The 130,411-nt window shown below is 54.3% G+C and overlaps 2 protein-coding genes and 1 long non-coding RNA gene across 8 annotated transcripts; 1 reads left to right on the forward strand and 2 right to left on the reverse strand.

Annotated features, from left to right (window-relative positions):
- Nucleotides 1-8,945: 8,945 nt before the first annotated feature.
- On the reverse strand, nt 8,946-13,748 carry LOC142875648 (uncharacterized). Its single transcript, XR_012922969.1, has 2 exons — nt 13,459-13,748; nt 8,946-9,113 (listed from the first exon to the last, which is right to left on the reverse strand). It is a non-coding gene; the product is annotated as an uncharacterized LOC142875648 (long non-coding RNA).
- Nucleotides 13,749-15,477: 1,729 nt separating this feature from the next.
- Nucleotides 15,478-90,802, forward strand: ADAMTS14 (ADAM metallopeptidase with thrombospondin type 1 motif 14). Of its 2 annotated transcripts, none has more exons than XM_076010074.1 (22): nt 15,478-15,850; nt 17,531-17,973; nt 45,813-45,969; nt 52,551-52,741; nt 61,835-61,918; nt 62,396-62,552; nt 63,176-63,281; nt 64,764-64,907; nt 65,916-66,048; nt 67,376-67,489; nt 70,222-70,370; nt 72,656-72,831; nt 75,027-75,160; nt 75,537-75,660; nt 76,680-76,757; nt 78,078-78,241; nt 80,018-80,186; nt 80,642-80,774; nt 82,434-82,641; nt 86,357-86,486; nt 86,591-86,701; nt 88,766-90,802. In XM_076010074.1, the coding sequence occupies exons 1-22, from the start codon at nt 15,769-15,771 to the stop codon at nt 89,257-89,259; spliced, it is 3,681 nt and encodes a 1,226-aa protein (XP_075866189.1). In that variant the 5' UTR covers nt 15,478-15,768; the 3' UTR covers nt 89,260-90,802. The 2 variants fall into 2 exon arrangements, with proteins under 2 accessions (XP_075866189.1, XP_012618062.2); XM_012762608.2 differs by having other exon boundaries at nt 62,396-62,543.
- Nucleotides 90,803-98,274: 7,472 nt separating this feature from the next.
- Nucleotides 98,275-110,599, reverse strand: TBATA (thymus, brain and testes associated). Of its 5 annotated transcripts, XM_076010077.1 has the most exons (12): nt 110,473-110,599; nt 108,800-108,947; nt 108,266-108,443; nt 107,401-107,482; nt 107,247-107,284; nt 105,404-105,553; nt 104,470-104,552; nt 103,152-103,316; nt 101,228-101,309; nt 100,245-100,392; nt 99,382-99,434; nt 98,277-98,362 (listed from the first exon to the last, which is right to left on the reverse strand). In XM_076010077.1, exons 3-12 carry the CDS (start codon nt 108,375-108,377, stop codon nt 98,277-98,279), a joined length of 999 nt encoding a protein of 332 aa, XP_075866192.1. In that variant the 5' UTR covers nt 108,378-108,443; nt 108,800-108,947; nt 110,473-110,599. The 5 variants fall into 5 exon arrangements, with proteins under 5 accessions (XP_075866191.1, XP_075866192.1, XP_075866190.1 ...); XM_076010076.1 differs by having other exon boundaries at nt 98,275-98,362; nt 103,152-103,239; nt 107,247-107,482; XM_076010075.1 differs by having other exon boundaries at nt 103,152-103,313; nt 107,247-107,482.
- Nucleotides 110,600-130,411: the final 19,812 nt, after the last annotated feature.

The raw sequence follows: 130,411 nt of genomic DNA on the forward strand, positions 1-130,411 counted from the left end.
TAAAGATAGAGCTTTTGTTCAAAAAAAAAAACAAAAGCAAAAGCACAATTTAAGGTGGGCCCCTGGAGGAGCAGAGGCGCAGGCCGGATCCCGCAGGCCGGTGTGAGGTGGGCAGTGAGGAGCAAGGTGTTTTCCCTGTGACCGGCCTGTCGTCCAGGATGGGGGGGGGGCTCGGGGCGTGGAGCAACATGGCAGCACCATGGGAGGAAGCCGGGATGGCAGTCGGGTGCCTCCTTAGAGGAGTACCTTAGATCTTGTCTCCTGAGAGAGAGAAGAGGGACATCTGTCCATTTACACAATTAATCAAGCACTGATTCTGTGCAATTTGACAAAAAGGTAGATGGAAGATGCTCAACTTATTTCCCAATAGGCTATAAAGGGAGGATATAAGTGCCTGTGTCACCTTACCTGTGACAAATGCTACAAAAGAGGCCATGGACCAGGCCTGGATGTCCGTAACAGGAGGCTTCACGGAAGAGACAACATTTAAGATGGGCGCTGACAAACTTGTAGCTTTGATTTTGTTTGTTTTTTCCCCCCAATTATCAAACCCATGTTGAAAGTTTGAAAAGTACAGAAAAATCCTCCGGCAGTGTGTTAAGTGCACCGTCGGCATTATTCCCCATCTGGGCCACCACCCACACCACTGACCTTGCTCTTAGTAACTAAAACTGCTCAATCATTCCTACCCCAGGGAAAGCTTCTGGGTGGCATTGTGAGTGGCTTTTGTTCTAGTGGCTTTCTGTCCCACGTTTCTATCTCTGTTGCTTCTCATTGCAAATAGAGAATTGCTACTCCTTCCTCCTTTCCAATGCTACGCTCACCTTGACCTCTCCCCGAGCCCAGGAGGCCTCACCCCTGTGCCTGCTCACCTGTACGAGTGACATGCCACCAAACTTGTGCTGAAGCTGTACTGGTCCTGGAGTGTCTTGTGGTCTGCAAAGTTGGCTGCCTTGGAGTGTGAGCTGGCCACGGGCATGGGCACGTTGGCTCCTGACACAGGAGCCATGTCCAGCCTGCCCTGCCAATCATTGCGGATGCTATCAGCCATATCCCGGGCCACTTCCTCAGAAGAGTGGATTTGGTCCTGGCCAGGAAGGCTGGGAGCCAGAGCCCTGGGCATGCCAGTGGGTGAGGGCCAGGGGCAGGTGCTGGAGGGTGCCCCGCTGCAGGGCGTTTTCACGGAGGGTGTAGGTGCCATCGGGCCACAGGAAAGAGCCCAAGTGTCAGAGGCTAGTCACAACCACACCTTCCTCAGCCAGCCACATTGTGGGCACAGGCCTGTGAACACGCTGGCATTTGGAGCTATTGGCGATGTGGCAGGGGCTGTGTGGTGGGTGGGGGTGGGAGAAAGATGCCTAGGAGGAACAGGGGGGTGACCATGCAGCGACAGAGACAGGGGGCACAAGGGAGTGGCAGAGACAGTGTCTTGGGCTTCAGCCTCCCTCCCTCTCTGTCTGCACACACTGGCCACTCCTGACTCTGCCATACCCAGCTCTTTCTCACACCTCCAACTCCTGTGGGCCATGCGACGCGCAGATCTCCCTGGTGACAGAGGGGCTAGTGTGGGGTGCAGTGCAACTGAGAATGGCCCCGCTGAGGGTATTTAGGAGCCTCCTAGAAGGAACAGGCTTGATTCCAGAGCCAGTGGGGCTCAGTCACAGACCATCAAAGTCAACGCTAAAGCTGGAAATGCCCTGGGCAAACCAGGACAAGTTGGTCACCCTAGCCATGCACACAGCCAGCACTCACTCTGACCTGTGACCTCTAGGACAGAGGCTGTTAAAATCTTGTGGGTGCACCTGGCTCTGGCCTCTCTGTGGTCCCTGTATATCCGAGCCCCTGGGTGCCCTGCTGAATGGGCCCCAGTTCTGGCTTTGTCCCTCACTGGCTCTTGTGACCTTGGGCTGGAGACTCCATTTCCACATCTGAGAACAGGGGCATTGATATCCACCTGCCCAGCAAACCCTCATCCACTGTGAATATTCAGGGACCCAGCGGGGCCACTGGCATCATGGCCATCTTCACTGCAGCCCAGTCTGGGGTGGCATGGTCCTCGCCTTGCTGCAGCTCTGCTTACTGGCCCTGCTGCCAGGCCTTTCTGACCAGAGCACGTGCATGTGCCACGCGAGCAGGGCCAGCTCTCTCACCTGCACAGCTCCGCACAGTTTACAGAGGGCTTTCATACCCACCACCATCTCATTTAGGGCCTTCTCAGTTTCTCACGGACTGAGCACAGATTCTACCAAAGCTCCAGACCTGGGCGTCTGAGCATTTTGTAATCTGCTCCTTCAGAGCAGTAATGCTCCGTGCGGCCGGAATAACAGCTATGTGTTGAGTCCTTACGATGCGCCAGGCACTCTGCTAAGCACTTTGCCTGTATTTCACCCTCACCACAGTCCAACAGACCAGGTCTATGATTTCCCTATTTTACATATGGGGAAACTGAGGCTGGGTGTGTGTGTTAAGAAACACCCCTGAAGTCACAGAGCTGTTCAGTGGCAGAACCAGGATTCAAACCGACATCTGCCTGGCCTTTGTCATCATCGCACCCTTTCCTAAGGCCGTCCCACATCCTGCCTGTGCTGGGGACAGTGCATGGAATCCCCCTGCCCAGGTGGCTAATGCCCAGGTTGGGGAGTATGAGATTGGGGGTTTCCTCAGCTGTGCCCCAAACCCACGGTGTGCACAGCACATCCTAGCCTGTCTCCACATCCACCCAGCAGGACCTGGCACACAAGGGTGGCATGGCGCTCACACTGCCGTCTAACCCCCCGAGCAACAAGGTCCTCCGTCTCTGACCCAGGAGTTCAGTGTCTTCCGCCAGGACACTGCGGATTAGCCTAAGAACAGAGTAACATCTCACACCTTTATAGTTCTGGCAGCGAGGGAGGGACCGATGGAGACAGGGCTTTCCGGAGGAGCTCCAGGGAGGCCGGGGCGGAGGCTATGTGGCGGCCCCGTGGATCTGGGAACAAATGCTCTCACCCACGTGGTGGGAGATCTGGGGAGTAAGGTCCCTCACCGCCCTTCCCTGTAACGGGGCTGTGGGGCGGCAGTAGCAAGGAAACCAGCTGCCCAATGTCACTCCGCCTGTTGCCCACTCTCCCGGAAGCAGGGGAAGGAAGGACCAAGGAGTCCCCAAGGCCGACAGAGAGCTCCAGGTGTCCACACTGAGCCCAGCTGGCCACAGGGCTGCTGAGACTCCAAGCAAGGGGGGAGGCACTGGGGCTCCCAGCAGAAGGGCTACCTGTGCTCCCACTGTCCACATTTCTTCAGGTGGCTGGCAAACCTAATGTGCGGCTTGTGTTTGGCTTTCTGGGTGTTTTCCTTACAAAAGCCACTCGCCAGGGTTTGAATGTCTGACTCTACCTCCCTTACCCCCATTTTGGTAAGAAGGTTAGGTCACTGGGTGTGGCAGCCCCCAGAGAGGGACGTCTCTCAGCTGCTCTCCAGGCAGCGGGGCTGGGGTGGTATGCAGACCTATTTTGAAAATTCAGTGGTCAGTCACTTCCGAGTGGGAGGAATCTTTCTCCTGGCCAGGTGGCGTGGACTCTGGGAAGCACATAGCTCAGGGGCCATGTTTTGCATCTCGTAACGTGCAATCTAGAGTCCTTTTTTAGCTCGTTCCAGATTTGGGCCTTCGCACTGTACTTTAATTCTCCGGGCACTTTGCTCTCTCTGTGACCTTGTCCTCCTGCGGCTCTCTGTGGCCTCCACCCAAGGCCTCTGCTCAGCTCCGCTGGCCCTAAGTAGCCATCTGGTGACTGAGTCAGGGGCCCTGGGAGGAATTTCTGACCCGGTTCCCACCCCACAGCCTCCCAGCTTGCCAGCGCTCTTGGCTAATTGATCCGGAGGCCGAGCCAAGAATCATATCCTGGAGGCCCGTGGAGCGCGGGGCTGCTGGGGGCCCAGCTGGGCTCAGCTGCTGGGAGTTATAAAAAGAACCGCGGTGCCTGCGGTTGGGCGGGTGACTGACGTGGCCACTGTGGGTGTAGCCGTCAGCTGTAGGGGGAGGTGATGTGTACGGAGCCTCGCTCCGTTCCCAGGGCCTGACCCTGGGGGCTGACATCTTCCTCCCCTTCCAGTCCAGGCTGCGGGGCCACTTCTCTCCGAGCACAGGACGCGGTGCACGGCGCACTGTCCCTCCTGAGAGCTGCCTGTGGTCCGGCCCCGTTCTGGGCACGGTGGCGGCCTGTGCCCTGCAAGGAGCTGTCACGTCATGCTTGCGGGCCCTGCGGGAGCATGGTGAGCATGGATTCTGGAGCGTGAAGAGCTACCTTCAGGTCCCAACTCTGCACAAATGCCAACAATGGACAGGCATACCTCATTTTATTGTGTTTGCTTCATTGCGCTTCACAGAAACTTTGGGGTTTTGTTTTGTTTCTTTATTTTTTTACAAATTAAAGGTTCGTGGTAGCCCTGCTTCCAGCAAGTCTGTTGGTGCCATTTTTTCAATAGCATGAGCTCACTTCATGTCTGTGTGTCACATTTTGGTAATTCTTCCACTATTTCAAACTTTGTCATTATCATTATATCTATGATGGTGGTCTTTGGTCAGTGATCTTTGACGTCACCATTGTAATTATTTTTGGGGTGCCACACACTGCACCCATGGAAGACAGCGAACTCCACTGGTCAGTGTTGTGTGTGCTGGCTGTGCCACTGACCGCCTGCTCTCCCGTCTCCCTCCCTGTCCTTGGATCGCCCTACTTCCCAAGACACAACAATGGTAAAATTAGGCCAATTAATAACCCTACAATGGCCTTTAAATGTTCAAGTGAAAGGAAGAGTCACATGCCTCTCACTTTAAATCAAGAGCTAGAAATGATTAAGCTTAGTGAGGAAGGCATGTGACAAGCTAAGACAGGCCAAACGCTGGGCCTGTGCTGTCAAACAGTTAGCCAAACTGTGAGTGCGAAGGAAAAGTTCTTGAAGGAAACTCAAAGTGCTACTCAGTGAACACGCAAATGATAAGAGGGTGAAACAGCCTTATTGCTGATGTTCTGTGGTCTGGACAGAAGATCAAACCAGCCACAACATTCCCTTCAGCCAAAGCCTAATCCAGAGCAAGGCCCTAACTCTCTTTGATCATATGAAGGCTGAGAGGGGTGAGGAAGCTGCAGAAGAAAAGTTGGAAGCTAGCAGAGGTTGGCTCACGAGGTTTAGGGGAATAAGCTGGCTCCGTAACATAAAAGTGCAAGGCGAAGAAGCAAGTGCTGATGTGCAACCTGCAACAAGTTATCCAGAAGATCTAGCTAAGATGATTAACGAAGGCGGCTACGCTAAACTACAGATTTTCAATGTAGACCAAACAATCTTCTGTTGAAAGAAGATGCCATCTATGGCTTTCCTAGCTAGAGAGGAGAAGTCAATACCTGCCCTCCAGACTTCAAAGGACAGGCTGACCCCTCTTGTTAGGGGCTACTGCAGCTGGTAACTTTCAGTTGAAGCCCAGTGCTCATTGACCATTCTGAAAATCCTAGGACCGTGAAGAATTATGCTAAATCTACTCTATAAATGGAACGACAATGTCTGGATGACAGCACATCTGTTTATAGCATGGTTTGCTGAATATTTTAAGGCCGCTGTTGAGACCTACTGCTCAGAAAAAAACAATTCCTTTCAAAATACTGCTGCTCATTGACAACATACCTGGTCACCCAGGAGCTCTGGTGGAGATGTATAAGGAGATGAGTGTTGTTTTAATGCGTGCTAACACAACATCCATTCTGCAGCCCATGGATCAAAGAGTCACTTTGACTTTCAAGTCTTATTATTTAAGAAATATGTTTTGTAAGGCAATAGCTGCCATAGATAGTGATTCCTCTGGAGGATCTGGGCAAAGTAAATTAGAAACCTTCTGGAAAGGATTCACCATCTAGACACCATTAAGAACATTCTTAGTTTAATTTCATTTTTTTAGACATAGTGCTATTGTGCACTTAGTAGACCACAGGGGAGCAGAAATACAACTTTTATATGCACTGGGAAACCAAAAGGTTTGTGTGATCTGCTTTATTGCAATATTTACTTTATTGTGGCAGTTTGGAGCCAAACCCAAAACATCTCCAAGGTTTGCCTGTGTGCCTTTACTGCTCCTGGTTTTCAAAGAGCTTCTGGACTTCTAGTGTGTGTCCTTTCTTGACAAGAGACGGATATTCCGTTTCTCATTTTCCAGATTTAGAAGACTGAGGCTCTAAGAGGGGTCATGGCCCAGGGTAACCTACTGAGTAAAGTGGGCTTGGGCAAAGAGAGAAAAATCACCGCCTCTGAGGTGTGTGTCAGGGACTCAATTTCACCATTGGACTGCTACCCCATGATGTTTAAAATATACGGGAATAAAATATTATCCTATTTCTTTCAAAGTCAGCCTTTGCATAGGCTATTTCCTCTGGATTTTTGAAATACAGAATATATAGTGATATATATCCTTATATTAACATTTTATATGGATATAATTGATGTATTGATATACAACTATATATCAATTATAATATACAATTGTATATCAATATTGTATGTATAATACAATTGATATATAATTGATGTATTGATGCAATTGATGTGTTGATTATATAATTGATATATTTTATTATAGTGAATTATTAATAGATCATATTATGTTTTGGTACAGTAATCCCCTCTTATCTGCAGGGGATATGTTCCAAGACCCCCAGTGGATGCCTGAAACCGCGGATAGTACCAAACCTGATTGTCATGCATGGGAACAAGATTCTGTTCATGTCTCCCACCCACGAGTTTAATGCCTTTTTCATCTTACCTAAGCACTTACCATACACTGTGGCTGTGACTCTAGAAGTTTGAGGTTTGACAGCAAAATTAGCACAAATTTCTTTTACCTTCTTCACAATTTCACAGACAGAAGATGCATTCTTACTATAGATTTTAGCGGCTTCAGTGCATGATTTTTGTTCTTCCCTTAAGTTGAGAACTTTCCACCTTTTCACTTAAAGGAAGCACTCGACGGCTTCTCTTGGCATATCTGCATTGGCAGCATCACGGCTTTGGTGCTTCGGGACGACCATGAAGTGCAATAAGAGTGACTTGGACACAGCACTGTGAGACCACGGCAGTCAATCTGAGAATGGAGATGGCTCCCAAGTGGCTGACAGGCAGGTAGTGTAGACGGTGCGGACACACTGCACAAAGGGAGGATTCACGTCTCAGGCGGGAGGGAACAGAGCTGGACGGCACAAGATTTCATCATGCTACGCAGAATGGCACACAATTTTTAAACTTACATATAGTTTATTTCTAGAATTTTCCATATAATATTTTTGGGGCTGTGGTTGCCTGTAGGTAACTGAAACCGCAGAAAGCAAAACTGCAGATAAGAGGAGACTACTGTATATATCATAGTCTATGATATTATATATTAAATATATACTAAATTGTATGTTTTATATAATTATAACATAACATGTTTTATAGCATATAAACATATTTATAGCATATATTATATACTAAAATAAAAATTAAATATACATCTAAGATATATAGAGACATATATTTTAACATATATATCTGATGCATTTCAAGAAGACAGAGAATACTGTTGAAAGCACCCATGGCAGTCTGTCCTAGCGGCTCACCCTTTTCCCCTCCCTGGTACACAGCCATGGTTGACTGCAACACCCCAGTGTGAGTGAGGAATTTGAGAGCAGGTTTGACATCTCTCTAGCTTTCTAAGGCCCAGTGCTGGTCCTGCTCTTTCATAGAACCCTCGAGTAGCTGCCGAGAGCCTCCTGGGTAGGCCAGACCCCTTCACAGGGTCTTTCAGGCCCTCAGAGGTTGGATCCCAGCCCACATCTCCCCACCGGCCCCTCGGCCTCTGGCCCATTTAGGTCCTTCCACCAGCCACATGCTTCTCTCTTCCAGAGACAGCCTCTCTTCCTCTTCCCCTGGCCGACTCCTCACGACGCTCCAGGTCTTAGCTGAAACGGCACGTGGGCCTGGCCTCCCTCCCCGGCCCTCCCAGCCCTGCGCCTACCCTCACCCCAGCATGTCACCCCACCCTGCACCACCCACCCCCTTGTCTGTGACGCTCACTCTTTGGTGGGCTCTGACACACGGACTGGCCGGCCATGGCGTGTACAGCCCAGTGCTGGGAGATGGGCGTGCCGTGTGTTCGTACATGTTGAGCTCGAGTCGGAAGGTGGTGCAGGCACTGTCCTGGGGCTGAGGGGCTGGATGGCTAGAGCCGGCTGAGGAAGACTTGGCCAGCTCCAGCGTTCGGCTAAGTTGGCTCGTTTTGGAAGGTTGGGATATCCTTGGTTTCCCGCCTGCTAACCATCCACTCCCCGCCCTCGTTTCTGATAGGAACCGGATGATGCTCTTCTTACAAGCAGCCTTGTGTTTCCGAAGAGGGGCTCAGCCCTCCCAGGGACTGGCCAAGGATGGGCTCGGGGCTCTGCACTGTAAGACGAGAGGGTGACTGTCACCAAGAGGCCTCTGAAGCCTTTACCTTGTTCTTCAAAAGGGGCACAGGAACACGGGGGAATCTGTAGGACGAGTGTCCTGGTTTGACAGCAAAATTAGCACCAATTTCTTTCCCCTTCTTCACCGTTTCGCAGACAGAGGACGCATTCTCAGCAGCCGCTCTTAGGCGCCACCTCCACTCTCGGATGGATCGACTGTCGTGGTCTCATAGTGCTCTGTCCAAGTCACTGTTGTTGTACTTCGTGATGTCCCCAAAGCACAAGAGCAGTGACGCTGGTGGTGCAGAAATGCCAAAACCAAAGCCAAGACAAAAACAAAGAGGGGAAGAAAAGAAGGGAACTGTTTAGATCAGGGGTTTGTAGATTTTTTTCCTGCAAAGGCCCAACAGTAAATATTTTGGGCTTTGCGGGCCCTGCTGTCTCTGTAGCAACTACTCAATTCTGCCTTTGTGGCATGAAAAGCACCGTGGGATCCGTAAACAAGTGTGGGGGGGTGGCTGTGTCCCCGTAAGGTTTTATTTACAAAAATAGGCGGTGGGCTGCGTTTGGCCTCAGGTGTGGTTTACCCACCCAAGGTTTAGATGAAAAGAGAATTCTGAGTCACGTGGGATGTGTGGACTTCGCATGGATCCTCATTGGAGCGAACCAAGTCTTAAAAAACAAGACAAGACAAAAATATTTGTGACAGTTGGAGACATTTGAACAATGACGAAAGACGATTTTAAGGAATTATTGTTAATTTCGTTAGGGGTGACAAAGACTTTATATGGTTTTGTTGTTGTTGATGTTGTTCTGATTTTGTTTCTAAAGAAGAGTCTTTATCCGTTACTGATACTAAATGGCAGATGGTGTTTGGGGTTTGCTGTAAAACAACCCAGGGTGTGCAGAGGAGGGGCAGAGATGCCGCAGGACTGGCCATGGGGTCATCACGATTGAAGCTGGGTGGTGGGTAAGTGGAAGGGTCTTCATACTAGTCTGTCTTCTTTTGTGGATGTCTTAGAATCTGCATAGCGAAATCTTTTAAAAGGGCAGACAAGAAAGAACTCCCTCTTCCATTGCCTCTAGTCACAGTTGCATCGGGTGAACATGTGATGCCTGGAGCTAACGCAGTCATTTTGCGACTAAGAGGGGACGAGCGTGAGGACGAAACTAACCACCACGCATGACAGTGTAGATAAAGGGAAGAATGAGGATGCTGGATGATTCCCCTGGGCTGCCAACTTAACCAGTTCCAGAACTGGACAGTTGCAGGATTCCTTTTAATGGGAGACAATAAATTAAATCACATTTAATTTTTTTTTTTTTTTGTTACTTGCAACCCAAAGTCCCCTAACTGACCTAGAGAAAGGAACAGTATGGAGGCCCGGCCCCTCTGCTGCAGGATGACCGGTGGTATCTGAGAGTTCACCAGGTTGGAAGACAAGCTTGTGAGAAAGGGACCCTCGCCAAATCTCTCTGAGTCCTTCTCCCACACCCACAGGGAACTGGGAAATGGGCGCGATCACTGCTTTCCACCTTCCCTCTCTTGAATCCCAGAGGGCCGATGCCGGGGGCTGCAGTGACTTTGGTAGGAGAATGCTGACGCTGCAGTTACAGGCCCACAGGCTCAGGAGAGGAAATGGCAGGAACAGGGCTCCCGAGGGGCAGCTGGCCTTTCTGGCATCCCTCCTTGCAAGGACAAGATCTCCTCTCCCTGCACCCTCAACACGCAGTAACCGCAACCACACAGCGTCTACACACGGGGCACAAACAGCATTGTTTCTAACTGATCTCATGGCTCAGCTGGGCTCGGGGTGTCAGCTGTTCTGTAATGCATGACAAATCACCGCGGTTAACTTAACCCGGCCTGGTCTCCTAGATACGGTCCTTAGACACTTGCCAAAAAATGTGCAGAGGGAATGCAGGGGAGAGAAGGAGAAGGGTGATCTGGAGAAAGGCCACACAGCCCGGCCCCTGTCCCGTTCATCTGGATGCCCCTGGAGCTCTGCCAGGCTCCTGGAGTTCAGATCTGGCTGCAGCCCAGGCTTCGGAGCTGGGGATGGGAGAGGAGGGTGGGGCCTTTAATTAGGAGCAGGTCAGAGGTCCTCAGTTAGTTTGTTCTCAGTCTTAATTTGGCTCCAATTTTCAAGGCTTTGCTTAAATTGGAGCATGCATCAGACTCCCCTGGAGGCCTTGTTAACACACAGATTGCTGGGCCCCTTCCCAGAGTTTCCGGTGGAGAAGGTCTGGGGTGGGGCCTGGGAACTTGCATGTCTAACAAATGCCCCAGTGATGCGGACTCTGCCGGGCAGCGGGACTCTGATTTGAGAACCACTGGCTTTGAACTTCTATGCAGTTAGCAGGAGGAAGAGATCCACCAAAGTCTTCTTCCTCTTCCCTTTGGGCTGAGGTAGGAACTGATGAATAATCCACGGGCAGAGAGAGCCTGTGGTCCTGGGTGGGAAGAACTAGCACCACTGATGCTCTAAGCTCACTGTGAACCAGGAGCCAGGAGACCCGGCATGTTATCCTGCCCCTGAAGGCTCTCACTGTGTAGCCTTGCAAAGTCACCTCTGCTCTCCGGGCCTCAGTTTGCCTCTCTGTAAAATGGGCACGTGGCACTTTTTTCTATATGTGTTATTTTCACAACCAAAAAGTTTTTAAACATAAAATAGGAAAACAAAGTGAACTAGGTGACCTCTAAGGAGGCGGAGGTGGGAGAATCTCTCTGGCCAGTGTCACTGTGCCCCTGGGAGTCGGAGAGTTGGAGTCGGACTGGGGTTTGGACATGGCTGGGATACTCACCAGCTGTGAGCGCTGAGTGCCAGGGCAAATCGCCTGAGCCTCGGCCTCCTCATCTATGAGCCTAAGGATGTCGACCTCGCAGGGTTGCTATGGGAATCCAGGTAAAGGTATAAAGTGCCCGGCCAACAAGTATTAGCTAGGATGGCTGATTTTGTTATTTGTAGTATTTTTGCAAATATTTGCAAAAATTTTGCAAATATTACAAATATTTTTACAAATATTTGTAATATTTTTGGGGCCACAGAAAGCAACTCTTCTCTCATCCTTGCCTGACTATGGAGCCTCTTGGTCTTCATGTTGATAGTGGACTCAGAAACTTCCAAGTGTGTGTCTCAAATTTCCCCTGGAATGATCTGGGAAATGCTTAACTTCACAAATTTGAACTGTTGAACTGTTCCTTCTCCAACTCCTATTCATTTGATTATTAATCCAATTAATATTTATCGAGGGCCTACTATGTGCCCCATAGGGCAGGCACTGGGGATTCCAGATGTGGTCCCCGCTCCCTGGGGAGCTCAGTACAGAGGGAAGCAGATGTTACCCTGCGAATCGCACAGAATCAGGAGAGACTCAACAGCGAGAACTGCCGTGAAGGAGCCCCAAGGGGCAAGGACAGTTTGGGAGGCCAGCACAGGCTTCAGGAAGGAGTGGCTAAAAGGATGATGTCTGGAGGTAGCATGGGTGGACTGGGTGAAGAGGGATGGGGAGCATTCAGGGCACAGGACAGCCTGTGCAAAGGTCCTGAGGCACCATAAGCATGATGCCTGCAAGGAGCTAGGCTGGGACTATGAAGGAAGGAAGGTGGCACAGGGGGTCTGCACTTTATCCCAAGAGCAACACAGCCTTTGGAGGCTTAGTAGCAGAGAGAGCCACGTGACAGCTCACGTATCTCCTCTGTTTGCAGTTGGAGAAGAGATTCCAGGGGCCAGAGAGGAGGGGGTGATCTGTTAGGACAAAACTATGGCAGTGACCAGAGAAGGGATGCTGGTGGCCCGGATGGCATGGTGGGTGCATTTGCGATGGGAAGAAGTAGCTGTATTTTGAAGATCCTTTGGAGTCGACTCCACAGGACTTGGTGGGGCTTGATGTGTCGGGTAAGAGAGGTGACAAGGGCAGTCCTGCTGTCTGGCTTCCTACCTGGCTGTCTAGGATGGATGCCGGTGGCTCTTACTGAGCTGGAGTGGAATTCCCTCCTCCTCTCCCAGGTATTTCAGAGCCCCGCTGGTCACTGGTCACACCAGGGGTTGTAAGATAAGAACCCTCTTCAGGTGTTTCAGGGTCCTCGCCTCCCCCAGGTGGCAATAAAACATGTAAAGCACTAGGTATAGCACTGGTATCCACCTGCTGGGTCCCCTGAGCTGTGACAACATGGTGCCTTTCAGGTCACCCTCGGCAACCTCTCTGGGGAGCTGCTGGCCTCTTGCTGCAGGGACAGCCTCAGGCTGACACCCCCACTTTCTTGGTGGGGGTGGGGGATCTGGGACTGCCCCTGAGGTGGGGAGATTTTGTCATCGCAGCCTTGAACCACTCGCCTGTGGGAAGATGGAGCAAGGGAGGAAGAGCCTGGCGCTCCAGCAGAGGCTGTGCTCTTACAGGTGAGAGAGCAGGTGCTTGGCTCTGCAGCCAGGGCATCCGGCCCTCCTCTAACCCGCTGTGTGACCAGGGGCGAGTCCCTTTTCCTCTCCAGATTTCAGTTTAACTAACTGTAAAATGGAGTAGGGCACTGGACTGGGCACTGTCTCCATACCCCTCTAACTCTAAATCTCCGGGGTTTTGTCCATGCTGGAGGGAGCACGGGTGGAGGGGACTGCTTTCCTCCTCCGGGCGACATCCTGAGGGGTTGCCCAAGCCCCAGTCCAGCTGTTCCACCTCTGCACACTCTTGTCCTGGCCGCTTTCAGGGTTAGACACCTCCACCTTCTGTCTTTCTGGCCTACCTGTTGGAGTCTTCCTGAATCATGAGTTCCAGCTAGTATAGCCTTTCCTCCTCCCGCCAGGGACAGGGACGCTCACGGCAGGCTGGCACCTTCCTGTCTGTGCTCCTGCAGTGCCAGACCTGGGGCACTTCCTCCTCTCCACCGCTCCTGGAGAAGCCTCGGCTCGGATGCATGGTGTCTGTGAACACCCTCCAAGCGCCTCCTTCACGGAGTCCCCGGGGTCCCCTGGGGACCTTTCCCATTCATCCAGAGCACATGTCTCTGCCCCTCTCTTACCTGGGTCTCGGGCTTTCTCATGCACACACCACGTCTTCCAGTTGCTTGGTGGCTCCAGGCAGCCAGCGTAGACTTCTTGCCTCTCCCCGCCCAGGGCCGTGGACTAGAACTATTGGGTACATGTCGGGGGACTGTCAGCCTGAGGAACCCCCAAGCCACTCTCCCCTGTGCAAAGTCCCAAGGCGAGACAAGGGAAAACCCAAACTTGCCTTCCTAGGAGGGTCCCCAACTGACACCCGGGGATTTCTTTGCTTTGGCCCTGTCCATCTCCAGAGATGGGGCCACCCAGCCATCTCCCCCACCCCTGGCCCTGACTCTGAGTTACACCCCCATGTCCCCTGTTCCTAACAAAGGCTTCCTCAGTAGAAAAGAGCTCGGACACACAATACTTGCCAACAAAAGCAAGCATTGTAGCCCCGGGGAAGGGGGTGGGGGCAGAGAAACAGGGTGAGGTTTTGCTTTCTGCTTGCCAAGACTGGCTCATGAGTCAGGCCACTGGGGTCCCAGCTGCAGTCTGTCCCTCTTGACTTGTCCTGCTTGTGGCAGGAAGAAGGGGGTGGAATGGAACCGAGGCCTCTGAGTTTTCTAGGGGAGTTTCTCTGGGACGGCCCTGTGGCATGGAGAAAATGAGCAATCCTTACGCCATGACTCTTCCCTTCGGTCCCACAGGGTCCCCACTCTGCAGCTTGGGAAACTGAGACCCTGAGAAGCGAAGTCATTTTATCCTGAGATCATTTAGTGGGTCTGCAGAGCGCCAGAGCCAAGGGGTGCCAACCTGGGCACCTCTCAGCCTCTTCCGGAAGCTCCTGGGCACACACACACACACACACACACACACACACACACACTCACACACACACTCTCACATTCTTGCTCCCACCAGCCCTCACACACAAAATGCCTCCTGGCACTTGACTTCGTGGATCTCAAAGGACCAGGAAGAGGAGAAAAAGGAACTCTATTCTTCCCTAACGTAATACAGATCAGTTTGGTGGTACCATTTCCAAATAACTGGGTGCTCTGGTATTGCTTGGAATATTATATATTTCAGCTCTCTGAACCTGCTTCTTAAATACACTGGTCCTCCAAAATCTTGGCATCATTTCCAAGATTATTTATTTCACAGTTATTTCAAAAAAAGAAAAATCTCCTTTCTCCAATTCCCACCTCTGGATTGCATGAAATACAGCTTATTTGCAAACTGTTAGGAACACATTTATGGAGTAAAGCAAGGGCATGGGTTTCCTGTTGGGCTGTCTGACTTAACTGCTGAACTGGTCCCAACACCATTGCAAGACCGGCACTCACTCTTATCACTCAAACTTTTGGTTCTTTCCACCTTGGGCTGTGGCACGTGCTACTGGTGTCAGCGATGGAAGAAGAAGGTAGTTATCGTTTATTGAGCACCTGTTATGTGCCACAGTTAACATCTATTTCACAGATGAGAAAACTGAGGCTCAGAGCTAGGATTTCAATTAGGGCTGTCTGTGAAGCCAGGGCTCTCTCCTCACCCTCCTCATCCCTGCCCGTGGCAAGGACAAAGGGCAGCCAGTGCACCCTGGGCCCAGGGAGCGGCAGTTTGGAAAATAGGCAGATCCAAATGGTTTATGGTTAGTGGGTCACTAGGACCATTATGAAAGAAAGAGAGAGACGTTCTCTACTGGGAGGCTCGCCCCCAGACCCATCCGCAACGCAGTCGACACCCCTTTGGCCCCAGAATTCTGGAACAGAAATAGGCGTGGAAAGAGTGGCCGTGGAAAGCGGATCGGGCCACCACTCCAGGGAGCCCAGGCGTCTGAAGGGACAATCGGCCCAGTGAGGTAGCAGCCCCTGCGCCGCCGGCTCCGCGTGGCACTTCCGATCCCGGCCGCCGCACCCCCCAGCCCGCGCCCCGCCCCCAGCCCGCTGCGCCCCTTGCTCCGACCCGCGCCCGGCCCCGCCCCGCCCCGCCCCGCCCGGTGTGCCCACCCCTGGCCCGCCCCGCCGCCCCCTCGCCCGGCTCCCGCCGCGTCCCGGGCGACACTGCGCGGGCGGACAGACCGGCCGGCAGTTGGCACGCGGGGCCCGGCGCGTCAGCGGCTCGGCTCTCCCGCCGGCAGCCTCGGGCGCTCGGAGCCAGCGGTCCAGGCGGCGGCGCCAAGCGGGGGACCGGGAGCCGGCGGGAGGAGGCGGCGGAGACGGGAGGCGGCGGCGGAGGAGGAGGCGGGGGCGCCGGCCGACGCTCGGACAGCCGGGGGCGCGCCCCAGCCTTGCGCGCAGCCGGGGACCTGGGGCCCGAGCGCCCGCCGGGCCGCGTCCCCGCGCGGCCACATGGCTCCACTACGCGCGCTGCTGTCCTGCCTGCTGTCCTTGCACTGCGCGCTGTGCGCCACCGCGGGCAGGCGGACCCCAGGTGCGTGCGGGTTGGGCGCGCGGGGGCCCGTGGGGTCCTGGGTGCACGCGATCAGGGTGGCCCGAGGGTGCCCGAGCCACCGAGGCAGCGTTCGAGCGGGTGGGAGGCAGTGTGCACACTCAGGGCTGACCTGCTCTCTCTTCTTCCCCATGTGCCACTGGCGCTGTCCCGCGGTTTCCCTCCCTTTCTGGCACTAGAAGTAGAGAGAGACCCCAGGAGAGGACTTGGGAACATTGAGTCTCTTCTTAGAAGCAGTGTATATGTCACTTCGTTTCTCTCTGTCTCTCTCCCCTTCCACCCTCCCTCTCTCCCAGTATCTGTCTCTCTGTCCTGTGTGTCTCCTTCAGTGTCTTCTCTGTCTCCAGCTTGTGTGCAGGGGTGAGTGTGGGTGTGCGTGTGTCTGTCACACACAGACTCAGGCTAACAGGTGATTGCCTCCCACCACGCCCTGCCCATAAACACACTCACGTCCTTGGACCCCCCAGCATGGCATTCTCAGAGGCTGCAGACATCCTCTCTAGCCAGACCAGATATACAGCCTGCTCCACACCTTGCATGGGTGCCATCCTAGTGCTCTGAGCTCGGGGAAGAAGTCCTGGTCGTTTCCACGCAGGGCGGCTGCTTGTCTGTGAGCCCTGCTCCTGTGCCCCAGTGGGACCCCTCTTACAGCAGTCTTGGGGGTCCTCTGCTATAATCATCAAACTAGAGGAGAGTGAGCACCCTCTGTCCACAACTGCCCTGGGCATGGGGGATTTTTGGGAAGCATCATTGTCTATGTTTTATCAGTACCGGGGACTGGGGAGGCGAGTGGTAGAGCTGTGTGGAAATGAAAATTCCTCCCAAACTCGCGTCCATGAATCACCAGTCCTGGAAGCCAGGGAGCTGTCATTCGTGCCCAGCCTGGCCGGGCTCAGGGAGAGCTGCGTGGGGATGGGCTTGCTGGCATGTGGCCTGCAGCATGGGCCATGACCTCACACTTAATGCAGCCCAAGTGAGCAGGTCACCCCCTGTGTCTCCTTTTATTTTTGAAGATCTATATTTATCCAGCTTGGGGCTGGGCCATGCAGAAATCTCAGCAGCCACCGCGCTGCTTAAAAAAAGTTTCCTTTCTAACCTCGGAAAAATATAGAACCGTGTAGTCCCTCCCTCCCCTCTCCAGCCCCACCTTCTCATTGACACGTGCCACGATCCCCTGGGTTTCTAGGTGTGTTTGTTTTGCCAGCTGCATTCTTGGGAGCCTGGGGAGAAGGGCCCTACCCCAGCCTGGGCTGGTGACTTCAGAACATCGGGGAAGCTGGGGCAGATCGGGGCCTCTCCTCTCCTTGCCCTGGGGGCTTTCGGGGAATTTCAGCCCTTTCCTAGGCAGTGCCCAAGGTTGGAAGGCTTGTTGCTAGAGTGACAGGGCTGTTTGGCATCATTTGTTTTCTTCTGCTAAGTTTAAAAAGGATCCAGGTGTTACGGGAACAATTTATGTCTGCAAAGTACCTGAACACCGTTCATCCAAGTGTAGAAATCCAGGAGCTCAGGAAGCAGTGGATGGAAAATGGATGAACTTGGGCTAAGGGTCCATCTAAGGTGACACTTAGGATTGCAGATCCCTCCCTGCCCCCATGGGATTCCTGACTTCCCCTTACCTCTGCACGCACGCATCGGAAGTGACCCTTACTTTACCTCCAACAGAGCTGCGCCTCTCTGGAAAGCTCGGTGGCTATGGTGTGACGGTGCCCTGCAGCACGGATTTTCAGGGACGCTTCCTCTCCCACGTGGTGTCTGGCCCAGCAGCAGCCTCCGCAGGGAGTGTGGTAGTGGACGTGCCACCCACACCACCGTCCCACTCCGTTCACCCTCGGGTGGCTCGCAGCCCCCCGCGCCCAGAAGGAGGGACCCTGCGGCCGGGCAGGACGGGGCGCCACTCCCTCTACTTCAACGTTACTGTTTTTGGGAAGGAACTGCACTTGCGCCTGCGGCCCAACCGGCGGCTGGTGGTGCCAGGAGCCTCAGTGGAGTGGCAGGAGGATTTCCGGGAGCTGTTCCGGCAGCCCTTGCAGCAGGAGTGTGTGTACACTGGAGGTGTCACTGGGATGCCTGGGGCAGCTGTTGCCATCAGCAACTGTGATGGATTGGTAAGGGACGAGCTCTCCGTAAGCTGCCCCCTCCCTGCACGTGGTTTTCTCTCTGGCTCCCCTGTGTTAGGGGTTCCTGTGGACATGTGGTCGGTGCAGCCCGGGCCAAGTCGGGGGCTGTGCTGCCTTCCCCGAGAGCGCACCCCACGCCCCTGCTGGCTGCCAGGTCCACGCTCTGCCAGGTGTGAAGGGGCCGAGTTGGGAGGGTGCCCTTATCTTGTTCACCCCCTCACCATCTGTGGACCCACCTGGACCACGAGCTACCTGGCTGGGATGTCTGCGTCCAGGCAAACTCGGGGGTGAGGAGAGCAGGCTCTGGGGTCTGACTTGGAGGGTTTGAATGGTGGCTGTGCCCTAGCTGGGAGGGTCTGGATAAGTTAACCTCTCCATGGTTCTTTCCCTTATGCGTGAAGTGGGGATTTATTCATTTTGCACGAATTTACTGTTCTAGCGGGAGAGGGGCTGTGGCAGCGCCTGAGGCAGACGGGGTCCCTGCCCACATGGAGTTGACACGCTGCTGGTAGTCATGTGACCCACCTTGCCAGGCAGCATGTTGGGTGGTCGGCGCCTGCCTGGTGCACGGTGGAGGCTCAGCCAGGTAGCCACTGTTGTTGTTTTGGCCGTCGGTATATTACGTCCTTCCTCTTCCACCTGTCTCTCCTCCCAAAGCCAGCCTGCCCTGTGCTGGCGGCTCTGCGTGGTCCCTTTCTTAGGACCCTTTCCCTGCTCCCAGATGCCCCCAGATGCCAGCTAGTTGGCTCCATACTGCAAACTGGAAAGCCGAGGGTGGGCTCCCTCTTTCCCAATCCCGCCTGGGGCTGGCTCCGGTTCCCTCGCTGCTCTGCCTTAGGGGGCACCCGCATGACATCCTCAGGGCCCTGCTCGGTGGCTCCTCCCGTGTTCCCTTCTTTGCCAGCGACGTCAGGTGTGAGCTGACATGTCCCAAGAATGGACCCACTTGCCTCTCTGCCCTTGAGCTTTGAGACGGAGCAGGTCAGATGGGGTGAGGGTTCTTCCTCCCTGGCAGGGCTGGGGGTGTTCCTCACCATCTTCCCACCCTGCCGATGTCATGGCTGCCTTTGTCCCGGCCCGTGACCCTCAATTGTTTATTCGTTACTACCCCCTTAATGTTTCAGACATTTCCTCCTAATTGTTATTCCTTCCACCTCCATGAAATGTTAGTTTTTTTAGAGGTGGAGTCTTGCCATGTTGCCCAGGCCAAGTGCAGTGGCTGTTCACAGGCACCATCATAGCTCACTGTAGCCTCAGACTTCTGGGCTCAAGCGATCCTCCTGCCTCAGCCTCCTGAGTAGCTGGGACTACAGGCATGCACCGTTGCATGAGCTTTCCCCATGAAATTAAAATAGCACAGATATACTGAATATCTGTTTATATACTGCATGCATATTCATGCTTTATATACAGAAAATTGATGTTTTTTGCCTTCGCTAGAATCGATTTCCACCCCATTGGAGGTGATAGGGCCCCCAATTGAGAGGTACGATCTACGCAGCGGTTGGTTCTCAAAGTTGAATGTGGGCTGGAATCACCAGAGCACCTCGTCAGAGGTGTAGAGTTTGACTTTTAAGGGAGGGACCGAAGATCTACATCTTTCCCAAACTTTCCTCGGAGCAGACTTTGAGACATCCAGGTCGTAAGGTCAGCCGGAGAAGCCCAAGACCTCGTCTGGATTCTAGGGTGAGCCTCTGCTGCTGGCTGTGCACTTCTGTGCCACAGGAGCCCGTGGTCCACCCACTGGCTAGAGCTGTGCTGTAGCCACAAGTTTTGGTTGAAAATCCCAGGTGATATACGGAATTATCTGCAGTGCAGACGGGGAGACAGGAAGTGCTGGTGCAAACCAACAGCCTGGTGGTATTACGTGTTGAATTCCTTCTACAGTCATCCAGGTAGACTGTAAGCACTTCAGTGACAGGGCTGGTGTCCCTGCTTCTCTGCCTGCCCACTTGGAACGAGGCACAGAGGAGATGCTCAATCAGTCCATGCTGGGGACCTAAATTAAGGCGTGCATAGTGATTGTCGCCACTGACAAGGCGCTGTCCACCCCGTTTGTACCCTGAAAACCTCCCTTGTCTTTGAAGCAGCTGGGCAGCCCGTTGACAGGTAGAGACTGGCTGCTGGGTGCTGCAGGATCAGGGCCATAAGGGACCCGGACCCAGCACCGCAGGAAGCATGATCACGTGGCTGCACAGTGTGGTGTCGGTGACAGCGAGTCCTGCTCTGGTAGTCGGGGCTGGCGGACGGTGGGCCTGGCCCTGGGCCTTCCTCAGATGGTACTGCCGACTTTCGGTGGGCTCTGAGTAAATGTTCTCATGAGCTGTGTGACCTTGGACGAGTCACTCCCATCTCTGGGCTTTATTCTTCTCATCCGTCCAAAGAGGGGCTGCACTCGACACTCCCTGGCAGACGAGAATCGATTCTGTGGGACATTTGCCAAAGCCGGCTCGGGTGTCAGGTCCCAGAGGCTGTCCACGTGAGCTTCAGGAGGCTCGTTCTGCAGCTGGCACAGAACGGTGGCTCCAGGACATGGCTTGCCTGGGTTGCCCTGTCCTTGGTGAGGACAGGAACGGATCTCGCTGGGCTGAGCCTTGGGCTGGGTCACTGCTTACCACAAGGTCACTGCTCGTGTCCTGGCCGTCCCCAGAGGCCAGACCTGAAGTCTGGCACCTGGAAGTCCCTCCAGGCCCCAGGGGTGGTGCTCTCTGACTGCCTGTCCCCTGGGGCTGCCAGCACAGAGGTCACCCCAGGCCGGGACTTCCTCACTTCCAGCCCCCTCCAGTAAACTGTCCCGTGTTCCAGGATGGCAAGGGACTGTGCCACAGTGACCCAGCTGAGCTCACCTTTGGGCTCGAAGGCCACGGTGTAGCATTGCTGAAGATAAGATTTAACTCTGCATCTTCATGTGACGGTCTGTGGATTTTAACCTTGTCTTCTCTAACATCTCAAATGCCAAAGCCATTCAATTCAAAATATACGTACTGAGTGCTGGCCAGGGACAAAGTCCACAGGGAGATCCTAAGAAAACGAAAGTGACGCAGATAATGACAGCAGCCTTAACGAGTCCTTCCCACATAGCCCAGGCACAGCATGCCTGCTGCCATGTACATGCGTTAACTTCATCCATTTCGTAGCTGAGGAAACTGAGTCATAGGGAGGCGATGCGGAGGTAATGCAGACAGCTTCTATTAGCACAGGACTTTACAGTTTACACAGCCCTCATGCCCCCTTCAATCTAATGTGGTGTGTGTGCAGAGACTGTTATTACCCCTGCTTTGCGGAGTCAGGTTCCTGTCCCCAAGGAACTTGGGTGCCAAGCAGCAGCAAGCCCCACTAGTAGATTTTTTTTTTTTAATTTTTTTTTTTATTTCGGCATATTATGGGGGTACAGATTTTAAAGTTTCAATAAATGCCCTTCCCCCCCTCCCCCCACAAGTCTGAGTCTCCAGCATGACCATCCCTCAGATGGTGCGCCTATCACTCGTTATGTATGTATATACCTGCTAGTAGATTTAACATTCACTTGTTGGTTTTCCAGAACACAGCGGGGATGGGTAATCCGTAAATGGGAGTGATTACTCTCTTTGATGTCAGAGAAGGTGACGTTTGAACTGGGCCTTGAAGGATGAGTAGAAAAGTTTGCTGGGTCCAGAGGGTGGGGAGGGTACTTGGGGCCGAGGGAAGAGCTCGGGCGAGCTGGCGGTGGTCGGACAGAGGAGGGAGAGCCATGCCAGCTGGGTGACTGGCTTCTGGGGCCTGGATGCTAGGAGACACCTGGGTCAGGGGGCCTTGATCTGGAGGAAGGGCAGGATGGAAGAGGGGGTGAGGGGACGTGATGGGGCTGCCAGATCTCTGCAAGAGGCTGGGCTGGGAGTTGGGAGACATGGCGCTGTGACTCCGAGCAAGTTGCCCTCCTTCTCTGGGCCCCAGTGACCTCCTGGATGCACGGCGGAAGCTGGAGTGGGTAAACTTGGGCCCCTTCCAGCTCTGGCACGGGCGCTTTGTGGCACGGGGCAGGCCTAGCTGGAGGAGTTTGGAGCCAGGCCCCCGTAAGCCTGTCATTGACTCTTCTCTCCCTGGCGGGGACGGGGCCAGCTCTGGGCCAGGCCTGGGCTGGGCTGCAGGCTCAGAGAAGAACGAGACCGGTCCCTGAGCCTGGTCCTCACAGCCAAACCAACCTTCCATTTGTAAGACGGTCTGAAGAAAACCCTCTCTGTGTGGACAGAGACTCGCAGCCAGCTGGCACCTCTGCTGCCCTGGTGAGAAGTTTGGTATCTGGCCTCGATCCTCATTTCCAACTCCTGCCGGCCCATGGAGTCACTGTCCCGGGGGTATCGGGGGCAAACACCGGGCGGGATCTGCCCACTGTGGTGAATTCACGCCGAACACTGGGGTTGGACACTGTCTTGCTTCCTGCCCTCGCTTCTGAAGGGCCCCGTGTGTGTCATAGCTGGGGGAGGGGGACAGAGGGATCTAGGAATGAATACGCAGGGCCCTTGCCCTGGAGGAGTTTGAAGACTAATGGACCAGACATAAAAGCAGACTAATTATAATCCTATGAGAGGCAGCAGCAGAAGGACCCATTTATTTTGGTTTGAGCATCTAGGAAGGCTCCCTGGAAGAGGTGGCATGGGCTCAAGACTGTTCGAGCATTATAAACATAGAAAATAGTGCCAGGCCCCTGGCCAGCAGGAGAATGACTGGCCCAGCCAGCCTCAGGGATGTTTGGGGGTAGAAAGGAAGGGATGTGGAGAGGCCTAATCCTACCTGCACAGAGTCTCCTCTGGGGAGGGGGCAGCTAGCCTGGGATGCTGTCAGGCCCAGGGTCCCGGGCCAGGAATGTGTCCAGGGGTCAGCAGTGACCTGATAGGCTGCTTTTCAGAGCTACTAATTCTGTGCACCTGGGAGGAATGTGGGGGCCTGGGGTGAGGGACAGTTTTTTGTGGGTACTGAAGAGACTATGGGGTGCAGACATGGGGTCAGCAGAGTGGGGTTCCAGCTCCTCAGTAGGGCCCTGTGCTCACTGTGTACATCTAGAACCTAGAGCACCAGCCTCCTGAAGGATTGCTCCCCCCATGGCCACTTCTGCCTTCTCTGGCCTGGATGCCCCAGATTGAGGTGGGGGCACTGGGGTGATGGTGCCCTGGACCAGGGTGACAGTGACCTGCACTGAGGTGATGGTGCCCTGCACCAGGGTGACAGTGACCTGCACTGGGGTGATGGTGCCCTGCACTAGGGTGACAGTGACCTGCACAGGGGTGTCAATGCCCTGCACTAGGGTGACAGTACCCTGCCCTGGGGTGATGGTGCCCTGCACTAGGGTGACAGTACCCTGCACTGGGGTGATGGTGCCCTGCACTAGGGTGACAGTACCCTGCACTGGGGTGATGGTGCCCTACACCAGGGTGACAGTGACCTGCACTGGAGTGATGGTGCCCTGCACTAGGTTGACAGTACCCTGTACTGGGGTGATGGTGCCCTGCACCAGGGTGACAGTACCCTGCCCTGGGGTGATGGTGCCCTGCACTAGGGTGACAGTACCCTATACTGGGGTGATGGTGCCCTGCACTAGGGTGACAGTGACCTGAAGTGGGGTGATGGTGCCCTGCACCAGGGTGACAGTGACCTGCACTGGGGTGATGGTGCCCTGCAGCAGGGTGATAGTACCCTGTACTGGGGTGATGGTGCCCTGCACCAGGGTGACAGTACCCTGCACTGAGGTGAGGGGTGCCCTGCACCAGAGTGACAGTACCCTGCACTGGGGTGATGGTGCCCTGCACTAGGGTGAAAGTACCCTGTACTGGGGTGATGGTGCCCTGCACTAGGGTGACAGTACCCTGCACTGGGGTGATGGTGCCCTGCACTAGGGTGACAGTACCCTGTATTGGGGTGATGGTGCCCTGCACTAGGGTGACAGTACCCTGTACTGGGGTGATGGTGCCCTGCACCAGGGTGATAGTGACCTGCACTGGGGTGATGGTGCCCTGCACCAGGGTGACGGTACCCTGCACTGGGGTGATGGTGCCCTGCACTAAGGTGACAGTACCCTGTACTGGGGTGATGGTGCCCTGCAGCAGGTTGACAGTGACCTGCACTGGGGTGATGGTGCTCTGCACCAGGGTGACAGTACCCTGCACTGGGGTGATGGTGCCCTGCACTAGGGTGACAGTACCCTGCACTGGGGTGATGGAAACTTTGCACTAGGGTGACAGTACCCTGCACTGGGGTGATGGTGCCCTGCACCAGGGTCACAGTACCCTGCACTGGGGTGATGGTGCCCTGCACCAGGGTGACAGTGACCTGCACGGGGGTGATGGTGCCCTGCACCAGGGTGACAGTACACTGCACTGGGGTGTCAATGCCCTGCACCAGGGTGACAGTACCCTGCACTGGGGTGATGGTGCCCTGCACCGGGGTGACAGTCACCTGCACTGGGGTGATGGTGCCCTGCACCAGGGTGACAGTCACCTGCACTGGGGTGTCAATGACCTGCACCAGGGTGACAGTACCCTGCACTGGGGTGATGGTGCCCTGCACTAGGGTGACAGTGACCTGCACTGGGGTGATGGTGCCCTGCACCAGGGTGACAGTGACCTGCACGGGGGGGATGGTGCCCTGCACTAGGGTGACAGTACCCTGCACTGGGGTGATGGTGCCCTGCACTAGGGTGACAGTGACCTGCACTGGGGTGATGGTGCCCTGCACCAGGGTGACAGTGACCTGCACTGGGGGGATAGTGCCCTGCACTAGGGTGACAGTACCCTGCACTGGGGTGATGGTGCCCTGCACCAGGGTGACAGTGACCTGCACTGGGGTGATGGTGCCCTGCACCAGGGTGACAGTGACCTGCACTGGGGTGTCAATGCCCTGCACCAGTGACAGTACCTTGCACTGGGGTGATGGTGCCCTGCACCAGGGTGACAGTGACCTGCACTGGGGTGTCAATGCCCTGCACCAGTGACAGTACCTTGCACTGGGGTGATGGTGCCCTGCACCAGGGTGACAGTGACCTGCACTGGGGTGATGGTGCCCTGCACGAGGGTGACAGTGACCTGCACTGGGGTGATGGTGCACTGCACCAGGGTGACAGTGACCTGCACGGGGGTGATGGTGCCCTGCACCAGGGTGACAGTGACCTGCACTGGAGTGATGGTGCCCTGCACCAGGGTGACAGTGACCTGCACTGGGGTGATGGTGCCCTGCACCAGGGTGACAGTACCCTGCACGGGGGTGATGGTGCCCTGCACTAGGGTGACAGTACCCTGCACTGGGGTGATGGTGCCCTGAACCAGGGTGACAGTACCCTGCACCTAGGTGATGGTGCCCTCCACCAGGGTGACAGTGACCTGCACTGGGGTGATGGTGCCCTGCACCAGGGTGAGAGTGACCTGCACTGGGGTGATGGTGCCCGGCACAAGAGTGACAGTGACCTGCACTGGGGGGATGGTTCCCTGCAGCAGGGTGACAGTACCCTGCACTGGGGTGATGGTGCCCTGCACCGGGGTGACAGTACCTTGCACTGGGATGATGGTGCCCTGCACCGTGGTGACAGTACCCTGCACTGGGGTGATGGTGCCCTGCACCAGGGTGACAGTGACCTACACTGGGGTGATGGTGCCCTGCACCAGGGTGACAGTGACCTGCACTGGGGTGTCAATGCCCTGCACCAGGGTGACAGTACCCTGCAATGGGTGACGGTGCCTTGCACTAGGGTGACAGTGACCTGCACTGGGGTGATGGTGCCCTGTACCAGGGTGACTGTGACCTGCAGTGGGGGGATGGTGCCCTGCATTAGAGTGACAGTACCCTGCACTGGGGTGATGGTGCCCTGCACGAGGGTGACAGTTACTTGTACTGGGGTGATGGTGCCCTGCACCAGGGTGACAGTACCCTGAACTGCAGTGATGGTGCCCTGCACCGGGGTGACAGTACCCTGCACTGGGGTGATGGTGCCCTGCACCAGGGTGACAGTGACCTGCACTGGGATGATAGTGCCCTGCACCAGAGTGACAGTGACCTGCACTGGGGTGTCAATGCCCTGCACCAGGGTGACAGTACCCTGCACTGGGGTGATGGTGCCTGCACCAGGGTGACAGTGACCTGCACTGGGGTGTCAATGCCCTGCACCAGGATGACAGTACCCTGCACTGTGGTGATAGTGCCCTGCACTAGGGTGACAGTGACCTTCACTGAGGTGATGGTGCCCTGCACCAGATGACTGTGGCCTGCACTGGGGTGATGGTGCCCTGCACTAGATTGACATTACTCTGCACTGGGGTGATGGTGCCCTGCACCAGGGTGACAATGACCTGCACTGGGGGGATGGTGCCCTGCACTAGAGTGACAGTACCCTGCACTGGGGTGATGGTGCCCTGCACCAGGGTGACAGTGACTTGCACTGGGGTGATGGTGCCCTGCACCAGGGTGACAGTCACCTGCACTAGGGTGATGGTGCCCTGCACCAGGGTGACAGTACTCTGCACTGAGTTGATGGTGCCCTGCACCAGGGTGACAGTGACCTGCACTGGGGTGATGGTGCCCTGCACCAGGGTGAGAGTGACCTGCACTGGGGTGATGGTGCCCTGCACCAGGGTGACAGTAACCTGCACTTGGGGGATGGCTCCCTGCAGCAGTGTGACAGTACCCTGCACTGGGGTGATGGTGCCCTGCACCGGGGTGTCACAGTACCCTGCACTGGGGTGATGGTGCCCTGCACCGGGGTGACAGTACCGTGCACTGGGGTGATGGTGCCCTGCATCAGGGTGACAATGACCTGCACTGGGGTGATGGTGCCCTGCACCAGGGTGACAGTGACCTGCACCGGGGTGATGGTGCCCTGCACCAGGGTGACAGTGACTTGCACTGGGATATCAATGCCCTGTACCAGGGTGACAATACCCTGCATTGGGGTTATGGTGCCCTGCACTAGGGTGACAGTGACCTGCACTTGGGTGATGGTGCCCTGCACCAGGGTGACTGTGACCTGCACTGGGGCGATGGTGCCCTGCACTAGGGTGACAGTGACCTGCACTGGGGTGATGGTGCCCTGTACCAGGGTGACAGTGATTTGCACTGGGGTGTCAATGCCCTGCACTAGGGTGACAGTACCCTGCACTGGGGTGATGGTGCCCTGCACCAGGGTGACACTGACTTGCACTGGGGGGATGTTGCCTTGCACTAGAGTGACAGTACCCTGCACTCGGGTGATGGTGCCCTGCACGAGGGTGACAGTGACTTGCACTGGGGTGATGGTGCCCTGCACCAGGGTGACAGTACCCTGCACTGCGGTGATGGTGCCCCGCACCGGGGTGAGAGTACCCTGCACTGGGGTGATCGTGCCCTGCACCAGGGTGACAGTGACCTGTACTGGGTTGATGGTGCCCTGCACCAGGGTGATAGTGACCTGCACTTGGGTGTCAATGCCCTGCACCAGGGTGACAGTACCCTGCACTGGGGTGATGGTGCCCTGTACCAGGGTGACAGTGACCTGCACTGGGGTGTCAATGCCCTGCACCAGGGTGACAGTACACTGCACTGGGGTGATGGTGCCCTGCACTAGGGTGACAGTGACCTGCACTGGGGTGATGGTGCCCTGCATCGGGTGACTGTTACCTGCACTGGGGGGATGGTGCCCTGCACTAGGGTGACAGTACCCTGCACTGGGGTGATGGTGCCCTGCACCAGGGTGACAGTGACCTGCACTGGGGTGATGGTGCCCTGCACCAGGGTGACAGTACCCTGCACTGCGGTGATGGTGCCCTGCACCCGGGTGACAGTGACCTGCACTGGGGGGATGGTTCCCTGCAGCAGGGTGACAGTACCCTGCACTGGGTTGATGGTGTCCTGCACCAGGGTGACAGTGATCTGCACTGGGATGATGGTGCCCTGCACCAGGATGACAGTGACCTGCAGTGGGGTGATGGTGCCCTGCACCGGGGTGACAGTGACCTGCACTGGGGTGTCAATGCCCTGCACCAGGATGACAGTACCCTGCACTGGGGTGATAGTGCCCTGCACTAGGGTGACAGTGACCTTCACTGAGGTGATGGTGCCCTGCACCAGATGTCTGTGGCCTGCACTGGGGTGATGGTGCCCTGCACTAGGTTGACATTACTCTGCACTGGGGTGATGATGCCCTGCACCAGGGTGACAATGACCTGCACTGGGGGGATGGTGCCCTGCACTAGAGTGACAGTACCCTGCACTGGGGTGATGGTGCCCTGCACCAGGGTGACAGTGACTTGCACTGGGGTGATGGTGCCCTACACCAGGGTGACAGTAACCTGCACTGGGGTGATGGTGCCCTGCACCGGGGTGACAGTGACCTGCACTGGGGTGATGGTGCCCTGCACCAGGGTGACTGTGACCTGCACTGGGGCGATGGTGCCCTGCACTAGGGTGACAGTGACCTGCACTGGGGTGATGGTGCCCTGTACCAGGGTGACAGTGATTTGCACTGGGGTGTCAATGCCCTGCACTAGAGTGACAGTACCCTGCACTGGGGTGATGGTGCCCTGCACCAGGGTGACACTGACCTGCACTGGGGGGATGTTGCCTTGCACTAGAGTGACAGTACCCTGCACTAGGGTGATGGTGCCCTGCACGAGGGTGACAGTGACTTGCACTGGGGTGATGGTGCCCTGCACCAGGGTGACAGTACCCTGCACTGCGGTGATGGTGCCCCGCACCGGGGTGAGAGTACCCTGCACTGGGGTGATCGTGCCCTGCACCAGGGTGACAGTGACCTGCACTGGGTTGATGGTGCCCTGCACCAGGGTGATAGTGACCTGCACTTGGGTGTCAATGCCCTGCACCAGGGTGACAGTACCCTGCACTGGGGTGATGGTGCCCTGTACCAGGGTGACAGTGACCTGCACTGGGGTGTCAATGCCCTGCACCAGGGTGACAGTACACTGCACTGGGGTGATGGTGCCCTGCACTAGGGTGACAATGACCTGCACTGGGGTGATGGTGCCCTGCACCGGGTGACTGTTACCTGCACTGGGGGGATGGTGCCCTGCACTAGGGTGACAGTACCCTGCACTGGGGTGATGGTGCCCTGCACCAGGGTGACAGTCACCTGCACTGGAGTGTCAATGCCCTGCACTAGGGTGACAGTACCCTGCACTGGGGTGATGGTGCCCTGCACCAGGGTGACAGTGACCTGCATTGGGGTGATGGTGCCCTGCACCAGGGTGACAGTGACCTGCACTGGGGTGATGGTGCCCTGCACCATGGTGACAGTACCCTGCACTGCGGTGATGGTGCCCTGCACCCGGGTGACAGTGACCTGCACTGGGGGGATGGTTCCCTGCAGCAGGGTGACAGTACCCTGCACTGGGTTGATGGTGTCCTGCACCAGGGTGACAGTGATCTGCACTGGGATGATGGTGCCCTGCACCAGGGTGACAGTGACCTGCAGTGGGGTGATGGTGCCCTGCACTGGGGTGACAGTGACCTGCACTGGGGTGTCAATGCCCTGCACCAGGGTGACAGTACCCTGCACTGGGGTGATGGTGCCCTCCACCAGGGTGACAGTGACCTGCACTGGGGGGATGGTGCCCTGCACTAGGGTGACAGTACCCTGCACTGGGGTGATGGTGCCCTTCACCAGGGTGACAGTGACCTGCACTGGGGGGATGGTGCCCTGCTCTAGAGTGACAGTACCCTGCACTGGGGTGATGGTGCCCTGCACCCGGGTGACAGTGACTTGCACTGGGGTGATGGTGCCCTGCACCAGGGTGACAGTACCCTGCACTGCGGTGATGGTGCCCTGCTCCGGGGTGACAGTACCCTGCACTGGGGTGATGGTGCCTGCACCAGGGTGACAGTGACCTGCACTGGGGTGATGGTGCCCTGCACCAGGGTGACAGTGACCTGCACTGGGGTGTCAATGCCCTGCACCAGGGTGACAGTACTCTGCACTGGGGTGATGGTGCCCTGCACCAGGTGACTGTGACCTGCACTGGGTGGATGGTGCAATGCACTAGGGTGACAGTACCCTGCACTGGGGTGATGGTGCCCTGTACCAGAGTGACAGTGACCTTCACTTGGGTGATGGTGCCCTGCACTAGGGTGACAGTGACCTGCACTCGGGGGATGGTGCCCTGCACTAGGGTGACAGTGACCTGCACTCGGGGGATGGTACCCTGCACTAGAGTGACAGTACCCTGCACTGGGGCGATGGTGCCCTGCACCAGAGTGACAGTGACCTTCACTGGGGTGATGGTGCCCTGCACTAGGGTGACAGTACCCTGCACTGGGGTGATGGTGCCCTGCACCAGGGTGACAGTGACCTGCACTGGGGTGATGGTGCCCTGCACCAGGGTGACAGTGACCTGCACTGGGGTGATGGTCCCCTGCACCAGGGTGACAGTGACCTGCACTGGGGTGTCAATGCCCTGCACTAGGGTGACAGTACCCTGCACTGGGTTATGGTGCCCTGCTCCGGGGTGACAGTACCCTGCACTGGGGTGACAGGCCTTGCCTTCACCATGTCTCCCCCTCTGCCTCCAGGGCCTCTGTGAGTCAGGCCTGGCGCGGAAACAGCCACACGTGTAAGATTTGTCACCATCTGGTTCCGTTTTCCACCCTCTGCAGATCCTGCAGTTTTGATGGGTTGTATGAGTAGCCCTTGGCAGGCGCTGTCGGGAGGGGGCAGGGGAGGCTGAATGTGGCCGGAACTTACCACTGAACAAGGCACTGGGGCTTTGAGCACCACCCTTTTGTCTTTAAAATGGGACTGCTGTGAGGTGGGGCTGGGGCAACTGGGGCTGACGGGGGAGGGTTTCTTTACGGGGTGATGACAATGCTCTCCCTGTGGCGGTGGTGGTTGCACAACTCTGTGAATACGCTAAAACCCATCACACTGTGCGCTTTAAGTGGGTGAGTTGTGTGGTATGTGAATTCTGTCTCAATAAAGCTGTTTACAAAAAGTGCCTGGTCCACGGCGGCGGGGGTTATGAGCAGGCAGTCTCAGTGCCAGCGGAAAGCAGGGGCTCTGCTCTGCCTGGCACAGACTCGCTGTGTGACCTGGAGTGAGTGCCTAGGTCTCTCTGTGCACAGACTCCTCGTCTGCCAGGAGGGGAGAAGAGCAAGCTCTAGGTCCGTAGGGTTGGTCAGAGGATTAAGTGAGATAAGATAGTATCTGGTTCATGCTTGGGCCTTAACAAATGGAGATTATTTCAGTGAGTATTAATAGTAACAATGGCTACTTTTTAACAGTCATTATTAATAATGATAAGCATCATGAATATCGTAGAGTCCCTTTTATTGCAGGGACATGTAGATCATCAGCGGTATGTGACGCCAGTCTGAGGCCACCGCTGGTCCCTGGGGTTGGCCAAGCCCTGTTGCCCTCTGCTGCGGCAGCTTTGTCTGCAGAGCGGGCCGAGCGGTGCTTGCTCAGGGCAAGTGTGAGTGTTCATTGGTCTGTGATCACCCCAGGCACCTCTGGGACAGGGGAGGGCTGTGGGCCCGTGCCCAGGGCCATGCCCTTGGCTAGGTCCTAGGGATACAAGAATTAAACTCCACCCCTGTCCCTGTGCTCTAGAAGCCCACAGTCTAAAGAGAAGGCTGGCACACACAACACTGAACCGCAGTGGTCTGCGGGCATGTGGAGGGCATAATCCACTCTGCGGGTGGCCTAGTGGTGAGTGCTGAGAAAGACAGGTGCTCAGGGAAGGCTTCCCAGGAGAGGGGACATTTGGGCTGGGTTTTAAAGGATCAATAGGAGTTTTTGAGGCCACAGAGTAGTAATTGTAGGCATTCTGCAGGGAAGGAAATCCTGTGTCTCCGCAGGGTTTGGGAAATGGTGATTCATCCCAGGTCTCCACAGGAGAGGGGGAATGGCGAAATGTGATTGGAAAACGTCCGCCTTGGCCTCGCCATGAGCTTGGACCTGCCCCCGGGGCCACGGGAGCCACGGCAGGTTTGTAAGCAGGAGTCACATTCGTATCTGGGAAAGACAGTAACTCCAGCTGTGATGCTGGTGCAGGGGCAGATTTGCCTGTGGCTCATTGGTCTTCCGTGCCAAACACCTGTCCGTGCTTGGGGGGGCTGCTCTTTGCTGGCTGGGTGAGTGAGCCGGCTGCCCTGGCAGCCCCTTGGGAAGCCCCCTGGGGATGTGCATTGTGGAGGCCCGGCGTCTCCACTGTGACTGGGCTCCTGCCCAGACCTCAGCTGGCCTATCCTCTTACACCTTCACCTGTGGGCCACCTGCCCGGACACATCTGTGCTGAGAGACCCTGGGAGGGGCAGGGCGGCTGCCAGAGCCTTGTGCCTGGCCCACGTTGGTGCAGGCCTAGCTGGCCTGCCTCTCTAGCCTCACTGGCGGCTCTGGCTGTGCAGACTGCTGTCCTCCTGCCTCAGACTGTGCATGAACCACACACGGCAGGGCTGTTAGCTGGAGGCCTGGGTTGCCTGGGAGGCAGTATGAGCTGGCGACCAGAGTGACCCTGGAATTAGATCTCCAGGGGGGACCTGGCCTTCAGCGGGGCCCTGGCCTGTGGGTTCCCAGGCTGCAGCTTGCTCCTTGCCCCAGTCGGCATGCTGGCCTCAGTGCTCCCACTGGGAGTGTCCAAAGGCCAGGTCAGAGTGCAGTCACCTGTGTGTCCCTACGACCCTGGCACGGGGGACTGCTGGCAGGACCGCCTGGGTGGGCTGGCTTAAATTCCGGTTTACGTCTCCTCACCCCAGTGAGATGAGGGCTCAGCACATCTGTCATCCTCTCTGTGGCCATGTGTCCATCCGCTCCCAGGCCCGAGGCGACAGTGGAGGCACGCACCACCATTTGCCCACTGGAAGGCCCACAGCTGTCCTCGAGCCTCGAATCCTCCCGTGTGTGCTCCGCGGAGCCACTCCTCAGGGGCCCAGTGGGGAGGAAACCTGTCTGTCCCCTGCCCTGGGCACTCCCTTCACCTGCGTGTCTCTGTCTCCAGGGCGCACGCCCTCCCGAGAGTGCCAGGTGGTTTGTCACGTTTGCCATTCAGGTCACCCAGTTCCCTGGGAAACGCTGGTCCCTTGGGGAATTTACGTTTGTAGCATGCAAGCAAGAAATGGGGGCCGTGACGCTCCTGCCAGGGTGGCCGTGGGGCTTCAGCGTGGAGAGGGGGCTGCTTCCTGATCACCGCGTGCCGGGGCCTGGGCTGCACGCAGGGCAGCGGTCGGCATGGGGGTGTCTCGATGGCAGCCAGATCCCAGGAGGTGGGTGGCACAGGCTTTCCCAGGGAGGCGGGCAGTATGGGGACCAGCGCTGAAATCCCAGCTCTGCCTTTTACACGCTGTGATCGTGGGCAGTTCTCTAACCTGTCTGTGCCTCAGTTTCCTCATCTGTACAGTGGAGATCACACTAGAGATCATGTTCTAGAGGTGCCATGTGTGTAAAGGGCTTACTTGCCACAGTAACCAGTACACTATGAAATGGTGTGGATTTCTTCCTCGGTGGGGAGGGTGGCAGGAGAGAAGGGGGAGTCAAGCGCACCCCCGTCTAAGCGCCACCCCAGAGGGGACTCTGGGCCTTCAGCAGGGCCCAGGTGACTCTCAGTTATCACTGCTGTGTGACAGCCAGAAACCGAGGAACTTGAACCAGTCCTTCCTCATGGTTGTGTCTGTTAGCTGGGCGACCCCTCCTGCTTGCTCCCGGCTGCCCCCGTGGCTGGGTCAGCTGGAGGGTGGGCTGGGCCAGAAGTTCCCGGGGGCCTCGTTCACGTGACTGGTGTGGTGCTGGCTGAGGGCTGGGTGGCCTCGGCTGTTCCCTCTGTGGCCTCTTGTCCTCCAGGAGGTGGGTCTGGCTGCTCTCACGGCACCTGCAGGACGGCCTTCCAAGAGGGGGACGGGGAAGCTGGAAGACCTCTGAAGGCCTCGCCTTGGAAGTCGCATCATGTCACTTCTGCGCATTCTTTTGGTCAAAGCAAGCCACAAGGCCAGGCGGGGTTTTCTGAGAGCGGGAAAATGGACTCTTCCTCTTGAGGGAGGAGAGGCAGGGTCTCACTGCAGAGACCACGCGTAGGAACGGGAGGAACGGTCGCAGCCGTCTTTGCAAACATACTTCCTTGCTGAACATAGGCAAGGGACTCGACCTCTCTGAGCCCCACTTTCTGCATCTGTAAAGTGGGGTCCCTGCCTTGATGGAGTTTTGCTGGTTAGAAATCATGCACTTAAAGTGCTGCCACAGTGCCTGGAACAATAAAAGGTAGCTTTTATTATTATTGCCAACATCTTGGAGTAAGTAAGGAAACTGAGGCAGGCTCCCCGGTAGGTCTGTTTCCCGGCCTCTGACGCCCATTCCAGGGCTCTTCCTCCCACTTCCCAGAGGCCCCGTCCCGTCTGGGCCACCGTCTGTCTGAGTGGAGTCCCAGGGCCTGGTCCCTGGGGGGTTTCCAGTGCCCCGGCAGTCTGGTCTCGCAGATCTTACCTCCCTTGTCTCCTCACGGCCATGCCTCGCTGTCTGCCCCGGACTAATAACTTATTTATGATATGGAGTGAAAGCCAGACATCACCTCACATGGCTCCCAGGAGCAGAGCCGGCCTCCCACTCCGGCGAGGGCTGGTTTTATTTTTCTTCCCCGGCATCTTCAGGTGGTGGCTGGAGGGAGGGCGGCCCCGGGGCTGCCCAGCGCCCTGGCGAGTGTGCCCGGGCTGCGCTGGCCTCTCCGCCCGCCTGCCAGCCTCAGCGTGGCGCAGGCCCGCTGGGCTCAGAAATTCCGCGCTCCCCGGCCCTGCAGTGCAAAGCTCCCAAACCATCTGCTAGGCCTGGCACTCAATTTCCAGCACGTGGGCCTTGCTTGCCTTCAGAGCCCTGAGGAACAGCAGCAAGGATAACATTGACACACTGCCTCATCCTCCGCAGCACCAAGGAGCTCCCTGTCAATGCGAGCTCGGCGTCTTCAGATGCCCCTGTGTTAGGGAAACCTTCTTGGAGACTCTCAGCTCAGTGTAACTCACAAGGTTCACCCTGACCTTGGCCTGCGTTGGAGACAGCTGTTGCAGAAGAGGCTCGGGAGCTTCTAGTCTCCTCTTCATTTCCAGCCCAGGGGAAGGGCTCACCCAGGGTGGGGCAGCAGCAGGTGAACCGCAGACGCCGGGGCCGGTGAGGTCCAAGCTCCCTGACTCCCCGTCCTTGTTCCCCACGATCTCAGGCGGCCTATCTTGAGTCAGCAGGAAAGACCAAGTCTATGTGAACAGAGACTCAAGGTCAAGGTGAATAAATATTATAAGCGACTTAATGTACTTTTACTTGTATGAAACTTTCTGTGATAGAAGCAGTATATCTAGCCCTTTATATGAACAGCTGGGTCTTGACCTTTCCTTCGGTGTTAGAAGTAGGGATTATATAATCTAAAACTGCTGCAAAAAATTTGTGGTGCATGGTGCAATATGCTTTTTAATTAAAGCTCTTCAATCCAAAAAGTAAAAAGTAAAATAGGCCATAAACTGTGATGTTCATTGATACAGTAGCCATGGCAACAACTTCAGAGTGATGAATGCGAAAAGTGATGGGTCAAAAAGTGGCCTTCAGTGGGGGTGGGGGCGCCCTGGGAACCCTTGGGCATGGGAGGGCACTGAGTGCAGGTGTTTATGGGGTGCCCGCTGAGAGGGGCAGGGCTGCCTGACTTCTGCATGTCATTGTCTTCCCTAAAACTTGGAGGCCAACTAAGAAAAACAGATGGAAATGGCTCAGTTAGTGGGATTTGAAGCTCAAACGAACCTTCTGGGCTTTCTCAACTGCATGTCACCCCTGCTGCTGTTTTATGCATTTTCAGAATATCGGGGAGGGAGTGGGCTGCTATTACGTACACATTACTTGTCATGGAGCATTTAAAAACCCCGCAGTCTGATTTTCTTCTGCTTTCGGGAACACGCTGGTGGAGCGCTAGAACAGGCCCTTCTTAGAGAAGTGTCTGAAGGTGAGATTGGCCGCCAGGACCCGGCTGGTCTGAATGCAGACCTTGTTCCCAACGGGTTGCTGAAGGGCTTTGTCAGCCTTTGCTTTTAATCGCATATTTACACCTTGGATCTGTCCAGAAAAAGCCCTACCCCCAGCAGAGGGTCCCTTCCGCCCCTTAAGGCTGGCAGGAGCCCATGCTCTGAATTTGCTCCTACCGCCCACCAGCCGCTGGCCTGGGTGCACTGGGCGTTTGATACTTTGTCACCTCATGATCCATAGTGCCTTGGTAGGGAGACTCTGGGTAAAATATACCATCCCCTAATCCTTGGCCACAAATGTGAGGAAGCAGATCTCACATGAGGGCGGTTGACCCGAGGGAGTTTGCGTGAAGGCCTGACCCACAGGGCGCTTGTTTAAGATGGTTTCCTTCCAAAGTCAGTTCTTGTCCTCCCCGAAGCTGACGTCTAGAAGAGGGACAGACAGAGATACCTGGATGGGGATGTAGCACCCCTCAAGAGCCACCGGGGGCACAGGGGAGGGAGCAGTGGTGGGTGACATCTGCGGGGCAGGGCCTTCCTGGCAGAGCTCACGGTGGGGGCCCGTGTGAACTCGTGTGGTTCCAGGCACGGAACAGGCCCCGTGTGGCCCCCGCGTGGGAGTTTTGCTGGTAGTAATTCTGAAAGGGAAACAAAGCGGGTGTAAGAAGAATGGCGAGCGCCGCGGTGGTGTGAGCCACCGCCTGTCTCTCCGGGACGGTGGTCGGCGCCGCCCTCACTGCTCTCCCTTGCCCGCTGCAGTCCATCCGCACACGGCAGCCAGAGCGTCCTGTTACAGTCTAGGTCCTCCCACCATGCGAGACCGTCCTCAGGGAGAAGCCGGCCAGGCCGTCATCCCTCCTCCTTGCTGCCTTCCCTGCAGGAACCTTCCTCCCAGGCACTGCCAGGGCCTGTCCTCCGGCTTTCCATCTCGTGTCACCTTCCCAGTGTCGGGCTCAGTGAAGACGCGTACATGCATGATCTCCTGCAGGCAGGAATGGCTTGAAACCAAGTCAGCACCACTCTGGGCTGCTGTAGGGCTCAACCAAAGGGCAGGCCTGGCTGGGACAGTGGCCTGGGTGGGGGGCCCTCTCGGGCTGGCCCTCTGCTGCTGAGGGCCTGGCTGCACTTTTTCCCTGGCATGCATCTGAGCCGGATTGTTCAGAGCGCAGGGCCTGGACGCAGGGCGCCACTCCTCAGCTCAGGGCCTGGCAGTCGCACGGCCTGCTGGCACTCGAGGGCTGCTTCCTGTCTGCTCGTCCCGCTGCCCGGACTTGGGGCCAAGCAGGGGGCCAGGCAGAGCTCCCTGCCCGAGCTTGGTGGGCTGTGGTGGTGACGGGGGGAGGGGGGAGCGAGGGGGTGTCGGGAAGCCTCAGAGACACGTGGCTCCTGGGCACTGGGTAATGGAAACTCGGGGTGGCTGCCGGCCTGGCAAGGTCTACCCTGGCTCCAGCTGCGCTGGGCGGGGTGGGGTAGGGGAGGGGGTTTGCAGCAGAAGGTGTGTATTTGAGCACCTGCAGGTGACAGCCCTGCCCCACCTCTGGGGGGTGAGGTGGGCGTAGAAATAAAAAGCGACCACCTCTCCTTTAAAAACATTTACCAAGCTTTTGAGAACCTGGATGACTGTTCTCCAAGGTGCTAGAGGACAGATCCAGTTGTCGCCTTCATATCAACATCAGCACAGAGGGACTGCTAGTGACTGTCCTTACTCTCTGCACCGAGGACTCCCCAGCTTGCCCATGGCTGCTCGGCAGATCACAGCCGCCCCAGAGGAGTCACACCTTGCGGGAGGAGGTGGCACAGCTCACATGTGGGCTGAATGGCCCTGGGTCTCGGTGTAGGGGCTGTGCAGTAACCCAGCCGGCCTGGACTCCCCACCCCGCCCCCCGTTCAGGGCACCTGCATGTTGCCCACTCCTTTCCTCTCTTTCTTGCCATTCCCTGCATTATGACGAACCCCTATGCTGCTACTGCTCAATTTGTGAAACCGGGGCGATCACTTAAACATTCCTTTTGTGCCATTCGCCTGTTTGGAAGCCTCCAGGGTTGGGCTGAGTGTTTCTCAGCCCCAGCCGAACACCAGACCTCCTGGTGTGCCCCTGGTGGCTCTTGAGGGGCGCTATATCCCTGTCCAGGTATCTCTGTCTGTCCCTCTTCTAGACGTCAGCTTCGGGGAGGACAAGAACTGACTTTGGAAGGCAACCATCTTAAACAAGCGCCCTGTGGGTCAGGCCTTCACGCAAACTCCCTCGGGTCAACCGTCCTCATGCGAGGTCTGCTTCCCCACATTTGTGGCCAAGGATTAGGGGATGGTGTATTTTACCCAGAGTCTCCCTACCCAGGCACTATGGATCATGAGGTGACAAAGTATCAAATGCCCACTGTACATCCTGACCCAGGGGAGAACATCCTGACCCCTGAGCCCCACCCACCGAGATTGGGGTGTGGCCTGGGCAGCAGTAGTTTTGCAGGTACCCCAGGCGATTTTAAGGAGCACGCAGGGGCAGGGACCGCTGCCGTCCCACCCTGGAGAGTCTACTGTGTTTGACAGAGAGGCTGGGGTCAGGTCATTGGGGACCAGGAGAGCCGTGTGGAGGAGGGAAGAAAAGGAGCTCACTGCCCTACTGTGGGCCAGGCCCCAGGAGGGCCGTTTCCCATGCTTTGTTTCATTCTATCTGCCCAGTAACTGTTTGGTTTCAGATGTGGAAACTGAGGCTTGGAGAGGGCCTGTACCACGCAGCTGGGCAGGGCCCAGTGCTCACCCCCCAGTGCCGCCCCTGCACCTCCTGGCAGGAAAGTGGGATGGCAGGGAAGGCGGGTTACATGGTGTTTCTTTCTTTTAAAATACTTTGTCTACCATTTGACTCAGCAATAGCATTGTTGGGCATCTACCCAAAAGAACATAAGTCTCTCTATTATGAGGACACCTGCACCCGAATGTTTATGGCAGCACAATTCACTATTGCACGGTCATGGAAACTACCCAAGTGCCTGTCAATTCATGAGTGGATAACTAAAATGTGCTGTATGCTCACAATGGAATATTACTCAATCCTAAGAAACGACAGTGAGCTAGCACCGTTTATGCTATCCTGGATTAAGCTTAAGCCCGTTATACAAAGCGAGACGACACAAGATCTGGAAAATGGGCTACACATCTACTCGCCATCAAATTGGTACTGACTGATTAAAACTATGGTGCTCAAAAAACGGTAGTGTTCAACAGGGATTTGGGGAGGGGAGACCACATCTTAAGGAAGTGGGGAGCATTGTGGGGGGAAGGGATTACCTCTATCCCTTTTTAGGGAGAGGTAAAGATATACACTGTAACCAAATGTCTGAAAAAAAATCTGTAATCGGGAAGTGGGCAGGTGAAAGGGGGGAGGGGGGAAGGGTATGTACTTACTCTGTGGGTTTGGTGCGTACCACCTGGAGGCTGGGCACGCTAGAAGCTCTGGCATAGTGGGGTGGGGGAGGGGCAGGGGCAAGGTATGTAACCCTAACAATATTTGTACCCTCATAATATGAAGTAATAAAAAAAATACTTTGTCTTAGGGAATGGGAGTTATGTGATTATTACCTGCTCACTGTAGTAGGCAGACATTCTGTGCAGAATCGCTCGCCTTTTGAGATAAGGAAATCATAGAAAAGTGAGAAAATACCTACAAGCGTAATTGCCTACCATTTTGCCACCCAGAGACAGCTCCCTAACAGCTGGTGCACTTCTTCCCTACCTTTCGTCTGCACGTGTTCTTTCTCACCTTTAAAATCGCCCTCTACCAGTCTCTTATTTTGGGTCAGGAATTTTTTCCCTGTAGGATGCTCAACCACTGGGATTTTTTTTTCCTCAGGGATTCTTTCTTATAGGTGGGGGATATGGGCAGGTCAGAGCCAGGCCAGAGTGGAGCCAGGGGTGACAGACGGACCTTCCTGTGGTTCTAGAATGTTGCTCCCAGCCCCAAGTCTGCCCCTGCAGGCCCCGTTCCCCAAGCCATTGGAGCTCCCGGGCACCCCGTGAGTAACAATAATGAGATGATGGCAGCACACGCAAACACTTCCACGGCCCTTGCTGCGTGGAGGGGACCTTTCTAGGTGCCTTGTGTCTGTGACTTTCTTGCAGCAGCCCTACTAGGTGGGTGTTACAATCCTGAGGCACAGGGATGTCAGGTTGCTTGCCCAAGATTGCGTGATTTGAGAGTCGCAGAGCCAGGATTTGAAACCAGGGACTCTCTGGCTCCAGGGTCTCTGCATGTACCCACCACACCCACCATAGTGCTTCTCCCTGAGAAGGGTTCTTGCTGCAGATGGGCCAGGCCCAGCCAGACCTCAGTAGCCTTTCACCCAGCACCTCCCAGGGTGGGAGGGCCTGCAGAGGTCATGACCCTGGGAACTGAGGCCCAGTGGTCCTCCCAGATAACTACTTCCAGCTGGTGGAGGCCTTCTGCTTCCTGGTGTTTCTTTGAGCCTTTGGCCTGCTCTGGGAGGTCTAGTGCTGCCGGTGTGGGGTGTGGCATGGCCTGCCAGTCGAGGACAAGCCCGGAAGGCTTCGGCTCCATCCTCCAGGGGCTCCTTCTTCCTGCCTGTCCCCAAGGCTGCTGCTCAGTCAGAATCAGCTTTCAGACTTTCTTTGGCTTGGGCTGAGGACTTGGCATCCCCAGCCTCCAGCAGAGCTCCCGTGGCTTGGGGCTTCCACATCAGGTTTGAATTATGTGAGATCTGAGTGTCGGCGGGCTTTCATCCCAGCCACGCTGACTCCTGCCTCCATGGCAGCGGGTAGCCTGCGTGCTGCATGCGTGTCTCTCTGTGCATGAGTGTCTGCTGTCTGCTGCAGCATGTCTCATCTCAGTGTGTGTCATCTCCACGCATGTCCCTCACCGCCCTGCATGCATGTTGCATGTTGCCTTTTTTTTTAAACAGCTTTGTTGATATATAATTTACATACCATGCAATCTACCCATTTAAAGTGTACAACACAGTGGCTTTTTAAAATTATATTCATAGATATGTACGATCATCACCACGGTCAATTTTAGAACATTTTCATCACCTCAAAAAGAGACCCTATGCCTTTTAGCTATCACCCCCTAATCCTACATTCCCCCAGCCCTTGGCAACCAGGAATCTACTCTCTGTGTCTGTGGATTTGCCTCTTCCAGACATTTCATGTGAGGGGAATCACATATGACTTTTGTGTCTGGCTTCTGTGACTTGGCATCATGTTTAAAGGTTCATCCATCTTGTAGCATGTGCCAGTGTGTCGTTCCTTCTTATGGGCAAATAATACCCATTGTACAGATACTCATATTCTCTTCACCCATTCAGCTGTTGGTGGCCATTTAGCTTGTTCCGTCTTTTGACTACTATGAGTCATGCTGTGAACATTTGAGTACAAGTGTTTGCGTGAACATATGTTTCCTTTCTTTTGGGTGCTCACCTAGGAGTGGGATTGCTGGATCATATGGTAACTCTGTTTCATCCTTTGAGGAATTGCCAGACAATCTTCAAAGTGGCTGCACCATTTACCGCTCCCCCCAGCAGCCTATGAGGGTTCCGCTCCACCTGAGGACACGTTTTCCTGTCCTTGGGGCTCTCTTCTGTGGCCTCCGTGGAGATCTGCTGTTGGCTGAGCATATCCTGGTCTCCCAGTTCACACGCACACACGTGCCGTCTGAGAATAAACACATTTACATATTAATATATGCATGCATGTATACACACATAACTTCAAAACAATTTGGCTTCTGTTACCTGCTGAAATAGTTGGGACGTCACCCTGACAGTAGACAGCAGCCGGTGACCAACTGAACTTGCTTGTTACGGCCCGTGGCAGGACACCTGGGGATTTCTAAGCCAGCATTCACCTCCACAGCTGCCACCTGACTGTCTTCTTCGGGTGCCCTGGAGTGACACCCTAAATTTGGAGACTTCCCTTGAAGGCAACCTGGATTGGGAAACCTCAGCGTGGCCGGGAGGCCTCTGGATGAAGAGGCAGCAGAAGGTGTCACCTTTGCAACCAAAACGATGTCACTAGCCACACTGGGAAATTCAAACAGCCCTTCCCTCCCTCTCTACCCACCCAGCCACCCACAACCCCCCAGGGGAGGCATTGCAGAAGCAGCCACGCTAGGGGGTTTTACAGCGTGGCTGAGGGTGGTCAGACCGGTGCATTGGGGAGTTTCCATTTGGAGAAACGGGCTGAGGACCTTTGCCGTACGTGGCTCGGTTGGACGTAATGAATGATTGTTTTGTTTTCATTGTGTGAACAACCTTTCTAGTACATATTTCCTACTTATTTACTGTCTGCAAAAGAATGAGGTGTGGGTGGAAATTGATATGGCTGACGTTTATTTTCTAGCCTACCAGGATTTATTTCCCCCCTTTTCTTGATTCTCTGATACAGAAATATGAGTTGATTTTAGTGCTTTAAAATGAGCTACCACTTTTCAGAAATATAAACATCTCGTAAATTGAGAGACGGGAGTAATTTAGTGAGGAGGCAGAGAGCCAGAAAGTTCTCACTGCCAGTCTGTCTGCCCGGGTGGTGCCTGGTTTCCTGGCCAGGACAGGGGTTCGAGGGAACCGGGGCCAAACCTCTTGCTGTGCAGATGGGGAAACTGAGGTCTGAGGGCAAGGGACTGAGTCTGTCCTGCCTCCTGATCCGGAGGCCAAGCTTGCCTTCCTGTCCTCTCTCCGGGAGGAGGGTCCCCAAGGCCTGGGGGAGCCCAGACCTGGACAAGAGCCACCTGTCAAGGCCTGGGTACAACACACAAGACACGATGGGGACAAGGGCAGTCTCTGGGGAGGTTCTGCCCTAGATCCATGGGGGGCCGATAGGATCCACAGTCACAGAGAAGTGTAGAAACTTATTTCCCACTTGCATATCACTGGGCTTGGCTCTAACTCTCTTGTCCTAAACAGTTAAGGGAGGGTGGAGCGGGAGGGAGAGAGATTTTTTTAACCCTTCCCTGGGGAGAGGCCTGAGGGTGTGGCGGCTGGAGCAGACCCAGGCTCCCGGGACTCCACATCTCCTGGAGAAAAGCTGAGGAGGATGGGGCGTGTGGGGGTGAGAATCCCTTTAGGCCGAGGGGCAGTGGGAGGGGACTGTCCCTCTGCAGGCCGAGTGCTGTCTCCTCTGTTCCCTCGTCTGACTGCAGGGGCGGGTCTTGCCCAGGACTGGAAGTGAGCAGAGCAGACCAGGGGCCCAGGGACTTGCAGGTGGGGGTAGGAAAGGAGTGTTTTCTTGCTCCAAGCGGCCCCCAAGGGCAGAAACAGGCCCAGGGATGACCCAAGTGACAGAGCGCAGTGGTTACAGGCCAGGCAGAGCTGGGATCCGGTTCTAGTGCTGACACTTACTCGCTGGGTGACTGTGGGCAAATTACTTAACCTTCCTGGTCCTCTGTTTCCTCATCCATGAAGTGGGTCTGATATTAGTGCCTACCTCACAGGGCCGTAAAGATGGAATAAGATGATACATAAGTGGTAGGTACTGTTACTAATAATCACAAAGGTAATAAAACTATAAAGGATGGAATGTAAGGAAGTGTGTTTCAGCCCAGTAAAATGTTAGGAGTGCCCCTACACAGAGCATGTTATGTGTTGAAGGAGGGAGCTCTCTGTCGCTGGAGGCATCCAAGCAAAAGTTAGAGGCCCGCTCACTGGGAGTGTTTTCGAGGTGTGAAGCCTCCTCACAGGTGGCAGAGCTGCAGTGGCCTTGGAGGTGTGCGCTGGGCCTGGAGGCCACCAGCTGGCCCTTCTGCCCCAGGCCCTGAGTGCCCTGGGAGACAGGCCTCCTTTGGGGGTTCTGCGGGGCTGCAGTGGCAGAGGACCTTGGATCTGGTCACCACTTGTGGTTGTCCAGGTTTGGGTGTGGCCTGAATGCCCCTGTGGTCCCCAACACTGTCTTTCCTCCCTCGCCCAGGGGTCCCTCTACCAGGAGTGCCCTTCGCTTCTCAAGTGGTTTTTTTTTTTGCCGCCCTAACAATTTCCCTCCTCTTCGGATGCAGTCATCCCCCTTCCTCCAGCTGTGGGGGTCTAGCCAGGGTTGCCAGTCCCTGGGTGACCGTGTGACCCAACCTGGACAGCCCACAGCTCTCCCTTGGCCTTCCCGGATGAGGCTATGCAGGGAGAGTCTGCTTGTCTCCGGAGGCGGAGTGGAGGTGTGCCCTCCTGGACAGGGGACACGGAGCCTGTCTGGGAGAAGCAGCTGGTGCAGAGGGTGCCGAGGGGAGGGTGCTGAGGGAGCCAGGGCGGGCGGGTCTCTCGCTGGCAGTCCCTGTGTCACGGGGCCGCAGGGCCAGTCCATCCCCCTTCGGGCCAAGGGGTTTGAGTTGAATTTCTGGCCCTGTGCCAGGAGCCTGAGGGCACCCGTCCTTCAGGACACACAGACGGAAGCCCCTCTGGGACGCACGTCCACGCCCTCCATAGCACCGGGCAGGACGTTCGCCATCCTCGGTGCCTCTAACCCTGAGGAGCTCACAGCCGGAGGCTGGGCCTTCTGTGTATGTCCCCCGGCCCCGGCGGGCACGGAGCAGGTACGAGGCCACTGTGCTCCGGGTGAATGAACACGTGCTCAGCGTGTGTGACATTTCAGCAAGCGCATCTTCGGCACTGTGCCGGCAGCTGAGCACCACTGATAAACTGGTTGCCGGGGAAGCCTCAAACTGGCTCCGGTAATGCTGCCGTCTTTGCCTGGAACACGCCTTGGGCTCCTGATTGGGTCTATTTACAAGGGGCAGAGGCGCCCGTCTTGGTTTTGATCCCAAATGGTGTTTTCAGTTTGATTAATGGAAATAGTTGGAAGGGACATGAAAAAGGTTGGCCGCTGCTGGGGGTTAGCGGTGGGTGTTCGGTCGTCTTGGAGGGGGCTCTATAAGGGGCAACCTCGGAGCAGGCCGAGGTGGGCAAATTGGTGGGATTGAGTTGCAGAAAGTTGCCGGGGTTCCAATTCAAATGGGGAGGGTCCAGTTGACGTATAAAAATGGCTCCTTCATTCAAGGCTTTGTGTTCACAGCTGCACTCCCAGCCCCTGGCATGTGCTCAGCACTCAATAGATATTTGTTGAATAAGTGAAGGAACTCAGCAAATATTTATTTGTTAAATATTGCCTACTATTTTCCATGCACTGTGGTAGGTCTCACCGCTTTACAGACATGACGTGTTTTTGTGTGTGCACACACGGGCACACACATATTAACTCACATCTAGTTATGCGTTTCGCTGGCCTCTGTGCTCACCACCTTCACTGGGGGGTAGTAGCACATTTGCTGGGCTTGGCTGATGGTATATTTTTGTGTTTTTATTTCCAAGGCCAACATTGACTTTTGTTTTAAGGGAATATTTTGATGCAGGGAACGAATTAGACTAAAACCAGAGCATGCATTCCTGGTGCACCATCCTGGCTCCTTCCTTGTCAGTGGGCATTAGCACCCCCCGCAGCCCCCTCCCCGCACTCCCGTGTGCATGCATGCGTGCTGTAAACCTCAAACAATAGCCTTTGTGTTGGAGTGGGGGCCCGGCACCCACCTTGGGGTAGGGAGCCTTTGTCGCTAGGATCTTCCCTCCTGTCTTCCTGTAGGTGAAGCCAAGCCCCTGTGCTGTGCTTTGCCCTGGAATGTGGTGCCTCGGTGTGTGCGCATGTTCCTTGTGGCAGTGGCTTTCATGCCTCTGCCCTTTTCAAAGCAGCAGGACCCTTTGTTTAAATGACATTTTATGTGGCACCCCACGGGCACACACCACAAAGTGGACCTGCTTTGCCTGTACCCACCCCCCCACTTCCCTGCAAACCAAGGCCCTGGAGGAAGGGGCTGCACACGCGTTTGCGTTGGCGTGCGCCACGTGTTCACCTGTTGGCGTGTGCCGCGTGTTCACGCCTCTTCTCTCTCTGCCCCCCTTCCCCCGGCTCAGGCGGGCCTCATCCGCACAGACAGCACTGACTACTTCATTGAGCCCCTGGAGCGGGGGCAGCAGGACAAGGAGGCCGTCGGGAGGACGCACGTGGTGTACCGCCGGGAGGCCGTCCAGCAGGAGTGGGCGGAGCCCCACCGGGACCTTCACAATGAAGGTAGGCCACGGGCAGGGGCCCCGAGCGCCATTTCTGTCCCCACGGCTGGGGTGTTTTTAGATAGCTTCCGGCCTTAAGCTCTCAGTGCCTGACCGTAGTCTTCTCATCTGTGAAATGAGGCTGGGCCACATGTGTCAATACCTGGTGTACTAGCAGGGAAGCCCCAATAGGTTCTAGGAGCTACTGTAACTAGCTAGAATTAGGGGCCAGGAGAGCCACTTGTGTCCTGAACTGTGGGCCTCAGGACGCCAGAGGTCTTTCAGGGGCTCACCGTTGCTTCTCGAAGCTATTTCTGAGCCAAGGCAGAAGGCAGAATGGCTGCAGTTAGTGCTTCCCTCCAAAAATTAACTAAACCCTGTAGGAGCCCCAGGAAGGAAGTTTCTGGGGCACTTGTAGGGAGGCTGCCTGGTGTCAATGCACTGGGGTCAGCTTTGTGTCCAATAGACCATTTTTTTTTTTTTTTTTTTTTTGAGACAGAGTCTCACTTTGTTGCCCAGGCTAGAGTGAGTGCCATGGCGTCAGCCTAGCTCACAGCAACCTCAAACTCCTGGGCTCAAGTGATCCTGCTGCCTCAGCCTCCCAAGTAGCTGGGACTACAGGCATGAGCTACCATGCCCGGCTAATTTTTTCTATATATATTAGTTGGCCAATTAGTTTCTTTCTATTTATTGTAGAGACGGGGTCTCGCTCTTGCTCAGGCTGGTTTCGAACTCCCGACCTCGAGCAATCCACCCGCCTCGGCCTCCCAGAGAGCTAGGATTACAGGCGTGAGCCACCGCGCCCAGCCTAATAGACCATTTTTTAATCCTGCTTCTGACTTGGTCTACCGTGTGACCTTAGACAAGTTACTTAATGTCTCTGATCCTCATTTTCCTAATCAGTCAAGTGGAGATGATCAATGTCTTCCTGTTAAGGTTGTTATATAGGCTGGGCGCGGTGACTCACGCCTATAATCCTAGTACTCTGGGAGGCCGAGGCGGGCGGATAGCTCGAGGTCAGGAGTTCGAAACCAGCCTGAGCAAGAGCGAGACCCCATCTCTACTATAAACAGAAAGAAATTAATTGGCCAACTAATATAAGTATAAAAAAAATTAGCCGAGCATGGTGGCGCATGCCTGTAGTCCCAGCTACTCGGGAGGCTGAGGCAGCAGGATTGCTTGAGCCCAGGAGTTTGAGGTTGCTGTGAGCTAGGCTGATGCCATGGCACTCACTCTAGCCTGGGCAACAGAGTGAGACTCTGTCTCAAAAAAAAAAAAAAAAAAAAGGTTGTTATATAAACATCTTAGCATGGAACTTGGCACATAGTAGGTGCTTGCTAAATGGTAGCTGTCATTATGGTATTGTTATTAAGGACAGCTACTGACATATTAGGGGGACAACGGTGTCCCCGCACTGTGGTGACCAGTATAGGAGGCTGCAGAGCAGCAACACTCGGGACCCGTGGTTGGGCGGGTGAAATGGTGTATGTGACGGGTTCTGGTCCTGGCCCAGGGCCAACTTCATAGTGAAACTCCGATTTGTCACAAAGACCCTTTGGGCAAGAGGAGATGAGAAGGCCGGGGGTGCAACCGGTAGTAAGTGGCCACACCCTTGTGCCAGGGCCCTGCGGGTTGGGCCCAGCGTGAGGGAATCCCTGGAAACCAGTTGTCCCCACACACGACATGTGCTTTCAAGCTCCAGCTGCGTTCCAAGTGTCACTCAGGAGAGAAGTCCCCACCAGGGCCAGGATGGCTCTGCAGGCCTGGAGTGGGGGGCGGGCCTCCGAGCACAGGTGTGGATTTCAGAGCACCCTTCCCTCCACCACTGCTGGGAACAGGGCCGAGTCACCCTTGGGCTCCCTTTTATTTGAGGCCAGTTCCGAATCAAAAGACCATAAATCCCCCCTGTGGGGAAGAGCCCTTGGGAAGTGCAGCCCCGGTGGGCGGCTGGGATGCTGAGAGCTCTGAGCAGACGGAGCTGGGGTTCAGGTCCAGGGTGACGTGGGCACAGCTCTCCCCTCACCTCGGGCTGCCCACTGGAACCCCTGCGTGTTCCTCCCGGGAAAGACCAGGGGCAAGAGAGGACCTTCTTGGAAATCTGTGACTCACACTTCTCTTTGAAGGTCCGAGCCCGGCGTGTGGAGCAGCAATTCTGGGTGCGTCTGTCTCTGTCCGCAGGCTCGGCTGAGACGAGAGGCGTCACTGTAGCCCTTGGGGTGTGTTTCTCGGGGCAGGAATGCCTGGGAGCCGGGCTGGCGGCCAGGGCAGGGCTTCCCAGCAGTCTCTCTCTGCCCGTCCCCATCCCTCGCAGGTGTCCCTACCCTTGGGCCCTCAGACCCCGGGTGCCCTGGGTCTGTCCCGTCTCCCACCCAAGCTGGGGGCCAGGAGAACAGGTGCCAAGTGTCCATGTCTGGGTCCCCACAGCCGCGCCTCCCTCCAGGCATGTGTCCAGCTGTCCTGGAGGAGGGGAGGCGGCGTCCGCGGCTGTGTCCCAGCGGGTCTCCAGTTGAGCTGAGGCTGGGGCGGGGCCTGCTGCCCGGCTCCCCTGTGGCTGAGGGGTCTGAGGTGGGTGTGCCGTGAACTTGGGGCGCGGGGACTGTTCCCCTTGGCACTCAGGCTCTGGCCCCAGCTGCTGCTTCCCAAGGTGCACACTTGTGACACACGCACACCCACACTCGCCCCGGCCATACACCCACACGGACACACAGACACGCTGCCCTCACACGCGTGCTCACACACTGGCACACATGCCCACCCACACGCTCAAGCTCACACGCGCACACACACTCACCCACCCATACCCTCGGGCTTACGCACCCACGCAGACTCACACCCACCCGTGCACGCACACTGACACAACACACACCCCACACACCCAAACTCGCACACAGACACAAGCGCACACTGACACCCACACAAACACACACCCCTACGTCCACACTCACACACGTTCACACCCCCATGCACACACACCCCTGCACACACTCACACACCCTCAAACACACAAACACACACACACTCATGCACACGCACACACGTCCTTCACGGGCCCAGAGGAGCGTTAAGTGATCCTTCTCAGGGGCTCCGGTGAGAAACGGGGCGGTTGAGGGGCCGGAGGTGGGCGCTCCCGTGGCCGGACCCTGGATGCTCCCGGCTCCTCCCGCGCACAACGGTCCTGCTCTTCACTCGCCCTTCCACCCCCAGGTCCCTCCTGAGGACCTGAGTGGGGCTCGTGCCCCTGTGCCCAGAGCCTCGGCCCTCCCATCCTCTCAGGGCAGCCGGCCAGGCTGGGGCTCAGGGCTGTTGCTGCGGCTACTTTTTAAAAAAATTGAGATAAAATTCATTATTTTAATCATTTTAAGGTATATATAATTCAGTTTTTTTTACTATATTCACAATGCTATGATATCACCACTATATAATTCCAGAATATTCCCATCACCCCCATAAAAAACTCTGTACACTCACTGCTATTTTCCCTTCCCAAGCCCTCCCGACAACCACTAATCTACTTTCTGTCTTTCTCCATAGAATTTTCCCATTCGGACCATTCGTATGAATGAAATCATACAGCACGTGGTCCTTTGTGATTGGCTGCTTCCGCTGAGCGTATTGCCAAGGTTCAGCCATGCTACGGCAGGTGTTAATACTCCACCCCTTTTTATGACAGGGTAATATTCCAGCGCATGGATACACCACATTCATTTACCCATTCATCTGTTTTTTTCTTTTTCCTATTTTTGTTTTGTTTCAGAATATTACAGGGGTACAAATGTTTTGGTTACATGGATTGCCCTTGGACTGCTGGAGTCAAAGATATAAGTGTGCCCCTCACCCAGGCAGTGTGCACTGTGCCTGTCCACTCACCTGTGGGTGGACATCTGCGTCCTTCCTGCCTTTTGGCTTATTAGGATAACGCTGCTGTGAACATTCGCGTGCAAGTTTTTGTGTGGACGTATGTTTTCAGTTCTCTAGGGCCTATGTCTAGCAGTGGAATTACTGGGTCATACGGTAACTCCGGGTTGAACTTTTCGAGGGAATTTTTGAGAAAATAGTTTTCTCAAAGCAGCTGCACCATTTACATTTGCTTGGGGCTTCTTGGGTGGGCCCGTGGAAGCCTGCCAGTGGCTGGCTGGCCCTGCTTTGCCCTTAGGTGTGTGCTCCTGGCCTGAAGGATGAGGGACACATAGAAGAGGGTGACGTCAGTGGGCCTTCCCCCCGTTCCCCTGCCTGTCTGCTGAGAGAGCACTCTGGGTGGGCCCTGATGGAGTGGTAATGGGGGAGGGGGAGACCTGACTTTACATTCTGGGTTCTTGCCATTAACTTGCTGTGTGACCTATGGTGAGTCATATAACCTCTCTGAGCCTCCCTTTGACAGACCTGGCTGCCAGGCTGTGCAGAAGGCTAGCTGCCCTTTTCCGATTTCCCTGAAAGGCCAGTGGCCACACATTTTCCCAACTCTTAAGTCTAGATTTTTTTTTGTATTACAGCACCACTCACCACAAAGGAAATAGAAAGAAATAGTAGTGCCAAGCCCCACGGTTCCTGACGTCCTAAGATTTCAGTTCCTCAGTTTCCCATGTAGATAGACAGCGTAGAGGCACAACTTGGGTCTCTGCAAAGATACCCGTTGATTCATCCGAGAGGATCACCCACGTGTGGGTGGTGTCTCCACGTCCCTGCACGATGGATTCTGCAGGTGCGGTGCCCTTTGCTCTCCAGGCTAAAGCTGGCTGTCTCCTGGTCCCCATTCAGCCCCAGCTGAGCTGGCCCTTCCTCCTGAAGCCTCCTCTAGGCTTCCTGGTTTGGGTCTCCCGTGAGGAGGCCTCTCTAGTCAGTCCTGCTGTAGGTAGCCCTTGACATTCCTATATTGGAACTGTCTGATTTTTTGTCCGTCACCTCCGCTAGGGCGTGGGCTCAAGGCCAGGGGCCTCGTCTTCAGCACCCATCCATCTAAAAAGTATGGGACCCCTCTGCAGCCACACTGCGTGATAGGGGGTATGTAGTGATAGCACCTTTCTGACCTCGGCCCCTGCCTATTGTATAGGGGGTTTCAAATAACTGGATAAATGAACATTCTTAGAAATAAAAGGTATGAGTGTTAAAACTTCAGACCGGGACAATCAGAAAGTCATTAAACCTAAAGGCTCCAAACCCTTCTTGAGAGACCCCAGCCTCCTGTCCTGCCTCTTAGCTTTCCCAACAGTGTCCGCCCCAGAGTTGCTCTGAACTTCCTTCAGGCCGTGGCATAAATGACTGACAATAGTGTAAGGTGTTACCTTTCTACGTGGCAGTATAGATGGGTGATGTCTCAAAGTATGGGCTTTAGATTCAGACAGACCTAGACATGCTGCCTGACATCTTTGAACCTCAATTTGTTCACCTGTATAATGGGGATAGTAACTTGATGGAGTTGTTGTAAGGAATGGATTGGATTGGATTAGATTAAGGACAGGAAACTTAATTTAAGGCCCAGAGCCAAATATGGTCTGCCCCTTGTTTTTGTAAATAGAGTTTTATTGGATCACAGACACACTCATTTGGTTATGTATTGTCTGTGGCTTATTTTGTGCTTCCACCGCAGAACTGAATAGTGATAGACACTCCATGACCCACAATGCCTGAAATATTTAGCTGGTCCTTTACAGACAAAGTTCTTTTATGTTTTTATTTAAATTTTTTTTTTCTTTTTAGACATAGGACCTTGCTATGGTCACCTGGGCTGGAGTGCAGTGGCACCATCATAGCTCACTGTAGTCTTGAATTCTTGGGCTCAGCCAATCCTCCTGCCCCAGCCTCCTGAGTGGCTGGGACTACAGGTGTATGCCACCACGCTTGGCTAATATTAAATGTCTTTTTTTTGGTAGACATGGAGTCTTGCTATATTGCCCAGGCTGGTCTTGAGCTCCTGGTCTCAAGTGATCCTCCTGCCTTGGTCTCCCAAAGTGCTGGGATTACAGGCATGAGCCACTGAGCCTGGCCCCAAAATGGTTTGGTAACACCTAGATTGCATAAGTTAATAAATGCTAGTTAAATAAATAAATCTTTTGCTTTTAGCCAAAAGGGCAAAGCAGCGATGGGGAGTTTTGGGGTCTTGGGTGGTGCTTGGGATGGATTTGAGAGGCTCAGTGCTCACAGGGGTATTCTAGGGATTCCTCAAATGCCCTGAGTAGGCCGTGGTACCACCACGATGCTTTCCTTTATGAAGATGGTTCCACTCACTGCCACCTTTGCTTTTTACAGCAACCTTGTGGGGCAAGAGAGCAGGGGTGATTTATCCCCATGTTACAGGGTAGGAGAAGGGGGCCCAGAGAAGCAGAGGGACTTGGCTGGGGACGCACAGTGAGATAGGACGAGTGGTCCTGCAACCCACGTCCAGCTCTGGGCCAGCCCTCACCCCTCTGCTACCCCCTTGCCCCAAAGACTTGGCCGCACCCTCGCAGCAGGAAAAGGGCTCCTGCCCACGTGTTGACACGATACAGAACAAGCCCTCAAGAGGCAGGACAGGGGCGCACGTGATGGGGCAGGGGTGGTCGTGGGTGGTGTCATAGTGACAGCCCCTCCTGTGGGTCTGACCTCGCTCTCTTCCCATCCTGCTTCCAGCCTTTGGCCTGGGCGACCTTCCCAACCTGCTGGGCCTGGTGGGGGACCAGCTGGGAGAAGCGGAGAGGAAGCGGCGACACGCCAAGGCGGGCAGCTACAGCATCGAGGTGCTGCTGGCGGTGGACGACTCGGTGGTTCGCTTCCACGGCAAGGAGCACGTGCAGAACTATGTCCTCACACTCATGAACATCGTGAGTGTCCTGGGTCCTGGGACTGGCTGGGGCTGGGCCTGGGTTCTGATCTGAACGGAAGACTTCTCAGGGCGGGCGTTTTCCATGGGGGACTTAGGGGACTCACGGCTGGCTCCTTAGCCCAGCGGGCATGTCCCGGGCAGTGGGTTCCGTGGTGTGGCAGGCCTGAGCTGGTCTCCAGGCTGCTCCGCGGTGGGGCTGGGATCTGAGCGCTGCCCTGTCCACGTCGGAGTGCTGTCCATGGCTGGTGACCCAGGGGTCAGGGAGGAGAAACCACATTGTCTCCATCTTCTTATGTTTGGTACCAGAGAGCCTGTGAATTAAACTAACAAAGGACACATTAGCAAGAGAAAAGAGCGTGGTAACCAGTTCCCTGCTTATGGGAGTGTTCGATGACAAGTAGCTCCAAGGGGTGGCTGACGTTGGGCAGCTGACATACGGTCATTTAGTAGGGAGGGAAGGGAGGGGAGACAAGGCTTCCATGGGAAGGACAGATAGGGTCTTTAGGAAAGACACAGGGTTTGGAGGAGAACGAGGGGGATGGAAAGTTTGTGATGACGTGTGCTTGTGCAGGTCGGGTGGCCTCTCTTCTTTATGGCCGTGACCTGCTCTTGAGGGGCACTCTTGGGAGCCTCATTTGCCAGAAGTTGCTGCTTTTATTCAGATAAGGGAAGCTCTGAGATGCCTCTTTTCTGTATTTGTTGAATTTCAAATATCTTTAGCTTAAAATGAAACTTTACTAACTCTGGGGTTCCAGATGGGAACCTCACATGGGTCCTCACACGCCAGGATCGGGACCCCAGGGGCAGCCCCAGGAGCATGAGTGTATGTGAGCGTGTCCTGGAAGGGCCGTGGCCCTGTGCCAGTCCCCAGGGTGGGCTTCACGTGTGGGGTCCTGGCCACTGGGTGCTCCTGGCAGAGCCCCTGCCAGACCTCCTGGCTGATCTGGTTCAGAGACGGTCAGCCGAGTATCCTGGGGGTGGAGGGGTGCTCTTTGGGGCTATAGCAGGACATGAAACCCACCTCCAAGGTGTAGGGGTGGAGGCAGCAAAGTGTGGAAGGTGGGGGGGAGGGTGGACAGGAACTTGTTCCCGAAGCAGAACTGGGCAGCTTCCCTCGGGAACTGGAAGAGGTCTTCCGATGGGTCCTAGGAGGAGACGTGTGCTTCCCTAGAGCGGAGTGTGCTTTTGAAAGTTGGTGTTCCCAGGGCTTGCCCGGGGGGCTAGTTAGGCCCTCAGATCCGGAGCAGGAACAGACCCTGTGGAAGTGGTGGGCATGGGTGGGAAGCTCTTTCCAAGCCCTTGAGGTTCATGACATGGAGGCCAGCATCCAGCTGTCCCTTGTCCTGTGGGGGGTGTCCCTCCTCACGTCCCACGACTTTACTCTTAGAGGAAGGTAAACTCGTGACCCATTCTCACCCTCTTGGCCAAATTAACACATTCTGACTTTTGACCCTCGATATCTGACCCATGACCCGTAGTCCTGGCCAGGGAGCATCATCAGCTTCCACTGAAGACCATGACATGAAGGCCTGCTGTGGAGACTGCTGTTTGGATAGTCTTGGTTCCTCCTTCTTTCTCACAACCTACCAGAACGTGGGTGAGGAGAGTCTTGTCTTCTCTGAGGTTCCAGAAGGCCGTTAGAGTCTGGGTCTTCTGCTCGATGCTGCCTTGCTCCGTGAATGTGGGGACAGAAAGGGCTGGCAAGGGTGAGGGGTACCGTTGAGGCAGAGCTGCCCACTAGGGAAGCCCAGCTCCTCTGGGGCACGGGGGCCCAGCTCCCCGGGCAGCCAGACTTCCGGCCCAGGGAGGTGAGCAGGTGGATGCGGCAACCTCGCCCTCCCAGGGGGCCAGCAGCTCATCCCGTCCATTGTGTGGGAGCTTTCGTTTGGCTGGGATGCTCGGCGCTCACGTTCCCTTAGGGGATTTCCATCGAACCCATAAAAAGGAGGGCCTGTCTGCCCGGGACCCGTTCTGATCCTGATTCCAGGGCCAGGCTGGCCTGGTGGGGTCAGAGAGAGGAGATCTATTTCCCGGGATGGCTGGTCCCATTGTGCTAACCCAGAGGTGGGGCCAGAGCGTTAGAGAAACACTCAACGTTATCTGATGAGGCCCTTGGCACTGCGGTTGGCAGGGCAGCTGTGAGAACCCGTCGGCTTGCCCTGCCTCCCGGTTTTCTTTTGCATTGACCTGGGGACGTGCTGTAAACGTGAATGCAGCTCCAGATGATGGCAAAGACTGCCTCCCTCTCCCTCCCTCACAGGCTGGGGGCCCCTGGGGAGACTTGTCTTTCTCCGTGCCTCAGTTTACTCATCTGTACCAGGTCACTTTCCTTAAGGTTTCTTCAAATCTCAGGACTAGAGACCCATTTGAGCCCTTTGAAACACAAAGGGGTAGTTTTCAGCGTTTAGTGAGCGCCTGCTGTGTGCCTAGTATCACAGACAGATTCCTGGTCCAGAAGCTTTAGTCTGGCTGCAAAAACAAGCCTCAGTTCCACAGATGGTTCATTACTCGAATGATGTGGGGTTGTGGTTGAGAAGCCACCAGGAATAACATAGAAGTTCTTGCTCGCACAGGCGGTGGCAGCCACATGACAGGTGCCACCTGGCCAAGAGTGATTGTAAATGTGAAAAGCACCTCTCAGACAGATGGAATGCAGTGTGTCTCAGGCGTGCTGAATGTTGGAGCATGTGATTTGCAGTCACCATGTACCTTGTTGTCGAGACTCTCAGTCCTGGGACTGAGAAAGGGCAGGAGAGGTCATCGCGGCCGCCCCCCCTGTCCATATTCAGAGGCAGTAAGTGCCCAGGGAAGGTCTTCGGAGGCCTGGGCCTGACTCTGGCTGTGACTGCCGTCCTTGGGCAAACCTCTCTATGGCTTTGGGCGTGCTTTCTCACCATGAAAATGGGGAAGGCATGCCATTCTCCTTGGCGGGCTTTGGAGAAGTGGCTGACTCTAGGACGTGGGCAGGGAATATAAAGATGAGCCTGGAGCATCTTGTAGTTCCAGAAGGCAACAAAGTGCAAAACAAACAAAAAAACAGAACAGTGGGTGTATTTAAGGGACCGAAAGAGGGACTTGAAAGAGCTCTCCATGGCCAAATCTGGGACAGTCCGAGCAGCAGAATGAATTGTGTAGTATTGAATTATAACCCAGAATATATAATAAACATGCCAATAAATAAATAATTGAATAAATAAGCGGGGGAGAAGGGGCATCTCTCCATGCAGAAGAATCCCAAATTATTTATGTAGGTTCTCCATCCTTTAGGAGGTGGATTTTACTGACCACTCCAAGGGCTGCATGCAGTTACTTTCTTCTAGAGAGTTCAGCGTGGAAAGCGGGGACAGAGGGTAACCTTAGCGAGGAAGCCTGCCAAGGGAGGGGTTCTTCCCGCTGCTCCCTGGCAAGCCTCGAGTGGGAAACCCACCTCCACCTGCATTTGGAACCAAGGAAGCCTTTTGGGGACCAGAAGTCAGGGTACACGTTTGACAGAAGGAGACTATTCCAAGGCAGGTTCCAGAAGGCCCAGAGAATGTTGTCAAGGCATTTTGGAGCCAGCCTCTCTTCCCACCCTTTGCCTGTTTCTTCCTGCCCTGGGGTCATTCTCTCCTCTCCATCGCTGACTTAGAAGGCGTTCCCCCCACCGTTGTCCCTCCCCAGGCTGCCCCGGGTTCAGGGGCCAGGAGCACAGGGCTCCCTGCTGCCCGCTGGCTCCTCTGGCCCGCCCTGATCTCGCCCCCGCTGGCCTGTCTTTATCTGTCTCACCAGTGCCACTCATCACCGTAAGTCTGTAAGTTGTTTGAGGACAAGGACTCTTTCCATATCCCCACCCTAGCCAGGAGCCCCACATTTCCTGAAGTAAGGAGGAGGAAATACAGACTTGAAGAGCCCAAGAGTGCTGATGGAGCTGAACGTTCACGATCAGTTCACGATCACCACTGCCTTGCAAACTCCAGGCCCCGGAGCTCCACCCTACCTGCTGCTCTTGAGGCTGTGATCCACCGAGCTAGACCTGCGGGCCCAGGGCACCGACCCGCCTTCTCCCTCTGAGTTGTGAACTCTCCTTGCATTCTCTTTCAGGCCAGAGAAAGCCCACCACAGCGCCCTGCCACAGAAACTGGTCCTAGACAGCAGCTGAGTACAGGGGCTAAAAGTAGAGGCCTTAGAGTCACAGCGATCTGAGTTCAAATCCTGGCCTCCTGTCTTCCAGCTGTGTGGCCTTGGGCATGTTACTTAACCTCTCAGAACCTCAGATTTCTTGCCTATGAGGCAGGAATAATTCCTCTTCCCAGGAGGTTGTTGTGCAGCTGTACGCCAAGTGCTTGGCACAGTGCCTGGCCCACAGTAGGTGCTCAGGGAATAGCAAAGCCTCCCTCCAATCCCACACTCTCTACCCATCCTCCCCTTCTGCTGCTGCTTCTCGCCTTGGCCATAGAGAGTCCTAACTTTTGTTTGCTTTTCTGGTACACACCCAGTGGCTATCTCAGGCCAATACGTGTGCTGAACCCTACCTGGGGGTCCTGGCAGGGGTGACTTTGGACTTGGCTCAGAGGTGAGGCGTGCGGGAACTGGACACACTGCTCCTTTCTGCCTGGTGGGTGTGCCTTGCAGCCGTCCTGCCTGTGCCCACCAGTGGGAAGCAATCCCTGACCTCCCCTGAGCTGGCCCCCCGGCCTCCACCCTGGCCCCGGCATTTGGGAGGCAGCCATGGAGGGCCAAGGCTAACAGGGCCTGGCCCCGTGTGCACAGCCAGGCTGGAGCCTGTCAGGGGCCTCCTATGTATGTGTGTTCCAGAGGGGCAGGGGTCCTGGGCCTCCCAGGTGGCCGCGCCTCCTGGCTGTGGCGCCATGTGCCAGGCAGCGTGTGCAGTCTGGCTGGGCATGGCAGCCCTGTCCAGCCACCGCCCTGGCCTGTGCAAAGCCTCCAGGAAGCTCTAGCTGAAGCAAAGCCACTCGAGTTCCTGCCCAAGGGCTGGGGACAGTAGCAGTTGGGCAGGTGAGCATGCTAGGATCCCAGAGGACTGGACCAGGGGACTGGGAATGGCAGGGCCAACCCTACCTTTCTTTTAACAGAGGAGAAAACAGGTAAAATAGAAGCACTTTATTTTTATTATCCTTATTTAGTATAAGAAAAGACCAAACTATTTCTCACCACTGAACCCAGTTCCTATCACAGCCTCAAAACTATTCATTCCTTCTTTACCTTAGGCTTTCTTTTTGGGGTCATTTTCCATCTCTGCAGTGTCTTTAGTGGGGTGTCTGTAACTCTCTTGGTTTCTGTTTATTTGCTAATATCTTCATTTTAGCATCATCCTTAAAAGATGGTTCTGCTGGGTATAGGATTCTAGGTTGGTGGCTTCTTTGTCACGGTGCTTTGGTAGTGTTAATTTAGTGTCTTCCATTGCTGAAAATTGACTCTCAACCCAGTGGCTCTTGCTCAGCAAGTGAGCCATGCTTGCTTTCTTGCTGCCCGTGAGATTTCGTCTCTGACTGAGAGACGTGGTCACTGTTTGTCCCCAGGAAGGGAGCAGACATGCTCAGTGACACTTCAAGGGGCAGAGGTGGATGGGAAGGTTGGATGAGGCTACTGGCCCAGAAGAGGTTTCTGGCTGCTGTGAGTTCCTCACGGCGGGGGGCAGGTGAGCACTGGCTAGGAGGAAATTCCCTGCCAGATGGGGAATAAATGCCATAAACTGGGTAGCATATAAACAACAGAAATTTATTTCTCACAGTGCTGGAGGCTGGGAAGTCCAAGCCAAGCGGCTGGCAGATTTGGTGTCTGGTGAGAGGCCCCTTTCTGGCTCATAGATGGTGCCTTCCCACTGCGTTGGAGCATGGTAGAAAGGGTGAGGGTCTCTCTGGGGCCTCTTTTATAAGAGCACGGATTCCATTCAGGAGTGCTCTGCCCCAAGGCCCTGTCTCCTCATACCATCGCCTGAAGGGTTAGGTTTCAACACAGGAATTTGGGGGGCACACAGACATTCAGACCAAAGCTGTTGGTCTCAGTTACTTTGATTGCCAACGACCCCAGGGTTCTCTTGGCAGCTCCACGTGGCTTGCCTTCCTCTTGCCTGCTCAAACCTCTGCCATCTCTCCCTAAGGGCTCTAAGCTTCTTGGCCAGGGACCATCCCAGCTCCTCCAGTGAGACATCCCTGAGCCCTCCTGCCACGTGCGGACGCCCCTTTTTCTCCAGATCCTGGGGTGTGGCATGTGGGGTCTGTGCTGCAGAGCTCGGTGCACCAGTCACCTGAACCTGGGTCTCCAGGTCACTTCTCAGTGCTGAGTGGTCTCTCTAGGTGGCATGTCCCTTTCCACTTGCTTAGCCTTTGCATGTGGGCCAGTTACCTGGGAGTGGGAGGTGCACCAGGAGGTCCCACCCAGCCCCAACCAGTGTGGGCCAGTTGGGCTCGGCTCAGTTCTGCCTCCTGCCCAGAAAGGCAGCAGCCCCCAGTCCCACTGTGAAGACCCCCAACATCCTGGGCTGGAGATGGCAGCCATGGATGCAAGGGGCATTGGAGGCCTTGATGGGTAGATTTGGCCAATTGAGTGAGGGACAGAAGTGAGTAAGATGGCAGAATTCCAGCAGCGGTCTGCACGGTCCATCCTGCAGGTGAGATGTGGGGGGGATGACAGCAGCTCTGGGGTACTTCCAAATGCTCAGGGGCCGCAGCAGATGCCACCACCCAAATGCCCCAGTGACTCCTCTCTTCCTCTGCCCCCAGGATGAACGGTAGGCTCACATGTGTATGCGTGGGGCACAGATGTGGCTGTGCAGAGTGTGCATTGCCTGTCGCTGTCCTTGGTCAGTCACAGCACACATCAGGGAGGTCTATAACCCTGGCCACACCCCAGTAGGTCGTGTTCTGGTGTTGGAGGGGCAGGGAAGTCAGGGCTATTTAAGGGTCATTTCTATTGCATGATCATCGATGATCATTTCAATGACTGGCAAAGAATGCTTAGGTAGGAATTCCACTGGGGAGTATGCATTTGTGACTGACTGCCCGACCCCTCCATTCCACAGTCCCTCCTAAGATAAGTCCGGGGTGTGTGGGTTGAGGAGGACATTGTGCATTGGAGCATTTTGCTCCCATGAAACCTTTGCTCCAGCTGGGGAGGCGGGGCTGGGGGTGGGAAGGAGGACTGTCGTCATTCCTGTGGTGGGGTGCTGGCGGGAGCCGTTTTCCCACAGCGGGTGCTGGTCTTTGGTCTTGCTCCTCAATTGGATCCAGACACGGCGCCAGGGAGGCCCGTGGCGGGAGCCCGATGCTGGCCGCTCTGAGCCTACCCATTCATGAACCGGGGCAGCTGCCAGTTCTGGGCGCCGGGGAGGGTGGTTGGGGCTGGGGCTCCGTGGTGCACGTGGCTCCTGCTGCCGCGGCTCTGTGCCCACAGCCTGGCTCCGTCCTTGGCTGGCCCGGGGCCGGGGGTGGTGTCAGCACGGGAGCGTGTCTGCACTTCCTCTCCTGGCTCTCCCCTTTTGTGGGACTGTCACGCTTGTGTGGTTGGAAGTGCTGTTCCTCTCCACGCGATGGACAGCAGTCCCTTTGTGAGTTGTGGGCTGGTTCCTCTGCTTATGAGTGGAAGAGGACTGGTGGCTGAAGTGCACGGGGAGAGGGGAGTGGTGGGAAGAAGAGCATGGAGCGCCATCCCGGCTCCTGGGAAGCCGTGCGGGCAGGAGTCTGAGGCCGGGTTCTACTGCTGCCTGTGTCGCTGACCACTGACCGTGCCTCTGGGCCTCTGTGCCGTGTGTGGTGCACTCGCAGTTCCCACGTGTGCATCCGTGCCAGCCCTGTGACAGCCATCGTTATCCCCAGTCTGCAGAAAAAGAGACAGAGGTTCTTAAGGCTTACCTGCTGTGCCTTAAGCCCCCCAGCTCATAAGGGGTAGAGCTGAGATTTGAACCCAGGACTCCCGGTAGCTGCATTGCTTCACCATTGCTATGCACTAACACTGACTTGCTGAGCAAGTCATTCTCTTTTTGGGCAAGTTACTGCTAAGTCTTTCAAGGTCCAACTAGGGGATTAGTTACATAAGCGATGGCCCACCACATGCAGACATTGGAAATTATGCTTTTAAATACACAGAATATTATTCCACAAAACAAGCAAAATGCAAGTAGTTTATTCAATATGATTCCAATTTTGTAAAATAAGACACATGCATGTATACACAGGTGGCAGGAAGCATGTTAGCTGTGGTTATTGTATATCTGGCTAATAGTAATGTGGGTGATTTAATTTTCTTCTCTTTTTTTTTTTGTAATTTTCAATTTTTTTTACAGTGAAATGTTTTACATTTAGAAAACAAAGTTATTTAATACAAAAAAGCTGGAGCGTCCAATGGGACAACTCAGGAGTTGGGCATCCTCAAGAGAGAGAGTGAGCTCCCCGTCCTTGGGGGTGGACAAGCAGAGGCCGAGTACCTACCTCCCATGGACACTGTCCAGGGACTTCTAGAGCAGAGCAGCAGAGAGGACTGTGTAAGGTTCCTGGGCCTGTGAGAGGAAGGGACCATCTAAAGCTCCCAAACTTGACTATGCACAAGATCACCCGGGCATCTTGTTCAAATGCAGATCCAGATTCTGGAGGCCTGGGTGGGGCCTGAGACTCTGCATTTCTAACAAGCTCCCGGGTGCTGCTGCTGCTCCAAGGGCCCTGAGCACGTTTCCCCCGGATTTAGCCCTGGAGAAGTGCGCCCTGCCGCCTCCCCACTGCCGGGGCACTCTGGGGCAGACATCTCTCAGTGGTGACTGGAAAGGTACACAGGGATGTTGGGATGAGCGGCCTGAGCTTCCCTGGTCTGGGCGTCATTTCTGGCAGAGACGCTTCAGAGGCGTGGGAAGGTGAGAGCCTTGGTCAGAGTTGCGGGGCTGGAATCCCAGCTCTGCGGCTTGGTAGCCGTGTGTGCTTAGGCAAGTCGTTTTGCTGCTCTCAGCCCGTTTCTCCATCTGCAGAGAAGGGACCAGAATGCCTGCCTGGTAAGGCCACGGTGGGGCTGGAGCAGGTGCCATATGTGAGGTACCAGCCCAGTCCCTGGCACTGGCCGGCCGGTGCTGGGTGTCCGCGTCCCCTTACACCGCAGTCTCTCGCAGGTGGATGAGGTCTACCACGACGAGTCCCTGGGCGCCCACATCAACATTGCCCTTGTCCGCTTGATCATGGTCGGCTACCGCCAGGTAAACCCCGCGTCCGCAGGCCGGGGCTGGAGGGGGAAGGGCGGCGGGGCCAGACCACTGGGCCAGCTCTGTGTGGGCGGGAGGGACAAGCGTGCAGGAAACTCTGTGTCCAGAATCAGAGCCCCGAAGCCACTAGCATGGCAGCCTCAGTGGTGGAGGCCTGTGGGGGTGGGAAGCAGGGCCTTACGGGGTCGCTCGAGGCGAGGAGCTGATGATCCTGCACCTGTGGCCGGGACAGAAGAGGGACAACAGGGCTGAGCGTGGGGCGAGTCCTGTGGTAGGCAGTCGTGGGGGTCATCTCCTCCCAGCGTCTGGGCTCTGTGCTGGGCATGTGCGCATTCCCTGCAGCAGGGAGTGGGGACAGCCGAAGACCACGGGATGTGTACCCCAGTCCCCTGGGCCTTGGCGTTCCCACGCGTGTGTGGAAAGAGAGAGGCCCCTGGGTCCTGGGCTCTGACCTCCTCTCGGCCCCCGCAGTCCCTGAGCCTGATCGAGCGTGGGAACCCCTCGCGCAGCCTGGAGCAGGTGTGTCGCTGGGCGCACTCCCAGCAGCGCCAGGACCCCGGCCACGCAGAGCACCACGACCACGTTGTCTTCCTCACACGGCAGAACTTTGGGCCCTCAGGTATGCAAGGTACTGTATTTGCCGGGTGTGTGCGTCCTGCGGGGCGGAGGCCCGGGCTGGCCTGGAGCCGGACGGGCTCTCTCTGGGGAGGTTTGGAGGGTTGGGACCTGGGTGAACAGGTGGGCATGACTTCTTCGGAATGATTTCTTGGGGACCAGGGGAAGTCAAGGGGTCCCCACTGGCTCGGTCAGGCTGCTGTGAGTGGTCAGGCCGAGCCCTGTGCTTGCCGTCCCAGAGCTCAGCTGCCTGCCTGAAGACCCTCAGCGGTTTCCAAGGTGCTTCGCCCACACTGTGTCCCTCTGTCCGTGCGGCAGACTGTGGGAGCTTGTTTGTTGACTGGCTGACTGACTGTGGGACTGGAGGGAGGCAGTGTCGAAGTAGAGTGTGTGCGGGCTGCACGGAATCTCACTGCCTGGTCCCGCGCGGGGCTGACGGACCCTGGGCAGCTGCAGGCCAGGAGGGAAGCCGTCCAGCCTCAGCATGGGGGGCAGCTTGGCCCGGATTCGCTCTGCTGGGTGGGACTTTGAGAGCATCCTTCTTCCTCCAGGGCCCTCTGGCACTGACCAGGTGGCCGGGCTGGGCCTTGCCTCTGGTGCCGTGACCTCCCTGCCCTCTCTCCCTCTCCCCGGCAGGGTACGCACCCGTCACTGGCATGTGCCACCCCCTGAGAAGCTGTGCCCTTAACCACGAGGATGGCTTCTCCTCGGCCTTCGTGGTGGCCCACGAGACTGGCCACGTGTAAGTGGCACCGGCAGGGTGGGCGGGGCTGTGGGCTGGGAGCTCGGAGGAGTTCTGTGGCTATGGGAGGCTTCGCCTCAGCTCAGGCCCCAGTCCCAGTGTCCTGGGAGCTGCCAGAGGAACTGGCCTGTCCCCGAGCTGTGGCCTCCTGGGCCTGCCTGCGGAGGCCCCGCCCTGAGGGGGAGGGAGCCGAGGGGCCTGGGCAGCAACTCGGGGCTGCCTTGGGCCCGGCCTCCAAATCCCACGGCCACGGGACAGCAGGCGTGGCCCTGCCTTTGGGCAGGTCAGTAGCAGGGTGCCCATCACAGGCAGGGGCCTGCTGTCTCTGGGTGGTCTCCATCTCCGGGCTCCCTCTGTCCCGTCCACACCTGAGGCCCTCCTGAGACCCGTCCCAGCCCACGCTGGTGCTTAGCACTCACTGGCCCTCGCTGACAGCCTCACTTAGGGCTCAGGGGTCGGGCCAGGCAGAGGACTGGCTTGCCCGATCCTAGGGCTTGGATTTTTGTTTCGGCCATGTTCATTTATTTATCCAACCAGTATTTCTTGAGCACCTACTGTGTGCCAGGCCCCGTCCTAGGGAGGGAGCTATGGTGGAGAACAGGGCAGAGAAGCCCTCAAGAAGCCAGGCACTGGGTGGAGACAAATGAGCCACTGTCCAGTGTCCCCAAAGGCAGGGCCAAGGGACACTATCACCCCTGTTGGATTTCATGCCAGCTCTGCTCCTGGTGGCAGGTGGGGCCTCCTTTCCGTACCTTAATCATGGGGGCCGACACCAGGGAAACTTCCGAGTCCACCCCTGGCCCCCCATTAGAGAGACAAGGTCAAGCTTAGGCTCCGTATGTCTGCCTAGTGGGCAAGGCCAGATGCAGCCACCTGGGAGTATTTAAGAGATGAGAATCATATTTAAGAAATTAGAATTTAATTTGGCATTAAATACTAAGTGTAAAGGGCAAATGTTTCAGGGTAAACTGTCATAAGGTAAGTGCCTGCCACGAGCTCTGTGTCCATCCTGCGGGGTCTTGGAGAAGAAGCCTGAGAGATGGCACACAGAGGGGCTCAGTAAACAAGTTGAATCGAATTGAGTGAGACCCCGTCTTTGCACCACCCCCTCCGCCTGGTGGGAAGACAGTGAACGGCTGCAAGTCGTTAATGGTGGGGCAGGTGGCCTCTGCCGTGGAGGGCAGCCCACAGGGCCGGTGTCCAAGTAGGGCCTGAGCTGGCCTTGGAAGCTGTGAGTTCATGGCTGGAGCTCTAGGAGGGGCAGGTGTTGAGAACAGCCGCTGCAAAGGCTTGGGGGGCAGGATGAGCCTAATGCCACTGGGGGTAGCCTCCACTCAGCAGCCTTGGCCAGAGGGGGTTGATTCTCCCCTCTGAATGGCTGGGAAACTGAGGCCAGGGTCTCCTGCTGCTGGCTGGCCTGCCTGCCTTCTCAGGGGCGGGCTCCCCAGGGTGGCTCAGGGCCCCTCTGCCTTCCCGTTCCAGGCTCGGCATGGAGCACGACGGCCAGGGCAACGGCTGCGCGGACGAGACCAGCCTGGGCAGCGTCATGGCGCCCCTGGTGCAGGCTGCCTTCCACCGCTTCCACTGGTCCCGCTGCAGCAAACTGGAGCTCAGCCGCTACCTCCCGTAGGTCCCCTCCGCCCTCAGGGCTGGGACAGGGGAGCACACAGCCGGCCAGTCTGAGCAGAGGTCACATAGCTAGCTGGCTTCTCCCCCAAGTCAGCACCCCCAGCCCCTGACTCCCACCTGAACACCCCCATTAGCATCACAGGTGGGTTAGCCTAGTGTTTCCCGGTGTGCTCAGGTGACCACTTGCATAAATTCCAATTAAAAATGCAGATCCCTCAGTCCCACCGAAGATGGTGAGTTGGATTCTGCCCAGGTTGTGTCTAGGAATCTGGGTTTCCCAAGCACTGCAGGTAGTGCGTGCTGAAGACAAGGAACCCCTGGGCGGGGGTGGGTCCCTCTGTCTCCCCAAGGCCCCAGAGGGACAGGCACACCGAACACTGCTCCCTGCTCCCCCACCTCCTCACCCATCCCTGGACCCAGCCCCGTGCACCCAACTCTGGCATGGCTGGTCAGCTCCAAGGTCTTCAGGGACGTTCAGGTACAGAATAGGTGTCAGACTCAGGAGCTCAAGGCCTGAGAAGGGGAGCAGAGTGGGTTTGGGAGACAGAGGTACAGTCACCAGCCTCGTGGGCAGCTGGCCGGGGCAGCCTGCCCGGTGTACGTCCTGCGTGGTGGGCTGACTGTTCCTCTCTCAGTGCAGAGGGAGCCCTCAAACTGTCCGTGAATCAAACCTTAGTCTTGGCCATAGTGTGTCTCTCTAAGGTGGGCAGAACTGACTCCCTAAGCCAGCTACAAGCTGAGCTCCTGACTGCAGTCCTGGGTGCCTTCGCCCCTGGCCGCCAAGAGAGCCCTCCCAGATCCAGCCACCGGGGAAGCGAGGTCCTGAGCGAGGGCAATGCTCGGGGCAGCCCGTCCTCCCAGGAAGGGATAGCTCTGGGCACAAGGTGGCAGGTGCAGGGTCCCACAGGCCTTCCCTGTTCGTTAGAACCCAGCCCCTGGGAGAGGCGAGTGTGGGGCTTCCTGCCACCGGCCTGCCTCACCCCCACCCCTTGCCTCCACGGACAGTTCCTACGACTGCCTCCTCGACGACCCCTTTGAGTCCACCTGGCCCCGGCCCCCAGAGCTGCCGGGGGTCGACTACTCAATGGACGAGCAGTGCCGCTTTGACTTCGGCAGCGGATACCAGACCTGCCTGGCGGTGAGAACCCACCCGGCCTCTGCCAGGCCAGGGTGCCAGGGCCGTGTCCTTCTGTGGCCCCGGCTGGTCATTCTCAGGGCACCTTCCGCAAAGCTGGCCAGTGGGCCCCCAGGCATGGTGCCAGCCACCATGGGGGATGCGGAGTGAAGCCCGGTGGGGGCAGGGGGGGCAGTGGCTAAGAATACCTCAGCCCTGGGAGAGATGGAGACGGTAGAACAGAGACCGTGGGCAGCTGGTAGGGTCCTGGCTGGGCTCCTTACCTGGGAAGGTCACCCAGAAGGGTCCTGGCTGGCTCCTTACCTGGGAAGCTCAGTTGGGAGGCCGGGAAGGTGTCACATGAGGTGTTGGGCCCTAGCCTGGCAGAGCAATAGTTCCCACACCCTCGAGGGGCTCAGCAGAACATTTTAGTGTAACTCCTCGCCTAATACCTTTGCATGTCACCTGCATGTCACCTCTCTCCAGGGGCGATGCCATGCCCCCTGCTGCCCAGGCCTGAGGACATAGATACAAGGGAGCACAACCCTGTCACTACCCTGCAGGACAGGGCAGGAGGAGACCCTTGAGCCTGGAGATGAGCTAGAGCCACCCAGGAGTGGACCCCGCAGCTCCTGACCAGGCCCAGGCTGAGATGTCAGAACATGGGACATCTCAGGGTAGGGGGCTTTCAGAAGGGGGCAGCCTTGGTGACTCAGGTGCTTCACGACCCTCATCCGGGAATGCAACCCTCTCCTCACCTCTGTAGAACCAGGAGGCCTTGTTTGGCACCACGAGGAGCCTCATTATGTGGTCACCTTCCCCACTGTCCAGGCCACGCTGGGACACGTGGTCTGACTGAGCCTTTGCAAGTAGAGGGTTGAGATGTGGATTTCAGGGACCAAGGGCTGTATTTATAGGACACTTGTCTGGCCGGTGGGGGGTGATGAGAGACCCACCCCCGGCGTGGCTGGGTGGCCAAGTTAGAGGGAGATGGAGTCTCACCCACATCTGGGTGCTGAGGGGTCTGGGCTAGAAAGTAGAATCCCCCCATATGCACAGGGTTCAGGGGGCACCATGGACCCAGACCTCCCCAGATCTTCAGACCCTAGTCCCAGCTCGGTGACAAAGTGGCTTCTGCAAAGGCAGAGAGCGAGGCTGGAGAGAGCAGGGCCCGGAGGCCACTGTACCTGAGGCAGGGTGGGGCTTGACGGGCTGAGGGCTCTGGCTGCCTTCCTGGCAGCCTCCACAACGTCCTCCTCCTCCTTCTCTGTCACTGCCCTTCGCCCCTTGGGCAACATGTCGGAGCTGGAGAGCCAGTCCAGCCTGGTGAGCCCAGCTCTTTGCCACGCAGTTCAGGACCTTTGAGCCCTGCAAGCAGCTGTGGTGCAGCCACCCTGACAACCCGTACTTCTGCAAGACCAAGAAGGGGCCCCCACTGGATGGGACCGGGTGTGCACCAGGCAAGGTACCTGCGGGGTCCGCAGCGGGGTGGGAGTGGCTTTCCTGGGGTGCAGGGCACTCCTCACCAGCATGGGTGCAGGTCCAGGGAACCCCCTGTTTCCTCCCTCCAAGTCTATATGGTATGGGGGGCAGCACTAAAGGACAGAGGGGAGCCCAGCGTGCAGGTGATGTGCGTGGAATCTTCCACGAACTCCCCCTTTCTTTTCTCCCTTTTCTCTTCCATGAACTCCCCCTTTCTTTGCCCCCCCCCCCCCAGTTGGCCAAGGTTAGTGTGATCTCATCGCCCATCCAGCAGGAATGCCTACTCCCTTTTTACAGATGGGAATAGTGAGGTGCAGACAGCTCAAGGAACTTGTTGGGGTCACCCAGGGTGATTAGCAGAGAAGGGGCGAGGGGAAGGCTCCAGGTGTCCTGCCTACTCCCCACCCCTGCTGTCTCTGTTTCTCTCACACACGTGTTCTCCCCCCGCCCTTCACGTAGTTCCTGGTACGTGTTTGCTCCCTCATGCGTGCGTGGGTGCCGGGGCTTTGTTTGTCAGGGGCCCTCGTGTGGCGTCTGCTCTGTTGCTGGCCCTTGATCACTGTGTGTCTCTTGATGGAACGTCACCCACCTGCCAATGCCTGACCACGCATCCCTCCCGCCCCCCGGGGTTGTTCTGAAGTTACTGAACCATGTCAAAGCAAGTGGGAGAGCTGGGAAGAAGCAAGGTGTTAAGAGAGGTGATTTAATTTTTTTTTTTTTTTTGAGACAGGGTCTTGCTGGAGTGCAATGGTACAATCATAGCTCCCTGCGGCCTTGAACTCCTGCACTCAGGCGATCCCCCTATCTCAGCCTCTTGCGTAGCTGGGACTACAGGTGGGCACCACCATGCCCACCTAATTTTTTAAAAAAAATTTTTTGTAGAGATGGGGTCTCACTTTGTTGCACAGGCTGGTCTTGAACCAGTGATCCTCCCACCTCAGCCTTGCAAAATGCTGGGATGACAGGCATGAACCTGGCCTCCAAGAGAGGTGATTATTTAGTACCAGTTGTAAGCCCAGCTGCTAAAGACCCACCCCCAGCCTGCCCTCTGCCCTCTGCCCTCTGCCCTCTGCCCTCTGCCCCAGCCAGGTTCTTTGGTTCACACCTGTCCTGCCGACCGTCTCCTGAGCTCCTCGCAGATGGGCGAGGCTTCCCATGGCCCTGTACAGCCCGTGGGCTCTACACCTGGCAGGCTCTTATCCGAGAGACTGGTCATACCTGCTCCAGCTGTTTCCACTTCTTAAGTTTTCCCAGGTGTTTTTGGAGTTCCAGGCCCTCCCCAGTCACAATTTCACATAAAAGTTAAACGGTGGTCTCTGGGAGGCCGAGGCGGGTGGATTGCTCGAGGTCAGGAGTTCGAAACCAGCCTGAGCAAGAGCGAGACCCCATCTCTACTATAAATAGAAAGAAATTAATTGGCCAACTAATATATAGAGAAAAAATTAGCCGGGCATGGTGGCTCATGCCTGTAGTCCCCAGCTACTTGGGAGGCTGAGGCAGCAGGATCACTTGAGCCCAGGAGTTTGAGGTTGCTGTGAGCTAGGCTGATGCCACGGCACTCACTCTAGCCTGGGCAACAAAGCGAGACTCTGTCTCAAAAAAAAAAAAAAAAAAAGTTAAACGGTGGTTCTTGATTTTGGCTCTATGTTGGAATCATGTGGGGAGCTTTAAAAATCCCCACCCCTAGAACAGGGAGTGACTACAAGTGGACACAGAGGGTCTTTTTGGGGTGGTGGAAGTGTTCCTAAATTGGACAGTGGTGATAGTTGCCCAATTCTGTGAATTTATGAACAATCCTTGAATTGTACACTTGAAATGAGTAAATTTTTTGGTATGTAAATTTACTTCATTATAGCTTCTTCAAAAAATCCCCAGCCCTAAAGATTCTGACTCAGCTGGTCTGGGGTGAAGCCCAGGCATCTGGAGTTGGAAAATCTCCCTGGGTGATTCCATGGTTGAGAGCCACTGAGTTCATCTCTTGGGAAAGATCCAGAGAGCTTTTCCCTGTTTCTTATGTTACCCTACAGGAATGGAGGGGGTTGCCTTGAGCCACCCCTCCTTTGTTGTCTGGCCCTGTGCTGAGGCCTTTCTAGGTGTTACTGGCTTCAGTTCCTAGAATAGTCCCATTTAACAGGTGAGTAAACTGAGGCTTAGCAAGGTAAAGGAAACACACATAGCTAGTAACGGCAGAGCTGAGATTCAAACCCAGGCCTGACTTCATGCATACGCTCCCCTCACTGCACGGAACCACCTTCCCATAGGGCTGGCTTGCCTCCCAGGAACGCGTCTGCCCGTGGCCCCTGGAAGGTGATTTCGTGGTGCAGAGCCAAGACCAAGTCTAGGTAGTGTGGCAGATTGTGCTCCTCTCCCTATCAGCACTTTATTTCTCCCCGGGGTGATGAACTGAATAACTGCACATGTATTATTGTTAGTAATAATACTACCTGCCATTTCTGGAGGGCTGTGTGTGCCGGGCACTGTCTCACTGGGTGCCATGGGCAGGTGCAGTTATCCATGTGTCCAGCTGAGGAGTAGCCTCAGAGAAGTGACCCTGCGTCCGAGGTTGCTCAGCTCCAACCCCAGGCTCCTGCTCTTGCCATCCTGTTCTCTGGACTCCCCATGGCACCCACCAGCAGTGTGCCCGCCTGGGTACCCTCTAGGGCAGGCTTGGCAGCAGCGGCCCAGGGTGACCTCACGCCCTCTGCTCCACCCCAGTGGTGCTTCAAAGGTCACTGCATCTGGAAGTCGCCAGAGCAGACCTACGGCCAGGACGGAGGCTGGAGCTCCTGGACCAAGTTTGGGTCATGTTCAAGGTCATGTGGGGGCGGGGTGCGATCCCGCAGCCGGAGCTGCGACAACCCCCCGTGAGTATGCTTGCCTTGGGTGGGCAGGGCAGGGGACCCCCTCCTAGGGCCGAGGGGCTTGGAGGGGAAGTCACTGGGGAGAGGGGGTGCAGGAGAGAAGGGCCCCTGGGGTGGTTGTACATGCAATGGAGGAGGACCCAAAATTGTTGGGGGGCAGATAGCTCCCACATACATTCACTGATGACCCATTAGATCCAACTTCTGTGTGTGTGTCTGAACCGGTGATTCTCAAATCCTCGTGTGCAGAAGGTTCCCTGGAGTCTGTGTGGGCCAAGGTTCTGCCAAGCCCTCGCAGGACCCTGGTCCTCTGGCTAAACTGGAAAAAACTGTGATCTAAACCCATTGCACATGTCTTCAGAGAATATATTCCCCCAAGTTTCTTTTCTACCACATGGAGCAAATCTTCCCCTGATTTTTCTAAACTTAACCTCTTTGTAAAATGAAACCTCCTCTCCCAAATTTCGGCACTGTTGGAGAGACATCCATTTCTCCCTTCTCATCTCCTCTGCGGGATCCCCTCCCCTACTCCTTGGTTTTGGGACTTCTAAAGATTGCCTCCAGGCCGGGCGCGGTGGCTCACGCCTGTAATCCTAGCTCTTGGGAGGCCGAGGCGGGCGGATTGCTCGAGGTCAGGAGTTCAAAACCAGCCTGAGCAAGAGCGAGACCCCGTCTCTACTATAAATAGAAAGAAATTAATTGGCCAACTGATATATATATAAAAAAAAAAAAATTAGCCGGGCATGGTGGCGCATGCCTGTAGTCCCAGCTACTCGGGAGGCTGAGGCAGTAGGATTGCTTGAGCCCAGGAGTTTGAGGTTGCTGTGAGCTAGGCTGACGCCACGGCACTCACTCTAGCCTGGACAACAAAGCGAGACTCTGTCTCAAAAAAAAAAAAAAAAAAAAAAAAAAAGATTGCCTCCAGTTCTCCATGGCCTCCACCTTCCCAAGCTGAAGCAGCCTGCTTAGAACAGTGTCCTGAGAGGTGGGGACAGGCCAGGGCTGGCGTGTGGCTCGCCTGGCTGTAGGAACACAGGGGTCCCAAACCTCCACATGGACAGGGCCTGGCCTCACTTGTCGTGGCATTGAGTGGTGTGACACATACTGCAGAATTGCAAGGTCTCAGGATCTCTGTGGCCCGAGCATCCTCAGGAGTGTCATTCATACCTCCAGGGATGTGAGGCTCACTACCTATCGAAGCGGCCTGTTCTGCTGTCAGACGGCTATATTGACCTGTTACGAGCGTGAGCCAAATGGACTGCCTTGTAACGCCCGTCTGTCGGGGATCTAGAAGCTGGGCTTATGCAAAGGCCCAGCGGTCCCTGCTCTGAGTGAACCACCTTGCAGGCATGAGTGAGAGTTTTCCCCGTGATCAGAGCTACCATTTATGGAGCTCCTCTGACATGGCAACTATTTTTATTTTATGAGTCTTAAATGAAATAATGTGTGTGCTCTCAGCACCATGCCAGCACAGATTAAGCACTTAGCAGATGACAGCTGTTGTTATAATTATTACAATGACATTGTATCGTGTACTTTCTCTGTGCTGGCGGGGTGCTGAGCCCGTAGGTGCAGGGGTCTGTGTGGTTCTCCTGCGGCTCTGTGAGGAGGGCGCTGCTGGCCTCATGCACCCGGACACTTTCTAGCAATACTGTGAGGCAATCCTCTTGGCTTACAAGAGAAGAGAATATCGATTCCATTACTCCTTTTCTTGTTATTCCTCACAGATATACCGAGAAACAGGTAAAATCACAGGGATTATGGTCCCTCTCTTCAAGGGGAAATTAAGGCACAGCCAGGGACCTGGCCAAGGTTGCATAGTGGGGGCAGGAATCTGGCTCTTCTGATTCCAAATCCGTGTTTCTTTTCCCACGCCTTAGTTTAGTATGGTATTAAATGGAAGTGGATGCGAATAGCAGTAGGTGAGTCACTTATTGAGTGCCTACTGTGTGCCAGGTTCACTTGAAGGGCTGTGCAAAGGTGAGCAAGACTGATTTGTCTTTTGGGCCAGTTGGAGAGGGTTGGCCATTCCCCGTGTCTGTCCGTCTGTCTGTCTCATACACTCACACACCCACACACAGCGGAGTAGTGGTATGTGTCTGAAGGTGGGGCAGCCAGGGAGGAAGAGGGCTCTGGGAGGCTGAGCTCAGCAGCCCCGGCCCCGGCGTGCAGGTTAGCGGTGGCCGTCGTCACGCTGCAGTGAGGGCTGAGCCGTGGCCGTGGGGGAGCCTGGCCCTCCCTAGCACTCCCAGCCAGCACGGTCACCCCTGTGTCTCTGCCTGTCCCAGCCCAGCCTACGGAGGCCACCCGTGCGCAGGGCCCACGTTCGAGTACCAGGTGTGCAACAGCGAGGAGTGCCCCGGGCCCTACGAGGACTTCCGGGCCCAGCAGTGTGCCAAGCGCAACTCCTACTACACCCACCAGAACGCCAAGCACAGCTGGGTCCCCTACGAGCCTGAGGACGGTGAGCGGGCCCTGCCCCCCTTCCCTCCCCGAGTCCTTGGGCAGCTGCCGGGGCTGTGTGTGCCCAGGCAGGACCTCCCCTGTCTGCGCCTGCCAGCGAAGGTGAGGGACAGTGGGGGTGCCAGAAGGGACATACCCTGTTCAGGCCTGCACATTGCACATCTCTGGGGCCACTGTCCCCATCAAGGCCACCTCTGGTTTGTGTACTTATGATGACAATTTTCTGGCAGATGCAATAAAGTGTCTTGAGGAAGGGGCTCTTCACCCAGAGGTGCTGCGGGGGCCAGCAGCGGTGTTGGCTTTTAAGGTTGGCCACCTTTCAGACATCTGTCCTTACCTGCACAGAAATGAACTGTACAGGTGTGGGCGACCTTCGCTTTACATGACCAGTGTCCTGAGAAGCTCAGTGCTATCAATGCCATGTTTTTAGGTTTTTCTGCCTAGGTTGCTATTTCAGCAGTCACTGAGGGTGATTTTGAAAGGCAGGCATGGGGGGGGGGAGCCTGTGGGACCCTCCCACTGACCACTCCAGCCCGCCCTGGGATAGACACGGGCCACAGGGCTCAGTCAGAAGGTCTGAATTTGGGGACCACGCTGGTGCCAGTTCCCGTATGTTTTCAAGCATGTCCAGTGATGGCTCCCGGGGCAGCAGTGCGTCCGGCAAAGGGCTGGGACTCATGGTGTCTTAGAGCCTCAAGCTGGAAGGGCCCCAACAGTCCTCTGACCCCACCTGTCTCCTATCTGCCTCCGTGTGACCCTCCATGGACAGACGCTCACTCCCTACCATACAGCCCTCGGCCCCTTTGCACCCGTTATGGTGGCCTTTCCTCCGCTGAGCCTGGGGTTGGCCCCAGGACCCTAAGCTCTTCAGCTCATGTTTAGAATGACAGAGTCATCATGTTGGAAGGGATCTCAGAGGCCTGTCATTGCCAGACCCACCCCCAGAGTATCCCTGCAGGGGGGTGTCTTATCTCTGCTTGGATTCTTCCCACGCTGGGGAGCTCACCACTGCCTTGCCCTGTTGGCTGCCAGAGCCCTGCCTGCCTGGGTGCACCGGGCAGGAGCCTGCCTGTCTTCTGGAGGGTGGAACCACTGCCAGGCCGAGGTCCCACTAGGAATCTGGCTCCGTGCGTGAGATCCAAGGTGATCCTACAGGTTGTGGCTCTGGATTTCAATCCTGCGTGCTGGAGGCAAGGAGTCAGCAGCTGTCCTGGGAGCCCAGGCACCAGGAGCAGGGAGCCAGACAGGCCCCTTAGAAACTGGCTGAGGGAGGCTTGCTTTGAAAGCCTTCCAGATCTGTTCAGAAAGCAAAGGAGCAAACACAGTGTGGGCAGGGGAGTGGTTGGGAGACCTATGGGATAACTGGGCTTTGGGCTTTTCCCAGGACTCTTAGACAAATTCCAGGAAATTAGCTAAGCCCCCAACCTCCCTGTTTCTAAGAAGCACAGTAAGTGTTTATATGTTCTCTGGAACCTCCTTATTAGGACATCTATAGCCCAGATAGAGAAGAAATCGTTTGTTAGAACCAGAAAGGACCCCTTCCCTCTCTGACTGCTGTTCCATTTTGCAAACCAGGAGACCACTGTTCTGCCTTTCTTTCATGCAGCCTTCTAATGTTTGTGAACATGTTAAAGTACACCGTCATGCATGTGCCCAGGGAACTGCTGTAGAGGTCAGAACAGGGCTAAAGCCGGACTGCCTGGATTAGAATCCTGGCTGAACTACTTGCTGTAAGGCTGTGCAGCCTTGAACAAGTTCCTTAACCTCTCTGGTCCTCCTCTGTAATGCTAGAACCTACTTCATTGGGATGTTGAGAGGGTTAAATGAGTTAATTCACATGAAAAGCATTTAAAGTTGTATTTTAAGGGCGTGTAAAGGTTTTAGAAATAGTTGATGCCTAGTAAGCACTCACTAATTGTTGGCTTATTGCTATTATTTTATCACTTGATTTTTTTTTCAATAACCTGATGTGGCATTTCACTGATCAGGCGTAATAAAAATAGAGAACCGAAGCTCAGAGAGGTCAGATCATTTGCCCAAGGTCACACAGCTGATCATAAATGACACAGCAGGGATTTTAAGCCCCTACTCCACACCCACTGCTCCGGCGCTGCCCAGAGCTGGCCCCGGGGCTTCCTGGCCAGCCCACTTGCTCCGAGCCTAGCTGGGGGCTTAGCGTGGTCCCTCTCCCCACAGATGCCCAGAAATGCGAGCTGATCTGCCAGTCGGCGGACACGGGGGACGTGGTATTCATGAATCAGGTGGTCCACGACGGGACACGCTGCAGCTACCGGGACCCGTACAGCGTCTGTGCCCGCGGCGAGTGTGTGGTGGGTGCCCCTCCGGGCTGCCGACCCCCTGCTGGCACAGGGAGACCGGGGGGCTGTGCCGTGGCCCCTCCTGCCCCCGGGAAGACAAGCATTGCCTCACCTGCCCCACTCATGACACGCTTTGGCCCTCAACATGGCCTTGCCGCCCAGCCCCGTTGAGGAGAGAGGAGACGGCAAGAATCCTTACCGCGCCAGGTTTAAGGCCTCACCCAGGTCACATGGCAGATTCGTGCCAGGGCCCGGCCAGGGACACTTCTTGGGCCAGGCTTCCTCTCCCGGCCAGGGCCCGGGGAAGGGGCAGGGGCCAGGGGCTGCTGCCTGGGGTAGCGCTGGGAGTAGGGGAACCTCCTCCCACTGACCTCCCCTCTGGTCTCAGCCTGTCGGCTGTGACAAGGAGGTGGGGTCCATGAAGGCCGATGACAAGTGCGGAGTCTGTGGCGGTGACAACTCACACTGCAGGACCGTGAAGGGGACACTGGGCAAGGGCTCCAAGCAGGCAGGTGAGCTGGGTGGGCTGGGGCAATGGGGGGTGACTGGGGTCCTGGCCACCCCTTCCTCCTTGAACCGAGCCATGGCCCAGGGCAGGGGGAGGGGCCCTGGAGCCTGACTTCCGGACCTTCCTGGGCTGCCCAGGGCTGCTGAGCCGCTGGTCACATCATCTCCTGGGCATGCTGCTGCCGGAGTTTGTGGCCAAGAAGCTCCAAGAAGCATTTTTCTGCCAGGCAATGTGATAAGATGAGAGCTCAGCCATCTCTTTGGCTCTAAGGCTCTTACTGGGGGGGAGGGGTCAGACAGGGCTGAAATGGTAGCCAAGACTGGACTGATAATTTTCTTTTCCTCTCTTACATTTTTTTGTAAACCTGTGACACCTCTTACTTTGAACTCCTAGGATCTTTGAGTTCCTTGATTTTCATCTCCACCTCAAATCTGACCAAATTTGCTGGAGAAAAGGGCCAGATTATTAGTCCTTTACACTTTAGTATGAACTGGATGTATTTCTCCTTTGGGATATTGCAGTTGTGCCTCGCCTTTCATTGTGAAGGGGGAAGGTTGGTGCCTCCAAGAAAGGCTTGTTTTCAGGCCTTGGAAAGGGATGGCCATGGGGGCTGAGGACAGTCTTGTGGGATCTTCATGGCCTGTTTCATCTAAATCGCTTCAGTAGCAAGTAGCTTAAGGCATGGGAAGAAAGAAGAGGAGAGAAAGCCAGAGGAGCAGACAGGAGATGAAGGGGTAGAAGTGAGAGAAGAAGAGGGTCACAGAAGTGGGAAATAATAGTGACTCTCACATGCACAGAGGCTCTTAAAAGTTACAGGGCACGTTAAGCTAGAGCATGTCATTTGATCCTCCCAGCACCCCACGGGGAAGGTCCCATCCCTAGTTTACAAATGAGGAAACAGAGGTTTGGAGAGGTGCAGTGATCAAATGGGATGTTCCTGGGTACCCGGTGGGGAGTGGGGGGTGCTGGCAGTGGGGCCTCCAGCTCAGGATGCTCACTGCTCTTCCGGATCCTGTGTGGCAGCAGCCAAACTGGTGCAGATCCCGGCAGGTGCCAGGCATATCCAGATTGAGGCCCTGGAGAAGGCTCCCCACCACATCGGTGAGTGCTGGGGTATGGGGAGAGGGCAGCGGGGCCTGGCCATGGCCCCCGATTTGGGGGAGCCAGGCGAGCAGAGGGCGAGATTCTAGTGTAGGGGGAATTTCACAAACTTAAATAATGGATAGAGAACCCCTTTTCCTTTCCTTTCCTTTCCTTTCCTTTCCTTTCCTTTCCTTTCCTTTCCTTTCCTTTCCTTTCCTTTCCTTTCCTTTCCTTTCTTTCTTTCTCTCTTTCTCTCTCTCCCTCTCCCTCTCCCTCTCCCTCTCCTCTCTCTCTCTCTCTCTTTCTTTTTGAGATAGCATCTTTCACTGTTGCCTGGGCTAGAGTGCAGTGGCCCAGTCATAGCTTGCTATAACCTTGAACTCCTGGGATTAGCTTCCTGAATAGCTAGGACTATAGGTGCATGCTACCATGCCCAGCTAACTTTTTCTGTTTTTTGTAGAGATAGGGTCTCACTATGTTGCCCAGGTTGGTCTTAAACTCCTGGACTCAAGGGATCCTCTCAGCATCCCAAAGTGCTGGGATATAAGTCACCATGCCTAGCCTAATTTATTTTCTAATTTGCATTGAGTAGGTAACCCATTCCATGGTTTGAATATCAGAATGTCTAAAAGGGGTAAAGAGTCCCTTTTCTACTCTTGTCCCCTGGGGGCAACCACAGTTAATAATTTCTTGTGCACACAGATGGCTTTTAAAGGTAAACCATTTTTATAGAGTGTACCAGTCAGCTTTCACAGCGCAACATACCACCTCAAAACTTAGTGGCTTCAAACAATTGTTCATTAACTGCTGGGTCTGTGGGTTATCAGTTTGGGCTGGTCTCTGCTAGTCGGTTCTTCTGCTCATCTGCCTGGATGGACTCATGCCAGTGTTGTCAGTTGGTAGGTCTGCTGGGAGCTATTGGTCTAGGATAGCCTAACTCACATGTCTGGTGGTTGGTACTGGCTGTCAGTTGGGGTTATGCAAGTAACAGGGCCATGTCCTCAACAGGGTAACATGGTGTTATTCACATGGTGTATGTCCTATTCCTCAAGAGTTGCAAGACAGGGCAAGCCCCAGTGTGTAAACACTTTTCAAGTCTCTGCTTGCATCATGTTTTCCAATGTTCCATTGGCCCAAGTCACAGGGCCAAGCCCAGATTCAAGGGGTAGAAGAGAGACAGTGTGTAGACCTGTTTTGAGTGAGAAGGGCTCAGGTGGGGAGGAGTGACAGGTAGACAGGGGAGTCCCAGGGCCCACTGGGAAGGCCTTGAATGTCATATTCATGGCCCCCTGTGGAGAGGAGTAGAAATTGCTGTGACCCTCTCGCCCCACCGGCCAGTGGTGAAGAACCAGGTGACGGGCAGCTTCATCCTCAACCCCAAGGGCAAGGGAGCCACGAGCCGGACCTTCACCGCCATGGGCCTGGAGTGGGAGGACACAGTGGAGGACTCCAAGGAGAGCCTCAAGACCAGTGGGCCCCTACCCGAGGCCATCACTGTCCTGGTGAGCTACACTGCATGTGGTGGCCCCTGCCTGCTCCCTTGTCCCCCTAGCTGCCACCTCTGTCACCGAGCTGGCGGGGGCCTGGTGGAAACCATCTTTCTGGCAAGGCCAAGGCACCCCCTCCTTCCTGGGGTCAGCTCCTCTTCTGTGCTTAAAAGCTGGCAGGATGGCGAGTGAGGAGGGGAAAAGGAAAGGGTTGTCTCCTCGCTGTCAGACCCCAGACGCCACACACGGGGAGTCTGTTCTCCTTAATGTAGGGTCAGAAGTGGGGACTGGTGGGAAGTGTCAGCAGGGGCAGGCTGGCTCCCCATGTCACCCTGGCACCATGGAGAGTCAGCACGTGTCATGGCATGGCCAGCAACTGAGTCCATGAGTGGCATCCTTGGGCCTTTTAAGGCAGCTGACTCGGGTGTGCCGGCCTCCTGAGAAGAGGACAGGGCCACTGTCCTGGCTGGGCCCATCTCTACCCACACCTTACTTCCTAAACCATCAGCCAGGGCTCGTGGAGCAGGGATTGTTAACCCAGCAGACCGGACCACGAGGAGCTCCATATTTGGCCCTGGCTGTGGCAGGTTCTTGTGTCACCCTCACCAGTTAGGGAGCTCCTGGAGGTTAAGCTGTGAGGCCTATTGGTGTCAGCATGTTAATTCAATCCAACCCATATTTTCCATTTGCCTTACGTTTATTGACCACCCATGCATCCATGACCAGCTGATTTGAATACCAAGGCCATTTGTGGAGAAAGGACAGTCTCTTCAAGACACAGTCCAGCCGGGCGCGGTGGCTCACGCCTGTAATCCTAGCTCTCTGGGAGGCCGAGGCGGGCGGATTGCTCGAGGTCAGGAGTTCGAAACCAGCCTGAGCAAGAGCGAGACCCCGTCTCTACTATAAATAGAAAGAAATTAATTGGCCAACTAATATATACAAAAAATTAGCCGGGCATGGTGGCACATGCCTGTAGTCCCAGCTACTTGGGAGGCTGAGGCAGGAGGATCCCTTGAGCCCAGGAGTTTGAGGTTGCTGTGAGCTAGGCTGACGCCACGGCACTCACTCTAGCCTGGACAACAAAGCGAGACTCTGTCTCAAAAAAAAAAAAAAAAAAAAAAAAAAAAAAAAAGACACAGTCCTGTGACAATTGGATATAAACATGCAGAAGAATGAAGTTGGACCCCTACCTCACACCATCCGTAAAACTTAAATCAAAATAGATCAAATGCCTAAATATAAGAGCTAAAACCATAGAACTCATAGAAGAAAACAGAGGGGTAAATCTTTATGACCTTGGATTCTTAGCTGTGCACCAAAAGAGAAAATAGGTAATTTAGACTTTATCAAGACTGAAAACTTTTATGCATGAGATGACATTATCAAAGTGAAGAGACCACGTGCAGGACAAGAGAAAAATCTTGCAAATCACGTCTCTGGTGAGGGCCCAGCACCAAGACTGTGCCCGTTGACCGTCCTGCAGAGCCAGGCCATGTGACGCTCTAGCATGTGGAACTGATTGGCAGGTGCAGCTCCTGCCCCCGTTAGAACTTAGGCCAGTGGAAGGGAAGGGTGTTCACAGGCCCACCGCTGCTCTCAGCAGGTGTTTAGCCTGAGTTTGTCACGTGGCCGCTGGTCTGAATGCTTCCCCCACCAGCCACGCTCGGCGCAACCTCATCCCAGCATTCCCTGGTTCTGCTCCGACCCCACAGCCTTCTCTAGCCCTCCTCCCTGCCCCACCCAGGCCTTACTTCTTTCTCCGGTCCTGTGCGGCCTCCTGCTTCCCCTCAGGTGCTCCCCCCAGCTGAGGGTGGCCCCCGCAGCAGCCTGGCCTACAAGTACGTCATCCATGAGGACCTGCTGCCCCTTATTGGGAGCAACAACGTGCTCCTGGAGGAGACGGACACCTACGAGTGGGCGCTCAAGAGCTGGGCGCCCTGCACCAAGGCCTGTGGGGGAGGTACTGGCTCTCCCGACCCCGCAGGGCCTCTCGAGCGGTGGGGATGGGGGGCTGAGATTTGATGGGAAACTGAGGCCCAGTGGGAGGCCACAGCTTTCCTTGGTAATCTGGGGGTCCATTTGACATGTCCTTGTTCATGCCTCAGTTTCTCTTTGGAGATCTCTAGTGTGTGGAAGCTGCTTTGGGCCGGGCATGTAGGATGGAGCTGGGGTGCTAGAGTGGTCCCCAGAGCAGGGCGTCTGCCCTATGAGCTCGCCCACTGTGGGGACAGGCCGCCATGCAGAGCCACTTCCCCACAGTGAGACGGGGCTGTCAGGAAGGTGTCCTGCAGCAAGCGATGGGCAGGTGGGCGCGCAGAGGCACACAGGGAGGTGGGAGCGGCCCTCAAGGCTCCCCCAGGACACTGCCCCTGAGGCCCTGGCAGACCAGGCCCATGGCAGCCTGCCCTCCCACAGGGCTGCAGTTCACCAAATACGGCTGCCGGCGCAGACGTGACCACCACATGGTGCAGCGGCACCTGTGTGACCACAAGAAGAGGCCCAAGCCCATCCGCCGGCGCTGCAACCAGCACCCCTGCCCCCAGCCTGCGTGAGTGCTCCTGGGGAGGGACAAGGAGTTTGGTCCTGTGTGTTGTCCTGGTCCCTGGAGGAGGAGGAGGGCTGCTGAGCTGGCTTCTCCGAGCACCGGCTGGTGGAGACACGGCCCTGCAGCCAGGGCTCCCACCGGCCACCCTGCGTGCCCATCCATCAGAAAGAAGAGGCTTCTTTTTTCTGCTCTTGCCAGCATTCTTTTACAGCTGGGAAACCGAGGCCCAGTGTGGGAACACAGCTTTCCTTGGTAATCCGGGGGGGCCATAGAGGCAAGGTGGATTTCAGTGCTTCCGTGCTCTGGGTCCAGGTCAGGATGCTGTCCACCGCCTCCTCCCTGCCCGGTCCTCAGCAGGCCAGGGACCCCGCCTGGCCTGCCAGCCCTCGGCTGTGGTCCGGCCCCTGATTTTGATTCCCCGGCCGGGGGGCACACTCTGAGCACAAGGTCGTGTTTTGGCATTATGTGGGGGAGCCTTCAGGGAGGAGAGAGCTGTGACTTGCGGAGGATTCAAGGTCAGGCCTTAAGCTGTTGCAGAGCCGGCGCCAGGACGTCCTCGGCCTCCACGAGGCTCCCCTGGCACCCCCGGGCAGGCCGAGGCTGAGGGTGGCTGGCCAGTAAGAAACTGCAGAGGGTCTCGTCCATCTCCTGCTTCCCTGGGGTCCTCCCTGTGGGGACAGGAACTGACTGGGCCCTGCCGACTGACAGCAGCTCCTGGGAGCCCCAGTCCTGGACATGGGACTGGGGACCAGAGCAGGAGCTGGTGGCCTCCCTGTGCCCAGACCAGGTGTCATAACCCACCCCTCCTCTGCCAGGGCAGCTCCATAACCACCCTTGGGGCTTCTCTTTTGCATGTTACTTCGTGCTGTTCCTCTCCTTTCCTCACCAATGTGTCTGACCACAGAGCGTGCGGGGTGAACTCCACCCGAGATGCTGGGTGGGTGACCCCCACCCTGGGGTTTTGTTTTGGTTTCTGCAGGAAGGGGTTGAAAGAGCCCTGGTTTCTATCAGAGGCCTCGGGAAACCGACAGGGAGTAGGAGTTGGGGCGCCCCTCCCTGCACCCCTACCAGAGCAGTTTTGTTTTTGTCTAACTCATCCAGCAGGTGTCTGCTTAAGAGGCTGTTGGAAGTTTCTCTGTGGCTAAAAGACACTTGGCTGGCCACCAGTGTAGCAGCTCGGTGCTGAAGCTCTATGGGTGATGATGGTGACAGTAATAGTGCTCTTGTACCAAGAACCCCATGGGAGGTTAGGGGATATACGATGAAAGTGTGGCTTTCGTTTGTCCCATGCACTGCACCCAGCACTCAGCACCCAGCACCCAGCACAGTACCTGCACACGGTAGGCAGACAAATATTTATGGGGCATTGAGACATCCTGATGTCAAGATGGGGTAACCATGGCTCAGAGGGGTTTCTAGCTTGCCCAAGGACAGCGTGGTGCCAGCATTTAAGTATGCATCGTACCTGTTTTTCAGGAAAGAGTAGTGACCTCCCTGAGGCCACACAGCCAGGTGGACAGTCGTCATGGGCCTCAAGTGTTCTGAAGTCCACACACACTCTCTGGCTCTCACCTGAAGCTGTCTAGGGGTGGGAGGTGGCCCCTGGGAGGAAGTGTCTCCTTGGTCTCACTTCCTTCCTCCTCATACCCTGTCTGTCTCCAGGTGGGTGACGGAAGAGTGGAGCCCCTGCAGCCGGAGCTGCGGGAAGCTGGGGGTGCAGGCTCGGGGGGTACAGTGCCTGCTGCCCCTCTCCAATGGCACCCACAAAGCCATGCCAGCCAAGGCCTGCCCCGGGGACCGGCCTGAGGCTCGGCGGCCCTGCCTCCGTGTGCCCTGCCCAGCCCAGTGGCGGACAGGAGCCTGGTCCCAGGTGAGTTTTGTCTCCTGGAGGGGGGAGGGGTGTGGAAGGGGGAAGGGGGGAGAGTTGTGTCTCCTGGCGGAGGTGGGCCTGAGGGACTTTCTGGTGTTCCCTGCAGGCAGTTTCTTTTTTTTTTGAGACAGAGTCTCTCTCTGCCCGGGCTAGAGTGCCATGGCATCAGCCTAACTCGTAGCAACCTCAAACTCCTGGGCTCAAGCCATCCTCCTGCCTCAGCCTACAGCTGGGACTACAAGCATGTGCCACCATGCCCGGCTAATTTTTTTCTATATATTTTTTTTTAGTTGGCCAATTAATTTCTTTCTATTTTTAGTAGAGAGAGGGTCTCACTCTTTGCTCAGGCTGGTCTCGAACTCCTGACCTTGAGTGATCTGCCCACCTCGGCCTCCCAGAGTGCTAGGATTACAGGTGTGAGCCACCATGCCCGGCCTAAGGCAGAGTTTCTGGCAGAATTTCTCTCCCCACATCTCATCTGGTTTTCCTCAAAACAAAGTTGAACAGCTCCCACGTACGCTGTGCTGCTGTGCCTGGTCTCCGTGCCAGGCCTTTGCACCCACTCATTGACTATCTCCTGCGAGCTCCCCCCAGTGATAGGAGGCATGGGTTAATGTCCCCGTGTCCCAGCTGAGCAGGATTCAAGCACATTCTTGCATTCAAGAAGTTTTTACTGAGCACCAGCTGTGTGCCATGCATTGTACTGGGAATTCGGGAACCCGGCATCACCAGGCAGACCTGTCTTGCCCTTGGGCCCCCACAGTCCCATGAGGGGGGCGTAGTTGACAAGTCAGCCAACCACAGAAGTGTTCACAGAGAACAGCTGGGGCTGTGTGGGAGTCCCCGGGGCAGCATGATCAAGGACAGAGGTAGTCAGGGAGGGCTTCTCTGAGGAGGTGTTGTTCAGGCTGACACCTGAGGGATGAGCCACAGGAGGAGACTGAGGCAGGAACAATTGTACAATGTTCCAGAAGCTTCGAGGACAGTGGGGCTAGAGTTACGGGGAGGATGATGTTGGAGAGGCTGCAGGGCTTTGCAAAGAGTTTGGATTTATCCTAAGCGCAATGGGAAACTATTGAAGAGTGATGCAAGTTCTGATTTCGGGTTTCAAAGACCACTGCGGCAGCTCTGTCGAAAGCTAATTGTGGGGAGGCCAGGGTAGGAAAGGGGAGACAGCAATGGGGCTGCAGAGTAATCCTGTGCTCTGTAGCTTGGGCTCTGGAGGTGGCCACAGGGGAATGTTTGCTGTCTTGGGTTTTCTCTTAAACACTCATTTGATGTGAACCTGGAAGATATGAAGCCAAGGGAAATAAGCCTCACACTGAGGACAAACACTGTGTGGTTCCACTTAGTATGAAGTACTTAACATAAAGTACTCAATATGGAGTACTTAGAGTAGTCTCACTCACAGAGGCAAAAGATCGGATGGTGGTTGCCAGGGGCTGGGGAGTGGGCAGGGAATGGGAAGTTATTGTGTAATGCGTGAGGAGTTTCAGTTTGGAAAGAAGGAAAAATTCTGGAAATGACTGGTGGTGACGGTTGCACAACAATGCGAATGTACTTAACGCTACTGAACTGTGCGAGGAGAAGTGGTTAAGGTGGTGAACTTTGTTGTGCAGGTATTACCACAATTTTAAAAAACTCATTTGATCAAGGCCATCAGCACAATGATGTTTATTGTGATAGGAAAATATTCCGAACTATCCTAAATGTCCCCCTACAGGAGGTTGGACAAAGAAATCATGATGTGTTTGTATGATGAAATACTATACAGCAGGAAAAACGAATACACTTGAACTGTGCTTACTAGTTCTAGATAAACCTCTACTAATCCAGAATAAATTTAGGTGAGAAAAAGCACTGTGGGAAGAAGGGTAAAAACGCACGTCCAACGAATGTCATCTCCTTAACATTTGAGAGGCACACGCAATACTTGAAAACAGTCCAGGACGCTTATTTATTAAAGCCGCTGGCGGCATCTGGGCAGGCGTTTGTGAACAACTCCATACTTTCCCATATGCCTGGAATATTGCATAATACGGAGTATTTTTAGAGCCTGAAAACTCTCATGCCTTTCGTGCAGATTTTATGTTCTTCTCCATCATATAGATGACTTCATCCATTTTGACATAAAATAGAAAGATTGCTGGTCCTCAAAGGACCTTATAAATAAAACTAACAGAGTTGGCAGATGGTGGAAGATACTGGCCCTTTTGAAATCAAAGCAAAATACAGAGACGAATCTCTAAATCTAACGTTTTGTTTGGGAAGCAAGAATTGTAATCTGGGGCATACGCATGGATAGGGTGGTCTTTGGTGTGTATGAAGAACAAAAGAAAGGCTGGGGGTTTATTAGAAAGAAAAGGGTTACGTATTGTTTTGAATGAAAGCTCTTTGGCACTAGGGAAGCTCTTGGGAGCTGGCAGGCTCTGAGTGGGGACAGGCTCTGACAGCTGGCAAGCTCTGACAGCGGCGGGGAAGACTGGTCTCAGAGTTAGGGCAGGTTGTGTCAGCAGCTACTGGGTAGAACTGGTCTTAGGGTTCCAGCAGGCCGTTTCAGCAGCTGTGCTGGCAGAACACGCGGTTCTTGGAGCAGGTGGTATGTATGTGCCCGAGTGCTTTTTTTCACCCTGGCCCCTGGGCTCTAACTTAGTTGGGTGTGACAAGAATGACCCAGTTCCTATAATCAACTTTCACAGCCCCTTGTGACCCTGGCAAAGCACTCAAGAGCTATTAGCTGTTGTTTCTATTGTTCAGCCTGGGAGGATGAGTCATGTTTGTCCCGTGGTTCTGTGTGGCCCCATGACCCTCGTGTCTTGCTCAGTGGTCACGTGTCCAGTGTAAGACATGGAGCCCTACAGGTTCTTCCTCATCCAGTGGAGAGGCCGTGGTCAACCTTAAAAAGTGACCTGGTCACGTTGGGCAGCCTTGCCTTCTTGGAGTCCCTGCCCCTCCACCCCAGGACCCCTCATGACCCATTTGTCACATAAGAGGTGTGTCAGGTCCAGGGGACAAAGTGTGTGGCAGCCCCTGCAAATGGTGGTCCTCTGTTGCCACCTCCTGCACCCACACCTTCCCCTCTTAGGGAAGAGGATGCTTTTGAGCATACCTCTGCCAGCCGATGGTTGGTGAATTGAGTGTCAAGATCATTGACTATCAGAGCTAGAAGGGTCCGTGGACTCCCTGTCACCCAGCTCTCTTGGTTCATAGAGTTGGAAACCAAGCCAGTGGGGCAGCAGGTGCCACAATCCAGGCCCGCGCCCCCCATTAGCAAGATGTCATATGCAAGTCAGCCTGCTGCAGGTCAAGACCCGTGGTGGATTGCAGCCGGGGACTTTGCAGAGTGATACACAAAATGTTTAAGAACTCAGGCGGCACAGACCAAACACAGTGGATGCAGGTGGTAGGAGCTGGAATGGGGCCCTGGAGGCTTCCTACCCCGAGCCAGAGGTTAACTATTTAGATTACGGAAAGCCTGGGGCTGTAAGCTCTTTGCCACTGGTACAGAGTGTTTGGCATCGGGCGTGGGGTCTTGCTGAGGCTCTGTGCGAGCAGCCCTTGCATGTCTCTCTGGGCAAGGGAAGGCGTGGCACTCTGCTTTGTACCCTTTCTGTCCCCTGGCACTGGCTGGACTCGGCACTCACTGGCCCGTCCTCTGTCTCTCCACCCACCCCACCCCCGGTGGCTGTGGCCTGGCCCTGACCTGCCACGGCAGTGCTCGGCCACCTGCGGGGAGGGCATCCAGCAGCGGCAGGTGGTGTGCCGGACCAGCACCAACAGTCTCGGCCAGTGCGAGGGGGAGAAGCCGGACACCGTCCAGGTCTGCAGCCTGCCCTCCTGCGGAGGTGAGCGGATGGGGCAGACAGGCCAGGCCCAGCTCCCCAGCCTGGACCCAAGTCCCAGCCCCTTGTAAATCCCACACCCTACAGCTGCTTCTGCCTGCTCACAGGAAATCTCCAGAACTCCACGGTGAAGGCTGACGTCCAGGAACCTGTGACTCCAGAGGGGCAGTGGGTTCCACAGTCCGGACCCCTACATCCCGTTAACAAGATACCAGCAAGTAAGTGCAGCCTTCGGCCCCACCCCCTCCCCACACTTTCAGCGGCCCAGCGTTGCAGCGTGGGGCGTGAGGCAGGGCAGGCTCAGCTTGCACCGTCGGTGTGACCCGAGCTCCCTGGATGCCTCGGCTGTGACGTAGGGATGATGCCGTGCTGGTCCCTGGCCCCTTATCTGCAATTCCAAAATGCTTATTTCTAAGTTTGGTGCAGAGTCATTTGGTGGCAAAATCCAACCTGAATTAACAACAACAAAAAAAATCATTTATTCTTTTGGTACAGAAAAATTGCCGTATTTGGTTACAAGGTGGTATCACAGACCCCACTGCGGGTGTTCTGCAATATAAACACGCACAGTATTACTTTTCTGACCTCAGAACTTCTGAATTCTGAATTGTATTTGGTTCCAAGATTTTCAGAGAAGCCATTGTAGGTCTGAGGTGCTTTTGTTGTGCTGAATTAAGAGGGAGAGTGTGTACACCCCTGCCCAGCTGTCAGCTAATGAGACGACAGGAGGAATAATTCGTCCCTGCCCCATAGTCAGGGGCCCATCAGTTCATCCTGCCACCTTTACATTCCCCCATCCACGAGTAGCTATGTGCTGAGCTCCTGCTCCATGCCAGGCTGTGTGTGCCACTCTCCCTTCCTGGGTTCCGCTCTCCTTCCCTTCCTCACCCTCCCAAGGACCCATGTTTGGCAAGATGAGTGGCAGAAAAGTCACAGACCTTAACTCCTAGTTAGAGGACCAGTCGGCTGTGTGACCTCGTGCAAACCCCTTAACCTCTCTTAGCCCAGCGACCTCATCTGTAAAATAAAGGGTCCTCCATGTACCTTCTGAGCTCCAACCTTGTCCCTCCTCTGCTCCCATGCTGAGGCTCAGGCTGGACAAGTTTCTGGGCTTCCTTTCGTTTTCCTCCCAAAAGCAAAGGGCAGGGCCCTGTTTCTGATCCTAACACGCTGGTGCCATCTAGGGGCCACTAGCTTTCCATTTTCTCTGATTGTTCTCTTCCTAAGTCTGCCCCTTCCTTCCTCTCTCTTCCCTCTCCCCACCCTCTCCTCACTTCTGGCAAAGAATAATAGAAAGCAAAACTCCTGCCTTCACATTCTGTTTGGAGAGACCCACGTGGATTCATTACAAAGACACTTTTAGATGATATTTTAAGCAAAGCAAACTAGTACAAGGAGCACCCTTCTATGCCAGGCACTTAAAAAATGTTATTTATAATTATGATGTCATTATTCATTGGTAAATATCAGCATTATCCCCATTTTACAGGTGAAGAAACTGAGGCTTGGAGCTTAAGTGACTTGCCCAAGCCTCACAGCTTTTAAGTGGTAGAGCCAGAAACTGAACCTAATTCTGCTTGATTCCAAATTTAGTGGTGGAGGACTTCACGTCCAGATGTGAGCTGACGGGTGACAGGGCGTTTGCTTGTCACCAGCGTGGGTTGGCTGGGCTTTAGCCTGGCGCTGGCTGGAGTGGGTCCGATTCCTCTGGGTTGATTGGGAGGGTGTGAGGGTCACCACCTCCACCTAGAGCAGCTGCAGTTAGAGTCACCCCATGTCCCAGCCACACCCCAGACTGCCCAGTCTGTCTGGGAGAAGAGCTGGCATCGGCTGTTTGTAAAGCTCCCCGAGTAATGCTCGTTTGGGGGCCCATGCTGCCAGGTTTGGGGACGAGTGACGCAGGGCCGTGGTTCTCAGACTCTCCCACACATCGGAACACCTGAGGGCTGTGAGAGCACAGTGCTCCCGAGGGTTTCTGATGCAGTAGTTCTGGATAAGGCCTGAGAACCTGCATTTCCAGCAAGCTTCCAGGTGGTGCTGATGGTGCGTGAGTGGGGACACCACTCTGGGAGCTACTGCTCTAGAGGATTCTAGTTCCCCTTCCGTATAGAAAGGGCTCAGTGTCCTGTCGGGCGGTCCTGTGCCCCTCTGGGAAGAAGCTTTATAGTGAGTCCAGGAGGGGCGGGGGGTGGAGGGCATGCAGTTGGTGGTGAGGGGGAGGTGGGGCCTGTGTCCTGATGTCCCCCCGCTGATGGACACGGGTCCTTGTGCTGTGTGTGCAGCGGAGCCCTGCCTGGGGGACAGGTCCATCTTCTGTCAGATGGACGTGCTCGGTCGCTACTGCTCCATTCCTGGCTATCACCGGCTGTGCTGCGTGTCCTGTACCAAGAAGGCCACAGGCCCCAGCGCTAGCCCAGACCCTGGCCTGACCTCAACGCCCACTGTCTCCACTCCCGGGAGCCCCTTACCAGGACCCGAGGCCCCTCCAGTTGCCGCGGAGCCCACCAGGGAGCCAGCAGGATCAGATGACCTCCAGCAAGGCCGACCGACACAGCTCCCAGGACTCCCGGACACAAGCTTCCCGGTGACCCAGCACCTTTTTGCCCCCCAGAAACTGAGCCCTAGAGCATTCTGGGGCACCTCCCCTACCACCCTGGGGGGACAGCCGTGGGGCTGGACTCAAGCACCTGTGCCAGCCTCCAAGGACAAAGGGTGGCCCAGGGAAGACCCGGAGCATCCAGGTACCAGCCTCCCTGCCACCTCCCCAGTGACATGAGCCATGCCCCACCATCCCACCAGTGACGTTTACACTGTGAGCTGCCCAGGAGCCCTGGCTCAGAGGACGCACACATGGGGCAGGGGCAGGCACAGACTTCCTTTTAAATTATTCACCTTCTTGTTGTTTGGGGCTTGACGCTCTAGCCCAGAGAGTGGGGAGGGAGGAAGACAGAGCACGGCGAGCTCTACCTGGAGATACCTCAGCGAGCAGCCCAGCAGCTGGGCCACACCTCTCAGGTGCTCCAATTGGTCTCCTGCCACAAGCTGGGCCAGCTACTGCCCCCTCCTCACAGCCTCGGGGTCCCGGGCAGGTCCGAAGCCCAGGCTGAGAGCTACCAGGGCTCTCTGCCTTCCCCAGAACTGTGGAGACCCCGTGGGGACCCTGCCTACGTGGCCCCTCTGCCAGAAAGGCAAAGCAGGGCCAGGGGAGGCGGGGCGCTCACAGCAGGTGGAGAAGAAGGGGCCGGGTGAAGGTGGCATGAGGCTTCCCGGCCCAGGGCTGGGGCGGGTGGGAGGCGGCTTGTCCCAGGCCCAGCTCTTGGTAGCCGAGGGCTCCACGCAGCTCCACCGGCCTGGGCCTTTGCTGGCTGGAGGGCAGTGCCTGTGGCCATGCTCTACTGTGGACATCACTTCTGTTCCTTCTGATAACTGCAGGTTACAGGCTGGCCTCCCAATCCCACCCTGGCCCACCAGAGAAGGGGGTTCAATACACCCTGGGCACCTGTTCTCACCGTACAGGGGTTTCCAAACTGGTGCTTAACCCCTGACTGGACCAGAACTGCAGCTTTGGTCGTGACTCTGAGCCTTGGAGGTGACTCTGTGGGACACAGAGGAGCCGTGATTTCTCAGGCTGGGCCCTCAGTCATTATCCACTGCCCAAGACAGAGGGGGTCAGGGGTCTTTTCCGCCTGGCTCAAGCTAGGCAAGAGCTGTGTGGTTCTTCGGGCACTGGGGCCCCAGGGAAGACGACCAGAGAGTCCACTCAAAGCCAGACCCTACAGGTGACCAGGGCCACCCGGGCTGAGTGCCCCAGGGCAGGATGCCAGCCCTGCCCCAGTCTGGAGTGAAGAGCACACAGTGACCCATGGTGCTGCAGGGCCTCCTCCAGGCTCACCTGCCCTCCACGTTACCTCCAAGGGACAGGTGACAGCCCTAGACCCTTTGGCTCTCAGGTGATAGCCCAGGTTCCCAGCACACCCACAGGGGTCCTCACCCCCAGGGTCCTTGCCAGGTGATAGAGGTGCTTCTCATTTCTTCCCTCCCTGGCAAAAGGGGGCTGTTCTGAGCCAGCCAGGAGGAGCAGAAGCAGTGCGCCCCTGGCCTGCAGCCGCTTAGAGAACTGAGGTGCTGGGGGGCTTCCCAGGTGCGTTCTCCACCTGCTGCCTCCTCCTCCCCCTTCCCTAGGATGCTGGGCCCACACTGGGTCATTCCCATGGGAATCAGTTAAAGGGCGTAAACTCTTGTGCCTTAGGAATCCAGGTCTTTACATTTTTATGTATTTATTAACATTGCCCTTGGTGTTTTGTTTGGGACCCCAAAAAGTTGTATGTGTTTTTCTTTTTCTCTCTCGGTTTTGGAGGAAGCGGGCAGTGAAGCCAGAACTCTACGGGGCTGTCTGGGCTGTAGCAAGAGGACTGGGGCTGGGGGACAGATGGGACGGGGGCTGGAGTCTCGTCCTTCAGCCTCCGTGACCGAGCCCCACTCACTCCGTGGCTCCTCTGAGGGGTCAAAATCAGGCCTGGGGGTCCTACTCGGGCTCCGCCGTGGAGGAGCTGTGTGGCCTTGGGCAAGTCACCGCCCAGAACTTGATCCAAAGGGCAAGGTGCCTGGGAGATAGTTTTGGGGTCTGCAGGGCATTCTGATGTCACTGTACAAGCGTGCAAGGGGTGGTTTCCTTGGAAGGTGGTGAGCGCCCTTTTCCTGGAAGAATCCAAGAAGAATAGTGGACGCTGGCTAGGAGGAGGAAGGAATGTGATGCATCTTTTTGGGCGGCGAAGGCCGAAGAACCCTGCGCTGTGGGACTGCTGACCGACCCCTCGCCCCTTGCCCGTGTCAGACATCACTAATCCATCCCCGCACTGTTTCAGTGTGTGTATCACAGGCCCCTCCCTAACACCTGTGGGACCCAAGACAAGAGTGCAAACAAGGACTCCGCCCCCACCAGCCCAGGGTGCACTCCTCTTTCCACCCCTGGTTTCATCCCTCAAGGGACTTCACACGCCTGTCTAGCCCTCATGGCCACACTCCATTCACATCCCTCTGCACACAGCCTGCCCTTGGGGGCTACCCTTTGCAGACAGCTGCCATTTGTGTATACGTGGTGACCCAGTCGCACCTTAGGGGGACTGACTTGGGGAGATGCTAGCATGAGCCCCAGAAGTGGGCTTAGGATCGTTCAGGCAGGGAATTCTATGAGCCCAGGACCCCAGAATATGGCCTGCAAGGAGGGGAACATGGGCCCTGGATGGGCACTTCCACTTGGCCCAGTGCAGTCCTTGCCATGGGGGTAGTTCTGGCAGAGTGGGGCCCTCTAGGATCTTAGCACTCTGGCTCTAACGGTGTCCTGGTACATTGCACAGGGCAGGGATGACACATGGAAAATGCGTGCCAATGTGCCTGCATCTTGTGCCCGTGGCAGACATTGCCAGTCTGTCACTGCACTGTCCCCCATTGAGCCCACTGACCCCAAAGAATCCTCTTCACGCAGTGCTCTGGGTAGTGGCCATGGATCATTGCCATCATTGGGACAAAGCGCAGGGCTAGTGGGTCTGTAATTTTAAATTGTACAACTTTAGAAACCTTTGCACCATCAGCATCTCAGGCAGAACCGCGACATCTAGAAGCAGGACTGCAGTGCTTGAACCAAGGAAGAGGATGCCAAAGCCAGCCCCAAGGAACCTCTACTGAGCTCTGGGCCCTCTGAGAGCCCAGGGTGGGGGCAAACCATCTCTAGGGAGCCTTTGGGTCCACCTGCTCCTATGAGAAATGGAAACGAAAGTGTGTATTTGCCTTGCCTACCTGTGAACACACTATGAAAAGAGTGTGGCCAGAAAATGCAAGGTGTCACAGTGATGAGGGCACCTCCTAGGAGTGACATTTCTCACTAGGTTATTCCTGGAATGGGGCTTAAGGGACCCAGTCAGCTTGAGGTGACAGATGAGCTGTCATCTATGCCACAAGAGTGGGCTCAAGTCAGAGTTTGGGTTCCCCCAGACCATAAACCTCAGCCAGTGGGGTCCTCCCCCTTCTCTAGGTACCCCATGACCCTCACACCCTGCAAGCCAAGGCTGCCTGGACTGTCGGCTTGGGCCTTGGGGACCCAGGTCATTCCCCTGACCACATGTTACCCACACTATGCGTCGAGTGTAGAACGCTCAAGACAACATCACTCTCACCCTAACAATGAGCAAAAGCCCAGTAATCTACAAAGTCATATATGTTTAGCCCATCAGAGTAGGGGTTGCAAGGCCAGCAGGTGAACTAAATTCTGAAGTATGACAAGCCCCTCTAAGGACAGACTGGACACATGGAGCCTTTGTTCAGCCTTGGTGAAGCACAGGAGGAGTGACCACCATAGAACAGGGGCGAAAATACAACTGAAATGTCAATGAATTTTTAAAGCTGAGTGTGACACTTGGGAATCATTGGGGGCCCCAAAGACAATGGGCGTCTACACCTGCTCACCAGCTCTTTTCCTCAGCCCTCCACTGGATGCACGGGTGGAAATCTGGGGCAGGACAGGAGACCCAAGAGAGCACCCCTGGGGCCCTGCCCAAGCCTGAGAGCACAGATTTAAAAAGCAATTTAATAGCATGGAGGACACCAAATATCTGTACACTGAACATACAAAGTATTGCTGAGAAAAATTTAAAAATACCTGAGTAAAAGTAGACCATGTCTATGAATCAGAAGCCTCAATATTGTGTTAAGGTGTCAATTCTCCCCAGTGATCTATAAATTCAGTGTGAGTCCAATCAAAATTCCAGGAGAGAATCCGAACACAGATCCACACAGACACAGTGGTAATGGTTAATTCTTATGTGTCAACTTGATGGAGTTAAAGGATGCCCAGGTAGCTGGTGAAACACATTTCCAGGGTCTGTGAGGAATTAGCATTTCAATCCATAGACTGAGTAAGCAAGATCACCCTCCCCAATGTGGACAGGTGTCATCCAATCCACTGAGAGCCCAAATAGAGCAAAAAGGCAGGGGAAGGACAAATTCTCTCTGTCTGCTTGAGCTAGGAGGACATTCGTCTTCCTCCCTTGGATACCAGTGGCTCCCCTAGTTCTTAGCCCTCTGGATTTGGACTGGAAACCTACGTTTTCCTGGGTCTCATTTTGGCAGTTTCTTTATAAGTTAAATGTTATAAGTTAATGTTATAATTTTATAGCTTAGACATAAACTTTCCATACAACCCAGCAGTGCCTCCCCTATGTATTCAACAAGGAAAATAAAAACATTTGTCCCCCAAATCGCCTTATGCAGAAGTTCATCGCTACTTTATTCAAAAAAGCTCCAACTGGAAACAATTCAATTGTGTATCAAACAGCGAAAGGATAAATCAACTATGGCAGAGCCATACAGTGGAATACTACTAAGCCATGAAAAGGAACAGACTACACATACATTCATGCGTGAATCAACTTGGGTAGATCTAAAAAGCACTGTGCTAAGTGAAAGAAGCCAGGCCCAAAAAGTGACATACTGGGTAGTTCCATTTATATGCTATTATGGAAAAGGTATAACCATGAGAACAGAAAGAAAATCACCTGATCAAATTAAAAAAGCTTCTGCACAGCCAAGGAAACTATGAGAACAAACAGACAACCTACAGAATGGGAGAAAATATTTGCATGTTACACATTCAATAAAGGGCTGATAACTAGAATCTATAGAGAATTCAGGAAAATCAGCAAGAAAAAAATCAACCATGTCAAAAAGTAGGCAAAGGACATGAACAGAAACTTTTCAAAAGAAGATAGATAAAGGTCATTCTCACTGGAGATAAGTGATATCTCATTGATTTGCATTTCCCTGATGATTAGGGATGTTGAGCATTTTTTTTCATGTGTTTGTTGGCCATTAGTCCATCTGCAGAAGTAACAAATATAGCGGAGTAATAACTCGTGTTGAAAGGATAGTTGACATGGCAGAAAAACCAAGGCATCAAAATAGAAGAGAGAGTCCAGAAAAGCACACGGCACACGGAAAAAATGTACCCACTATGCAGTAGAGCTGAACTATTTAGACCACCCCTGTCAACCCATGGGAAAGATATACTTATGAGCTGTTTGACCTTGGACAAATTACTTAAAGTATCTTTTAAATTCTTGTCTATAAAATTATGCTAATAAGGGTATCTACCACATGGAGTTACTATGGGGTATGCAAGGTCAAGGGGATGGCCTTGCCCATCCAAACTGCCAGGGCTTGAATCTTGAATCTGTTTCTTATTACTTATATTAACATGACCTTGGACAAGTTTCTTCTCCTTCCAGCTCCTGATCCGTAAAATTATCATAACGGTAGTATGTACCTCTTAAGATTGTGTGAATTGAAGGATTTTTCTCGACCCAACTTTATAAATACGTGAATACTTCAGTTTATATATATTTGATATCTAAACAAAATCAGTTCATGCCTAATGATGAAAAATGAGAAGCATTTCCATTAAAATAATATTAAAATGCCCAGTATTATCATTATTGTTTAGAATTATTCTCTGGAAGTATTAGCTAATGTAGTCAGATAAGAAAAAAATGAAAGATATAAATATTTGAAAGGGGATGTGTTCTGATTGAGACTTATAAAAGAGATTTGATAAGGGCCAAACTTAGCCAGGCAAAGAGAGGAAAGACTTGATCTGTGTGGCTCTGGGGACCAAGATAAGGTCTGAGTAGCCAGAAAAATATAGAGCCCAAGATCCCTGTTCCCGCAGTTGTTCAACCCGAAGCTTGACAACTTCTTGTAGATGCTAAAATTGGGGTTTCCCACGGGCTGTTTGACCTTGGGACAACCTTCCCTCTGCTGAAAATAGGTCTCCAACCCATTCTTACCTATGTAAGTAGAGTAAGGAGAGCCCCATTGTTGAGCCAGCAATCTGGACAGGTAGAAGCTGACCCCCACATGTGTCCTTAAGCCAAGATTCCCAGGGGTGGCTCTCTCATCTCCAAATTGCCGTCTATTCTGATCAGCATTTCCCAAGGTGTGGTCAGTGTGCTCTGGTGGTGGATAGATGGTACATGGAGGAACGTTTCAGATTTTGATACATCTGTATGTGAGACTTTTATAAATCACACATCAAACCACGATGTCATGAATATTATTGCTTAGGACAAAATTATATTTAAGTTAAAAAAAGACACATTTAAAGAAACATTAAGGAATAGTTCAGGTGGTAATAGTGATAACAAAATTCCTGATGGGGCTGTGGGAATGGTTCAAGATTTGAAACCAAGGGCTCTTGTGAGTGGCTGGAGCACTCTGGAGTCTGGTGAGTCTGGAACCTCCACTTACTAGCCACCAGGCCTTCGCCATTCTGGATTCTTTTCATCACACGTGACATAAGAATCAATGACTTTTGTAAAGCCATTCTCATAGTAGCACTATTCACGGTAGCCAAGAAGTGGAAACAAGCCTTCCATGGATGAATGGATAAACGAAACGTGGTCTATACATTCCATGGACCGTTACTCAGCCTGAAAAAGGAAGTTCGTTCTGACACATGCTGCAAAATGGATGAACCTGGAGGAGATCACGCTAAGTGAAAATAAGCCAGTCACAAAAGGACAAAGATTGTATGATTCCACTTATGTGAGGTGCCTGGAGTCAAATCCATAGAGATAGAAAGTAAAGTGGCTGCCAGCGACTGGGGAGGAGGGAACAGAAAGTTATTGTTCAACAGGTGCAGAGTTTCAGTTTTGCAAGATGAAAGGAATTCTGTGTACAGATGGCAGCGTTGGCGACAAAATGACGTCAACCCACTTAATGCCACTGAACTGTTACTTGACAATGGTTAAGGTGGTAAATTTTACGTTAAAAAATATTCATAAAAATCACCTCTTGGAGGAAGAAGGAATTCTATTGTCTCACATGTGGGGAGTGCTGGGGGAGGGTCCGGAGCACCCGGTGTGACTGAATCCAGGGCTTCATCCCCATGGAGCAGTGATGATCAAGATGCATCCTTTGAAATCCCAGCGTTTCTCCACCAGCACAAAATATTCCCAAGGACAGACTGTGCTTGGCCCAGCTTGTGTCACATGCTTATCCGGCCCAAACCAGTCCTGTGCCAAGGGAGGTGCCAGGTTTCATGCTCCTGGGCAGCCCCAAGCAATGGCCACCATAGTGGCTAAGGAGACTGGATCCCAGCAAGAACCTGGAGCCATGGGGAGAAGATGGGAGGGAAAATCTGTCTTCATGCTTCCGGGAGAAGGGCAGGGGAAAGGGAGCAGAGAACTTCCAGGGCCTGGAGCCAGAGAAAACTCAGGAGTGTCCAGGAAGCGCGGGTGGCATTCTGACACCCAGGAGAGGACATCCTGATGCCCAGGAGGACTGGGGCACCTGAGACAGCAGAGCCTGGAGACTCTGCTGGGTGTTGGCTGCCACTGGGGAGACATCCTCAAGGGAAGAGCGACCAAAGGCTTTCAGAACAGGTGGTTTAATATTGAATGTGAAGCTGTTTGCCAGGTTTACAGCAATCCCCGCCAGTCATCCGCTGGTCTCCGCTGAAGCCTGCTGCACCAGTTAGTGTGAACGGGGCCTTCTGGAAACCCCGGGAACTGAATCCGCCGGAAGGGAGGTGAGGTGGGGCAGTGCTGCAAGTGCAGAGTGGAGCCACAGGCCACGGAACGAAGGCCACTTAGCCCATGAGCTAAGGCAGCAAAATAGGAGCTCAGGGCCACAGGGGGCCATGACATTGTAAATCTTCAATGCCTGCTCCCCACCCCAACTTTCCAGGGAATTTTCAGAGATCTCAAGGAAAACACTAGACTTTCCAGAGGGTTGAGTCATCGTCTCCAGATCCCAAAGGACAGAGACACCCCGGCTGCCATCTGGGTCACATTTATATAAAGCCCCTTTCCTCCTATATTTTGCCAACTGCCATGTTGCTAACCCTCATGCTTTTCAGAGCTGTGACCACAGCTTTTGGCGAAGGCAGCCGTTTATAAGGCAGTAGGGAGCAGTGGGTAAGGGCAGGGATTCCAGAGCCAGACGTCTTGGGTTTGGATCCCAGCCGTGCCGCTCAGTAACTGTGTGACTTTGGACAAGTTGTTTCACCTGAGTGTCAATTGATTCATCTGCAATATTCTACTGCAGGCGTCCTCAAACTACGGCCCGCGGGCCACATGCGGGTGTTTTTGCCCATTTCTTTTTTTACTTCAAAATAAGATATTTGCAGTGTGCCTAGGAATTTGTTCATAGTTTTTTTTAAGCTATAGTCCGGCCCTCCAACGGTCTAAGGGACAGTGAACTGGCCCCCTGTTTAAAAAGTTTGAGGCCCCCTGTTCTACTGCTTTGGGGAAAAATCAAATATAGTACTACATATAAAGTGTGCAGAGCAATCCGCATGGTGCTCGCCCTCAGCTTTTACCTAAGGGGCCATTTCAGTGGCCAGCACGGGGGAGGAACTCCATAATCAGGAACAGTGACCATTCTGACACCTGTGTGTCTTGGCTCCTGGAGGGGCAGAGCCCCTTTCTCAGGCCACCCCAACTGCCACCTGCCCCCCATTTCTCTAGACCATAAAAGCAGCAGGTAAGCCCCAAGTGGGCGGTAGCACTTGGGCTTTCTCCACGGGGGTGTGACGGTTCAGTGCAATCCTCTCTTCCGGAGTAAATGACCCCACACACAGACCTATTGCTGCTGGGAGAGCGGAACTGTCCTCTCAAAGGGAAGACAAGATTTTATTTAGCAGACTGTTTGCAACGGGAAATCAGGTGTTGCTGTGGAGGTGGGGCTGCGCTTGAACTTGGGGCTGTGCTTGAGTGAGGCAGGCAAAGTTTTAGGGGCTCTTCAGCTCTTTGTCATTGGCTTAGACGTCTTCTTCTCCGTGTCCTGACTGGACTGAATCCGGAGAACTTGTGCCTTCCCAATGTACTCTGGGGGAAGGGGAGAGACAGCAGGCAGGGGAGGATGAGGAAGGGCTGGGCCAGGCCCCTAACCGGGAAGGCAGATCCCTTCTCCCAGAAAGGCCCGGGAGGAGGTGAGAGCGCCTGGGGAGCCCAAGTCGAGGCCAGTGTCTGCTCTCGGCTCTGCTGGTGGCCCGGGCTGAGCAGATTCCCTTCTCTGAGCCTCACCCCCCACCCCAACTCTTCCTTCAACATCCAGGTAACAGGTATCAGTGAAGTGTCTGCTCTATGCCAGACACTGCCAGGCACTCGGGACCCTCCACAGTCTAATGGGGGAGAATAAGGTACGTGGAGGATGTATTTCCTCTTCTCTCCCCTCCGGCCTGCTGCCCCCTCACCCAGCTCCGGTCTAAGGCACCAGGATTACTGCGTGGCCTCTCCCTGGTGTCCCCCCACCCCATCTTCTGTGTGCAGCCCGTGCTCCACACAGCAGCCAGGGCGCCGCCCTGCCTGCGACCCTTCCGCGCACCCATGCTCTCTGCGAGAGCCGCACACCTGGCCTTTCCCACAGGCCAGCGCCGTCCACCCACCTCATCACATGTCTCACCACTGTCCCCACCCAGAAGGCCCTGGCCACCCTGGCCCGCTTGCCCTTCCTCCACCACTCCACGCAAGGGGAGCGCTGCTTGTGGGCTCCTCCTAGACCTGCAAGGAGCCCTCTCCCCACCTGCCACTCCGCCCTGCCTTGTTTGCTTTGCAGCACCCATGCTCTCGGGTGCTTTTATCTGTTGTCTGCTCTCCTCACTGGGATGTAAGCTCCCTGACTGCAGGAACTTGTCTGAATTCTTCCCCAATGACCCCCAGAGCCCAGCAAATTGTAAGTGCTCAATAAATATTTGTTGAACAAATAAATGAAGGAATGAATGAATGAGGGGAATGAGCAGCTTCCTTGGGCAGGGACCCAACTCCAAGTTGCCTCAATACCCTGAGAAATGCAGCCAGAGTGGGCCTCGGTGGGCCCTGAGAACCACCCCCGGGTGGAATCCTACCTGGCTTTTCGCTTTTTGCTAGAGGCAATGTTCTCGTCTTCTTTGGGAATTGACTACAACCAAATACAAAGGAGAGGCAGGGAAGGTCATTCTGGAAAGCTACCCCTGCAGATGGCAGGGTGGGCAGGGAGGTGAGGAAGTGGTGCAGGTGGGGCCAGCCGCCTGCTCCGGGGAGAGACAAGAGTCGCCCCTCCCGGAGAGCCAGAAAGGGTCTGTCCATGGATGGCACCCAGGTGGCCTTCCTGCGTCATCACCCCAGGCAGGACCCAGACAACAGTGGCTCCACTGCTGGCTGCAGCCACTGGGAACCAAGGCCTTCCTGTCCCTGGAGCCGTAAGGGGACGGCCACTGCACCAGCCCTCCGCCAGCCCCTCACTTGGGAAGGTCATTCCGTTGTTCCTGAGCCTGTTTTCTCTGCTGTAAAATGGCGTGGGTTGTGTGGACTGGAAATATGTACGCTACGCAGCATTGTCAGGTAGACATACGGTATTGCTGATTACCTTGCCGACATTCAGGCTCCACCCGGGGCACCTAGCACTGGTGTAAAGGTGCTTTAGGCTGCTTGTGTCTTCCCACAGACCAAGGGCTTTGGGAGGGCTAGATGCGCTCACGTGGCCCTGCCTGGTTATATCTGACGTCAGCAACCCCCTGGGGCAGCCCCACAGCCAGCCGGTGAGGGGCTGGTCTGGCTGCTTCAGGCAGCACCGGCAGAACTGGAAGGGGGGCTGGGGGAGGGGCTGGGCCTCTTCCTCCAGGACTGGCCCAGTGAGCCCAGCCTCTGGCCAGCGCCAGGCTCCCTTCTCCGGCCCCATCGGCCCCACCTGGGAGGACAGGTGGCTGAAGGCGAGGGGTGCGGAGCCTACCTGTAGCGCAGCAGCTGCTGGTTTTCCTGTGGAGAGTCTTGAACTTCTTCGAGCTGGTTTAGGAGTCTTTCCACAGGAATGGAGGTCAGAGGCTGGGGCAAGAATTGAGCCACGGCCGTCTGCAGAAGTCCCAGGACAAGGTCTTTCTCTGCAAGCACATCCCGGGGAGGGCAGAGTCCTCAGCCCCCAGCCCCCTGCCTGTCCTGGCTGCCATAGCCCCTCCAGCTCTTGCCTGACCCCGGTCAAGGGCAGCTTTCTCTCGCCATCCCATACTCTGCCCACGGGTCCCTGCAGGGGAGGTGGGGCCCTACTTCTCTCCTGGCCCCCCCCGTGCTTGCAGAGCGCCTGGCCCTCCCACGTCCTCCTCCCGCCACGCATCATGTGTGTGCCTTGGTCTTGGCCCCACCTGGCCGTCCTGCCTGTCACACCCCCGGCCCCCTCTGGGAAGTCTACTAGGGATCGCATTTCTCCTCCTCCTCCTCCTCTACTCTCCCATCCAGGAAGTCTTCTCCAATTAGCTTCCTGGTTCTCATCACTCCTCAACCCCCTGCTTGGGTGGGCCCTCCACCCACGGTGCCAGCGTGCACCTGCATGTGTATTCATGTGCTCATGTGTGCACACGTGTGCGTTCTCATGTACTTGCACCTGTGTGTGTGTGTTTCCCAGTAGTGTGTGAGGGGCCGTGTCTGCTGAGCAGTCTTTGGACTTCTCCCTCCCAGGTGACTAGACCTGGGTTCAGCATGAAGGAGGGGTCCCCTGCAAGGAGCAGGGCCACAGAAATTCTGCTAAGGAAAGGGGGAGGAGGAAGCAGTGACACTGTCTGGCCGGGAAGGGTTGGTTCGGGGCTCCAAAACAGAGGAGAGACCCCGGTGGCAGGCCCTGGGTGGGAACTGAGTGACACCTGAGTCCTGCAGAACCAGAGAGCAAGGGCAGGACTTTGGCAGCCTCCATGCAGAGAGGGGGTCCTGGGGCTGTGTCCTCACCCTTGGGGGAAGCGTAGAGCAGCCAGAACTGGATGGCTCCCAATGAGTCTGTCTGCAAGATCTGACAGAGAAGCTCCAGGATCTGTGGGCAGGAGGACGGCATGTTCCAGCCAGCAGCACAAGCAAACATGGGTTCAGAGGGCACCAGGGGCCCCTCCCCGCAAAGCAGGTTCCCAGAGCCACAAGCTTGGCTAAACCTGTTCCTATGACAGTCCCTGCCTCCCCTCTGCCTTGCACTTTGTCTCACAACAGTCCTGGAGGAATATTCTTAACCTCCCTGATGAACAAGTGAAGATTCAAGGCCTTGAGAGAGGAGGACACCCCGCAGGGAGTTTGTGGCAGAATGAAGCCTTGGATAGCAGATAGGTTGACCCCTTATCCCCAGTGCCTGCTTGGGCTGGCTGGACCCCAGGGCCCGTCCCCGGGAAGGCAAAGTCAGGGTTGGACATCAGCTCCTTGGAGACCCACCGAGTCCCACATGCCCTGGTCGTTGGTGGAGTTTCGGGAAGCCCACAGGAATCCCCACCCTGAAGCTCCCAGAGTCTGGAGACATTAGCAAGGAGGTGGGGAAGTCCCAGGGGGGCGCCTGAGGGTGAGTGCTGGCTGGTCCTGCCAACTGCTCAGCTGGGGGCTTCTTCCTGGAGAGCAGCGGGTACACTTGGCTCCTAGCTGCCTTCTCAGCCTGCGACATCTCTGGCACTTCAGGGCTCAATTTTCCCTGCATTCTCCATTCAAGTAGCATCAGGAAAAGATCCACCTCTGACTCAGTTGGGTAATGGGGGGTCCCTAGGCCACCAAGTTTATGGCGGCGGCGGCGGCTGGCTGGAGCTGGGGCTCCAGGTGGGAGGTGGAGCCCCTGGAGTCCTAGGAAAGTGGGGTCCCCTCAGCACTTGGCGGTCAGTCTTCCCAGGACCTGGAGGGGCCTGTCAGTCCCCAGCAGGTCTGTCTTGTCCTTGGCACAATGGAAACTGGGCTGGGCCTCTCCCCAGGACTGTGCCTGCTTGGGGCCCCACCCTGACCCCCAGGCACCCACCCCACTGCAGAGACCCACCCTGATCTGCCCCTAGACCCTTCACCGTTCTCCGCATCCAACTTACCTGCCCTGCGCCCCCTCCCCACAGGACCCGAGAACCTACTTCCAGGCAAGGTGAGGCCGCCCTATGGTGGAGAAAGCACCTTAGTCCTGGCTCTGCTGCTGCTTCTCTAGGGAACCTGGGCCATGGCATCACCTGGCAGGGCCTCAGCCTCCCCATCTGTGGCAGGGCGTGCCGGCCCTGTCTGCTCTATCCACTTTGCCGCACTGTTGCGAGGCTCCAAAGGGACTGCACGTCTGAAAGTGCTGGTCACGAGGAAGGTGGCGGGATGCTGGCTCTACGCGTGACCTTTAGTGTGCGTTTTAACAGGGACCTCCAACGCCTTAACCCGCTGGAGCGAGGCATGGACTCATCTCAGGCCTCGATGGGGACACTCGAACATGGAAGAGGTGGGCTCCGTGCTCACGGAAGCGCAGGCGGGCCCCTCTCAGAGTGGGAGACCAGGCTGGGACTCGCCTTGTGGGCGGTGGGGCGCAGCCTGCCGGGTGTGATTCGAGAGCACACGGGGCAGGCCCTCCTTCTCCGTGCTCCGCAACCCACCACTGCAGCCCCCTTCCTTCCCTCATCAAAAGCTGCTGGGAAGTCCGCTGGTGTGGACCTTCCATGGCACTGTGTTCCTGCTCCCAATTTGGGACGATTGAGAGAGGCTCACCCGGAAACCTAAAGGCAGCAGGACGTTTGAGCCCAGGCTGGATTTCCTGTCTTACGTGTTCGGTGCCACCGTCCCCAGGAGAGCCCATCCCTAAAGCAGCCTGCGAGCGCCCAGGCTGGAAGAGCTGGGAGCCTGGGAGCAGAAACTGCCAGTGTCCACTCGCAGGCCGGGGCCTCACCAGCAGCTCCTGATCCTGCAGGATGGTCTGGGCTCCTCCGTCCCTGTTGGCACGCTGGCTCTGGCGGGCCCTGCGGCGGCTGCCAGCTCTAGTGGAAGAAGGGATGAGCCTACCGGTCTCGGCTGAGTACTTGGCCCCCTGCTCCCGCAGAGTCTCCTCCTTCTGCTGGACAAGAGTGGCCAGAGTCCCCAGGCAGCCAGTGACAGGGGAAGGAGAAGGCAGAGGGCAAGAGAGTCCGGGTCACAGGGGAGGGAGAAGGCAGAGGGCAAGAGACAAGGAGTCCAGGTCACACCTCCAGGGCACCCCCCAATCAAGCCTCACAGCATTGCCAGGGACCCAGGATCTCAGCCAGGCCACACACACCCCATCCTGGACCTCTCCTTGGGCCCCCCGGTGCTTTCACTGTCAGCTGTTCTGCTTAAACTAGCAAGAACTCTTCCTCCCAGAACTCAGCAATGGAGGGCTGAGTGCTGGGTACCCCCTGGCAGTCACCATCCTTCCTCCCAGGCAGGTCTCCTTGCTGCCCATTCCCCAGCTAGGCAGAGGGCAGCGAGTAGAGCTATCTTGATTCCTAGCTCACTACCCCAGACCCACCCCTGCAGCTTGCCATCCTTTCTCTGTCCTGGGAAGCCAGGCTTCTGGGCACAAAACCTGAGGCCTCCTGCTCTTACAGTTCCAGTAAAGACTGGCAGTATTCTTCTTCCGTTTTAAAGATAAGAAAACTGATGCCTAAATAGCTTGGCTGAGTTGCCCCAAGTGCCAGCGTGAGTGAGCTTCGAGCAGGAGTGAGGAGCCAGGCCTCTGCCTCCCCACTGTGGGTGCCCTAGACACGTGGCAGGACCAGACTCAGCTGCAAACGGCCAGGCTGTCCTCAGGACAATTCCAGCCACCTCTGAGCTGCCTCTCAGTTGTCTCGACTGCGTTGTCACCAAACGGCACCCATGGGATCACCCCACCCTGTCTGAAAACCTTCATTGATTTTCCATTCGAATTTGGAAACTCACAGCAGGCTCCTGCGCTCGCCAGCTGCTGAGCTGCTGCGCTGGTGCCACTGCCTGGAATGCCCCCTTACCCCAGTCCACACGTGAGCAGCCCACTTAGATATGGGGGATCCCCGAATGCCATGTCTCCTGCAAACCCTGCTTGGACGTCTCCACCCAAGTGTGCTCTTGCCTCATGTGACCCTCCTCCCTGGGGTCTGTATTTGCTGGTCCCCTCCCCCCCACTGTTAGGTTGAACCCACTTGGGAGGGATGTGGGTACAGAGGGGTGGATCCATCTCTTCTCTTCCCAGACCAGCTCCCAGGGTCTGGACCCACCTCTTTGTTCTTCCGCTGCTCATTCTCCTTGGTGAAGAAGGCCACCTGGGAAGCCAGCTCCTTCAGCTCCTTCTTCCAGGTGTCTGGGAGGAGGGGACAAGATCCTGCCCACTGATATCTGGGGCCCACCCCCGCCCTGTGCCACTGGGAGTGGGTGGAAGAGTCAGCGTCCCTTCCTGTCCCATCTTAAGGGAAAGGGTCAGAAGTCACACCATAGGTGAGGGCTGCCTCCTTTCTAGAGGGGACGAATGCCACACAGCCTGTGGCATTGCCAGGAGATGCTGGAGAACATTTGGCTGCCTGTGCCAGGATGCATGTGGTTTAATTTAGCTTTGCCTCTTTGGGTCCCTGAAGCCAGGCCTGAGGTTCAGAGGACATGGCTGGGCCCATTATTAAGATGTCGAAGTGCTCCCCGGAGAGCTTAGCAAGAGTGCCAAACCTCTCTGCCCTGCACCTCACTGGCCCCTTCCCCAGGGTGGCCCCTGCCCCCAGCAGCCTGACTTTCCCGCACCCCAGTAACGGAAGGGGTAAGACTTGGCGGAGCAGAGGTCCTTGGATCACTTCTCCAGCTCCGCGGCTGAGTGTTCTGACTGGCTGGTGCCTGAGCACACGCTGCTAAGTATCTCAAATGGCACTCCTGCCCATAGCTGCCAGTCATGCGACTGCAGCCCCAGAATCTGCTTGTCCTCTGCTTGTTCTTATTCCTCAAGCCCCTCAAATGCAAGCAGGGTGTGTTTCTGAGGGCCAGGACCTGGGGGTGGGGGTCATGTAGAGATGAGGCTGCCCGAGGAAAGAGGGAGGAAGGGAGGCTCCTCCCACGGACTCCGCCCACTCCAAAGCAATGGCCCTTTGTTTCTCAGGCACCCGCCCAAGGGGGCAGCGGTGGGGAGAGGTGTGAGCCCCAGGGTAGAGAGGGCGTGGCCCTAGTACCCACCAGAGGCAAGCTGGGGGTTCCGGTTGGACTGTGGGTCTCCGAGGGGGGCAGAGATGGTGGGCATCACACAGCTGGCTAACAGTGTCGACTGAGGCAAGGGACCCAGAGAGAACTCGTCCTTGACAATACAGATAGGCTTCCCAGTGGTATCTGCGAAGGGTTAGAAGATGTGGGAAGAGAGGCCTGGCTGGCCCCTAAGCGTGCCAGGAGGCCAGAAAGAGGCTGGTGGGCAGGGACGGCTCCACGTCTGATAACCACGAGCACAGAGATTGTCAGAGCTGTGAGGGCACCTGTGACCACCTAGACCAGTAACCACCTTACTTACCCGGGTGCTTAGAATGGACGGGGAAAGGGACCTGCTCAGGGTCACACAGCGAGTTGGGCAGAGACGGGACAAGAATCCAGGCTGCCTGGGCCCCCGGTGCTAAGCACCTTTTGATTTCCCATGGCAGAGCAGCACTTTGCAGGTGTGAGGACACAGGGCTAGGCAGCTTAAAGATGAGAATGTTAAGTCACTGCCAGTGATGGGAGAGGCCTGGGCACAAGTGACAGGGACACAGACTGAACCAGACCGTCTGGAGAAAACGCTGGTTCTGTCGGCCTGTGCAAGGCTGTGTGTGGGGCAGCCTGGTGGGGGGAGGGCAGATGGCATGTGAGGACCCTCTGGCCTGACCCTGGGAGATTGCTACATCATTGTTGACCGTTAGGCCCCGAGGACCAGCCCTGTTAGGACACAATTGCTCCATCCTCCCTGAAACACTGGTGCCAGGACCCCTCAGTCCCTGGGTTTCTCCTCACTCACCACCTCTCATCTCCTCTGCAATCTCTTCTCTTCTTCTCAACCTCTTAACCCTGGGGGTCCCAGGGCACCGTCCCCAGATTCTTTCTCCTGTCCTTGCTGTTCCCCCAGCAGAGCCAGGGCACTCTTGCCCCTGGGCCTTTGCATCTGCTGATCTGTGGTTCTGAGACAGACTTCCCCCTGCTCCACACGGTTCCCACACTCTCTTCCTGCAGTTCTTTGCCCAGATATCATGTTATTGGCCAGGTCTCCCACGACCACCTTTTAAACACAGCAGTCTTCCCTCTGCAGCCTGGGCACGTGGCACCTTCCCCACCCCCATCCCTCCCTGCTGGAGGTCAGCTCCAGGGGGCGGGGCGGCCACTGTGTCTGTCTTGCTCGCCGTCATACTCCCAGGGCCTAAAAAGTGCCTGACTAATAGTTCACACTCACTGAATATTTGACACTGATACGGTTGGTTGAGTGGATGGAATGGCCTCAGTTAGAGGACAGAGCACAGGTCCGGGCAGAACATTCATCCCCTTCTCTGGTTGGTAAACTGGGAGAGCCCAGTGGTGAGCGGATCCTGTAAGGCTGTGGTCCCCAACCCACAGGCCCATGGCGTTTTAGGGACCAGGCCACAGAGCTCCACCAATCTGCCCACCCCGACACCTCCCCCCACCACCCACACTACATCCGTGGAAAAATTGTCTTCCATGAAACTCAGGAAATGGGGGGCCGTGATAGGCCAACAAGAGCAAAGCTCCCCCTCCACACACACTCCCACGCCCCACCCCGTCCAGAGGAAAATTGTCTTCCATGAAACCTTTTGGCACTTCCTGGTGCCAAAAAGGTTGGGGACCTTGGTCCTGCGCTTCTCTCCCACCCCAAAGCCGAGTCCTGGGCGTGGGCACTCGGCAGCTCCGGGACCCCGGCCAGGCCCCGTGTTCTCCGAGCCCCAGCTCGGAAACAGGGGCTGAAGCCAAGGCTTCCTCCCCAGCTCTCCAGGCCCATTAGTGGTACCCCCAGCCGCCCCCCAGCCAGCCCCGGCTGACCGGCCCCTACCTGGGATGTGGGTCACACGCTGGGGGTGGGGGTGGTGCCTGGAGAAGAAGGAGTGGTGGCTGAGGCGGCCAAAGCGGTAGGCGCCGGGGGTCTGGTCATTGGGGGTCCGCAGCGCCTCTGGGGCCAGCTCTAAATCCATGACGCCTGGGGTCACCTGGTCCTTCTGTGGCCCATCCTCCTCGTGGCTCCGTGGCCTCTGCCCGGACTTCTTCTCAAGTTTCGGCTCTGCCTTTGGACTGAAGGAGAGGGTTTAAGGAGACACTGAGGCAGCGACCCCCGGCAGTGGTGCCCACCGGAGTCAGAGCCCAGTGCTTATAACGGAGTCCATTCCTGAGGCACCCTGAACCCGGCTTCCTGGATTTCAGCACCACCACCGCCTGACCCCCAAAGCTGGGCCTCCCCAGGGTCCTCTCACAGCTGGGGCAATCCAGTCCCCCTGTCTTCCTAAGATGCCTTAGCTGGGAGCTGGGATTCATTTGCAGGAACTCAGATGACTGTCCCAGGACCCCAGTATTCTCCCAGAGACCATATCTAAAACAAGAAAGAGAAGCCACAGACCCACCTCCTCATCCAAACACCTGGGATGGAGCAAAGGGGCCTTATATGCACCTCCTAGGGCCAGGGGGCTGACCCCAGCAGGGGCCTCTCCCGAAGCCAAACTGCTGACAGCCCAGGAGAAGACAGCTATGGGCTGTCACCCTCCCACCACGCCCTCAGGCACAGTCTTGGCCCAGACTCCTTGTCCAGGGGCCAAGGCTGGAGCATCGGCCAGACCAGGCCAGCACCCCCTTTCCCATGGGGTCCCTCCCTGGAGATGCAGAGCTAATGGGGCAGCGAATGGGGCAGCTGGCAGGGCTGTGACGCTGCAGGGAAGCTTCATCCTCCTGCTCTGCTCCGCTGGAGACAGGTTCTCAGGTTCCCCGTGCTCCCCCTGCACCCTTCCCTCCTGAGGAGTGTGCCTCTGCCTAGAAGAGGTTGAGGCCACTCCCCACCTTCGGGGACCTGCTAGGACCACCTGCCTTTTTGCTTTCTGCACTCCCTTCTCCCACTGGCCCTGGCTGGAGGGAGTCCCTTTGGAGGAGTACCGATGACGACGGCGGCGGCACACTCCGGAAATGCTAAGCAAGGCATGCTGCCCCGGGACCCTGTGAGGACTTAGCTCACCCAGCCCCTGAGTCTGTTCCATTCTCAGTTCACCTGTAAGAGATCTGGGACTTAAAGAAATAAAGTAAACCTTCTCTGAAGGTTGCAGCTAGCTGGCCTCCTCTACCTGCCACTAACAAAGGAAGACACCTCCTGAAAACCCCCGGAATTCCTGTGCTCAGTGCTCCTGACCCCTGCTTGCACCTGCTCCCTACCCAGGAGGGGCCCCATCTGTAACCTGGGCTAACTTGGGCCTGAGGACCCACTGGAGGCCTGGCCGACTGGCAGTGGAGGGGCAGGAAGAACTGCCTCTCTTGAACCACCAGTCTGTTGAGTTCCCCCAAGGCCACCTCTGTCCTCCACCCTGCCCCTCACTCCCTTGGTCAGCAGGGTGGACACTGGGGCCTTACCTCATTGGTGGGTGTTCAGCCAATTGCACATCCGTAGCCATTGTATGGTTTCTAACAGGACAAAGACCAGTGCACTGACTACCAGTGTTGAAGATGGATAACAGGAACTCTCATAGAACGGCGGTGGGGGTATAAACAGGAACAGACACTTTAGGGGGAAAAAATTGGCAATATTTTGTAAAATTGAACATTTGCGTGCTGTATCACCCAGCAATTTCCCTCCCAGACGTAAAGGAAATTCCTGCAGATGTGCAGCAGGAGCTACTTATAAGAATATTCATTCCAACATTGTTCAAAATACCCAAAACCTGGTGACAACCCAAATGTCCCGTGGCAGAACAGATAAATAAGCCATGGTACATTCAGACACCGGAACATTTTATTGCTATGAAAATAAGTGAGCCACAGCTACACACAACAACATGCATGAATCTTCTAATGCTAAGTCAAGGAAAGCGGGTTCCGGGAGACCACATAACATGAGGTCATTTCTAAAAATAAAAATGCAAACGCAAGCACAATTATCACAAACGTGATAAAAACAACAACAGCAAAAACCAAGGAAATGCTAACCACAAAGTTCAGAGAGTGGTTGTTTCGGGGAGGGGCGGGCGGGGAGGGGAGTTGGGTGGGAGATGTGTTAGTGGTGATATTTTAGTTCCTGGGTTGGGCGGTGCATTTACTGGTATTCTTTATATTATTAAATAAACGAATTAGATGAAATGGGTGCAAGACGATAGGCGTCAAAACCAAGAATTGTGATTAATCTAAATGTAGGGACCTGAATATACATAGTCAAAGTGCTGGGGGTGGGTTTGGGACAGGAAATCAGTGCGTTCTGAGAATTAACCCTTGGAGTCACAGAATCCGCAAGGGACCCTGGAGGCTCGGCAGTGCCAGCATTTTTCAGGTTCCTTGTCTGAGATCAAGGGAGAGGAGAGGCTTGCTGAGATCACACAGCACAGGACCAGAGCCCAAGCATTCTGACTCGCAGGCTCTCGTTCTTTTCTCTAAAAACAATTGGCACAGCCTCCTTTTATGAAAGCTTTGCTCATCCTTGATGCTGGGGGCTGGGCCCTAGAGTTCTTAGATGCTGCGAGCATGAGAACAGGGCATCGGGAGCCCCAGATCCACCTGCCTACAAGAAAATGTACGCTTTAGAACAGAGACTTGCAAACACTTTTCACTGTGACGACGGTAAGAAATTCATTTTTACATCACGACCTAATTCACACATGTGTGTGTGTATGTTCGTGTGTGTCTGTGAAACTTACAAGAATATAAAGAATATACAGCAATAATGACACATGTCACATGGGATGCACCCTGATATTTTATCCTATTTTTGTTTTCATTCTGTAAATGTTAGACATGACCCATTACACTGGTTTAATAAGCCACCAGTGGGTCACAGCCTACAGCTGCCGTAGAGAGGTCATCAGGGACTCTAGCAGGCCAGGCCTGCCTTTTCTAGAGAGGAGCAGGTGGGGACCCCCACCTCCCCGCACAGAAGTCTGTCCTGTCCTGACCCTGCTTTCTCTTCCCGGCCCCCAGCCAGCTGGGCAGAGGGGTGTGAAGGCTCCCACCAATCCAGCCACAGAACTTCCCTTTCCATCTAGGCCCCTCTGGGCCTCTAGTGTCCATCTCCTCCCCCAAGAGGTCCCTGGACTCACCGAGGAAAGTCCTCGCTATAGTATGTGGGCAAGAAGCCCTGCTGGCCTGGCAGGGAGGAGCAAGGGGACCAATCTTGAAGGGAGTCTCATCGGTTCTGTGGGCAAGGCTGCTGCTTTGTGACTGCGTGAGCCCTGTGGTTGCTAGGTTACCTGACCCAGAACTCCAGGCCCACTCCCAAGCACCCCTGTCCCTCACCCACACTGTCTCCTCTTGCCCTTCCTGGAGGGCCAGACAGGGCCCCCCAGGACCTTTCCCACCAGGCTTCCCTGCCGCCTCCCATCCAGTGCTTTCAGTGGGGACCGAAGGGTAGAGGGAGAGTCAGGGGCTGGTTTCAGCCAGCAGCAGGGGCAGAGAGAGTCTGGCAAAGAATGTTGGTCCAGTTCGGTCCCAGCCATCAGCCCCACCCAGCCTGAAGCCATCATGCCACCAGTCTGCCTCCATGCATCCTGCTTCTGGGCATTAATTCTCAGGGGTTATGTCTTAGAGAGGAGGAGACAGCCCACGTGACCCAGAGGCTCCCTCCAGCCCCAGTCTCAGCGGGATGGCTGGGTGGGCAGGTTCTGAGTTTTCAGTTGGACAGGAGTCCGAATCAGATTCTGACACTCCATAGATGTGCCACCTGGGGCGAGTCACCCATACTGCCACAGATACACAATAGTGGTGAGAATCCTTGGTTCAGATCCCCTTTCTGCTACTCCCTAGCTGTGTGGCCCTGGACAATTCCCTGAAATCTCTGAGCCTTCATTCCCATCCCTCTGAAATGGAGATGATGTTCACACTTATTCTCACAGGATTGTTGGGAATATTAAGTGAGTTAATGTGTATTAAAGCACTTAGAACAGTGCCTGACACCATGTATGAACCACGTATGATCTTTTTCCACTAGTGCCTCCTCTGGGTCTGTAAAATGGGGTACCTGGCCTACATCTGGGGTTATTCTGAAGGACAAACAAGCTAGTGGAAGTGATGCACCTGGTCATATGTCTGGCACTCAAGAGATACTCAAAAAGGATGATAATAATAATTGTCATTATTGGTAGGATTATGTAGCGGGATGAGTCCTTCTTCTGAGAATGATCTCGGATATTCACTTTAGCTCCCTGAGGCTCAACTTGGACACCTGCAAAGTAGGATAGTCCTTGGCCCATAGGGCTGTAAAGAGATCACAGGCTGGGAGGAGTGTAGACAGGCCCTGTAAACTGCAGGACTGGATGGAACCCGTGGGGTGGGCCTATTACAGGGTCTTTGTTCTCAGCACCTCTGGCTTCATGTTGGTGCCCTGAGGCTTCTAGACTGTGTCTTCCCTCTGGGGAGCAAGAAAAGGAATGTGGGTAGCTACAGGCATACCCAAGCCCTTCGGAAGTTCTGCCCCTCGCAGCTGAGGGTGGGGAATGAGGCCACCGTAACGGCCACTGCAGGGTGGCCTCTGATCCTGGCCTGCTCCAAACGCCTCTCCATCCACACCAGGCAGAACCTTCCCTGCCTGAGCCCTGGCTTCTTCTCCTGGGCCTGTCCCTGCAGGAACAAGGTGATCTCTTTGAAATCGTTCTGAAAACCCCCCTTTCTGTGCTCCTGGGCGTCCTGCTGACTATGAAGACAGATGATACTGTGTTTGGAAGGAGAGAGGGCTCTCTTCCCTCGTGACGGGCCCCTCCTGCTGCTTTCAGCACTCTTGGGGGACTTCCCACCGTGTGAACTGACACAGCTGAGAGGAAAACCCACTCTCGCCCTCCCCACTGTGCCTTGCAATGCGTCCATTGTACTATTTAGAGCTGATCACGAGGGTCCGCCTGCAGATTGCAGCTGGGGGGTGGGGGGCTCCTCAGGAAATGTCTTCAACCCTGGCTTGTAAGAGAAGAGCTGAGGAAATCCTTCTGCCTTCTGTCTTGGTGGAGGGTCAAAAACAGGAGAGAGATTTGTCAGCTGGGCATGGTTCAAGGCACAGTCCTCTGCCTACATACCTCAGTTATAAAAGGAGCAATAGAAACCTTTATGGAACACTCCCTATGTGCCAGGCATCGTGCTAACCCTTTTAAATATATTACCAATGTCCTTTGCTCTGCAGAGGTGGAAAGTAAAGATCAGAGAAATTCTTAGTTATATGTGTTGCAAATATATTCCCCCTTCTGTGGCTTGCTCTTCTGTCTTTAGATGCAATCTTTTGATAAAGAGAATTCCTAATTTTAATATAGCCCCGTTTATCAATCTTGTCCTTAATAGCTTTTTTGTCTTATTTAAGAGATCGTTGCCTACCCAAGGTTATGAAGATACTTTCCTATATTGTTTTCTGGAAGATTTACTGTTTTACCCTTCACATTGAGATCTATGATCAATATGGAATTGATTTTTATGTATGGTGTGAGATAGGGGGTCAAGATTCATATTTCTTCCCCATACAAATATCCATTTGACCCAGTACCATTACATGAAACACTGTCCTTATCATGCTTCTCTGCAGTACTATCTTTATCAAAATTCAAGTATCTGTCTATGTGTGGGTCTGTCTCTGGACTTGTTGTTTGTCTACCATTGCTCCAATACTATACTTTCTTAATCACTATAGCTTTAAATATTAATACATCTAAATATCTGTCCTGACCTGCGGGACCTTCTGTTACTCGTGGGGTCAAGGGGGACCATGCCTGAAAGAGATGGGCGAGAGAAAGGAACGAGACCAAGCAAAGGGTTGTCAAGGTCTACTTTACTTGGATTCTTTGTAGGTTTTATAAGCATATAGAAACAAGGAAGTAGAAACAGAAAAATAGAGTGGGGTGATGATGAGGCTTGGGTCTGGGGCAATCAGCCCCAATCAGCGTCTTATCGGTATCGAAGCTGTTTGTGACTGATTACTCAACCCCAACCTGGCAGGTGGTCGGGAACAATTGCAGTTAGCACTCCCTGGAGCATTCCGTGGTCAGCACGTCATGGAATGCATTCTTCTTGGAGCTATAGCTGGAATTTTCCAGGGCAAAGCCCGTGCGTAGGACAAGTCATAGGGAAGTTGAGGGTCTTTGAGGGTCCTTGCCTTTAACATCTCCCCTTCTCTTTATTAATATGAGGGAGATTTATATAGGTGGGTGGAGAGCCTGTCTTAGGCTATGCGATGGGCTTCCGTGACCAGCACCCCAAATATAAGATTGGGCGATTAACGTAAAGGTGAGGCCTCTGTCTTAGGCTATGTAGGTGGCATCCAGCTTCGGCACTTCTGATTATGAAGTGTGCCCCCGGGCATGGACCTACAATATTCCCGTCATGGAGTCACCTCACCGTCGGCGGGGTGTGCATCTGGTACGCGGCATCGCGATAATCCCGTCATGGGCGTCTCCACAGCCTTTGGAACCAACTGTGTTCCATGTCTGAGGCAAGGTCTGAGAAATTTAGACCATCAGTGGGTGTATTGGGAGACTCTCCATGGAGGTCTTCTCTGGAGCCTCTTTGTTCTAGCCGTTGGTAAAACACGGAGACCGATTTTTGTGTGGCTGCGTCTACCTGTGACTTGACAAAATCAGTTAGTTTTTTGAATGCCCAAGGCCCAAAGGTGAGGAGCAACAGAAATCCTACAAGCGGCCCTAAGACACTGGGAAGCAATGTGGATAGCCAGGGGGATGTGGAAAACCAATTTTGATACCACGCTTCACTCTGTTCTCTCCGTTTTTTTCTATCTTCTAGGCTCTGTCTAACTCTTTCAATGCTATCTTCTACCAGACCTGTTTTGTCTGCGTAGAAGCAACATTCTTTTTTAAGTGCTGTGCACAAACCTCCCTCTTGGAGGAACATTAAGTCTAGGCCTCTTCTATTTTGTAACACTACCTCAGAAAGCGAAGCGAGGGATTTTTTGAGATATTTTAGGCCCTGCTGTAGCTCTTGGAGATCATTATCGATGGCAGCAGAGAGCTGCAGGTATTGCTGGTTGGAGGTGACTAGAGAGGCTATGCCTGTTCCAGCCCCTGTGGCACCAAGGCCTAGAACAACTGTGAGTGTTATGGCCGTGATGGGCTCTCTCTTTTCTCGGGGCATTGTGGTGCCACACTCCCAAAATTTGAGCAATTCATCAGTAGGACGTATAGTGAGTCTGGGGAAGAGCATGACTAACACACAGTATTCTCTATGCTCAAGAAACGTTGCAGTGACTACATACGGGGTAAGGCCGGAAGAACAAGCAAAATAAGAGGTGTTAGATGCCTGAATATACTGAAAGGTGGAGTTGACAGTAATTGACTGATTGCATATTTTCTTTAAGGGTGAGGGGGGAAGCATTCTTGGGCTAAGAAGGCAAAGGCCTAGGCCTGTGATTTGGCTGAGTGTCAGGCCATCATGGGTCTCTAGGCTCTATCTGAGTTCGCTGGTGTCCAATAGAGGAACTGAATTAATTTATCAGGGGGTAATGATTATCTAGTTTGCCCTGGAAAGACGTACAGTTAACCGCCCAATCATTATCATTTTGTATTAGCCACTGAATTTGAGAAGCATTGTAAGGGAGTATTATGATATCTGGATCCTTTCCAAAAAGCTTAAGGGAGTTTTCTCACCCCAAGCGAATAATCTTAGCTACTAAATAAGGGTAGGTGGGAAGGACTTTAGGGGGAGAAGCCGATAGGTGAACCCAAAAAAGGGGCTTGCCCTGCCAGAAGAGTCCCGTGGGTGAAAAGGGGGTAGGGAGGACAATAAAGTACAAGGGGGAATTGGGGGAGAAGTAGCCGATGGCCTGGGCGTTTATGGCCTGCTTGACCAAATTAAGCGCTTGCTGCCCTTCTTTAGTTAGGGAGCGTGGAGAGGTTGGATCGGCATCTCCCTGCAGGATGTCAAATAAGGGTTTTAACTGTCCCGTGGTGAGTCTCAAATATGGGCAAAGCCAATTAATGTCGCCTAGAAGGCGCTGAAAATCATTAAGGCATTGAAGAGAGTCTTTTCTGATTTGCACCTTTTGGGAGAGGACCTTATTGGGGAACAATTCAAAGCCTAGGAACAGGTGAGGGGGGCAGACCTGAATCTTTTCAGGGGACAAGCGGAGGCCTCGAGCTTGTAAGGCTGAGACAACCTGCATGGTAACTTGATGTAAGGTTGCCTCGTCGGCCCCAGCGAGAAGAATGTCATCCATATAATGAATTATATATAGCTGAGGATGTTGAATTCTAAAAGAATCAATTGTCTGAGCTACATATTTTTGGCAAAGGGTAGGGCTTTTGGCCATGCCTTGAGGCAATACTCGCCATTGGAAGCGCGGAGAGGGTCCTATACAGTTTACTACTGGGAGACTGAAAGCAAAGCGTTTGCAGTCATCCGGGTGCAATGGTATGGAGAAAAAGCAATCTTTTAAGTCAATGACTATCTTATAGTAGCCTTTGGGGATAGCTAGGGGCGAAGGCAAACCAGGCTGGAGTGTCCCCATGGGAACCATTGTTTGGTTAACAGCCCGTAAGTCTTGTAGCAGCCGCCATCTGCCAGTCTTTTTTTGAATGACGAAAATGGGGGTGTTCCATGGTGAAGTAGAGGGCTCTATGTGTCTGGCAGCTAATTGTTCCTGCACCAACGCTGTAGCTGCGGCTATCTTGTTAGATGGGAGGGGCCACTGATCGATCCAGACAGGTGAGTCACTTTTCCAAGTGATTTTATCTGCCTGAAGTGCAGGGGGATCAATGGCCCTTAGGAAAAATGGTCTTTGAACCCTAGTCCTGATCTGTCTGACTTAGAGAGGGTGGTCAAGGGTGCTCTTAGTCCCTGACCCTCTTTGCCTAAATCCTGTCCTGGGAGGAATCCCTGTTTAAGCATTTGGCTGGCTACAACTTCATTGGGGCTGCACATAATGACATTCATTTGTGCAAGGATATTACGCCCCCATAAGTTAACAGGTAGGCTCGGGACTACAAAGGGTTGAGTAGTACCTCCGTTTCCCTCAGAGTCTTCCCATGTCAAAATTTTTGAGCTCTGGAGAGTATCTCTAGACTGTCCTATACCTTGTAAGTGTGTAAGGGAGGGCTGCAGTGGCCATGAATCGGGCCAGGCGTCTTGGGCAATAACCGTGGAATTGGCGCCTGAATCAAGAAGGCCTTCAAAAAGTTTACCATTTAATTTTAGCCGCAGGGTGGGCCGTTCTTTGGTGATAGCTTGGACCCAATAGAGATCAGAAGAGCCAGGGCAAGAAGCACCTCAGTTAGAGGCGATGGCTGGGAAGGATGTATTACGGGGCAAGGGTAATGCCTGAGCTAAGCGCTGTCCCTTAGAGACACACACAGGGCCGGTAAGCGCACTGGCTAAGATGTTAATTTCCCCGGTAAAGTCACTATCTACTATGGAGGGGTGGACTATGAGCCCCACAAGAGTGGAGGAGGCTCGGCCCAGAATAAAAAAGAACATATTAGCGGGGGGGGGGGGGGGGTCCAAAGGAGCCAGTGGGCAAAATTTGGACACCATCCTCAGGTCTTAATATTGTGTCGGAGGAGGCACACAAGTCCACTCCTGCGCTCCCTGTGGTTGCTCGGAGGAGTCTAGAGTCTGGGGGCTCTCTTGTCGGCTGTTCCCCGAGGCCGACTGAAATTGAATAGGACGGGGCCCCGGGGCTGGCCCCTCAGGCCGTTTCCCGAAAGGGGGGGCAAGGGGTTTCCAAAGACATCAGTCTTGGAGCGGCACTGATTGGCTCAATGCTTTCCCCTCTTACAGCGAGGACAGAGGGAGGGGGGCTGGGCTGGCCTGCCTGGTGGCTCACTGAGGTTAGGGGCAGCAGAGGAGACAGCTAAGGGGCACTGCCTCACAAAGTGCCCTGGTTGACCGCATTTAAAGCAGTCCCTCTGTGCCGCGGTCCCTTTGATGGCGGCCCCAACCGCAAGCTGTACGGCCTGCGATACCTTATGGGCGAAGGGGTCAACATCATTACACATTCTAATCATGTCATTAAGGTCTTTATTTTTGAGTTTACCCCTGAGGATGGCCCTACAGGTGCTGTTGGCATTTTCATAGGCTAATTGTTTAATAAGCCTATTATTCTCATCCTCGTGTCCGAGGGTTCGTTCAGCAGACTCTAAAAGCCTGCCCACAAATTCACTAAAATCCTCTTGAGCTCCCTGGGTGATTTTTGTCAGGGGAGTAAGAACAGATCCCGTAGAGGGAAGTGTTCGCCAGGCGCCGAAGGTGGCTGCGGCGGTCTGGGACAAAAGTCCAATTAAGAGTCTCCTCTGGCGCTGTTCAGTAGCAAATCTCCCCTGTCCGCTAAGCTTTTCAAGGGTCCAAGATGCAGAATTGGGGTTTTTTAAATTATTAGCAGCCGTGGTCTGACAGCGGTCGAGAAAGTCGGCCTTCCAAGAGAGGAACTACTCGAGAGAAAGGACCACCTGTACTAGTTTGACCCATTCTCCGGGGAGCAGGTAGCCGCCCCCTGAGGCTGCTTCTAGGAGGGAATAGGTAAAGGGTGCATTGGGCCCATACGCCCTAACAGCAGAATTCAGTTCTTTTAAGGTTTTAAACTTTAGTCTGCGAAATTCAGTGGGCTCTGCAGTGGGCCCCGGGACTGTCTCCTCCGAGGGGGTCATCACTTTCACTTTCACTTTCTTTCTCTTCTGTATTCTCGTCATCTGAATCTTGGGGCGGGGGGACTGGCTAGAAGAAGGGGCGGCAAGGTCTTCTTGCCTATTAGACCTGGTAACTACCGGGAATGCTAGGGCTTTATGGGAGGACTTTAAGGATTTTTTATTTAAGGTGGCGTATGACTGGGCGGTCTCATGACATGGGTGGCTAATGAAGACAGAATCTTTAAGCGTATCTTGGAGGGAGGACAAGTCTTTGGAAAGCTGGGCAAATTCTTTTTGAAGTTGTAAGACATCCTTTAATTGCGTAACCCTTTGACTTAAGTCTTTTTTGGCACGCAAAAGTAAGGGCATTGTAAGGGGAGGCATTAACGAAGGTGCGCAAATTTGGGGCGCGTAAGGAGGCGGCCATTCGGGATCGTGATATTGGGCCGCTTCCTCTCCGAGGGTTGCCTCTTCTATGGGGTCGAGGGACTCTTGGAGGGGTTGTTTCTTGAATACCGGGTAATTGAATGCATGAGGGGCTGTACCCTCGGGTAAGGGAGGATAGAGGGTCTTGGTGTCTGGCCTACTAATCGGGGGCTCGTCCCTAGATGTCTGGAGCTCAGCTGAGGGGTCCTGAGGGGGCATATTAATACAAACCGAGGGGCAAGGGGAAGGGCATGTTGGTCTCTCAGGGTTATTAGGAGAAGCTGGCCCTTCGGCCGTCTTTAAAGACGTTCTCGAATCGAACCGCGACACGGATCGGAGGCAGAATTCTGCTACTGAGAGCAGCCTATGTCTTTTCTGCTTTGTACATGGAGTTTGGGTGAGATTTTGGCCAGTATCATTGGGTACTTTGATGAGGGTTGGCTTCTCTAAGAGCTTGAGTCGCTGCCAGGCTCTTGGGGTACACCTACCATGGATGGTATTGTTTGTGCCTTTAATGTCCTGAGGTCTACATGATTAGCCTTCTGATGGTCTTTCGGGAAAGAGAAGAGGAAAGAAGGGGAGCATGGTTAAAGACCTCACATGGCTCACTTACCTGTCTTCCTGGGGTGACCAAAGTTACCTGTCATCTGAGCAGAACTAACAGCTGTAGAGCTGACAAGTACAGACTGGTACAAGCCAGTGAACACTCAGGTCACCCAAACAGAAGAGCAGGCATCAAACTAGAGAGAAGAAACCTGAGCTCTCCAGAAAGTCTAAGGTCCTGGAGCAAAACAAGCTTCCTACATTCATTCCCTTTTCAACTTAAATGTCTTTTCTTTGATCCCCACACCTAGTTCTCCCGTTATACTCCCTCAGCACCCAGTAGTAATTCTTACAATTACCTGTATCTCTTCTGCAAGCCTACAAGCTCCAAGAGGTCAGAGGCCACACTTGCCTTGTTCATCACCAAGCATAGGACCTTGATCTACGTGGTGGTTACATGGGTGTGTTTTTTTGTTTGTGTTAATTCATCAAGCTCCTGGTATAGTATCTGGCACTCAGTAATCACTGAATGAATGAATGAATGAAGGAGTCACAGAGTCTCAGGTATTTATTCAGACCGTTCACCTACTGCATGCTTGAGTCCTAGCCTTATTCTTACCGAGTATTTGATAGTATTTATCGATTAAACATCTCTAGTGACAGGAAGCTGTCTCTACTTCCTAAGGCTACCTGTTCATTTTCTGTGTAGTTCTGTTGGCAAGAAAGTTCTTCTTCTTTTTTTTTTATTTATTTTTTTTATTTCGGCATATTATGGGGGTACAGATTTTAAGGTTTCAATAAATGCCCATTTCCCCCCCTCCCCCTAAAAGTCTGAGTCTCCATCATGACCATCCCCCAGATGGTGCACATCTCACTCATTATGTATGTATATACCCGCCCCCCTCCCCCCTCCCACGTGCCCAATACCCTATTACTGTAGTACTTATGTGTCCACTTAGGTGCTGCTCAGTTAATACCAGTTTGCTGGTGAGTATATGTGGTGCTTGTTTTTCCATTCTTGGGAAACTTCACTTAGTAGTATGAGTTCCAGCTCTAACCAGGAAAATATAAGATGTGCTATATCACCGTTGTTTCTTAGAGCTGAATAGTACTCCATGGTATACATATACCACATTTCATTAATCCATTCTTGGATTGATGGGCACTTGGGCTGTTTCCACAGCCTTGCGATTATGAATTGTGCTGCTATAAACATTCGAGTGCAGGTGTCTTTTTTGTAGAGTGTCATTGGATCTTTTGGGTAGATGCCCAGCAATGGGATTGCTGGATCAAATGGTAGATTCACTTGTATCGCTTTAAGGTATCTCCATATTGCTTTCCACAGAGGTTGAACTAGTTTGCAGTCCCACCAGCAGTGTAGGAGTGTTTTCCTCTCTCCACATCCATGGCAGCATTTATTGTTTGGAGACTTTTTGATAAAGGCCATTCTCACTGGAGTTAAGTGATATCTCATTGTGGTTTTGATTTGCATTTCCCTGATGATTAGAGATGTTGAGCATTTTTTCATATGTTTGTTGGCCATTCCTCTGTCTTCTTTAGAAAGGTTTCTGTTCAAGTCCTTTGCCCACTTTTTAATAGGGTTATTTGATTTTTTCTTGCTGATTTTCGTGAGTTCTAAGTATATTCTAGTTATCAGCCCTTTATCGGATACGTAGGATGCAAAATTTTTCTCCCATTCTGTAGGTTGTCTGTTTACTTTCATGACTATTTCTTTGGCTGTGCAGAAGCTTTTTAGTTTCATCATGTCCCATTTATTTATTTTTGTTGCTGCTGTGATTGCCTTTGGGGACTTCTTCATAAACTCTTTGCCTAGGCCGATGTCTAGGAGAGTGTTTCCAACATTTTCCTCTAGAATTCTAATAGTTTTATACCTTAGGTTTAAATCTGTTATCCAGAGTGAGTTGATTTTTGTGAGAGGTGAAAGATGTGGGTCCTGCTTTAGCCTTCTACAGGTGGCTATCCAGTTTTCCCAGCACCATTTATTGAAAAGGGATTCTTTTCCCCAGCATATGTTTTTGTCTGCTTTGTCAAAAATTAGATGGCTATATGAGGATGGTTTTATATCAGGATTCTCACATCTGTTCCACTGGTCAATATTCCTATTTTTGTGCCAATACCATATTGATTTAATTACTACAGCTTTGTAGTATAGTTTGATATCTGGCATATTAATGCCTCCCATTTTGTTTTTGTTGCCTAGAATTGCTTTTGATATTCGGGATCTTCTTTGGTTCCATACGAAGCGTAAAATTATTTTTTCTATATCTGTGAAGAATGCTGATGGGATTTTAATAGGTAAGAAAGTTATTCTTAATATTGTGTTGAAATATATCTCCTTGAGGTCTCTGGTTACTATTCTTGTTCTATCCTTCATGGTCAAACAAACTGAGTCTGGACTTTTGCCATGACAACCCTTCAGGCATTTGCAGTTACTTTTCACACCCACCTTTCTCCAGTATAATCACAAAATCTTTTTGATTAGATACATACTTGGTGAATGTCTACAACATGGAACAGCCTAGAGCTATAGTCCTCAACCCCCAGTCCATGGCTTGTTAGGGACCAGGCCCCAGAGCTCCAGCACCCCCTCCTACCTCCTGCCTCTCTTACATCCAAAAATTGTCTTCTGTGAAACTTAGGAAGGCGGGGCCGCACCAGGAGGTGAGGGGTGGGGGTGGGGGGTGGAGTTGGGGGGTGGGGGATGGGGGTGGGGGTGGGGTCGGGGAGCAAGCAAAGCTTCATCTGTATTTACAGCTGCTCCCCATCATGTGCGGCCTGAGCTCCACCTCCCCCCACCCTCAGTCTGTGGAATAATTGTCTTCCATGAAACCAGTCCCTGGTGCCAAAAAAGTTAGGGACTGCTGGCCTAGAGAATACAAAGAGGAAAAGATGTACTGTCTGTCTTCAAGTGGTTACCGGTCTTGTGGGGAGCCAGAGAAATTAAGATAGATTGGGATGAATTGGAGACACAGAAGAAAGAGAGTTCCAGCCCACCTAGTGGTCTTGAGGAAGGTTCCACAGAAGGGTGAGCTACAGAATTTGTTCCATGGAGACCAAGAAGAGGAGGATATTCCAAGAAAAAGGAATAACATATGCAAAAATCTGGGGCTAGTTATGGGAACTCCAAGTAGTTCTATATGACTAGGAAAACCAGAAGTCCCAGGTTGCCTGCTGTCCCATAAAACTCAACAATATGTCCTAAATTTCAAAGGTGTCCCAGATTGGATGATAAATTATAGGGTCACTGTAGGTATGGCTGGGTTGTAAAGTCTTAGGGTAAGATGGAAGTGGAGGAGATGAAGATGGAGAGAGATAGGGACTGATCATGAGGGGACTTCCGGGCCAAGTTCAAGAAGAGCATTCAGTTAACTGGGCTTTTGGTTTCCTTTCCCTTAAAGGTTATCTCCTCCAGACGGGATCGACTTCATAGACAGGTGAGTACCTTCACTGATAGACAATTAGTACTATGGTTGCCATCCATGGAGAGCTTACCAGGTAAGTGTTTTCCACACGGGCTGGTGGGAGGCCCAGGTAACCTCTGCCGGTCCTTGTTTGTGCATGTCCTGTAATTGAGCCTCTGCCAGTAGGCCTTGGGTTTTGACTTGTTTTTGTGGTTGTGAGGTTGCATCCTGAGACAACATTGAGCAATCCCGAAGGGCCTTCTGTTCCTAGCTAGAAACTCTGTAAGGCTTCCCTGGAGGGGGACAGCTGGGGTCAGGACATGGCCTACTAGTCATAAACAGTTTGTTTTGAAGGACTGGTGTGATTTGTGTGTTGTAGGGATTCATACGAATATTCAGATGAAATAAGTTTAATTGGCTCTAAGATGATGCAATAACTGGGAAAGTTGCATTAGATGTTTGGATGGGCAGCCAGTATAAATGGCTTAAACATTTGAAGTACTTATTAAATGGACAGTGGATAGTGAGAGTGGGCATTTGAAATATGTCTGAGTTAGTGGTTTCCTCAGCAGCATCTGGCCCTAAGTGGCAGGTGTTGGTTTGCACCCCCAAACTGAATGTGGCAGTCTCCCCAAGTAGATCCACAAGGACTAGCTTCAGGCTGTTTCATCCACCAGGAAGCCAGTTGGCAGTAGCTACAGGAGGCCTCCGAGAAAATACCCACCACTGCTCTGACACTTGCATGCTCAGGAGGGACCTGAGGCTACTGAGAACGGTCCTGTCACCCTGCCCTCCCCATTCCTCCTTTGCCAACCTACAGTGGTTTGGGGCTAGTTGGAGAATCTAGGTGTATGAGTTTGCTAATTAGGCTGTTGTAACAAAGTGACACCAACTGAGTGACTTGAACAACAGAAATTTATTGTCTCACGGTTCTGGAGGCTCGAAGTCTCAGAGGAAGGTGTTGGCAGGCTGGTTCCTTCCGAGAGCTGTGAGGAAAAGCACGTTCCCCGTCTCTCCCCTAGCTACTTACTGGTGGTTGGCAATCTTTGACATTACGTGACTTGTGAAGCCATCACCTTGTATCTCTGCCTTTGTTTACTAATGGCGTCCTCTTTCTGTGCATGTCTGTCCAAACTTTTCTTTTTTTATACGGACACCAGCCATATTGGGTTAGGGGCCCACCCTATGCCAGTACTACTTCATTTTGACTCATTACGTCTGCAATGACCCATTTCCAGATAAGGACATATTCTGAGGTACTAGGGGTTAGCACTTTAATATATTGATTATTAGGGGACACGATTCAACCCATAACACTTAGGATAGATTGAAATAGCATCAGGGTGAGCACAATCACTCTATTGGTGACTGCTACAGCCGACTCTTATTTTATGGAAAACTATCAAGTCAGAAAGAATCTGACAATGAAGGGAGCAGTACCTCAATCCTGCTGTGACTAGTTAATGGCTTAGCCCACTAGAGATGGGATCGTTTGCCCTGAGCCATGTGTGTGACTCCTCCCCTGGGATTCTTGGCTTTAAGGCACATGTGGAAGCCTGCCGGTCAGGCACAGGGTAGTCTGTGGCTTTGGAAGTCTTGTTTTAATCTGTTATCTTGCTTTCTGAAGGTCCATCTTTTGAGCATATGCCATTGCTCTGCCCTGGAACCAACTTGTTTCATTCTTTGCCTGAGTAGCTGGTCTGTTCATCCGGGTCCTCTCCTAGCTGTACTACGCAGAGGGATTGTTTTAAAACACAAATGTGCTACTGTTGGCCCCTTGATTGACAGGACCTCAGTGGCTGCTTGTTGCTCTTTGGATAAAGATCAAAACACTGTCTCCATACAGGAGGCTTGCCATGTGCATCCAGCTTCGGTCGCATTTATGTAAAAAACAGTGGAACTGGTGAGGTTCTGTTTCTTGATCTGGGTGGTGCTGAGCAATGGCGTTCACTCTGAATATTCACCTGGCTCTACACTTCCATTTGCAGACCTGTCTGTATATACAGTATATTTCAACTTTTAAAGAACTTCAACACAGTGGAATGAATTGTCCAAAGTTCTGGGAGTTCCTTGGTTATATTGCCCTTTATCACCTTTTAGATCTCTTAACAATCATGAAACAACTAGAGATTTCTCTCTCTCTCTCTCTCTCTCTGGGAGAAAAAGATAGAATGAACAAACAGAGGTGATCCAGCAAGTTACACATCATGGTCACAAGATAAATTATGCAAATTGCAACTAGAAAACACGGTCCTACAAAATTCTGTCCCTTTTTGTCCAGAAATTGTGATGGCTTACCGTTTCCTGTTGCTAACTAAGAATAGTGACCTGCATGTTGCATCTGCCCTCAGGGCTCAGAGGAGATCAGGAAGGTACGATTGGGTAACTTTCCTCACCTCCTAGCACCTTCTCACTTACATATAGTTTATTTACTTGTTATGTTTATTTGTCTGGCTCTTTCCACTGGAATGTAAGTTGCATTTTGCTCAATGATACATCCCAGGATATTTTAACCTGCATTTAATAGTTTAATGAATGAACCCGAGGCCTACATTCCCAAAGGGTATAGCGGCGACATTGCCTGCCTGGGCTGGGCTCCTGGTGCATTTGCCATGCCGGCCGCTGCTGCCCTGTGTGCCAGCCCTGCCCTGCCCTCCCTCTCACTCTCATCTCTCTGGTCACACTGGCCATCCTGCCCTACCCCTGGCCCTTGGCACTTGTGGTTTGCTCGGCCAGAATGCTCTTCCTGCCCCTATTTGGTTAACTCCTGCTCAGCCTGTGCTCTCAGCTCAAGCTGTCTTTGATCCCTCTGCCTAGGTCAAGCCCCCTGAGCATAAAGAATAACTCTGCCCTTAGACAGATTTTGAAAAACCCACAAGAGAAAATTCTTTTCATTCAGTTTTTCCAGACATATAAGGCTTTTCAAACCCCTTGTGGATATGGACTTCTCCTGGCTCCCCTGCCGTCAGAAGGCACAGGGCAGCCGAGCATTCCCAAGCCCAGCCCCTCTCCGGTAACCCTGGGAACTGGTTCTACAGGGCCAGGCAAGGAGCCGCCCTGGGCCAAGAGCTGCAATTGCCCCATTGGTCCTCTGTTTACCAGGGCTTATATTACACTGGGCCTCTTAGTTGTGTCCCATGTGTCCCACCTGTGTCAACACTCAGGGAGGGCCGAGAGGAGGGTTGGCCTCCCAGGGTATTCTGGCAACAGCCCATCCTCACACACAACAACACCAGGACAAACTCCCTCCCCAACCGGATAACCACATGGCAGAGGGTCCTTCCTGGGAACTTAGAGACAGAGAGGTGGCATTACCAAAAAGAAGGCCTAGGAAGTGTAACCTAAATGGGCCATAGGGAATTCTAGACTGACAGAGGTGGACAGCAGCTTTCCCTCTCTACCCAATTTTGAGATGAGGAAATTGAGCCCCAGAGAGGATAAATAGTGCATCCAGAGCCACACAACACAAAGTCCCAAAGCCAGAACAAGAACCTATAACTTTCCCTGTATTTTCCACGTCTGGGCTTCTGGGGCTAGGATGTCTGGAATTCTAAGTTCAATTTCCACTAGCTACAGGACCAAGGCTTAGAAATAGAAATAGATGAGAATGGATAGAATTTTGCTGTTGTCACCCAGAAGTGTACGAAATGCAGGTGTCTGGGCCCCACTCCTCATTCACGTGGAACACCCCGACACGTGGATTTTGAAAAGTTCCTGGCAGATGCTGACATTCAGTGCTATATGGGAAGCACAGCCTGGATGATGCTGAAGTCCCTTCTAGAGTGACAAAGCTCAGCTGTAGATATTCAAATGAGGCGTGTGTTGGTGTGTATTCCACTGAGCAGTACTCAGCGGGGCAGGCCAGCTCCCTAGGGAGCACCCTGGAATTTAAAAAACTTTTGGTTGGCACAATGATGGGTGTGGTTCCCTCTGGCATTCAGTGATGGGATGCAGCCCTCACAATGAAGAATTGTCCTGAGTCTTGGACATCTTTTGAACACCCTGCCAGAATATTCGTGTAGGTGAAAAGCCAGTTCACAGTCACATGGGCCACAAACTCAACTTCACTTTACATATAAGAAGAAGTGGGTTTTTATTTTTTTTAAAGATGGTTTTACTATATACCCTTCCTAGAGTATGACTACCATGTTGAAAGTTGCATGTGTAAGTTGTCCTTTGTTTCTTTTGGAACTTTATCAATTCTTAATCCACAGTTGTATAAAATCACATCATCCATGGCAATGGTGCTCACGCAGTAATTGAGTTACCACCAGGACAACCCCTCTGTACCAGTCTGCCTTTGTAGCTTTCCCAGGCATGATAATTGTATGTAGTCTTATGAATCTAAGTTAGCCCTTATTTCAAAATGCCAAACATAAAGGAAAAAGTGATAACACTGTTCAATTAAACATTGTCTATTCTTAAATGCAAACTTACCTGTTGTAAGTTCATGCATCTGCCAACTTCATGTGTAATTTTATTATCTTGACTTTCATTTATAAAGTCATGGGATTGTATTGCTATGTAAAAAAAATTCTACATGTAGGTAGGTGCATAAGAATTTGGTTTCAGGGTAACAAAAGGGAGTCACAAAAAATGTTTGTTATAAACAGGGCTGTTGGATCCAGTTGGTTTGTGGCTTACTGATCTATAAGCAACACAATCTGCAGGGAAACAATAGCTCTGTAGCTCTCAGACAAGGCTTGCAAAGGCCTAGTCTGAATTAGAGAGAGGCAAGACACTCTAATCAACTCATTAGGGTCCAGTCCTGATGGGAACTGAAGCCAGACCTAGAACAACAAGGTGAGCGGGCTGGGCTGGGCTTAGCCACTCCCAGAGCTCAGATTGGAATCTTATTTGAGCACCAGCTGGATGTGGGTGGAGGGGGTTAGACTAATAATTCTTGAGCATCTACTGTGGGTCAGGCCCCATTCGTGCTGGGCACACACGTCCATCTCTTGCAATTGCCACAATGATCCTAAAGTAGATGTTATTAACCCTTGTTTTACAACCAAGAAAGCCCAGGCTCAGATAGCCAAAACAACTCGCCAGAGGCCACGCGGTGCTTTCTGGGTTAAGGCCTATTTTTCTGCCTTCAAAGCTGTTCTATCATCATGTGCTCCCACTGGTTTCCTTCTGCCAAAGGAAGTTTGTATTTATTTTGTTTTAGATAAGCAGTTGCTCCCTGTTTTTGATGTTTTGCTAGGGGTGATCCTGCCATCTGGATAGCAGTGGGAGACTTCCTTGGAAAATAACGATATGTCCTCTGAGGGCTCGGCCACTCTGACTTTGGTTGAATTGGTACCTGAGGCATGCGCCTGGGCAAGACCTGGGGCTCAGTCGAGCCATCACAATTCAGTGACTCACTGCCCCTTGCTACTCAGTCCACTGTGGCAACATCTGAGCACTTGCTCCCCACTGTGGGTGTTCCGTCTGGCTGGCCCTTAGCCTCTCCTTCCCCTGGAGGCCAGCTCTGTTGTGATCAACCCAGCCTACTGTTGGAGCTGTTTGCTGGTTTCCTGCCCCTCCTTGGGCATTCTGGGCTCCATGAATTGTTTGCTGGCTTCCTGCAGTGGGCTTTCCTATGGGCCATTCCTTTCCAGGAGGGGCTCAGAGACTGCACATCTCCTAAGATCTGCCTACTGTCCTGAGGTGAGCCTCCAAAGACGCTCAACAAGGGGTGTCAGGGACAAGAACGGAGGAGGAGGTGTGAGGAGTGTGCTCCTGCTTTTTAGTGTGCTCATGCAGGAAGGAGAGTGTCACTAACTTGGGCATGGATGGCTGCCATTTTTAGCAGAACCAGATTTGCTGGCAGGAATCATTTTAAAAATGCAGATGCAAGCACTGCAGAGAGATCCTCCCAGCCTAAATTAAAGAAGCCACAGAGGGAAAAACAAATCCCAGACCATCTTTCCCCACACTACCCCCACCCCCACCCCCAAGTCCTCTGTAAAAATTTCAGCACCTTGCTGGGTCCCATAGCCATTTCCAGCCCCTCCCAATCGGTCTTTGGTTATCCTGGAAGGTGCCATGATGGTGACAAAGGACAACATGGGGAGCATTAGTTCATTCCCTCCCCCTACCCGCATCCATTTTCTTCATCAACTTCCTTAAACCATCCCAAAGAAACACACAACCTTAATAAAAACATTGTGCTTTCTGGCTGGGCATGGCAGTGCATACCTGCAGTCCCAGCTACTTAGGAGGCTGAGGCAGGAGAATTGCTTGAACCCAGGCATTTGAAGCTGCAGTGAGCTGTGATCATGCCTGTGAATGGCTACTGCACTCTAGCCTGGGCAATGCAGGGAGACCCTGTCTCTAAAAATATAAAAGCTCCCACCCCCACCAAAAAAAAAAAAAAAAGAAGAAGAAACCATTGTGACTTCTCTGTATACAGATGTGTAGGGAATTACTCCTCGAGCTTTATTGTGCATGTATTAATATATCACTTGAGGATCTTGTTAAAATGTAGATTCTGATTTAGGAGGTCTGGAGAGGGGGTCCAAGAACCTGCATGTCTAACAAGCTCCCAGGTGATATCAATGCTGCTCTCAGGAAACTGCACTTTGACTAGGGAGGCTCACATAACCGCTCTGCTGCCTCCACCATCCAGCTTAGTGCCTCCTGATGTTCTGCAGTCAGAGGCAGTGTGGGGTAGGGGAGAAGGGCAGCCTGAAGTCTCTCTCCCTTCCTCTGTCCCTCCCTCTCTGTCTCTCTCTCTCTCACACACACACACACACCACAGCATCATGAACTCAGAGTTGCAAGCCCAGACCCATGTGCTAGTCTGGGCTCTGCAGGGACATGCAGGAGTCGCGTCCTTCTTTGGGCCTCAGTTTTTTTGTGTGTATTCTCTGGGCTTTAGCCGGCAAATAGCTGAAGACCCCCCTAGCTCTCACATTCTTCGATTCTAATTAACCAACAAGCATATCTGAGATCCTGCCTGCCAAGTCCGAAGAAGCCTCAGCTTCCCGTCCAAACTCCACCCCATCCTGCTTGTATGTCTTTGGGAGGGAGGGTCATTACCTTCTCTGGTCTTAGTGTCTTTGTTTACAAGTCGGGAGATGATGAGAGTCACCTGACCTGGGCAAGTGAGGACAGAAACAGGACCCGTATGTAAAGGTACAGGCAAAGTAAGGATCAGTTGATATGGCTGAATCAGACTGTACATCTGGGAAGAATGAACAGACTGTGGGCCGTGTGTCAGAGTGCTGGGCGGAATCAGATGTGACCCTGCCCTCCAGTCATCTGGGTGCACAGATTCTAGATTAAAGGATGGGAGGGGTGGCAACTAAGAAGGGGTGTGTGTGGGTGCAGTTCCTAGGATCTGAAGAATTAAAGGAGACAGGAATGCGGAGGGCACGCCTGAAACCCTGAAGTATTAATAACTCTTGATAAGTAGGCATTGGCAGGAGGCTCCAGAACATTTTCTGACCCTTCAACACTGAGAAAGCATGTTTGCTAGGAAACAGCAGTGAGGGTGGCCAGGATATGGGGATGTCAGTGGCTGATTCAGGGGCTCCGGATGGTAGAGATGTCTGGGAGTTCTGATGGGGAGGAGAGGAAGACCAAAGGGAGTTTGACTCCTTCAGGGCCTTAACCATCCTGGCTGGGAAATTGGGAAGTGCTGATGGAGCGTGCAGAGGAGGGCAGCTTGATGACAAGGAATCTCATCCCCAAAGCACTAGATAAGGATAACCATGGTAGTGGTGATGATGCCCCAATTCTAGTGTCATGATGACGTTTTGCAAGGCGTGGAATTGGGTACCCTCATTAGTGTCACTTTTGTTTGAAAGATTTCAAGATTCCATCCGGGTGTCACTTAAAAAATATATTGAACAAATACTGTATGTAGGCCACTGATCAGTTAGTCACCACCATGCCTTCTGCTTCCACCAAATCAGTGTTGTGACAATATGGCGAGTCATGGAAAACCTGAGATTTAGGGTTTTCATCTGGAAATGAACGGTGACCTTCGAGATCCCGGTGGGCCCTTTCACTTGAATAATAGAGAATTCCCAACATTGCTCGTGAAAATAAAGTAG

This window comes from Microcebus murinus, chromosome 14 (assembly GCF_040939455.1).
Source record: "Microcebus murinus isolate Inina chromosome 14, M.murinus_Inina_mat1.0, whole genome shotgun sequence".
Lineage (NCBI taxonomy): Eukaryota > Metazoa > Chordata > Mammalia > Primates > Cheirogaleidae > Microcebus > Microcebus murinus.

Coding starts and splice junctions, on each gene's coding strand:
- ADAMTS14 (XM_076010074.1), top strand. CDS start 15,769: ATGGCTCCACTACGCGCGCTGCTGTCCTGCCTGCTGTCCTTGCACTGC. Junction 72,832..75,026: donor CCCCTACGAGCCTGAGGACG/GTGAGCGGGCCC, acceptor CTCTCCCCACAG/ATGCCCAGAAATGCGAGCTG. Junction 76,758..78,077: donor GAAGGCTCCCCACCACATCG/GTGAGTGCTGGG, acceptor CCCACCGGCCAG/TGGTGAAGAACCAGGTGACG.
- TBATA (XM_012762604.3), bottom strand. CDS start 108,432: ATGGAACAGACTCAGGGGCTGGGTGAGCTAAGTCCTCACAGGGTCCCG. Junction 105,554..107,246: donor GCGTGTGACCCACATCCCAG/GTAGGGGCCGGT, acceptor AACCCTTCGCAG/ATACCACTGGGAAGCCTATC. Junction 103,317..104,469: donor AGCAGCGGAAGAACAAAGAG/GTGGGTCCAGAC, acceptor ACTCTTGTCCAG/CAGAAGGAGGAGACTCTGCG.